At 38.2% G+C, this 113,922-nt stretch overlaps 3 protein-coding genes across 8 annotated transcripts; 1 reads left to right on the top strand and 2 right to left on the bottom strand.

Moving 5' to 3' along the window:
* Positions 1-36,806: 36,806 nt before the first annotated feature.
* On the bottom strand, positions 36,807-84,493 carry gapvd1 (GTPase activating protein and VPS9 domains 1). 6 transcript variants are annotated; one of them, XM_073867722.1, is made up of 29 exons: positions 84,286-84,493; positions 68,449-68,653; positions 67,593-67,860; positions 66,848-67,423; positions 66,388-66,474; positions 65,956-66,090; positions 64,094-64,286; positions 60,119-60,199; positions 57,323-57,480; positions 57,103-57,232; positions 56,655-56,780; positions 56,320-56,493; positions 53,594-53,719; positions 51,069-51,200; positions 49,471-49,590; positions 47,052-47,129; positions 46,023-46,366; positions 44,805-44,892; positions 44,321-44,353; positions 42,589-42,661; positions 42,358-42,497; positions 42,133-42,262; positions 41,913-42,025; positions 41,616-41,775; positions 41,273-41,460; positions 39,737-39,950; positions 39,475-39,547; positions 38,330-38,527; positions 36,807-37,668 (listed from the first exon to the last, which is right to left on the bottom strand). In XM_073867722.1, exons 2-29 carry the CDS (start codon positions 68,631-68,633, stop codon positions 37,528-37,530), a joined length of 4,464 nt encoding a protein of 1,487 aa, XP_073723823.1. In that variant the 5' UTR covers positions 68,634-68,653; positions 84,286-84,493; the 3' UTR covers positions 36,807-37,527. The 6 variants fall into 6 exon arrangements, with proteins under 6 accessions (XP_073723823.1, XP_073723824.1, XP_073723825.1 ...); XM_073867723.1 differs by having other exon boundaries at positions 57,323-57,477; XM_073867724.1 differs by lacking the exon at positions 44,321-44,353 and having other exon boundaries at positions 84,286-84,492.
* A 4,691-nt stretch (positions 84,494-89,184) lies between these two features.
* hpdb (4-hydroxyphenylpyruvate dioxygenase b) lies at positions 89,185-94,218 on the top strand. The gene is made up of 14 exons (XM_073867350.1): positions 89,185-89,453; positions 89,640-89,666; positions 89,778-89,840; positions 90,124-90,228; positions 90,385-90,427; positions 90,533-90,615; positions 90,708-90,797; positions 90,876-90,979; positions 91,073-91,153; positions 92,899-93,058; positions 93,143-93,214; positions 93,374-93,496; positions 93,669-93,785; positions 93,954-94,218. Exons 1-14 carry the CDS (start codon positions 89,451-89,453, stop codon positions 94,062-94,064), a joined length of 1,182 nt encoding a protein of 393 aa, XP_073723451.1. The 5' UTR covers positions 89,185-89,450; the 3' UTR covers positions 94,065-94,218.
* Positions 94,219-95,113: 895 nt separating this feature from the next.
* On the bottom strand, positions 95,114-110,610 carry setd1bb (SET domain containing 1B, histone lysine methyltransferase b). The gene is made up of 19 exons (XM_055169207.2): positions 110,340-110,610; positions 110,088-110,230; positions 109,817-109,915; positions 108,776-109,040; positions 108,494-108,615; positions 107,050-108,366; positions 106,186-106,821; positions 104,885-105,043; positions 104,655-104,742; positions 104,372-104,559; positions 104,184-104,268; positions 103,696-104,091; positions 103,339-103,557; positions 100,654-101,757; positions 98,808-98,974; positions 97,247-97,369; positions 96,683-96,802; positions 96,353-96,490; positions 95,114-95,654 (listed from the first exon to the last, which is right to left on the bottom strand). The coding sequence occupies exons 1-19, from the start codon at positions 110,380-110,382 to the stop codon at positions 95,481-95,483; spliced, it is 5,586 nt and encodes a 1,861-aa protein (XP_055025182.2). The 5' UTR covers positions 110,383-110,610; the 3' UTR covers positions 95,114-95,480.
* Between the last annotated feature and the right edge of the window lie 3,312 nt (positions 110,611-113,922).

The raw sequence follows: 113,922 nt of genomic DNA, 5'->3' as shown, positions 1-113,922 counted from the left end.
TCGGATCCCTGGACCGCTCGCCGCTCACTCATGTGAGGAGAGCACAGGTTGTCCATGCTACCGCCCTCGGGCACTGCAATGTGTTCACGGCCCTGGCTGGGGAGAGAAGCTAGGAAAAAGGATTATAGGAACAATGCCGTGGTCTTCATGTCTTTTCAAGTGTGTAAATTAAAGTGGAAAATCTAACATAGTCTCTTACATTATTCCTTGCGGAGAGATATTGAAGCCGTGGTCCTTCCAAATGATGTTGATTTCAGATTTCGGGCCTAGGGAATCATGGGATTGTTTCATGGTACATTATACCTTGGGTGGATTCCTAAAGTATACGACCCTGCCTGACAGCACGCTTTCTGCTCCAGATGATGGTTAATCTTCATAAAACATCAATGACTTCCTTTATTCCACACACACCAATGATTTCACCATTAAGGTACGCTTTTATGACAAATACAGTGCGGTTGATGGGAGCCCGTATATAGCGTGCTGACAGACAGGAGTGAGTTTGAATGTTGTAGAGTACTAAGCCTTAGACACGTTAACATGATAAAATATGTACTAAGTCGGAAGGAGAAGAAAAACGTTGAAGCGAACCAGACTTGTTGAGGGACGTTCTTTTTTGAGAGGGAAAAGTAACACAAGCCCCTCTTGCAACCGAGGTACCGGCGACCGCTGCATTTATCACAGGAATCTACGGTGGGTAGAAGACAATAGCTAATGAGAGCTCGCTCCCCGTTGGGCTGAAACTCCAGACAATGCAACAACATCTGTGCTGGCGTGCCGAAGTCTCTCCTCCCCAACGGGATGGAAAAAGGGGGGATGCAGCCTCACCTGTCTCGTGCTTACAGACGTCCCTTCCCCCCAACCCTCATGTTCCCCTACTCATCCTTTTCTTCGCTTATTCCCTCCATCACCTTGCTGAACCAGGAGCCAAGCTTGTCGAGGGGACTCCCAGGTCAAATCCATAAAGCATCTCCGACCAAGGTCGCCGAAACCCGAATCCCAGAAAAGAAACATTTAAAACGTCAGGAGTTTTGAGTTAGCACTGCGAGGAGAGAAGGATGGCTCACCCCAGGAGAGAGAAAGAGGAAAAAGAGAGAGAGAGAATGTGTGAAGAAATGAGAGAAGAAAACCAGGTGTGGACCTCACTCCAGCTTTAAGTGAGCTTTAATGAATGGGCCTCCGGGGTGGTTTAATACATGAGTGAAGCTGTACATTTCCACCGTTTCCCCATGGAAATACACTGGACATACACATGATTCAGGGACTGAGGAGTGCAGGTTGTAAATATGTCAACTTCCCTTGCATTCGGAGGATAACTCAGACTGCTACTTTTGTCACAGTTCAAAACAACTTTCTACAGAGAAATAATAGATAGAAATAAATACATGTTCCCAAAACTTCTTAAACCCGGTGTTTAAAGATAATTACACTGGGTAACATTTCTTAACTATTACAAAAGTACTTTTAATATACATAAAACTTGAAAACCAATTTACTATTCGCTTGTTAAGTCATGATGTAAGACGTACCATTCTTGGGTCCAAGCCTTAACAGCTGTTTATTAGCGTTATTTATTCATATTACACATATAAGCTATATTTTTTTAAACTTGAGGGGAACAGTACATTGTCCAAGCTCATGGCGTCCCAGACAACAATACTTTAAAAATTCATAAAAGATTAATTACTTTCTTGTCATCTAGGATTTCAGTAAGGAGATAAAGGTAAGGATTGCAATTTTCCAGTAGTTTGACACTGCACTGTCAGTGTATATTAGCATAGCTTGTTGTTTGCTTAAGGCATCTGATGGAGCATTTGGACTCGGAAGTTGTGGCAGACAAACTATGCTTGTCAAAAACTGACCACGGTTTTGCAACAGAAAACAGTTTAAAGGGCACATATTATGCTAAATCTACTTTTACAAATGTGTTTGGGAATAAATGTGTGTTGGCAGTGTGTACACAACACCCCTACAAAGAAAAAAATTCACCCTCTCCTTTATTTAATACCCATTAAACCACAGCAGTCTTCTATGAGATTCTCATATTGATTCTCCTGTTAATGTGATGTCACACAAACAAAGCCCCGCCCACAACCACTGACTGACTGGTTAATTTTACATTGTGATCATGCCTGAGACTTAAGGGGGTCGCACACCGGCCGGGCAGCTCAGCGTCGTGGCGAGACGCGTCTAGGACAACTCGGAAGTATTGTAAACCGGAAGTGCACATTAAATAGCGCGAGCTTCGTCAGATAGCGTCTACTTCAAAATGCTAAATAAACATTAGCAGCCAATGTTAATCGTTAATGATTTGGGAGAAATATGATGTTTTCAATGTTATACTATGTGAGTGACGCTCTGTGCCGCGACAGGGATATGAGCAACTTCTTAAGTCGTAGCTGGTCACCGCGGACATGCGGCACCTGTCGGCGCTGGTGTGCGTACACTCATAAAAAACAATGTGTTCAATTTTTTTAGAACTGTGCGGCGCTGCGCGAAGCTGCGCGGCGCTGAGCTACGCGGCCGGTGTGCGACCCCCTTTATACTACATCTTGTAAATATGGGCATCATTTGTTGAAAAACCTTGATTTCATAAATGGTAATCAATACACCAAAAAACATGGTTACTACACTTTTACTATAATAAAACCATACTTTCTGTTCTCCTTTAACTCATACACAAAATAGGTCACTTGTTACTTTCCTCATGATCTTATGGAAAGTCATGTTATAGTCACAAAAAAAAATTTATTCATTTATTTGTGTCCATGGGACGAAATTCAGCTTTTTTCGTGTTTTGAGCATGAATGTCTTTTTCGTGTCACTCGCACAAATTTCTATAAATAGTTTTTCGTGTCCGTGTCACGACTTTCTTTTTCGTGTCATTTTATGTATTGTTTTTTCTCGCTTGGGGTTGGGGTTAGATTTGGGTTAGGATGTGCTTTTATGTAATGGTTTCTACATGTTTTTCTAACCCTAACGCTTTTAAAACTATTCTCACCTGAGTTGGGTTTGGATGTCTAAAAATGTAACAGAAAGTGATTCTAACCCCAACCCCAAGCGACAATGGTAAGAAAATAGGCAAAAACTATGAGGAAACAATACATAAAATGAAACAAAAAAGAAAGTTGTGCCACGGACACAAAAAAACTATTTATAGAAATTTGTGCAAGTGACACGAAAAAGACATTCATGCTCAAGGCACCAAAAAAAACTGAATTTCGGTAATAAATTAATAAAATTAATAACATTTTATAACACGACTTTCTGTGAGATCAGTCTGCATCAAATATGACCAAGAGGAGCGTTTACTAAATTAGAGCCGCTACTGGTAGCAGTTGATGTTACAAAAACTTTCATCTTAATGCAATAATGTGCGTGATAGAGTATTGTGTTAGCAGCACAAAGATCATTAGTTCAATCCAGTGAATACACATATTGATAAAATATATGCACTGTAAGTCGCTTATCCAAAGCATATGCCAAATGCATAAATGTAAAAGTTAATTTGTGAACTGAATATTGATATAATGAGAGCGGGTAAGGGACCGTGTAAAAAGTTCACACAAGATGTAAAAAGTCACCTTAAGATAATTTGATTCTCCTTCTTTACTCTTAATTTTAATATTAAATAATTTACACCGGAATGGGCATTGAACACAGCAATATATAAAGGATCAGCAATATATAATGGATCTTGGTTCCTCATCCCATTGGTGGATTTGCTTCTAATATCATCTAATGTCTAAGTGAAAAGTGAATGCCAAGCCTGTGGCGTAAACCATTTTTTATTTCACTAATAGTGAAGTGGTCTAAGTGAAATATTTATGTTGATTGGAGTAAAGGTTGGTGAGACTCCAGGATCTGGAGTATGTTTACAACTTCCTTTAAAGCTTTGTTTGGAGTTGTCACTTAAGTTCTTTGTTTCCATTTGAAGGGACAGTGCTTTAAAATGTACATAAATGTATACTTTAAGTTGGACTGCAGTGTGAAGCACTAGGCTCAGATAACCCGTGTTTATCATTATCTACAATAAAAACAACTGCTAAAGGAAATCTAAGTCTCATCACTAGGAAAAGTTTCTGACAGTATAACGTAACATAAAACGTAATTTCATGACGACACGTAACACAACACTGTCAATTATTTTACGTCAGCTAAAGGGTGCTTAACTTTAAAACGGAAATACAGAAGCTGCGTGCACAAATTACCTACAGGGTTGTTTTCTGGAGGAGATTAGCCTCCCTTTCATTTACTTTATTAGCAATTTTGAATGGCATAAGGCTAGCAACTATGCAACTGGCAGAATTAAAGACAACATGAACTCTATTTACTTTCTAAATAAATGTCTCTGTTCTCACTATATTAGTGAGATACTGTATGCTCTTTTCCATCTTTCATCATCAAAATGTAATATTCTCTGCATCTGAAACAACGTTTTTGCTTTTACTTTCCCACTGATGCAATCAGAGCTGCACAGGTGGGGAAAGTAATATTAACCAATAATATCATTATATCCTAAAATGTACCGCCCCCCGCCTTCAGCCAATAAAATCCTTATGAATAAAATCGAGTCCTCCACGTTCTGATTTAATCAGAATACAGACACATTACAGAAAGGAAAAAACTCACAAATGTGAGACTCCTTCTGAAAACATGAAAATCATCCTACATAATGTAAAGAACGTTCTGTGAAATATAATCTTGATATATTTAATATTGACTGACTAGGTTCATGTCAAAGATTGAAATCAATGTGAAATCAAACTTTGATGCTCCTGAACTTATAGTTAGATCATGAGACTTATCAACATACATATGCTTTATTTCAAAAGTCTAGAACACATTGTTCATGCATCTACAGTACTGTAGGTACTGTACAGGCTGTGACCCCTGTAAAGGACAGAGAAGAAGTGGTTGGTAATTAAAATGCAATCTTCACCACTTCAACCCCCCAGAGCGGGGCATGGCGCAACAGCGGTGTCGCCCAGGAGCCTAAGGGCGTGAGGTGCCACCTGCCCAGCCGTGCCACCTGCGCCCATGTCCTCCCTTTCATTAAAGTGTGTATTTATACCGCTCCTCTCGCACCCCTGTTCCGCAACCCCACCCCCATGCGGGACTCTCGTCCGCTAAAGCGGCGCTTTATTAGAATTAATGTGCTGCTGCAGAGATGCATGGGCAGGCCTGGAGCCCTGGTGCCAGAGGAGAGGGTCCCCAGCCCTGCTGCTGTCACTTTGAATAAAGGTGGGCAAGCAAGCTGAGCGTGGACGGGCACATGACAGCACTGTTTTCCACTGGGCCGAGGGGAAAGCAAAGTATTTTTTCTGTACAATCTGCTCCCCCGATCATGACGGACTGTCGGGTGTGCCTGGAATAGCTGAGCGTATCCGGACGATGAGGTGATGGGATGGGATGAGAATTGAATTTTTGTTAAACACGGACAGTAACAAGCCAATAAACTGATATTTTGGTTTCTCTCTGTAGAAGTAGAAATATTAACTAGTTTGACACTCTCATTAGGACCTTTTTTCGGCCTACTGGTACTCGGTCAAATGTTGCAAGTAGTTGCATTACATCCAAACTCTGAAATTTTATATTCATCAGGCCTAATTGGAGACAGCTGCAATACATAATGCAATTATTGAAGAAGTTGCCACATTATAGTCTTGAAATGCATCCTTGTGGTCAATAAGTCAGGGCGAGCTGAGGCTACATGTGAGGTTGTGATGTTTAAAAGGGCAATTCAGTCAAGTCATTATCATTACACCACACCAATTAGACACAAATAACCTCCATACGACTCTATTCTGAGAAAGGGCAATCCTCAGCGTGCCACGTCGTCTCACCCCGGCCTAATCCACATTTCACTTGCACACTCACTGTTTCACACCCACCAAAACACTATTGACTTCATTAGTGTTAAAAATGGATAGCATTTTATAGGCAGATGTAGATTTTAGCATTATTAGCCCCCTGTAATGTTCTCCTAAAGGGCACGTGAGGCAACCAATTAAAGCAGCATTTCAGAAAGAGAACAGACACGCTGAAGGATAATATTTACCGCCCGCAACAACCGGAATGCAACTGTATTATATTTCCTGAGAAATGAGCCGCCTGTTTCAGCCTTATCAAATAGAGAAATCAAAGAGGGTATATGGATTCCAAGCTCACAAATAACACAATAGCCACTTGGCTGGGATTGCCTCAGATTGAACTGTGAGATTACACCGTAAGTACCTGAGAGAGGATGCACATAATCTTTCCATTACCGCACAAACGTCTCACTAACATGGTCAATGCTTTTGATATATCTTTTATGTCCTCATGGTGTATTTACACTGCATGTAAGATTCTAACTTTTATTTCTATAAACCATCAAATTGCACCCCAAACGCATCATGTCAAGTTAAACTGATGCCACATGGCCCCTCTTTAACTCTACTGGTTAAAATAAACCAAAATCAGTTTTCGTGCAAATACATTAACAATCAGTGTTCAAACCTGTCTCCTTACCCTACCACAAGTCACAATAGTAAGCTTATAATAATGAAATATAAGTTTATAATGTGAGATGTCAAGTCAGATTTCACTTGAAATGTAATTATTTTTAATACACATAAACTACAGTACGTTACGTAAAGTAAACTGCAATTTTATGTATCATTGGAGATTGAAAGGCAAAATTTATGGATTACATTTTTAAGTTGCATAATTCAAAATTGTCTAAACCTGCATTTATGTTTACATTTTGTTAGTCACACCTTCCCAAATCAGTTGTTTTAAACTGAAAACTGAATTATTTTTCATCACACAAATGTTATAAAGATTACATCCAAAGTCAAAAGCTATGTAGACACAGTTCAAATAAATTGTGATTACCAGCCTGATCTCACAAGAATTTGTACATATTTTATGAGTTTATTTGTATGAATTCATATGAAGTTAATCGTGCAAAAATTTGATTCTAATGAAAAAACAACAACGAAATCCAACCCCTAACCCCACACCTATCCCCAACGTCACAGGGGTCAAGACAAATTGTACAAAAACTTACGAATGTGGTCGTATGAATTAATACGAATTAGCCAACTCATAAAATATGTACGAATTCTCGTGAGATATAGCTTGTAATTTCATAACAATTAAATCATTCGAGAAGCACTAATATATCAGCTTATAATTTTGGCAGATAAAAGCAATTATTCCCACTATCAAACATCGACCAATTGTTTATAGACAATGACAATGGCAAAATATATCCTGCCAATCAAAATGGGTGGAAAAATGCATCAGAACTAATGCTGCACTGTCAAAAATAAAGGTACGAAGCTGTCACTGGGGCAGTACCCTTTAAAAAAGGTCCTAATATGTACCATTTAGGTACAAGTATGTACCTTTAAAGGTACATTTTGGCAGTTCGAAGTACTAATATGCACTCTTTGGGTACAAAGGTGTACCTTTTTGAAAGGGTACTGTCCCAGTGACAACTTTTGTACCTTTATTTCTGAGAGTGTGTGTGATTATTTTGAAGTCAGTATTAGTCAGTTATTGAAATGCCGTATGTACACAAATGTCACTTTAGTGCTTCTATTATTATTTAACAAATTTTCACAGAAAAGCGTGTTATAGTCACAAAAATTGGATTAATTTATTTGTGTCCATGGCACGAAAATCTGCTTTTTTACGTGGATTGAGCACGAATGTCTTTGTTGCACAAATTTCTATAAATAGTTTTTATTTTATTTTTTTAAACCATTGTCGCTTGGGGTTAGAATCACTTTCTGTTACACTTTTAGACATCCTTACCCAAACCCCAACTCAAACTCCAGATGAGAATAGTTATAAAAGCAGAAGAAAAACATGTAGATAAAAGTACCTCCTGACCCAAACCCCAAATCTAACCTCAACCCTAAGCGACAATGATTTAAAAATTAAGGGTTGGGGGGGAGAAAACAATTCATAAAATGACATGAAAAAGAAAGTCATGCCACGGACAAGAAAAACCAGCCCCACCAGGTTGAAGGTTCGCGTGATTTGCGGGTGGTAAATGTTCCCACCGCTTTATGCCCATGTTGATTGTGCCCCGACTCCCGACCACATAAGTAGAGTAATTCTTGCATTACGGTCCATAAACATCTAAAACGCACGGACAATGCAGGACCCGCCACTTTCTTCTGCTTTTCAAAGCGCTCTCCTGTGAACACGAGTTTTGTTTTAGACTCGTCTACATTAGAGTGCGCTTGCCGCGCACTTAGATTTAAGGTGCATTCCATTCGACCGTAAGTGGACTGCGAAGTGGACTTCACATGGTATTCAGCCATCTTAAGTGAGATTCCAATCCGAAGGGAGTGAACATGTTCAGTTCGAAGGGCACTGCGCATGGCATAGGGAATCAGGGAACATCGATACATCACTTCACAGAAAGTGGAGAGCGATAATCACCTAACTGTCATTGCGCGCATCACGTGATCACCAGTCAGAACGGTCAGACCGCTATGCAATTATATGAAAATCGTATATAAAAACACATAAATACACATAGTTAACCAAATATAAGTTTACTTTCATATTTGCATGACAGTTACAGCAGGGCTTCAATTCTGTTTATAGTCATGTAAAAGCAGCAATAGTCAATTAAAGTGTATAATAAACATAACTTTTTCATTACGTAGTACTCAATGTTTTTTTTTTTGTATAGTGTACATATTTTAAATGTGATAGTAAATAAAAATTAAAATATGAATGTAGTCCTATATATATTTATGTTATATCAATCTGCGCGAGCCCGTCGTTGACTTTCTTTGATGACGTTTGCAGGCCGTTCCAAATGAGTGGTTATTGTCCGTGAAGTCCACTTCAACTGATATACCGTGCTCAGGGAGTAGGGAGCAGTGAACACTTCGTAGGGACCCTGTTGAATGGAACGCACCTTTAAAGTAAACTTGAGCGCGACTTAATACAAACGAGATTAATATAAGGATTTTTATTTTTCCATCAGTTTCCCCTGCATAGGCTATATACTTAAATCTTGCATGTTTATTGTTTATCAGGCGTTTCCAAACTTTTTCAACCCAACAGGTAATCTCAAGAAGACCCACCATTTATTAAAAATAGAAATATAGGGGGAAACACAAAGTCATTTGTTCCTTTTTAGTAGTTTTTGAATAAGTTTAATAATTAAATAATATTAAAATACCTTATGGTAGGGCTGCACGATTACGGAAAAAATCATAATTGTTTTAGACTACTGTATTTGCATTGAATTGCAAATGATATTTTTGAAAAATACAATGAATTGCAAGGCTGCAGAGAATACAGTGCACTACTGCAGACTTATAAACTACTGAGGATTTAATTATATTATTTTAATAGTCAGTCGTAAACTAAAGTGGGCCATTCTAAGGCATGAAACTTCAGGGATGAAAATGAGTCCCACTCCGGCCCTGCAAAAAAAACTATTTATAGAAATTCGTGCTAAGTGACGAGAAAAAGACATTTGTGCTCAAGGCATGAAAAAGCTGAATTTCGTGCCATGGACACAAATAAATCAAATTGTTCGTGACTATAACACGACTTGCCATGAGATCATGTTGTTGTTTTTTTTGCCAAACATATTCACTTTAAGTCTTAAGTCACTGTTTTTTATGAATTAAGGTAAAGGGTTAAAAAAAATTGTCAATATTTTAATATATTCGATAAACCTCCTTTAACTGGGTAAAAAACTTTTACACTTTAATGCACGTGTGCTTTTGTTTATTCATCTTATTCATCAGCCGTTTTTTTTATTAATCTTCTGTGCACTTTGAGGACTTTGCTGAAAAATTGTTGTGGTGTTTAATGGATTCTGCTTTTCTGAATGTGTGCAGAGAGCATTCAGTCAATATCATTATCTTATTTTTGTCATCTGAGCTCTTCATATACTTGCTTGACATTTTTCATGTCCCATCTTGCTTTGAACACCAAGTAATGGCTAGACCATTTTAAAAGCAATAAGTGCATGATGCCTCAAGTGTGCCCTGTTTATTTCTATCATATAAAGTATACTGCATCAAAACGTTAGTTTTTAAATACGCTTGCATCTTAAATCAATTATAAGTTGATATTGTTAATAAACATGCACTGCCATAACAGTGATTAATGTGTTGAGAGTCTACCAAAGCAAAAACCAGCAAAAATACAGCAGCAGCATGAGATGCAAAGGGATCCATCCACCTGCTTTCTTCCCCTGCTTTGCGGTCTCAGTGCTGTTACAGTGCTGTCACTTCTCATTGGTTGTTCCGGCTTCCATTGGGTGCCACCACCTCAACAGGGGCATCACTGCTGATAGAAAACACAGCGGGTGATTTGTGAACTCTCACCGTCTTTGTAATTTCATCAGGGTAATGGGATTATATTTCAAATCACCGCTCTTTTCTTCATTACACCTCTAAGCTCATCTGACAGACCAAAAAACTTAAATAAAATGTGCGCGTCAGCCCCGCTTGACTTCGCCCGCCGCTCGCACTTGATTAGACAAACAGCGCGGAACACGAAGGGGGGAAATAATGTGCTCATTTATTCATTTTCCCGACGAGTCACAATAGATTTTTAACGACCAATGTCTGACCTCCCTTAGGTCCCCCATGCTTAGGAGGGTTAATAAAGCCCAACAGTGTGGAGCTGAGAGAGAAAGCGAGAGCACGAGAGAGAGAGAGAGAGAGAGAGCAAGCACTGGGATTCTGCAACAATATAAAGGCAGCCACATCGAAGGCCCCAAAAACAAACTGCCCCTCCTTTCTCCATCTCGAGCACCACGACCCCAGAGAGATGGTGAGAAGAAAGAGAGACAGAAGGATAGGAGACTTAGACTGCTTTTCCACTTAGATTCCAATTCCACCGGTCTCTGAGGGACAATTAAAGACAGTGTGCTAAGAGTGGATTCTTTTCTGCGAGCTCTCCGGCGTGCATGTTAAAACTTTTTCCCCTGGTATATCACTGACACAGAGACTCGGCAGCCACCGGGTGGACGTGGTACGAAGGGGTGAGGATGGGGGGTAGACTGAGAAAAAAAGAGCCAACTTCAGAGCTGTTAGTAAAGGGCATGTTGGTAATAAATGTTTAATAAGAAAATAAACTTGGATGTTTTTAGTAGACTTTTCTGGGTTGATTGTGAAGCTGCAGAATATGTCTTTTTAGAGTACAATTTTCATGTTCAGGGTACACTTTGGTGTCCAATGACATTAAAAGCACATGTAATACTGTATGTTAAAGTGCACCTATTTCGTTACTAAAAACATTATTTTTTGTATTTAGTATAATGCAATGTGTTTGTGGTTTGTGGTTAAAAAACCCATTATTTTCCACATATCGTATTTTGTAGCTCCAGATTTAAAGGCGGAGTCCATGATGTTTGAAAGCCAATGTTGATATTTGAAATCACCTAAACAAACACGCCTCTACCCCAATAAAATCTGGACCTTCTGTTGATAGACCCGCCCCACAACCCGGCAAGGATGTCGGTTAGTAGACACGCTCCTTACTGCTGATTGGCTATAAGTGTGTTTTGGTAGTCGGCCCGTTTCCTTTTCCAAAGCGTTTTTCAAACATTGTGGACTCCGCCTTTAACTCTCTTCCTGAAACACACGAATTTGAAAAGCTCTAAGTGCCTGATTGGCTAGCTCATCTGTACGTTGTGATTGGCCTGAATACCTCTGACATCAGCAGGAAATGTGACGCTCCTTAACATGTTTAAAAGATTCGCTCACACAATGCAAAGCTGACAGGAGTTATTTTACAGGCTCTGAGTCCGAAGCGAGAGGAATTAATGTCATTCTTGTCTACATCACCAATCCCAGGAAGTAAACTGTTGCCTACAATCCGGGTGTTTGTTGTAGTCCAAGCAAAGAGATTTACATTGGAGACAATAATTCACGTCATCGTTTACTTTGGGGTTTGTACCTTTTGCATTTTGTTAACATGTACTAATACACACTTACACACCAAAGGAAATGTAAAAATGTGAATCAGACAATAGGTGATAAGTTATGAGGGCAATGATAAGTAAGGAATAATTGATGGCGGGCCATTGAATAATTTAAAAATAATGCACACCCCAGGTGGTAATGCGGCATGACTCTGCTGTGTGCATTATTTGGACTGGATTCTTTTCTTCCACTTATACCACAGTTACCACAAACATTGCTCAAATGGTTATTTTAAGACATTTGACAGGCTAGGTGTGTGGTTACAGAAAAATAATCAACACCAGTGGAACATTTCTCAACCAATCAGAAGAGAGTTTTACTTAAAGAGGTTTACCAAACATATAAGCATATTGACCAAATTTTTAAGCCTTTATCTTTATTCTGAATGGACAGTAAAGAGAGACTGGAGACTAGAAGTGGAGAGTTTTGCATGTACTTAGAGGGTTTTGCTGCGAAAGACAGTCAAAAGTGACATTTGTGAAAATAAGGCATTTCAGTTACTGACCAATAAGGGTGTCACGATTTCGATTTTAAATCGAAATCGATCGAAATTAAGTCACAACCTCGAACTTTGAATTAAAAAATTGGATCGTCGATGCTGCCACGCCCCCATGTCACGTCCGGTCGGCTTGCCAAGCGGGGGAAAATAAACTCTCAGAAGTGCCTTTAAAAACATCCATCCAGCGGAACGCGATTTATATTTTAAACACGAGGGATGTATTGCTACAACTCCTTGAAATGCATATCATAAACAGGATTACTACCTAGTGATCTGCCTTCGGAGAGAGCGCAGCTCTCTGCACGTGCACGAGAGAGCCGCCAAGATGCAGCGGGTTATATTTTAAACAAAAGGTATAGTTTGCCTCAGCTCGCATGAAACGCATAAAACTGAACAAATACGTAAGGATTATTACTTTAGTTTATGTTTAGACTTTGGACAGATGCGAGATGCGCATGCACGTGAGACAGAGAGAAGCGCAGCTGCTTATGACGCACTGGTTTTAGTTCAGATAATAGGAGTCCAAGACGCGCGCGCATTAAGTCTATCTGTGTGCAAGAAGGAATTCTCTCTCTACAAGCTCTCTTGCGTTAAGTAAAGCCCACAAACCCCCATGCGAGGAAAAGCACGCAATGTGCATGTTAATGTGAAACTATAATAATAATAATAATAATAATAATAAAGGCATATCATTTTTTGTCTTAAAAAAAATGCATTTAAAAATCGAGAATCGAATTGAATCGTGACATCAGAATCGAAAATGTAATCGAATCGAGGATTTGGAGAATCGTGACACCCCTACTGACCAATAACCTTTTCGTTGCCATTATCTTATTCCCCTTTAGCCTTTTTTTGAAAAGTTGCCAGCCAGAATTTTTGTGGGATTTTCACAAAAGTTTCACAAAATGTCTTACAGGAAAAATTTCTTCTAAAAATATATAAATGTATAAATATATTAAAATGAAAGAACAGACCCTCTGCTTTCAAACAAACAATAATCAAGCAAACAAAACAGGGGGGGGGGGGTTCACCCTATCAACATTTTTTCTCTGCTTATAAACTCTTAAATATGGGTATTTTTCTTCAAAAATATTTTTTTTGAATTAAAAAAGTTTAATTATAGCATTTTGTGAAGAAATTTTGTTAGAGATCAGATTCAGAACACTTATCAAAACAAACACGGAGTGTAAAATGTATAAATTATTTTTTGCTTCAGTTTTTGTATTAATTGGGTAAGTGGATAATCGCGGTATTACAGATAAACATACAAACTCATCAGGAACACATTTTTCCATGCAAATGTTTTTTTCTTAATTGACGAAATAACTCGTCAATGGCGGGGAAAGAGTTAAAGTGAAATTAATTAAAGGGGTTTGCATCTGAGCTCTTCACATTTATTGACTTTAATTAATGTTTTAGGTAAAATATGAAGTGCCTTTTTTCCCATTCTCACCCATCCTGTTATCTGATTCTCTATCATTATCAGGATGCCCTTGGGTGTTTAATGATCACATAATTTTTCCATGATAATGCTAAGGACTCTGAAATAGCTTGTGATGTTGACACAATGAACTTTAAAGGCCACTCAAGAAGCAAAGGCTATTACCAAACTGGCATGAAGTGACACAGTGTGTCTATTTAAAACACTAGAACAGAAATCTTATCCTGGCATTCTTGGCATTTGAATATATCAATGGGTTAATGCAAATGGCAGTGTCCTCATAAATGTTCCTAACGGTGACAAATGCCAGAATCCAGATCCTAACATTTCTTCCATTATAGATCACAAAATGGACATTTATGCATTTGGCAGACAGTTTTATCCAAAGCAGCGCACCCAAATTTTTCAGTCCATGTGTTCCTGTGAATCAAATCCATGACCTTGGCATTGGCACTGCAACGCTCTACCAACCGAGCTACAGAAATCCCATAGCAAATGGAAATTAACACACGTAAAACCGATTCAGAACATACATCCATTTGTTAATGCACACTACACAGCGACACCATTTTCATTTATGCCTTTCAAGGTCAGTGGCTTATTTGATTCTGGTTAAAAAAAATGAAGCCATTATCATCTGCCTCCTACTAAGACTGGTGTGGTTTCTAAATATATTTACAAATATATATATAAAAAAAATGCTGCTTCATTACATCATTGGCACAATGAGCCGTCCTGGCACCAGATATGCATTTAGGTCGAAAATTAGCTTCTTTGGATCTCATTCACGCTCGTCATGACTTTAAAACAATGAACGCTCACCGGGCAGCCAGGCATACTCAGACTGAAAAATGAAATATATCCATTCGCTTTTCACCCCCCTCTCAACATCCATGCATCATTGTCATCTAATTGTTCCCTCTATTCTAGCAGCTCTTTGTCAGAGGCCACATGGGAGAAAGGAAAATTACAGACTACCTGATAATTAGCAAAGTTCACAGTAGAACTTGGATCTGTACTGAACTAGTGGAGCCGGCTTTCTCTTAGCAACTAATTAAGTCCGCCTCTGAGGGCTCCTACTGTGGTGGAGGTAGATGCTGTTACAGCAGAATCAAAAAAATAAAAGAGAAAGAGAGAGAAAAGAGTGTAAAAAAGAGAGAGAGAAAATTCTTAGCCGTTTCTTTTAAGCAGATGAACAGAATCGACTTTAACGCTCATGGTGTTTTATTATTTGTTCAAGACTAATGTGGAATTCTTTCCCAAACGAAAGTATCAGTGGTGGTCACCATTACGCACCACTCCGAACAGCAAGATTTGTTCAGCTCGTGACACACTTTAATTATAATAATGGCATTATCTATATCCGTCTATGTAAGGCAGCGAGAGGAACAGCTGAGCGCAGTGGGCGTTAAGCGCAGGTTTTTAATCTCCTGTGGTTGAATGAAGCTTCTATCTAAGGAAGACTTTATTGGCGATGCTATCATCATCACTGCGGCAGATTATTAAGCGGGATGCATCATCAAATGTCATCTCTCGTACACGTCAGGTGGCGAGATTATCTCCTCGGGGGCCTTATTGGATATAATTATGATTTTTGGTGTTTGTTTGTTTTCATTTATTTTCAAATCTTCTCACCCCACTGTGTAAAGCGATATGTGCGCTACAGTGCCGGCGTGAAGTGAGTTTACAGAATCAAGTTGTGATTTCGGTGAAGTGTGGCATTTCTCACTTAACTAAGAGTGTACACTTAAACATACAATAGGACTGTAAGTATGGAAACGTCACATGTAAAGTTAATTTGAAAGGTTTATTTATTAAACCTAATAAGTGACAGGGGGGTATTTAAAAGAGTAATTCACCAAAATATAAAAATGCTTGTATATTTTTTTATGCTGGTGCAGATGTATATGATAATTGAATGCAAATTAATTGTTTTATATTAAAATGCTGTCAGGTTATCTTAATTTTTATTAGAACCAAAATGGCAAAGCTCCAAAAAGTACTCGGATCTGCTTGTATAATGTTTCAATTTCGATAAATAACTTCAAAATATTAACTTTTTTCTCTCACAAGCATATGGTTTTAAAGGAACACAACACAAATATGCTCATTTTCCAGCTCCCCTAGAGTTAAACATTTGATTTTTACCGTTTTGGAATCCATTCAGCTGATCTCCGGGTCTGGCAGTAGCACTTTTAGCATAGTTTAGCATAATCCATTGAATCTGATTAGACCATTAGCATCGCACAAAAAATAATCAAAGACTTTCAATATTTTTCCTATGTAAAACTTGACTCTTCTGTAGTTACATCGTGTACTAAGACCAAGCGTGCCGTACAAGCCCTGAAAAGTGAAGCCAAAACGTCTCGATCGCCGCCCAGTGTCTGGTCCCAGTATAGGTCATAAACCCCGCACCCCATGTTATTCAATGGGACTTCAGACCAACTAAACAATTTAATTACACTTCAATTATCTTTTTACCGAAGCTGGTTTCTGTCATTTAATGTAGTTTTTATCACGCTGATGTAAATACAAGTGTTTGTTTTTAAAATAAGTTTGTTTTTAGTTATTTAACTCTTTCCCAGCCATTGACGAGATATCTCGTCAATCAAGAGAAAACGCTTCCCCGCCAATGACAAGTATTCCGTTGCATTTCCGCAACACCGCTATTATCCACTAGGTGGTGCCCCTCCCCAACTTTTTAAAACCCGAAGTATTGCCCTATGGCAAGCTGCTGCATGTCCCTGTCTGTTTTAAAGATCGCTCTGAATGGGATCTCTATGAAAAGTCCGTCACAAAAATGGAATTATCTCTGCTTTTTGCTCAAAATGTGGTGTTTTTGCAGAAACCGACCCATATTCAAAAGCTGATTACAAAAGAACCACTGAAGGTAGGATGAAAGGTTTTTTTTTTTTTTTTGAAAGCAGAGGGTCTGTTCTTTCATATGGTATATTGTATGTTTATATATTTGAAGAAGAACATTTTCTGGAAGGCATTAAACTTTTGTGAAAATCATGAAAAACGCTGGCACTGGCTGGCAAATTTTTTTTAAAACGCTGGCGGTGAAAGAGTTAATGATATAAAAATGGTGGTGTCATGCCATGATTGACAGCTGTGATATCGTGTGATATGCGCATTCTGCGAGAGCGGGGTCTTGATTTTGCGGCTTTACTTCCTGCTCACTACTGCGCAGGACTGGTCCCGAAATCGCTACTGCGCAGACTCAAGATGTCAGCGCCATATCGGGACCCTGGCGGCTTCACTTTTCACCAATGGAAGAGAGCAAACGGGTGTCATCCACCTTTTTTACAGTCTATGACTAAGACCGACAGAAAATTAAAAGTTGCGATTTTCTATGCCGATATGGCTAGGAATATATGGCTAGGAACTATAAAGTTGTGATTTCTGTCTAGAAATCACAACTTTTAATTTTCTGTCGGTCTTCGTACACGATGTAACTACAGAAGAGTCAAGCTTTAAATATGAAAAATATTCAAACTCTTTGGTTATTTTTTTTTTTTGCGCGATGCTAATGGTCTAATCAGATTCATTGGATTGTGCTAAGCTAAAAGTGGTAGCGCCAGACCCGGAGATCAGCTGAATTGATTTCAAAACGGTAAGAATCAAATGTTTAACTCTAGAAGAGCTGGAAAATTAGCATATTTTTAAAAAATGGTGGAATGTCCCTTTAAAGCTCACATAACGCATGCTGTCTGTTTCTGCTTATCTTATATGTTAATTCTTAAATGCCTATAGAGTAAAACTACATCCTTCAAATATCCAAAGAGTCTTTAGATTTATAAACGACAGATTAGTTATACTGATTATTTCACAATAAACCCAACCGCACCCCAGGCGGAGCGAGTCACAAGCAACACACACAAAACATTGTCCCACTAAATGTCTGTGTCGTTTACATTATTTGCACTTACGCGACGATTGTTAATAAAACATAGACATTTGATACAGTTTTACTTACCATCTGTGACTCATGACCGGGTTGGGACAGCCCAATTTTAACAAAATACAGCGTTAAACAAACACACACGCACAACTCAGCTGTTACCCCAGATAATTAAACTAAATCTATTGTTTCCATAATGATGGATTCTTTGGAAAGCTGAACAAGCTTAAATATCCCTCACAAACAATAATTTGGTGATGTTAACTTTGTGTCAGCCCTTGGTTGGTGTGTGTGTGCTATTTCAATCAAAGTGCCCATATAAGGAATTCCACTGTACTTCCTGCACTAAAATTGCCCATAAAAGGAAAAAGTTACATATGAATTTTTTTATGTAAAAAAATGTTCCAAAACTTGCACAATCCCTGGCAAAGTGCCTTCGGCACAGAAATACTCACATGCCCAACTGCTTTTTTGACACTTGCCTATGTTTAGCATTAGGATTCCAACTCCTAAACAGTGTTAATAAGTCAGAATGAAATTGGTTTAGGACCCCCCCCCCCCCCCCCCGCTTAAAGGGGACATATCATGAAAATCTGACTTTTTCCATGTTTAAGTTCTATGAATGTGCTTGTATCAAACTAGAAAATTTTAAAAAAGATCAACCCAGTAACTTAGTTTTGGTAAACCATTCTTTGCAGGCATGTGAAAAAATAGGTAATTGAAATTTGGCTCCCCTGTGATGTCAGAAGGGGATAATACCGCCCCTTAATCTGCACTATCCAACCACAGCACTGCCATTTAGTGCAGAGATCAGCTCATTTGCATTTAAAAGGACACACCCAAAAACAGCACATTTTGGCTCACACCTACAAAGTGGCAATTTTAACATGTATAATAAATGATCCGTGGGGTATTTTGAGCTGAAACTTCAAATAAGTACTCGGGGGACAACAAAGATTTATTTTACATCTTTAAAAGTCTTGTGAAATGTCCACTGTGACATCGGAAGTCATATATTAACTATTTGTTTGCATTCAGCTGAAGAAAAGAAGGAAGTCATATACATCTGGGATGGCATGAATGTGGCATTTTTATGTTTGGGTGAAATATTCCTTTAGGAACAAATTGAGTGCACAAAAGCCGCACTTTATGAGAGCGCATTACAAAGAAATAAATTCCTCAAAAAATCCTTTTGGATGCAGACTTGAACTCAAAGACCAAAAGTGGACACCGGAAGAGTTTGCTTCCGACGCATGGCATTTACGGCTACGCGTGAGACTGTTTGTGCCGCAATCCAAGAGAGACGCGTCTAGCGATGAGTCTAAAGCAGGGCCAGTCATTATTTTCCGTGCAATTAGAGGAAACCTGAAGTCCTTGATAACAAGCGCAAAAAATGCCACATAATTAGAAATACACCACAAACACCATTATTGTCAGGAGAACACGGCTGTATAATGAAGCAATTATAAATGAGCGGCTGAGCTCCTGTCATTAATTTCAGCTTTTAAGGATGCGAGTAGATGAGCAGAGGCTAAATGTTTCAGAGAGAGCGTGCGCTGAGAGGGTGCTTAAAGTAGTCAATGCCGTCAAAACCACTTGAGGTTTCCCTCAACGGCCAGATAACGCTTTAAGTGCCCTGTGGAAAGACTCCTTTGAGCCTGAACGTGAGAAGAAGAGCTTCGAGTGTTAACTCGTGAACCATTACGGCCATCAAAAGCAGCACAGGGGCATACGTTTACACACACTCGTGCGCACGATCGAAAACGCAAGACCTTGACGTACAAGTCCCAAGCACAATCAAACAAAAATATCACCTTCAAAGCTTTATAGACAGTCACAAAAGTGAGATTTATTTCATGGCTCACTTATTTCTTATAGAGAACCATGAGATTAAATCAAGAGCAGATCTTCATAGATCTGTCCCTCATGCATGTCTTCAAAAGATAAAGATCTCAATTATGTCTCAAACTTTGCTCAGATTATGCAATAAGTCCATATTATTTGAGATATGCTACCACAATCCTTTTTATCGCTTTTACTGTACAGCATGACAATATATCATCTACAATATGTCTATTTTTAAACATTTGAAAACACCATTTGAGCAAAACAAAATTGTTGTTCATGATTGCATCACAATACAGCTGAGCTATACTGTCTGTTATTGTTCGTCCTTTGGATAGCATGTTGTTGGTCATAACAGCCAGGAAAAGTAGAAGAAGACATGATCAGACTAAAAGCAAAGAGCGAGAAAGAGAGAGAGAGCTTCATTACGACCACACTTGGATCTCAATCCAAGAAAGAGAGGAAAACTCCTCATCCATGAAAATAACTCCACCGTATTGATCTTGCTTTGAAACACACACGTCGGTCTCCTTAAACCCCACCAATTAAAAAAAAGCGTACAGGGGGGTGAATTTCATTAAAATGCCACACGCTTTATCCCCACCATCGCTGGTTGCACACCACAAGCCAACCAGTGCGGAAAAGCAGACATAACGTTTTATTAATGAGAATTTTTCTTTGATTCCCCCTACATCTAGATTAGCAGCGACGCACAGAAATCCAAGACCGTATCACATATTTAAAGAAATGCGGGCAGAACGTGCGTTAAGGATGCCTGCACAGCGTTGCACAGTAAACATGAACACACAGAGAAAACGTCGCAGTGAGCACTGAACTCCGAAGACGTTGGCGTCATCCGGCACACTTAGAAATACAATCTTATTAATAGAAAGGCTGGTGGTACAGGCACACTACATCATTATTGTCTTGAGAATGCAGTGCTAGAGAAGGAGGCAATTAGGCTGAGGAAGCTGCGAGGTTGCCATTATTTTAGCATTTAATGACCAGGCGCTACGGCAGGGGCTTGATGCAGAAATGAGGGCCTCAGCTCTGAAATTATGCATTATCTGGCAGATCTTAGTGCACCCCCTTAGACTCCCTTCCCTTCACCATGAATAAATTTACATGGAAATGCTTATTTCTCTAATTTAGGCAGTAAAATTAGAATATACAATACAAATCTACGCGCCGAAGACAAGCAGCTACTCACTGTTTTGGTTTTTAATGACCCCGTTTCATGTTTTCCTCCGTGTTGTTTCTTCACAGGGGCGGGGGACGGGACAGACTTGTGGAAATGAGAATTGTGCCCCTTCGTCATTAGTTCAGGTGCCGTTTGAGCAAAAGAGAAGTGAAAAGTAAAATCGTTGAGGCCTGCTTGAAGGTGGGCTTCATTTTTTTGCCAGAACCTGTTTTAATCTTCAAAGAGATTTACACTCTTATAAATAAAGGTGCTTTACAATGCCAAAGAAAAATTAAGAACCTTTACACCTTTATGTTTCACAAAAGGTTCTTTGTAGTGCAGAAAAGTTCGAAATGCACGGCCGGGATTTTTTTCGCTCATTTCAGGTCACATTGCTGTCAGTGAACCAGTTTGGGACTAGGATAGGTACCCCGCTGCCCGGACTCCAGAGGCGCACCGTTCGACGTCATGCGGTGCTGCACAGTCTGATCAGTGTATGACATCAAGCACTGTACAAGCGAGAGCAAGTCAAGAACAAAAATATATATTTTTGCACTTAAAGGCGGGGTGCATTATTTTTGAAAAATGCTTTGGAAAAGGGAGTCGGGCCGAGAACCAAAACACACTTTTAGCCAATAAGCAGTAAGGAGCGTGTCTACTAACCAACATCGTTGCCTGGGTTGCATATTTGTGGGGCGGGTTTATTAAAAGAAGGTACAGATTCTTTTGGGGTAGGGGTGTGTTTGTTTAGGTGAATTCAAATATCAACATATGCTTTCAGAGATCATGCACCCCGCCTTTAAATTTTTAAGTTAATCAAATTGGATTTACAAGTCATTTCAACTCCATTGACTAGTAATGAATGGCTGTAACTTAAAAAATAAAGTTGACATAACTAAAGCAAATTTAACTTAATATAATAAGTTACATCAACTCATAACTAAGATGACTTGTAGGGGAGAACCGGGGGAAAAGTAACGTGGGACAAAACGTCTTAAACATTATCTTTTAAAATATTTTTTTCTGAAAAATTCTACTTTCGCCCCTTCTCTCCCCTACTGTAGATACGTTTAAATGACTTGTAAATCCTAGTAGATTAAACAAAAAAAATTTAAGTGCAAAATTGTTTTTTTTATATGGGGGAACGGGTCTGCGGGCATCTTTTACAGTTTTCCGATCTATAAAAACAAGATGAGAAAAGGTCTAGTCTAAGCCATCAGGTGCACATAAGAGGAAGAGAAGAGTGTACTATATGTTGTATCTGTGCATTGTGTTTGGGGGTATGGTCGTCAATTTTGCTATCTGAATATTTAATTACGTAGACCAGGCGATGTATGGGGGCTTATGGGGACTGTAAAAAGTTGTTGGTAATTAAAGGGGTTATAGTTGTGTTAACGCTTCTGTTTACAGGTTAAAGCTGTGTTGACACTTCTGTGCAGTGCTACCTGTATTGTGTTTAATTATGGGGTTTAATTTAAAGCAACTATTATGGAGGTTCTTGTTCATTGTAACTAAACCTAAAATAGTTCACACTCAGCTACTTTTATCATGCTGAGCACAATTTTAATATACAGGAAACGATACCAAGCGGCAGCTTTTAATGTTTCAAAAGAGTAGAACTTTAATAAATGCTGATTTTGCCGTTAAAAACATTAAAAGTGTTTAAAGGATTACTCCACATTTTCTTTAAAAAAAATTCTGATATTTTACCCCCCCCCCCCATGTCATTCAAAATGTTGATGTCTTTCTTTGTTCAGTCAAGAAGAAATTAAATTTTAGGATTTTTCTCAATTTAATAGACTTTATTGGACCCCAATACTTTAAAGTTTAAATGCAGTTTAAAATTGCAGTTTCAACGCAGCTTCAAAGGGCCTTAAACAATCCAAAACGAGGCCTAAGGGTCTTATCTAGCAAAACGATTGTCTTTTTTGGCAAGAAAAATAAAAAATATGTAGGCTACTTTTAAACCACAACTTTCGTCTTACACCAGCCGTGTGATGCACCAGCGTGACTTCACGTAATGCATAAGGACTTCAAAAGGTCAAGCATGACGTATGCGAAACTACCACCCCAGTGTTTACAAGTGTAGAGAAAGAGGACCGTTCTGATGTTGTTGTATGTGGAATGATACTAATTAATGTCTTTGTGTCAGTTTATTGTCTCAAATGGTCAGCAAATGTGCGTTTCACATGTAACATGTGACCTTTCGACGTACATAAGCAATTGCTGGCGCTTTACACGGCTAGTGCACGACAAAAAGTTGTGGTTTAAAAGTGCATATTTTTATTGACAAAAATGATGATCGTTTTACTAGATAAGACCCTTATGCCTCGTATGGGATAATTTAGAGCGATTTGAAGCTGCGTTGAAACTGCAATTTTAAACTGTACTGGAACTGTAAACTGTTAAGGTCTATTAAATCAATTAAATTGAGAAAAATCCTGAAATGGTTTTCTTAAAACCTTAATTTATTTTCAACTGAACAAAGAACATTACGGATAACATGAGGGTAAGTAAATAATCAGGATTTTTTTTAAGTAATCCTTTAAATATCAACAGTAATATCAACAAACGGATTTGTGCGATTTGCTTCACGATCCCTCTTCGCCAGGACATGTTGACATGGTCCACGCCTGCACCGTGACCATCACAGCTCATTTCTGCATGAGAATCCGATTCGGGATTCAACTGAAGTCAGAGGGACTGCTAAGAGATGTTCATCATTCTTGATCTGAGTCTGTCAGGCCCTGGTGTTGTAGTGCCTCTTGCTATTAGGCAGAATTGACAAGCCAAGAAGGCAGCGAATAGCAGAAACGTCTGAAATTAAGGAGGGCATTGCGCGCGTGTGTGATGGGGGAAAGCAAGTGAAGTGTGGCCGTCATTTAATCTGCAATTTATCAGTTTAGGCTGCACCTTGTTACAATGGAGGGAAATTGTTGCCGCCTTCACAAGAGATGAGATGGTGTCTAGTCTTTTCCATTGCCCTTCTCTCTCTCTCTCTCTCTCTCTCTCTCTCTCTCTCTCTCTCTCTCTCTCTCTCTCTCTACAGGCACCCTTTAATGTAGTCTGACAGCAGGGTGCTAGAGAGGTAGAGATATGGTGTAGAGATATTTTTATTGTTATTATTATTATTTCTGAAATCCCTCAATTAAAATATAGTGTTGTTGTCCTCTCCATGGGTGAGCAGCTATAGCTGAGTATAACAGAGTGGTCAGATGAGAAAGAGGAAGAGAGAGAGAGAGAGAGAGAGAGAGAGAGGGGTTGGGTCCAAACACACCTCACCACTCTGTGTCACAGGGCCGGGGTCAGACACTTTTGTCTGTTGCTTTGGGAACAGACACGCGCACACATGCATACACATCTTTTCTATAACACTGTGCACATTCATTTCAAGGCAATCAATGCTTAATTGGCATTTTTCCCATTAGGCCTCTCTATTAATGTCTTTTTAAATCAGATTTGTATGAGTTGTGAGCTAGTTCATGTTAGATTTCCCATTTTAGAAGCCTAATCGAATTACCTCATTGGGCTTCTGTGGAATGGTATTTTTCTATATCCATGACAATATTCGATTTAAATGGCCTCCCTACTAAACAGGTTGACAAGCATAGTGTATTAATCTTAGCGCAGTGTCTCCCGAAATGACATGCAATCTGCAATGCACTTAACCGTGTTTATGTGCACGGATGCTTGTGAATGAAATGTCCATCACTGAAATCACTGCACCTGTGACATTAAAACAAATCCTTTAACACTACTGTGTGACCCCGCACATGGCTTTCGAGTAAAACATTGTAAGTTTTATTGTAAGTCTTAAACCTTAAATACATGTCAATGCCATGACTGTGTAATGCATGTTGCGTACAGAACTGGAACCACTTTCTTGATCTGGCAAGCTGTAAGCTGATTGGCTGTCCTTGCAGAAATTCTCAGAAGTATGCGTGCATAGGATATTACGTATTTTAGATTAACTCACCCAGTGGGCATACTCCTAATTTGTGTCCCAATGTTTTTTAAGCAGCCCAACTAAGGTTGAACACTTGTTAAAGGAACACTGTGTAATTTTTAGAAGGATCTCTTGACAGAAATGCAAAATAATATACAAAATTATGTTATCATTATTTTAATGAACCGTTATGTTTTTAATTACCTTAGAATGAGACGTTTTTATCTACATACACCGAGGGTCCCCTTACGTGGAAGTCGCCATTTTGTGCCGCCATGATACAAAAGCCAAACTTTTTAACTAAGTTCTCGCTGGCAGCTACCGCAGCTTCTCTATGCGTTTCACAAGTGACGGATGAGCAGTGGACTGAGCCGTTGGTTGCAATTCGCAACCTCACCACTAGATGCTGCTAAAATTTACACACTGCACCTTTAATAACAGTGACATGTAAAACCAGTCTTGCATATTTAGTTGACTCCAAAATGAGCCAGTATTGTCACTTAACTATTGTGACAATGATCATTATGGAATTAATATTATTAATTAATATTTAGCATTTAGAAGTGGGTATACCCCATGCTATCTAAAAAAGTGGGTATATATCTGTGTGTACCCTCCACTTCACCACTGAACTCAGGGGACATAAAAATAAACAGACCAAAATTTGACACTTTACGTGTCAGCCAAACAATTTCCTCCTGTCTACGTAGAAAAAAAACCGCTTTAAATTGGCTGTAATGTGCACCAAACCCTTGCCATTTATTGAATGGTCTATCTACACCAGACTACACTATGCAAAATTGTTGTGTTTAGTAAAACAATGCATTGCAGTCCTGCCTACAAGACGAAGTGCTGGGGCATTAATGGTCAGCAGGACACTGGATCAAGCAGCAGTGCTATCACACCATGGCTTTCCTACAACAGTCTCTTTAATACCGAGCAAATTCACCTTTGTTAGCCTGCTGGGTTGACAAGCAGGGCAGGAAAGCCAAGACCGGCCCTGTTTAATGCCTGTGCCCTGTAAAACAGCATTGCACAGCAGAAAAGTCAGGGCTGTGTTAAATACCTGCAGGGCATACTCCAGGCAACCAAGGGAGAAGAAGAGAGAAATGGAGGGTGGGAACAGAAGTAGGGCATCTAAAAAAGGAGGAATGGGGAGCGGGAACTCTCACCTGGCAGGATTTGATGACACACATAAGTTGCAGCATGTAGTTTCAGAATAGCAGCGGTCTATCATGTTGCCTTATGTGTAATTACCAGTCGTCCATCTTGCTGGTTACATAAATAAATCTTAATAGCACTCTTGTAGCTATTCTGTTTTGTGGGTTTCATTTTCATAGTTGTTACCCTGTCTGTGAAATCCAGGTTAAAGTTTCATAATCTAGTTATGAAAGTTTGATTTGAATCATTGACATGACCTTACTCAGTCTATATTACAAATTATAAAAGGTTATATGAAGAGTTTGGTTCCAAAAAGCAATAAATCCATTTTGACTAATTTGGGTAAAAATGTGTTTTCTATACCAAGAAAGTGACAAGATGAAAACCACTATTTTCTGTTACAAACTTTCACATAGCATCTTCAGGTTATAAAAACGTTAAAAAAACTCAAATCCATAATTTGATTTTCAAAGATTTATTATAAAAACTGATTTTTTTCAGCAAAATGCAATAAATCCATGCATCCAAGTTTTTTTTTCAAAATGCTTTAAATCTATTGAATCTATATGTAAATGTGCATTCATCTTTGCCGCATGTTATATTCATTTAGTGGTATGATAAAAAATAAACATTAATGGCATTAATCAAAACACTTACTTTGTCATATTAAGAACACTGTCATTGCTGCTGTTATACTTGGGACGTCATCACTGAACTTTTTTGACAGCGATCAGCTGTAAAATGTTTTGGTCCTGCTCGCTTTTCGTTGACTTTGAGTAAAATAATGAAAAGTTTTTCATAAGATCCCCTGAGGTCAATGTGTTAGCATGACAGAAGCTTGATGCTGTCGTGTGAGAACAAGCAACAGCCGGCATTTTCCTTCACCCAAGTGCCTCTCGGGTAAATTATTCGATTTTGATGGCTTTCGTTTCTTCCCGCCACAGAAAACCACCACAGGTTTATCAATGGCATCAAAGTATTATTTTGTTTTTGTTTGTTTGTTTGTTAAACACGAAATACAAGTAGATGAGGAAAACTAGGATTCCGTGTTCAAAGCGGCGGCATTGTTTGTTTACAATGCGTGGAATGGTGCGCTGTGATTGGTTAAGCGGATTTAATGCATTCTGCAGAGAAGAAGGACTGCCATTTATCGCTTTTTCGGAAAAAGGGAGAAAAGATGACAGTATAACACGGTGGATATTGGATTTTGAGAAAAAATAAGGAATTTACTTTTTGATACTGACCAGATACTGATACATTTTTTTAAAATGCCGTTTATCGCGTTTTTGGAACTCTTCATATGTTCTTTACATTATGCAAGATGATTTATGTAGAAATTGTATGTAGTGAATCTCTAAAATGACTTCAAATGGGTTTTTACAGACTGGGTTACATATTTTGACTTATAGCAAAGTTTTAATAGCACCCACACATAAAAAGCAGACAAAGCTTTGGTCCTATATACTGTATAAAGTGACATTATTTACTAAATAATTTTAAGTGATGTTATTTACAAAGTCCTGCACACTTTCTTCTTGCAAAAAATGTATCAAAATGTTTTTATTTGCTGTTGAATTTTTTTTTCAAATAACCCATTACAATAGAGAAATGATTGTGTCTACATTTGGACTTCATTGTCTTCTCTTACACACCCAACGATCACCTACAGGTGTGCGACATTTACTTGTAAGTGATGTTTTTTGAAAATAAAAACTAATTTAGTTAAATAAATAAGGGAGGCATAGACGTTATTGACAGTTCAATCCCAATGTCATTGCATCTTTATTCAATACAATGAAAGTGAATGGGGACTGAGGCTGAGGAACATCTCCATATAAGAAAGTAAATCGTACACATTTGGACTAACATTTATTAGATGTATTAGATGTGCTGTGAGGTACAGTATTACTCCGCGCCGGGAACGTTGTTTGTATTATAAGCAATTGGCAAAGGCAGATTATCGCCACCAACTGGGCTGGAGTGTCTATTATTCAAGCTCTCAACGGAATAATGTACGGATGTGAGGCGTTTGGAAAAATAGGTCCACAAGTTTACAACAAATGCTAAAACACCTGTTGGAAAGCATCTTTTGCAGCAATTCCCGTGTGAGCACACCAGTGAACACCCCCGACCACTCGGCGAGCCCCACGTCCCTGCAAACGAAAGTTCAATGCATTCTAGGAAGGATTGCTCCAGTGCACCTGTGCAGCCATTGTAGAGGTGGGGGCCGACACAACAGAAACCAAAAATTCCTGGGCCAGCATCATATGACCAAATTTTAGTCAAAACCGTTTTATTTCATCATAAACAATCTGAAAACAGGGCTTTAAGTGTAAAATACAGAGCCTTTAACCAAGACTTTCTCGCCACATAAAATGCACTGATTTTACCCAAAAGCTCTTGTACCTCATTATAGATGATGAAAAAATATAATCCACCTTTTCCTCAACATTTCATTTGTACACAAACCACCAATCTTACTTATTTCTGCAAAACATATAATTCACATTTTCTTTTTAAACCCAAATTTTTCTCCTTCAGGTCTTTTAAATAGTGGCAGGCTGAACCACATTTAAAATCACTGCTCATCGTCGCAATGGCATAACTTTACATTGCACACACACACACTCTCACACGTTACCTTAGAGCGGCAAAAAGATAAAGAAAGCAAGAAATGTTTTGGCAGGGAAAAAAGAAATAGGCTAAAACAGAGATAAGCTAATAATAAACACAGCTATGGGAAAAGATGAATTATTCCATTAGGGTTTTTCAGTACTGAAATACATTTTCCAAGTGTTAATTTAACAAACGCTTCTAGATATTCGAAGCTTTCTGCAGAACTATAACAACATCGGCCTATCAGCGACTCTCAGATCGCATCCCTTTGGCCATGACAAGATGTTCCCGTTTCATTCCTCAAACGTGGATTAAAATCTTCTCCGACGAAGACGCGACTTGACATCCCCGCTCGCTGCATGTCGAGAACCGAGACGGCTCACTTCTCCATCGGGCACGTCGCCAGACAGCCTGCCCTGGGTCGGGTCCTCAAAGACGGGCCGCTGTGACCACAGACACATTTGCTTGTAACTTCTGTCACCTGTTGCTGGAGGAACAATGCAGGTTGACTGGGACCGGTCACATTAGTGTATGAGATGCAATAATGGGATACTGGTTTAGTGAAAACTGTGTCCCTGTCAATTGGGTTTCCTCAGGCACGTCAGCGGCACAGCACAGAGCTCATTTCTCATATTGACGCTGACAGAAATCAGCAAAGCTGGCGTCAAGCATAGATACTTAGGCCAGATCGCTCTTACTCAGAGGGAGCCATTGGCTACAGATGATGCATGTCTGATTGATCGCGGTGGTGGACTTCTGAAGCGTCTGAGATGAAATATATCAACATTTGAGAGAACTTCTTAGCATAAAATCAAAATTGAGCCTATTAACTTTCTTAATGCATGTTCTTGATTTTATTGTGGACGATTAATTTGTGCATGCCTTTGTTATCTTTAGAATCAAAATAATTTTCTTTATCTGCTGATGTCATTTAGGCCTCATGTCTCATTGGATAATGTTATCCAATAGCCAAATAGCTATTTTAGCAGGGCTGGCTCCATTTTGGTATATAGCACACTTTGTACGATCCATTCATTTTCTAATGGATCAAATCAAGTGTAATGTAAATTGTTGTTGCGGAGAACAATTTACAATGACTACTACTGTATATTCACAGCTAAAAAGGACTGAAAAGAACTTGGTTCATGATATATTATGAAACTCTGGGCAAGAAATACTTAATGTTATTACAAAATCTTTCAAATGATCTACTACAAGCAATAATATATTATATTATATTATATTTAATGCAGAAAGCTACATAAACAACAGCTTTATAATTTAAAGTACAGTATTGGTTAAGTCAGACAGCTTGCATATTTTTACTTCTGAAACCGAAGCACCCAGGTATTCAGTCTGGAGACCGAACGTCTCCCGTGTCCACATTGGGATCACAGCGTGTGCAGGGTGTGCTTGCTTTCATTATTTACATCTCCGTGGATCCTCTTGAGCTCTAATCTGCACGTCTCACTAGCTCCTCGGGGCCATTTCATTTAGCTTTAATATGTGCGTTTGACGTTTTGTTCATTTAGCTTCGCCCTTTAATTTAATTGACGTGCCGCTGCCTTGTTTTGTTTGTGTTGGCGTGTGTAGGTGTGTAGTTTTTCATCATCTTCCCGTGCTTCTCCAACACCGCAGTTGCATTTGAACTTTTATTATGTGTGGACAGACAGTGCAGCAAATTAATTTATGCGAGCACAGTTATAGGAAAGCAAGCAAAGCGCACACATCTCAATAAGGCCCTAAGACCAGCAGGGTGTCAGTGACTTTTTCATTGCACAATTGCACATGGCACCTGTGAGCACGGTTCACCAAAACAATAAATGAAGCGGAGTGAGTGCGTGGAGATGGTGTAATTTGATTGACTGAATGATGAAAGGCAGAGATTATCGTTAAAGTTGGTTATTAATTTTGTTATAAACTGGTGAAGACACACAGTAAACTGATTATTTTTAGACTTAAACTAAAGCGAGATCTTAAAAGAGACTTGTGAATTTTTTTTCAAAGGTTTTCCAGAATCAAAGCATAACTTTGTTTATTAAACATATTTGAGAAGCAGTATTTTTAATATCCTCTTTCAGCTTGTTTTTCAATTTTATGTGTAAATACAAATACACAAGAGCTTGAGTTTCCCTATATTTTATTTATTGCACTAAAATGTTAGTGTATGAGATTTAATGAATAATTTAAATCAAAGATTTTGAAAAAAACAAGATCAATCCAAATTTGGATTGAAAACCCCAAACACTCTGAAAATAACGATAGACTTTCAATATATTGCATATATTACATAAATATAATAGTAGATATATTATAAATATACTTTGCAATATATTGAAAGTAGCCTATATTGGGGTTTTTGCACATTGTTTGAGATTTTATATCATATTAATTGTTCAAATAGTAATATATATATATATTACTATTTGTAATGTTTACTATTCTGTAGTATTAAATATAGTGAAATTAATTAACTATTATACTGTAATAAACTTTAATATTTACAATGTCAAGGTTAAAAATACTATAGTACCTATGAATTTAAATACAATTTATTATAGTAAATACTTAACTATTCAACAGTATTTTTCTGTGTGTAGCCTACTAAAAATAATAGGTTGGCTACGTTAAGCCATGAAATTCCTTTGCAACAAGTACATGTTGTTTGCGTTTATATCTGAACATTACATTGATATTAATGACAAGTTGTATTATTATTATTATTTTTGTCTGTGCATCATGATGTATTTGAAAGAAAGATTTCACAAAATGGTGCGTTTTCTTTCTATGTCTGCTACAGTAAGTGAATGTGCTCTTTGTTTTCAGTGAGATCGGAGGCCGCTGCTGGCGAATGGCGCGGCTGCCATCTAGCGGTCACTGCGGGTATGACACGCACTCACTCCCCGCCATTACAAATGCAAAGATTTATCGACATCATTCAAAACCGCCCGTGACTTTTTTTTTTTTTAAAGCATCTTCATATTAGTACAGGTGTTAATTAAACTTACATACCCTGGGGTGGGAATACCAGGCTTAACAAATAAACACTTAAAAATACAACTGAAGCTTCATTAATTTTAAAAAAATATGTGGTTGATTATTATGCTTTAGCTACACACGTGCCCTTAGGATGTTTATGAAAAACGTGAATGTTATACATTAAACATGAAATACTTTAAATGCCTTCAATAAAATATACTACATATACAACACCTCGTTCCAGGTATATTATATTTAAGGTATGTAGCCTAAAATGTTATTTTCATTAACACCCTTAGGGCATGTATGCAAACAAAGTAAATAATTAAACATAGTTTATTCTATATTGGTGTGTTGTATTATATATATATATATTTTAGAATAGCACAGACACTGTGTGTGTGTTCGTGTTTGTGTGTGATCCTCGCCGGACTGATGATCTGTGATTTCAGTGCCATCTGGGCTCGGCCCTCAGGCTGTTTAGATCTTCATGCAACAATCTGACATCAATATGTAACACAGTTGCATCAGACAAAAGCCCATTCCCAGATCAAATCAGCGAACCCCCAAGAACCTTTGTTTACAAACAGATAAACGACAATAACACGGCAATAGCATCGCCGAACGCGTTCAGAATAGGACCTCGTGTTGTGTAATCAAAGTTTATTCATATCACTGGCCTGTTTGACCAATAAGGCCTCCATCTCGCACAGCAGGCCGCCAATATCCACCCAATCTCACCTAAACAAAAGCCATTTCATCTTCCAACCAAGCGAGTCATTTTGGGTTATTAATACAACTAATTATCCTTTTTCTGGCCAAATTTGAATTTAAATGAACAATCAGAGATATCATCAAGTGTAGCGAAGGCACCCCACTGTTTTTTGCCTCTGATGGAAAGATTAGAGCACTCAAGTGGGGTGTGTATGTGAGAGAGAGAGAGAGAGAGCGAGCGAGAGACTATTACACTGAGAAAATCTCCAATTACAAATCTGCTATACAGTTGTCAGTGGTAATTAAATGTGTGGCAAGTGTGGGGGCTTTGCCATTTGTGGTGCTCCTTGTTTATTCATACTTGAGCTATGCTCTCAAAGTTAAGGTGATATCAGACAACCCGACGTGTTAAGATGTTTTAAGGCCTGGTTTAAAAAAGTAGTTACGTGTGCTAATAACTTTTCTTTAGTCGTGCTAAACGGAAAGCTTTGTTTGTGGTTATCGATTTGCGAAGAAAGTCAATCTAGTCTGACCTTGCTTTTGCAATGAGAGGTTGTGTAGGGTAACAGAAAATAAAAATCGAGCAAATTAGATAAAGCACCTCGCCACACTTGGATGCACCTTATAGCGTAATGGAAAACAAACACATCTATTTGGCTTAAAAACAGAAAATCTCTTTTAATATATTTTGAACGAATTATGTACATGTTTATATGAAATCACAACGCACACACACAGAAAATCGTCTCACCAAAAGCTCATAAATGCAATTACCCATAATTCTCAGTATGCTTAGCATGCTCTTCAAAAGCAACATGGTACAGTAGGGATTATAAAGCTCTTAAAAACCGTTAGCTTTGCTCCTAGTCAACAAACTGTGCAGTTAATTAAGTCAGTTCAGTCTTTAAAACTTCAGTTTCCCCAAAACCCTGTTTACACCGGTTATAAGCATCACTTATGTAATACATCGGTGGATACGATTCATAATTTAGTTTTGCAGAGATTCAACAGTCTAAACTCAGTCCAAGCGTTCAATTAAAACTAGAAACTTCAAAAGATTGTTATCAGCCTTGTGGGTAAAAATATTTTTTAGATTGCTGTCACCTTTTATTTCTTATTTATTTCAGTTAAAATGCATAACACTGTATTCAAAAACAACAATGCCATTACTCTCAAGAGGAATAAAATACAATCGAGCAAATAAATCCTCTCAAATGTTTACGTGAACCTCTCAAGGTGCCAGCCTTTACAAAAAGAAAACAAAAGTGAGTACATGAGGATTTGAATATATAAAGTGATTCCTTTGGGAGCTAATCTCAAGATGCAGATGCAATAAAATGCAACATTGCCGCCGCGCTGCAATCAAACAGCACAGGAATCGTGTTGGATTAGCCAATACTATCCAATACAGAAAACATTGATAGGGTGAAAAATTATTAGTAGTACATTATAAAATAAGTAAAAATTAGATACTTGGTTGTTACATTTATTCAAAGACTGATGCTCAGTTTGGTTTGTGTGAGCAAAGCAGAAATTTCACATTGCATTAGCAACTGGCTATCAGCATATTGAGTTCATGCACCATTCAAATCAGATGGACAGGAATAAAATATGTACAGAGCTCTTATGGCTACAGAAGCTAAAGGAAAAGAAGGCAAAGCTATATTTTATTCATCCTTTCTGTACTAGCAGGACGAGGTAGAACTAATTGTTCTAAGTGCATCTACTATTTTAGGACCATCCAGACCTTAAGCTTTCTATGTTTAGTTACACACGAGTGATTATTCATTAAAAGGTGAATAAAACACCAGGCATCAAAATCATAGGAGCAATGTTTACAGTACTGTATGCCCCCCAGATGTACTTGTGTGCTAAAGTTGTGTGTACGGAGTGATAAAACGATGAATGAATCAAAATGTAAAGCACAAACACTCTATTTCTAGTTCATAGATGGACTGTGGTTAAAAATCTTATGATTTAGACTGCAATGAAAACGGTAATGATAGGAATGAATTAAACATGAGCTATATCTAATAGACATTATTGATATGAGGTAGCCTGTAGCACGCCGGACATCACAAACATACGGTATTTAACTGCATCAATTGATCAAGTCGACTATTATCCTCAAGCACTGATGATGAGGCAGTAACAGTGTTAAAATCTTTGATATTTCATATAAATGGGAGGCACTCCTGCAGATAAGGGAGTATTGTTGTTATAGGCAGTTGTGTTATAAAAGTTATAAAAACTAATTATCACACAATTTACTTTCAACCCAGCATTTGGTTAGAAAGGGACAAACCCAAACCCATTGTACGGTATTTGAATTTAACCCAAATGCTCCCATTGTAACCCAACGACTGGATTCGTGCTGGGTTGTTTTTAACCCAGGGCTGGGTAACCACTGCACAGAACACATTGCTGGGCTAAAATGACCCAAACAATGGATTGTCTCAACCCAACCGCTGGGCTATTGTTAAACAACCATGTTGAAACAACCCAGCAGTTGGGTCAAAACAACCCACCACTTGGGTCACTCCAACCCAGCAATGTGCTCTGTCCAACAGTGACCCAGCCCTGGGTAAAAACAACCCAGCATTTTTTAAAGTGTGGGTTATTTTCAACCCAGTGTTGGGTCAAAAAGATAAGAGGCCAGCGGCTGTGTTGAAATTAACCCAGAAAATGCTTTTATATGACCCAGCATTTTGGGTTAAATTACAAACCAGCATTTTTGGGTTAAATTACAGCCCAGCATTTTTGGGTTAAATTACAACCCAGCATTTTTGGGTTAAATTACAACCCAGCATTTTTGGGTTAAATTACAACCCAGCAGTTGGGTTAAAACAACCCATTATTTGGGTCATTTTAACTTAGCAATGTGTTCTGTCCAATAGTGACCCAGCCCTGGGTAAAAACAATCCAGCATTTTTTAAAGTGTGGGTTATTTTCAACCCAGTGTTGGGTCAAAAAGGTAAGAGCCCAGCGATTGGTTAGAAATTAACCCAGAAAATGATTTTATATGACCCAGCATTTTGGGTTAAATTACAGCCCAGCATTTTTGGGTTAAATTACAACCCAGCATTTTTGGGTTCAATTACAACCCAGCATTTTTGGGTTCAATTACAACCCAGCATTTTTGGGTTCAATTACAACCCAGCATTTTTGGGTTCAATTACAACCCAGCATTTTTGGGTTCAATTACAACCCAGCATTTTTGGGTTCAATTACAACCCAGCATTTTGGGTTCAATTACAACCCAGCATTTTGGGTTCAATTACAACCCAGCATTTTGGGTTAAAATACAACCCAGCATTTTGGGTTAAAATACAACCCAGCATTTTGGGTTAAAATACAACCCAGCATTTTTGGGTTCAATTACAACCCAGCATTTTGGGTTCAATTACAACCCAGCATTTTTGGGTTCAATTACAACCCAGCATTTTTGGGTTCAATTACAACCCAGCATTTTTGGGTTCAATTACAACCCAGCATTTTTGGGTTCAATTACAACCCAGCATTTTTGGGTTCAATTACAACCCAGCATTTTTGGGTTCAATTACAACCCAGCATTTTGGGGTCAATGACAACTCAGCATTTTGGGGTCAATTACAACCCAGCATTTTGGGTTCAAATACAACCCAGCATTTTTGGGTTCAATTACAACCCAGCATTTTTGGGTTCAATTACAACCCAGCATTTTTGGGTTCAATTACAACCCAGCATTTTTGGGTTCAATTACAACCCAGCATTTTGGGGTCAATGACAACTCAGCATTTTGGGGTCAATGACAACCCAGCATTTTGGGTTAAAATACAACCCAGCATTTTGGGTTCAATTACAACCCAGCATTTTGGGGTCAATTACAACCCAGCATTTTGGGTTAAAATACAACACAGCGGCTGGGTTTGTCCCTCTTTTGACCCAATGCTGGGTTGAAAATAACCCAGCATTTCGGGTTGAAACAAATAAAATTAAATCAATTAAATCAAATAATTATTAATAGTTACTATCAAGATGATGACATCATATGAGCTGAGCCATACACATTATTTGCAATACGTGTATCGGTTTTGTTTTGTATCAATGGTCACGATTACATACACTAAAAAATGCTGGTTTATTTTTAACCCAGCATTGGGTCAAAAAGGGACAGGCCCAGTCTTTGGGTTAAATTATTTGAAATAACCCAGGATTTTATTTATTTTTTGAGTACACATCATCGTCAAGTTCTTTAACCACAAATTTAAACCCGTTCAACACAAGCACAATCAATCCACATACTAAAGGTCCATGGGATGTTTGTGTCATCTATATACACAATAAGGTTTTGCATGGTTTGTCAACTTTTTTTAACGGGCTGGGCTTCCTCATCTGAAGGAAGTACAAGGTGCGGCAGAAAAATCAACCAGTGTTATATAATGCAAGGCACTAATTCATCATAACTCAGCAATCTACCACTGTGAGAATACCCTGTGAGTTTTATATGCTTCCCAAACTGCCATCTGCCCAACTAATCAAGTCAGTAAATATAAAAACAAAACATTAAATACAGGAGTTAAGTAATAAATACATTTATTTTTATATATATATAAATATGTGGGCCCTTAATTCCAAATTGCCTGGGAAACGTAGTAAAGAAATGTACAATAATGACAACACCTGCTTACATTCATAGAACAAGCTGCCCTGTTAAAATTACGGCATGATTAATTGGATAAACTGTAACATTGACACACTGGCTGCATCTATAGTGATGCGTTTATTGATATGACTGCATACGATGGTTAGCTTTCAATGGGGTAAGATTGCACGAGGTTTACACGAGGAGGCAAAAATCCTGGATTCACCCCGACACGTACGTTATCATTGCAGGTAGTTCCTGGTCCCTTTATCATTTGATAGGTATCTCATAAGAGAGCTAAATACTCGCTAAATCTTTTATAGAAAATTTTATTCTAAGCCCCAGCACCTCCCCAGTACTACAGAGAAAAAGAGATGTGGGTTATTGATGAAATCAGTAGAGTCAGACCAGCCATTTACAGTACATCAGGCCTTATTATTATTATATTTTTTTTCATTAATTAAATACCCCCACCACAGTAAAACCTGGCATGATCCCTTCTAACATTTGATTTTTTTTTTAAACTAAGTGTTTCTGTCTCTATGTACAGCTATACAGACTGAGGCAATGCCTCGCTGTGCGATCTTGAAGGGTAAAGTGGGCGTCCTCTCTCTCTCTTCCCTACAGTCTGCCCATACAGGTGGCTTGTTCTGCATCACTTGCGATCGTCGATGGTTTTAATGAATTCCACGGCGGCGGTGAACTGCATCCACCAATAGCACTCCTCCCCGCTCAGCCTGCTGGCGTAGAAATTATTGATGTACTGAATGGTGGACAGAAGGCAGGGTGGGTTCGCCTGCGGGGAGGGAGAGAAGGGGGAAGGGTTGGATTAACGTACGAGATAACACCTGACCACCCGCGCTGTGCATGCTTACACATTCGAGTGCGTTTACCAGTTGGGAAAATCTGGCGTGGGCGTGCACGTATGCAAGAATATGGGTACGGAGGACAAAATCGAACAGTGAAAGATTTGCGCACAAACGAGTAAAGAAAAGTAAAGCACAACTAGGAAGCAAAACGTATACATTAGTAAACTTCTAGATTATGCATGACTATGTGCAGCAGGTTTATAATCTTTAGGCAATGCCAAGAACAGTGTTTAGCATCTTTTTAAAGAAAGCCAGGATGAAGGCTGCTCTATTACAAAATTACGTCTATTTTTATGGATGAGTAGTTTTTCATTACAGCATAAAAGCTGTTTAATAAAGCCATTGCTGTTAAATTGTAATTTAAATTATACAATTGCTTAAAAGCATGCCGATATTAGATAATGAACAACTTCTAAAGAGACACTTATGTAACATACCAAAGAGTATTCTAAGTGTTTCATTACTAAAGAGGACATAGATGCTTTTGGGGCTTCACGCCAACTATCAGCAATAATTAACATGCTATTACAGAATGCACTATAGACAATTTGCACTATTAGCACTATGTGGATGCGTTTCTCTACTCACTTTAATTAGGACAAAGACGAGCACGGGGACAAAGTCGTCAGCTCCAGGTACGGCGTCCTCATTGGCCAGACTGAGCAGGTTCATAATGGTGGAGCACATGCGCAGGATACACTGCACTTTATCTCGTGGGGTCTTGTAAGCGTTGATAGTCCTGATCTCAGCCTGCGCTGAGGGCCATGGTGCCTCCTTAAGATACACCTGCATAGGCACAAACACACACATATATCAGATTGATGGATTAATATTAAATCAGAGATCAGATTGTAGAATACATAAATATATACAAAAATGCATGTGTGCCCCTGGACTGGACACAAAACCTCATAAGGAAACATTTTTGGAAATTGAGATTTATATGAAAGCCGAATAAATTAAACTTATGGCTTATGGAAGTATGGCTTGTTAGCACAGGACAATATTTGATACAGCTATTTGAAAATCTGGAATCTGAGGGTGCAAAAAAAATCGCCTTTAAAGTTGTCCAAAGTCTGAATAAAAGTTTCTATACATTTACAATAAGAAATTTAAAAATCTTTACATCATATCCTAATGAATTTTGGCATAAAAGAAAAATCTATAATTTTGACCCATATAATGTGTTTTGAGGTCCAGGCCAGGGTCACTTATATATACAGTATTGTGCAAAAGTCTTAGGCCACCATGCTAGAATTAGATTTGTTGTTTTTGCAATGTAGTGATCATATATAATTATTTATAATTATATATAAAAATTTAAACTGAAGTGTCAAGTTTTTAGGGTAAACTCCCCTTCCACTTGATCAATAGCAGGAAACTGCAGGATCTCTTAAAGCTAAATAAAATTAAATCCTAATTTCTCATTTTAAAGAAATTAGTCTTTTTACTTCATTCTGCTCAAAACGCTCAAGATGTGTTTAGTGCCAAGAGAGGTCTCACTAAACACAGACGATGACTAAAAGAAGACATTTAGTCCTGAACATTTTTTTTTTTTTTACATATTTCCTGTATTTTCTGTTTGCATCTTAATAAAAAAAAATAAATTGAAAAATAAATATGGACGAACATTAAAACTTCTAAAACAAGTCTGGCGGTGGTGGCCTAAAGACCTAAGGTTTTCGCACAGTACTGTACATGTGTATTTTATGTATTGTGATGGGAATAGTCACCTCTGGGATCTGCAGAGCCCTGTGATTGGCTGTCACCACTTTAGAAAGACGTTGAATGTGCTCGAGGTAAAGCCTTGAAAAGAGACATCATTTTAACAGACACTTAAGACACTACAAAAACAGAAACTAAGGGATCAAAAAAAAAACTTATTTTGTCATGCCGCGAGTCACCACAAAACCTTGTTAGGACACTATTTAGCAATGAAATTATATTAAAATTTAAGAGTAATGTTTTTTGGGGGAGATTTATAAGGTTCCTCACTCGTCTCTGAGGATGTCACCATCCTGATTGGGGTAGAATGCCAGTTTGAAGATGCGGTTCATGACGCTGCGTTCGATGGCCATCTGGGCGTCCTGGAGCTGCTCCTCGCTGGCGTACTGCCAGATGGCATCGTGGGCCATGGCACCATACAGGTACCGCAGGAAATCCTCCACTGCTGCAGTCTTATCGTCAGCTGCTGTGCAGCCCTGAAACGCTGCAGAAACAGAGAATCAGTCTCTGGTGAGACAAATATCCTTCACAGCTCTGAGAATGACTCAAAATAACACACAAGATCCATCGGTATTCAACACAACACATTCCCGTGCATTTTTATCTTAAATTAAACTATATATACATTTTCTGTTGATTGCTTTTGAATTTATGAAGAGACTCACACAGCATCTCTATGTGCAGAATTATGTAAATTTTCACAAAACTTGAACGACACTTCATTCAATTTTGCATGTTGTTTTCATCAAAGACAAAATTTGGGAATTTTGTAGTGCAAAATTGTCCAATCTCTTAGTGTGACATGTTCATACTGCAATGAATTGTCAAAGTATATTCGCAGGTCTATTGTACAGTCTGAATGAAAAGTCGCTTTATCTATCCTCTCACCAGGATTATATCATACGTCCTAAAAAGCAATGAGTACAAAGGACCATAAAAACCATAAAGTGTGCCAAATCTTGCTTTTCAAGTCAATGCAAATGTTGTCATTTCTGAGTGAAGTTGGACATTAGTGGGACAATGAGGGGACATTTATAATAGGGGTCGCACGGTACATGAAAAAACATCTGAACCGTTCGGTTCGCTTGTCTCGGTTCGAAGCGTATGTGTGTCGTGCGGTTCGACGCATGTGCAATGTAGTCTCGTGCCCATATGTTACCTGAAGCCTTGTATACTTTCGTCTGGTTCCACAGCGTGAGCCTCCATTTGGGGAGGTGTTCATACTCGACGCACAGACTGGGTGACGGCGTGATGAGACGTCATGCTCGGCTAGATTCGCCTAGAATTCGTGCTTCTTGGGTTGTGGAGCCGCTCGCAAAGTTACAAAATTTGACATGCACACCACAAAGCGAAATGGGGTCTCGCGCACTCAACGTGCACTACCGCCCACTCCGCGTTGATGTCATTTTTGCCGCATGCACCCTCGCGCTCGTGTGGACACGTCGGGTATAAAACAAGACTTAAAGCTACACTGAAGATGGCAGTTTGATAAATGCAAGTTCATTCTTCAGTCTCCTGCTGTATCAAAATCTCAGCTAGTTTTGCTCAGAGATGGTCCCAATAATGTGCTTAAAGTCAAGTCAAATTCAGTTTGTGCATGATATAACAGTTTTGTTAATACTGTACCCTAAATTGTGGATAATTAAGCTATATATCATATGCTGAAGTAAATTTCTGGAGTGTTAATGATTAAAAGAAAAAAAACAACAACAACCGCACAGAACCGAAAACCGTGACCCTAAAACCGTGATACAAACCGAACCGTGGTCTTTATGAACCGTGCCGCTTTATAAAGTAAGCAGAGACCTTTGATGAAGTCGAGCATCTTGGACTCCATGTGTTCCAGGAGCAGTCGTACACAGACGGTTGTGAAATAACGGTTGGCCACTTCTTTATCTCTTAGTACCCTCTGCAGGAGCCTGTCCAGATGAGCCTGAGACGTCTGCAGGCCCTGCCGGCACCGTGTCAGATAGGCGATGTACGGGGCCCGCTTCCTGCAGCACAAACCCATCACAACTCTCATTATGGAGTCATGCCCAAAAATATGTCAGCACTAGCTTATATTAAAAAGTGATTCATGGATGTATGTGAAAGGAAAGAGTACTAGAGAAAGACAATGAAACGGAGTTAGCGAGAGAGAGTAATGTACCTGTAGTCCTCTGCCATGGCAGTGAGCAGTTTTCTGCAGGTGCGGGGGTCGAGGTGGCTGACGCAGCGCATAGTCTCCTGGATCTGAGCCATCTGGTTCTTATCCTGCAGGTTAATGGCCTCCGCCAGCTGCACCTTCAGAAACCACACGATCTCGTTGTCTGAGGAGGGGACGGAAACAGGGGCCAGACATTAATGTGTTGCATTTGGAACCTCAGAACCTGCATAACTGCTACAGCAATCCCTTGTGATAAAAGCCTAAATTCAGAGTTTTTTAAATGATACAAGTAATAGAAACCTTCAGGATCTGCATGGTCTGGGAGGCCATTGCGTGTTGTTGCAGGGGGAATGATGGGAAATACGACCGAATCCGCGGAGCACAGAGCCATCCGTAGTTTCTTTTTGATATCACTGCCGAGATAAAAGACACATGATCAGAATGTGGCAGACTTCAAAAATGGTTCGGCTCTACAGAGATTTAAATCACTGTGTGAAAATGTGTGTTTAATGTGAGAGACCTAAAGGAAAATGATTTATCCTGAGGTGGGGCCGTCTGACTGGCAGAGTCTGGTAGGTCATCTGCTGAGATGTTCTGTAGACCTTCGTCTTTTGGCGAGTCGTGTTCGCTGTCTCCCTCTCTACACGACTCTTTAAAAACATAGCCAATTAGATTAAATAACATAACTGTTTGTTTGTTTTTGATCATGCATGTGAAAACATGTGCTATTTACTATTTTGCAAACCTTGTCCACCATAAGGTCCTGCAACCGCTCCATCACTGGGGGCGGGCCGTTTTTCCATGTACTTGATGTACTTGTCCATTATCGCCTCTGCTGACTGCGTCTTGGAGCTCTGCCTAAACATCGAGGGCTCGTCTGATAAATGCATACAAACACACATGCATACAGTCAACAGACGAAAATTCATTTTGATGGATTGCTAGCAGATAAGCATGTATGTAAGGAAATACTGGACCTTGTGGGATCCTCTCTGCTCCTTGATCGTCCTTTTCTGGCTTGTCTCGCTTTCGGAGTCCACCAATTGGCACTGCGAAGAGGAACACAAGTGGTTATCTCGCGATTTGGCATTTCATTGCAGCCGCGCTTCTAGGAGCACCCAACATCACCTTTTCTCCAGCCCATTTATGTCCACTGTGCTAAATGGGTAAACATGCTGTGGATATTTTTGCTTCTTTTATCTCATAAGCTGCTGCTTAAAGGATTAGTCCATTTTCTTTAAAAACGTTGATGTCTTTCTTTGTTCGGTAGAGAAGAAATTATGCTTTTTGAGGAAAACATTCCAGGATTTTTCTCATTTTAATGGACCCCAACACTTAACAGTTTTTTTCAACATAGTTTCAAAGGCCTCCAAACGATCCCAAACGAGGCATAAGGGTCTTATCTAGTGAAACGACTGTCACCTTTGGCAAGAAAAACAAAAAACATGCACTTCCAAACCACAACCTCCCGTCCATCCCCGGTCCCGTAACGCGCCAGCGAGACCTCACGCAATTGCGTATTGATGTAGAAAGGTCACGTGTTACATATATGAAACGCACATTTGCTGACCATTTGAAACAATAAACTGACACAAAGACATTATTTAGTATCATGCCACATACAACAACTTCGGAACGGTCCTCTTTCTCCACACTTGTAAACACTGGGGCGTAGTTTCAATGCGTCATCCGTGACCTCTTGACATGATGACGTATTACATGAGGTCCCGCTGGCGCATCACAGGACCGGAGACAGACGAGAAGCCGTGGTCCAAAAGTGCATTTATTTTTCTTGTCAAAAATGACAATCGCTTCGCCAGACAAGACCCCCACGCCCCGCCCGGGACCGTCCGGAGTCCCCTAAAACTCAGTTGAAAAAACTGTTACGTGTTGAGTTAAGTGTTAAGTGTTGGGGTCCATTAAAGTCCATTAAAATGAAAAAATCCTGGAACGCTTTCCTCAAAAAACCCAATTTCCTCTCGACTGAACAAAGAAAGACATCAACACCCTGGAAGACATGGTGGTTAGCAAACCATCTGGATTTTTCTAAGAAAATGGACTAATCCTTTAATGTTCAGTAATAGGGTACTATCACAAGAAGCATGTCATCATACAGATGTTTCATAAAGTCATGTGTATGTGCAGCTTATGTTCATGTGAATTTAAGCTGCGAGTACGAAGAGACACAATGATATATCTGTACATGGCAGGAATACATATGATATGAAAATATGCATCTTTTTGAAAAAATGTATTATCCTTAAAATGAAAAATTCTGGCATCATACAGTCACCTGTTTCACTTTTTTCAAAAGACATAACTTGCATAACTGCACAGACCATTATTTTGATTTTATATGCATCCTTTTAAAACGTATCAGCTTATTGAGTAACTAATTGTAATTGCATGAAAAACGCAGCACATTTTTCAAAGTTCTTTACGAAAAAAATTATATCAAATAGGTTTGGGAAGATATGAGGACATTATGATGACAGAATTATTATTTTTGGAAGAACTTTTCTCTTAAAAGTGCATTTTTACGTGGATCAACCACTGCCAAAATGAACCATGGTTTAAAATTGGCTACACGAATGAAAAGGTGAAGCTCGACTGCGGCACGTCACGTCTCCAGCTTTTACAAAGCGAGGCGGGGTCTACAGCACATACTCGGGCCGCTAATGAGTGTGAGAGTTTTTAGAGTGGGTTACCTGGAAGTTCACCCTCTGCGGTCCAATAGAGCACTGTGTGAGGAACACAGACAGCAACAAACACAGTTGGGCTTCACAAACACATTTTGCCCAAGCCATGCAAAACACTAACTGCTAATGAGCGTCACAAAGTCTTTTTAACAGTTGAAAGCGAGTTACACAAGACACAAAAGTTAGTGTAAAGTAATGACAATCCTGCATAAAGCATTGCTAGTCAAAACTTTGTTAGTTACAAAGAGAGACACTGAGACACTTCACTTACATAGAGAAATGCAAAAGTATTGACCATCTCAAGGGATGTAACGATATTTGCACTAAACTGTTTTGGTACATGACGTCAGGTTCGGTGCACATGTGTATCTAACTGTTTACTGTTTATTTGGCGATTCATAGATTAAACTTTAATATGGGTTAGTCGGAATTTGGTCAGCAGTCATGTTTCTGACCAGTCATGAGTGCACAGAGTGAGTGGTGGGTTTCTCACCTTTGGGAATGGCAGGAACAAAGCGCTTCTTCCACCAGGGTCTGTTCCTGTCAGACTTCTCATCATCACTGTCTTTCCTGTCTTCGGACTGGGCACAAACAAACACAGTCAGGCACACTGCGACTAACCATATAATTGGATCACAGACTAAACTGTGAACCTGGACAAGAAAAGCAGTCAATTTTGGTCATTTATAAATCATCTGCAAGCTGAATAAAAAAAGCTTTTCATTGATGTATGGTTTGTTGTATAGGACAATATTTGCCTGAAATCTGAGGATGCAAAAAATCTAAAAATATTAAAAAATTCCCTTTAAAGTTGTCCAAATTAAGTCCTTAGCGACACATGTTATTAATGATAAATACGTAAATGTTTAAAAAAATTTACGGTTGGACGTATACAAAATATCTTATTGGAACATTTTTTTTTACTTCAAATCCGATCATTTTGACCCATACAATGTATTGTTGGCTATTGCTACAAATATACCCGTGCAATTTATGACTGGTTTTGTGGTCCAGGGTCACAATTGATTTTGTTTGAGTAACTTTAAAGGGGACATATAATGAAAATATGACTTTTTTCATGTTTAGGTGCTATAATTGGGTCCCCAGTGCTTGTATCAACCTAGAAAATGTGAAAAAGATCAACCCAGTAATTTAGTTTTGGTAAACCATTCTCTGCAAGCATGTGAAAATGTGGTAATTTAAATTTGGCTCCCCTTGTGATGTCAGAAGGTGATGATACCGCTATTTGATCTGCAATATCCAACCACGACACTGCCATTTAGTACAGAGAGCAGCTCATTTGCATTTTAATGGACAAACCCAAAACGGCACATTTTTGCTCACACCTTACAAGGTGGCAATTTAAACATGTTATAATAAATTATCTATATGATATTTTGAGCTAAAACTTCACATATGTACTCTGGGGACACCAAATATTTATTTGACATCTAAGAAAATGTGAAATGTCTCCTTTAAAGATGACTGTTTTGCAACACACAACTATCGAAAGCTATATTGATCGGTTTATCATGTACACTTAGTAAAAATAGGCATTTAAGGGCACTATAATATTCAACATATTAAAGGAAAACAGGAAAGATTGGCTAAAGAGAGATCGTTTCCTATGTAAAGATGACTGTTGCTATGTAGTCTGCTTTATTTTGTGGCTATATCAGGAATTGATAAGAACTGTCTGTGTCTTTCTCACCTCCCCTCCTTTGAGAGAATCTTTGCTAGGAGAAGAAGTGGGCCCTGTGGAGAAAGTCCCAGCGGTGTCTCTTTCCTCCATCATGGTCCTACGGTTCAGTCCAGGGTCACTGTTGGGTCTGCGGCCAGCGGACACCACATCTGTGCTGCGGCTCCTTACCAGCCGTTCAGGGTAAGAGTGTCTCTGCTTGGGATGCTCCAAATCAACCAGATGGGGGGCAAACAGAGGCGGGCGAGGCTCCTGGTTGCCCGTAATGCTGGCCTCTGGAATAGGTGGGTCGGGAGGAGGGTGAGCGGGGCGGGCATAGTGCACCTTGGGCCGTACAATGGTGCCCGTGGAAGAACCTGCAACAGATAGTGTGATACAATGTTGATGAAAACAACAAAACTTTGGACTTTTGTGTAACATAACCTCTAGTTTTTGGAAAACAAAACTGGACGCCAGGGTCGTGACATGGCTTGTTCAACGAGCATTCATAAAACTAAGATTCCACGCACACAAGCAAAGGTAGCAGGTATGTGTGTGGGAAAGAGAGAGAGAGCTTGAGATAGCTGTCAGAGTGAGACAGACCTCAGGTGAAAGTAGGCCACCTGTTCCAAGGGTACAGCATCTCTGCTGAGCCTTCCAATGCCAGCCCTGTGCCACCAGCTCAGTGGGGACAGGCCACTGAGCCAAAACGCCTGCAGTGAGGTCTAGCAACCTGTCATCCCCTCACCTTGCCCCACACACACACATTCCCACACTTGCACAATGCTTTCTGAATACATTTAAGCAACTCCATAGGAAAAATGCATTTCGCTTTAACAAAAAAATGCATTTGCATATTTGTCTAATCTGCTGGTAACGGGACTGCAGAATTGGCCATAAGAGGATAGAAAGATGGAAAACTGGCACACCTTTGGTTTATTTCATGACACACACACTGTTCTGTGGGCTCTGGTCATTAGGCACATTAATAGCACTCTTTTCTTGCACCTACATGTGTAAGTACTGCATCCTACTGTAATGCATGCTGGGAAATGACATTACCTTCACCAGAGGAGAGGGGATCAAACATAGCCAGCAGTGAATCTGCTTGTGAGGCTGCGCAGGACAGACTGTGAGCTCCTGGAGAGGTGAAAGAATAGAAGAACAGATGAAAGAAATGACAGAGGAAAAGTTGGTCCCATAACACAGATTCCTAGAAACATTTTTAGCAGCTGTGCAGAACATTAACCTAATGACTGGACTGGAGATCTCAAACAGGTTGGAAATCTGGTGTGAAATTTTAAACAGGTTTGAAATGTGTTGTTGAGTCTGTGACTGTTTCCATCTTGTGCGCACGTGACTGGGATTACATACAAGACTAGACTGCCTATTAAAAGTAATCTCAGTAGATAGATTCAATAGGGAAGCAACTAACATCTATTTAGATTTTTTTCTGACAAACATTAAATTTCTATCGAGGTATTCATGTGTAAAAGTTTAATTTATATGGTGCAAAACCCAGAGATTGAATTTTACTAAAATAATTTGTAAATCTAACACTTTTCGATATTTTTTGTATTTATAACTTGACTCTTCTATAGTTACATTGTGTACGGAGAACGACATAAAATTAATCTTTGCCATTTTTTAGACCGATATGGCTAAGAACTATACTCTCATTTTGGCGTAATAATCAAGGAGTTTGCTGCCATACCATGTGTGCAGCAGGCGCAATTATATTACGCAGTGCCTGAAAATAGTCCTCAGCTATTGATAGTTACCAAGGGGACTATTTTTGGGCGCTCCGTAATATTATATACTCGCAAGAATGAGATCAGGCTAGAAAATCACAACTTTTAAATTTCCATCGTTTTTAGTACACAATGTAACTACAGAAGAGTCAAGTTTTAAAATGGAAAAAATATCATAACTATTTGGTTATTTTTTTGTGCGATGCTAATGGTCTAATCAGATTTAATGGATTATGCTAAGCTATGCTAAAAGTCGTATTGCCAGAACCAGATTTTGGCTGAATGGTTTCCAAAATGGTAAAACTCAATTATTTAACTCTAGGAGAGCTGGAAAATAAGCCTTTTTTAAAGTGGAGTGTCCCTTTAAGTGAGAAACAAAAGTTTTTCTAGTTTTTAAACCACAAAACATCTTTAAAAGTCCCAAATATAAATAAAACGAACAGAGTCAGAAATTTCCAGATTAATAAACTATTTTACTGTCATTTAGGTATTTTTTATTCTTCTCCTTATTAACGTTAATCATTATTAATAAAACAAATAAGACAGATAACAGCAGAAGCACGTCCGCTGTAGCTAAATAGATGTTATTTATTCAAAAATGAAAAACAGCAGTATAAAAGTGATGTCACAGACCAACTATTTATAAATGCGTCGATATATTGCCCAATAATCAGTTTCGCCAATATTTTTATTTTTTACAATATCGGCTATCGTCCAATAGTTTAAGGTAAACACCACCGTTTTTTTTCAATATTTTACAATGTTCTTACCTCAACTTAGATTAATGCACTGCAAAAAATGGCTTTCTCACTTAGTATTTTTGTCTTGTTTTCAGTAGAAATATCTAAAAATTCTTAAATCAAGATGCTTTTTCTTGATGAGCAAAATGACCTTGATTTAATAATTTTGAGATATTAGCATACACTGTACAAAAATGCACTTTTAATCTTTGTACAGCGCTTCTTGAATGTGTTTAGCCTAGCCCCATTCATTCCTACGGCTCCAAACAAAAGTTTTATTCTGGGCCACCACACTTACTCGTGTAACTACTCATGTAACAGTCTTTCAATAGGGAAAACATGGAAGTGTTTGGTGGCTTCTAAATTCATCCCTGTTTGGAGCCGTAGGAATGAATGTGCTAGGCTAAATGATAACACATTCACAACGCGTTGTGCAAAGATTAAAAGCGCACGCATTGAAAAAAGATAGGTATGCATTAATTTGAGGTAAGAACATGGTAAAATATTGAAAAACTGAGGTGTTTTACTTTTAAAAACAGACAACAGTCATGGCCGATATATCTTGTTAATCAAAATGAAAATGCAATGAATTTGAGCTCTGTGTATAGAAAATGTAAAGAAACGTCACTAATTTAATGTTCAATATTTATGGTCATTATATGAATGAATAACATTCAGAAAATGTAATCTTCAGAATGAATGTTAATATAACCACAAAACTATCGGTATCAGCCGATATCTGTCTGAATATCGTTTATTGCTATCAGTGGAAAATTTTTTATATCAATGCATCTCTACTAATTAATAATGACTTTGACATTTGAAAACTTTTGTTATAATCAATCATTAATAATAATATTATCAATAAGTTATTGCAGCCCTAAAATGTAGTTATAAAACCTGCTAAATATGCATATTTTAAGCATAATGTACACAGCACAGTGCAAATGTGCCTAATTAGTCACTCAAGTGCGAGCGAGAATGTTGTACCATGAGCAGAGTCTTCTCCATCTGGACTGGTCACGGAGTCTTTGCCTCCAAAGTCGGAGCTGCACTCCGAGCGTAGATCTTCAATCTTATTGGGGATGTCCTCCGACGTGGCACTGATGCCTGCAAAAGCAACACATCAGCAAAATGTTCAACTACAATGGGCGTTTCACACGGTACGCGGCAACCGCGAGTGCTTAGTTCTTTTTCAATAGGAGACGTGCAGAAAGCGGCAAAACGGGGACGGTTACAGAAGTGAAGCAGAGTTGGTCCACACACCTTGCTCGTGCACCCAAAATCCTATTCCTTTTGCGGACACGACTCTTCATGGCAGGCGCCATTGAATATAAACAGATTTGCACTAAATGTTGCACAAAACGCTTCCACTACACGAGAAAAGTTGTAGCCACGCTGCGATTTCGTCGCTTGCCGCGTACATTGTGAAACGCCCATTAATCACAATAGAAAATGTATTACCTTTAAAGCGAGAAGTGGTTTTGTTTGTATAGTACAAATGACAAACAAAAACTTGGTTCTGCTGTCGTTGCAAAATAAGCTTCGATCTACTTTTCTCATAACTTGGGATTTGACCATGCATATATCTTTTAGATATAACGTTAAGAGATATGCGAGAGTCTGTAACGTGCTGATGATGGAGTGGCGTCCATGTTGAACAGCCCATCTCATTTCAAGCTCCTTGTGGAAGCAGGGAAACCACGCCGACGCTCCCTGGAGTATGCGGAGAGGGCGGAAGAATCCCCCAGGGAGGTCAGAGTAGCTGAACGAGAGATGAAAACGGCAAGAATGAACAGAGGAAGAAAAGAAGGACAATTCATCTGCCGAAGTCCACGGGGGAAACTCCTCACGAGGAGTCAGTCGGGAGTTTGCGGTTTGTGTTACCTGGCTATTCGTCTTCATCGCCGTGTCAGGGCAGAAGAGTCAACAAATAAAGAAATCAGTGAGGCAAAGGACATCACTGAAGTCTGATGTGTGATTTTCTAGAATCATCACCTCTTCTGAAAAAGTACACCTAAAAATGCACCCTTTTTAAACAAAAGGAACACCCATTGGAAGTTCTTGCTCACCTAAGCGAGCAAAATTGACATTGATTACTACTTTACACTGTATAGAAAATTCAGATTTCAAATTCAGATAAAAGGAGTACAAAATGACAACTCAATTAGAATGAACTATTTTTTTTACAAGATTATTTTTCTTTACTTACAATAATAATTCAACTTAATTGTAAAAAACAGTGTTTTAGAAAAGTATTTATTTTTGGATTTTTTCCCAAATACCACTTAGGTTAAAATCCGAGGCACCTAAATCTAAATAGGAATTACTTTTGCTAAAATGATTAGGAATCTGATGTTATGGTTAAAGGCTATAGTATGCCCTGTTTGTTTAAAAAAAAACAGTGGCAGTCTGTAGAGGCCATGACCTAGCAGTACAGCATCATGAGCCATGGTGCCATTTGGGTGAAACAAGTTCAAATCCATCTTGTGTCATTTGCAGATACTATAGTCTATCGTCTCATCATGTCCAAAAAGTAGGACACATCAAGAATTTGTATGTGTGCATGAACATATGAGTGTTTGTACCTGAAACCACACTAAGTCCCGGGGTGCTGGGTCGGGAGCTGACCTCTCTGACCTCGGTGTCGTCTGAAGTGCTACCAACACCCGAGCAGCTCTCCAACTCCTGCAAGCGTTCCTCCTTCAGATCTGCAGCTTCTACAAGACAGAAGCCATAAATGTACTGATGCCTCTTCACACACACAAATACACCAATGCCATCTCCATGGTAGATTCATTTATGTGCTCATTTGTAATAATAAAGGTCTCAAATTGGTCTTCTGAGCCTATTTTTTTCACTGCCTAGAAGTGAAACAAACCCCCAGTAATGCAAAAACCAGATCAGTCATTCTTTCGTTTTAGAGAAGAGACAGCACACAGGCTGCATTATGCCTGTTACTGGCATAACATATTTCAGTGATGAAGAATTACAAACAAGATGTCTACTATGTTTCCCACCTAAATTTAGATCTTAGCATTTATTGAAATTAACAGATGTGATACAATTAAAAATAAAGGACCCATGGGATGTTTAAAAATTTAAGTCAGATTACGTATATAAATGTCACTGCTTTAGAAAACAACATAGCCAACCAAGTGACACTGATAATATATATTTAAACTAGTGATCGACCGATACAGATTTTTTTATATCAGATATCAAATATTTAGATGCTTATGTGCCCGATAACCGATATGCTGAACCGATTTTTATTTACTGTTATACTTCTGTTTTAACACAATTACTACAATACTACTGAACTGAACATAACCCTTAACAAAAATCACTCCCTCTTTGCATACAATGTAATAAATAGGGGTCTGAAAGAGTGAAAAATAATATTAATTTAATGAAAAATATCACTGAAATAATACATTGTCAGAAAAGTAACAAACAAAACAGCCTATATATCAAGGCATTTCTTGACTGGTATTTATGTCAGAATAATTTTTTTATATTTTTTTGTTATAGCTTATGAAATGGCTGTTGACAAAGCGCTGTTTATCTATGCATTTACTTGTGCATTAACCCTATCAAACTGCAATAGCTCACAGAGGTAATAATTAATTAATTTAATTAATTTCCACAGACATTTATTTAGATATTTTTAGCAAAAATAAGGGTTATGTAATACATGTTAATATAACTTGGGGGAAATCTTGTTATAAATTAGCTACATACAGTGTCTGTGCTTCAGCCTTTAACCCGGTGATTCAACATGAACGTGATTTTAAGAGGCAAGCAAGGAGCATAAATTTATTTTAATTCAGCGTTTTTATTTACCACAAGCATTCATTTATGGCTGTTCATGTAAAGCTACGTCGTTATTGGGACAGGATTGAATGGATCGGTCTACGTGACTCAGTGAGTGTCTTTTTTCATAGCCAAGCTGCATACATTGGATATCAGGCACTGTGCATTAAGCGCCGCCGTCACGAATACAAGACACCAAAGTTTACTTCAATATTGCTGATGTAAATTTTAATCCATCACTACAAACTATATATCGTTGAAAAGGTCTAAGCCTCTAGAATAGACATTTTAACAGTTTTTTATAAAAGAAATTATGTAGGGAGAGTAATTGATTCATTTATGAAGAGAGTGTGCCTCAAAACATTTATTTCCTGCTAAATGTCACTGTCACGCCAGCGAGTTGCCTACGTTTACTTCAGTGTTTTGCATTTTAATTTTTATCTAATCATGACAAGCTGTATGTCGTTTAAAGCTCTAAGAGTGTAGATTTCACTCAATAGGGTGAGGTGACGCCTAAGGGGTTAAAATGGGTTTTTTTACATAAAGTGACTTCAAAGCAATATTTATCATGAAAAAAGCTACACAAATAAAAAAATAATGTGACTTGATCTTGAGAAGATCCCAAATTCACATTTTCAATTAAAATGCCAATTAAAGGTGCAGTGTGTAAATTTTAGCGGCATCTAGTTGTAAGGTGGGGAATTGCAACCAACGACTCAGTCCACTGCTCACCCCTCGCTTTTGAAACGCATAGAGAAGCTACGCTAAGAAAAACATGTTATCGACGGAGACAACTTAGTAAAAAAGTTTGTCCATTAAGGGCTTCTGTAGAAACATGGTGGCACAAAATGGCGACTTCCACGTAAGGGGACCCTCGGTATATATAGATAAAAACGTCTTATTCTAAGGTAATAAAAACATAACGGTTCATTATAAGAAGGTCTTTATACACCCCTTATAATATAGTTTTGTATATTATTTAGCATTTCTGTCAAGAGATCCTTTTAAAAATTACACACTGCACCTTTAAAGTAACATAAAAAGGATAAAGTTTAAATGACTCAGAAAACGTTTAGTGATTTTTCTATCTAATACAGTATTGCCTTAAATGGCCAAATGGTTTTGGGGCCACTTATTGAATGAGTGAAGCGATCCATGTATGTGTATAAGGTGTGGTCTTCACCTGTTGTGTCGTCTTCCATAACTTTTAATGCAAGAAAATCCTTGTGTACTGTGAAACATACAATCACTTCAGAAAGTCTTTATTTTGTATACAAAGATTTTTGTAAGTTCTCACCGGAGTCACTCGGTAAAACCTCCACGCTCCATGCCTCGCTCGTTGTTTCAGAGATGGTGGAACCGTATGGGTCCAGGAGAACCGGCAGACAAAGCATGCTCCCCAAAGCGTGCTCCGCTGCAGCCCCTGTGGAGATGGCACACAAGGAAACACATGAGTGTGAGGGGGGCGTCTCTGATCTAAAGCAGCAGGTAAGCAGAACGCTACATGGATGGCCAAAGGTTAATTGTAGCCTGCCTCCTCAATAGTATGGACATACGCTTATGCTATATCATCGGGGTTGCGACTTTAAAGTGTGGACTGAGCCGAGCATCATTCATAACCTCATTATTCTCTCAACCGGCATCCCACACAGCGCCTCCTCTCTCCCAAACACTCCCAACAGGAGCTGACGCCTAACAAGCCAGAAGAATGGAGACGGAGAGCGGAGAGGGGAGGGGAAGAGACGACAGCTAAAACAGCGGGGGGGTGTTTGCATGTGTGGGGGCGTTTGATGGGTCTGGTGGAAGCGGAGATCATGAGCGATCCGTATGATGCCAGCAGAAACTCTCCGCAGGTCACGTCTACCTATACGCGCACGAGGGCAGGTTTGGTGGGCCTGCAGGGGAGCTTTCCCCCGCTGGCCCTGTTTACAGTGAGTGAGGCAGGGGCTCTGGGCTGCCCGTCTTTCAGGTGCATGATTAAATGAGTGGCACCCGCAGTAGTGAAACAATTAGAATTTCTGCCTCATTATCATGGTAATCTTATCAGTGGGATAATGAGGTATTAATGGATATTTAATGTGTATCTCATAACCCAATCCCTCGGAGAAAACACATAAGGAAATCGCTGTAAATTCACTTAATGATGGAAAAGTCCCCCAACGCCATATTCCGAAGAATGAAAAATGGAGGATGCAAATGAGAAGGAACCAAGGTCAATAAGACTGCAGGGAATGTGTGAATGTCAGAGAGACAGAGAGAGAGTGAGAAGGAGAGAGAACGTGGAAGATGAGGGAATAGAGTGAGAAGATGTGGATGGAGTGAGAAAGAAAGTGAAAGACAGATATGAAAAAAGGAAAGAGAGATATGGCATGTGATAGACTGACGCTGTTCACTATGAAACTTCACAGACAGATTTTGTGAGTCCATATAGACTGACCCAAGATCGAGGGAATTAAATGAGGCCAAATACATTTGGGTGATTCTCGCAAAATTAGGCTCATGAGGTGTCATTAAACATTTTTATAAAAAATGTAAATGCAAAGTAAGAGTATCAAAGTAAGAAGCATACAGTTACAAACATCTCTTCATGTACTATTTTGCACATGATTTCAAATGACATCAAACGAACCAATTTTGTTGTTTTTTCCACATTTGAGGGGAACATTTTCATTGCCGCGGCGTGTCCATGACTGGATTTGGGTTCTTTGACATGGAAAATTTATAATTATAAAATCGAAAAACGAAAAAGCTTCAGTGCATGTTATACCATAAACATTTACAGTAAAGAAACATGTGGTATTTTGTGATCATTGAGACAATAATAAGGAATATAAATGTGTCCAAGATCAATTTTCGCATCCACCGCAACAATTTTCAATCATTGTTTAAGCCCCCCAATGAACTAACATTTTCAAAAATAAAATTGTTGCAAGGGACATAATTGACTGTGACACTCAAGATGGCTACCAAGTAAGCAGTTCTTATTTTTTCTCTCCAGATAAAAGTTGAAATTTTGTTTGTCATAGTACCTAGACAACTTTTTAGTTCTCATTACCGAAACATGAGTTTGTAAATGCATATATTTAATGTAATATCATGTAGGGGTAATGATAATTTTTGATAATGATCATCTAAAAAATGTAAATTATTCTATAGGATTTTTTTTTAATCCTCTAAAAATAATGGTTATAGTAAGTTCAGACCTTAATCTTATTTGTGCAAAAAAATTGGCTTCAAGGGCTTTTTAAAAAAAATCTGATGCTGGACACCTTCCAAGTCGTGCGAATCACCCATTTAGCTAACACTGGAGAGGTATAAAAAAACACATTACCCACAGCTATAATTATTTAGATGGCATTGAATTGTGAATTGCATTAATACGATTTCCCCGCTTTTTAAAAATGAAAAGTTTTAGTTTTGTAATGCGACACATTATTTCTACCTAAACTTTGAAGTTACTGCTGCGACATTATATAGAATCACAAATAGAATGTAAATCTGTAGCTTAATTCAAATAATATTCACATGATCAAAAGTAAATTAAAGTGGAAGTTCAGTACATAATGTTCAATTTAAAGTGCATTATGTAGCATTAAACTTTAATGTACAAGTATGTGGTTCTGTACATCAATAATGGTTGGGACTGGATGATGTAAGCATCAAACAGCATGTAAATATATTAAGAAGGTACTATAGGCATGTTATTGCAGGCCACTCATAAAATATTTAACAGGGTTTCTCACTTAATCTATCAAAGAGATCCTGGGCATGAAATAAGAAGTGCAAATTTTTTTGTTAACCACAAGGTGGTAGTAATGAGTTTACAAGACAATAACAAAAATAACCTTATCTGACTTTAAAATGTTTCTAGCACTTAAATTTCAAAATAATGGTTAAAATTAAAAATATTAAAGTCTGAAAAGTGACACAACAACACTAATTTTGGAATTAGGAGTTTTCTGGTCACATAGCACACTATAAACTACAACCCTGTGTACGAGATATTCTTTCATTACGTCTTACCCACTATCTCCTGCAATCTGTCTTCATCCATGTTGGGATCAAAGTCGCTGCCCAGCACGTCAGTGCTCCAGGTCTCACTGACTGTCTCAGAAATGTCCCGATCGTCCGTCAGACCCATCATGTCCCGGATTTCAAACTTCCGTAGTTTGTCGTCCAAATTATCCTGAGTGGTAGCTACAAAAACACAAACCAGAGTATTTACTCAAGCTACACATTCACGTGTATTTAGTTAGAAGATGTCAACTTACGACTGAGGGAACATTTTCACTTAATGATTTAAATAAAGTGTATTGAAAATTCAATTTCAAGTCATATGATCTAAAACACAAATTAACCTTGTTCATGTTCAAGAAGCTGCAAGGCCTCTGCACCATTACTGCCAGAGGGTCCCGGTCCTCCTTCAGACACAGACTCCACTTCTAGGTCCAACGAGGAAACTGAATTGGAGCGGTTAGACGGCCCTGTAAACAGTCCAAAAATTCTCATTTATATACTTATTTACCAGTAATATTTTGTTTATGCTTTTATTCAACAATTCGCTCATTATAAGGACAGTCTCCAGGTCTACCTTAAGCAAGGGTGTGGCCTGCAATGCATGATCTGAATCTACAACCTCAAAGATGCCAAAAGTTGTCTTTATATATTAGGTTACACCAAACCTATAATATTATACTTTTAATGGTTTTGATTTAAGAGGATGTAACAAAGAAACTCATGAGACAAATGGACAATGAACATTTATGTGCAAGAGTGTCATCTACTGGTTGTTTGATGAAAACACACCCTCAGAAATGCCCTCCAGGTTGTCGCTACAGAGTGAGAAGCGCAGTGTTTTGTCAGGTTTCCCATGCAGTTTGGTTTCATCGGCCGGGGTGTCTCCTTGCCCCCCATCTCCAAGATGCAAAGTTAGAACCTATGGACATGGTGACATTGTCACATTCTCTCTCTGTTTATCTATAGCTATATATTGCTATTTATTGATATATTAAAAAACCCTTCTCACCTCGTTCTCAGACATCATCCCCGGTATGGTCTGCAGCGAGGTCCCGAATGAGATGACTAGTACATCTTCAGGTGCGACCTCCTGCAGAGACTCCTGGGAACTGGCTTCGGTCTCACCGTCCTGGGCCATGTTGGATCGGCTTCGGCTGCGAGAGCCTGCTGGGTGAGCAAGAAAGCGAGCGGGGACAAACTGTTAGGTTTTACAGCAAAAGTTAGGCAGCTAACAGGCTGCTAAAAGTGTTAGCTAGCTTTGGGCTAAAGGGCAAAAGCCTAAAATACCAGGATGATGCAGGCCTGCATGAGCACTGATAATGATACTCACAAACATGCTCAAAATAAACACATGCGATACAAGTGAACAAATATCTTCTGTGAAAACAACACAGAGAAAAACAAAAATGTGTTCCATACAAGTTTGGCCTGCCAATTTTGACCTCAGAAAGCCCAGAATTTAAAAAGGACAGCAAAACTGATGTGATTTATCAAGTACAAGTGCATGTTCATTTAGTGAGGTCATCACAAACACCCAGTTTACACTTTGATAATAATATTCAGCTTGGGTGATCCAACCACGAATGGACAACGGAAACAGAACGCCATCAACCCTTTTTTACACAAATCTTAATTACGTCTCATGAAGATCTGTGATTTCATGTCTGCATCATTTACTACTCAGTGTGCCACTGCATTAAAACGCTATAAAATGTTTTAGAAAAAGTATAAAGCTTAATTCTAAAGATACACATTTATTTTAATTTCATCAAACATATTTTCAGCAAAATCTAACTGTTATTTTCGTTATGTGAATTATATTAGATAAGCTTCGACTAAGTATGCTTCACTTGATCTACATTTTTCTCATTTAACGGATGTAAACGGTGTGTGCATATTAGGGCTGGGCGATTAATCGAAATCGAACCGCAATCGCGATGTGCAACGTTGCGATTAGCAAATCGCGAAAGGATGCGATATGATGCGATTTGAGAAATATGCAGAGAGGCTTTGTGACAGTCTAACCAATTGAGCGAGCGCAAGTATGTTTGTGCTTTCTCCGTGAGAGGCACGTCAACCAAAACAGCGCTTCTCCTACACTGACGAGGGGTTTCAATTTAAAGCATGCGCGCAGCCTGTGTCTCTCAAGTAAGCAATAAGGTACGAGAGGCTGTGCTGTATCGTGAATAAGTAACGGCTGAAGGGCGTTGTTAGGCACGACGCGAAGCGGAGTGCCTGCAACCCCTTCAGCCGTTACTTATTCACGATACAGCACTTGCCTCGAGTACCTTATTGCTTTTATAAAACGGTTACCACACAATATTAAAGTTTAAAAAAATATTAGTGCAACTTTCATGAAGTTAAATCAATAAAAGCACTCCTTCTGCTAGAAAAAATAGTCCCTGACTGTGAACAACAACATGAAAGTTCAAATGAAAACAACAAACTGTTCTCAGACTTTGTCTCATTATATGTTTATGTGTTTCTAAGTGTGTTGCTAAGGGCTCAGTGATATTAAATAGAACCGTTGGGTGAAGCGGTCATAGCAGTGTTTTATTGCGAATAAAGCACACCTATTGACCAATCAGAATCAAGGATTGGAACTAACCGTTTTATAATGCTTGTTAAATACTCGTGCCCGTTTCCCTATTGCAAGACTTTGCGCGTGCGTCTTCCACAACAGACAAGGTGTTTAAACTTGACGCACACGCGCAGCCTGTGTCTCTATGCTTATTAAATACTCCCCCTGTCTCCGCAAGTCCGCATCGCAAGACTTTTCGGGCGCATCTTCCACAACAGACAAGGTGTTTAAACTTGACGCACACGCGCAGCCTGTGTCTCTATGCTTATTAAATACTCACGCCTGTCTCCGCAAGTCTGCATCGCAAGACTTCACGCCCGCGTCTCTCAAAACGGATGATGCGTTTTACACACACACACGCCCAACAATGCTTTCAAGCCCGGCTCCTTATTTAAAACAAACTAAAATACCATTTTACTGGGTTGCTAATGTCACTTGAATGAAATGACATGACATTGAACGCATTTGGATTTTATATTCATTTTAAAAATCCCAAATGTAGCTTTTTAATATTTTGATAGTTATGAAGTTGAGTATTACAGTTCTTTGTTTACAAAAACAAACAAACATGCATTCAAATCTTTTCAGTAAAACTCAGTCACCCATTTAAATATTTTAAATTGTTGTTAAAGTTGCAGCTATAATGAACCCACTTATTTAAATACTGTTACAGTGTTAGTCCAAGCTAAAGATCATTTTACATTTCATACAATAAGAAGTGTTAATCATATTCTTAATTTCTTTGTTTTTGTTTCCTTATTTTCACAAAAAAAAAAACATAAGAATACAGTTAAATCACCAGACCCATAAGCAATATCATTAAGATCTAACGATCTAAAGAGGCAGATGCACATTGCATCTGCTACAAAATTTAATCGCAAATCGAATCGCAATCGCAATTCCTGGTAGAAAAGGCGCAATTAGATTTTTTCCCTAAATCGCACAGCCCTAGTGCATATTGATACGTTCCACAATGTCAAGAAGGTCTTTCCCAAATGTTTTGATGCATATTAACATATTTATGACACTTATGAGCTGTCTTGCTTGTCTGATCAACTGCAACTACAGTGATATCGCTAGGGGCACAGTGAAAGTAATGCAAGCTAGATGTGCTATAGCAAACGATGAAGCGATGAATGGCAAAGCATGGGTAAAGCAGGGAGAGTCTGTAGAGGTAGTGTTATCTGAACACATGACCCATGGCAGAGCGACAGGTCTACCCACCAAACGGGGTTACTAAAGGTATATGAGCGGACAGGCCAGTGGCTGAGGGCTCCCAACACGTCATGGCCGCCAGCTGTTGTCCTGATGATCATTGGCAGCAAGTCAAGAGAAAATGTGGAAAGACAGAGGGGGAATCAGGAAGTTGGTGGATAAGATAAACAGAGTATGGCAAAGATCAGTAAATTAGAGTGAAACAAACAGTCTTGAACAATTTACAGAAGACCACTGTCTATTGTTCGTGTTTTGGAGGGTTACATAGGAAAAGGGGCTCTGGTGAGCTGCCTTGCTCCCTACTCCCTATGCAGACAGCTGCCTCCTTAAGCCTCATTCACATTAGCAGCGACTACCAGTAGCAGAGCGACACTATTTCATTGATTTTAATCGAAGCTTGGTGACTTCTGGCGACACGAGCAACAGTGACCGTTGGCGACCAGATGGGGCGTTTCCAGTCGTGCGATAAAGTTGAGAAAAGTTGCAAATGATGAACGACTTTCTGAAGCGACTACCAATGAAAGCGAAGCAGTGGAGTTCACGTCATCCGTATCGTCAGTTACTGGAGTGGACAGTGCTTATTTGTTTATGACAACCAGATTTAGAAACGCCCCCTAACGACGGCGTTAAAAGAGACGAGCAACACACAGCGACAAAGTTGCTTGTAATTTGAATGCGGTTTTAGGCAAAATCATATCATTTATGAAACCGCATAAGTAACCATATGTCCCCTGTGCTGGCAAAATGAGTCGGAATTTGCACTGTCTAATTTTGAACTGCGGGCAAAAGAAAGTATAAATATCGACTTTGGTCGAAATTTTCATAAAAATAAGTTGTGTATGTGAGGGGAGGGTGTGAAGGATGTAAATGAAATTGTATGGTAAAACTCAATAAAACAAAAAACATGCAGGAATTAGAAAATAAAGTGCAATATGTTGAAAGAGTTATTAAAAGCGACAAAACGATCATCCTCACACTGACTGACTGACTGACTGACAGATCTGAAGCATGCACATATACACAGAATAACGGTTTTAAAAATATCTATTTGGACAAGAATTTACACAGATATAACCTGTTATGTCTTAAAGGGAAACTTCACCCATTTGCATTAAGCTTTGTACCGTTAGAACCCCAGTCATGTTTTTGAATGGTCGTGCACCATTCCCTCAGTTTCCCCTGAGAGGGGAGAAATACTGATTTCAGTGAGGCACTTCCTTCTTTCAATGATGTAAAAATCGTCATTTTGCGTCATTGAAAGAAGGAAATCCTGTATCTCTATTGAGTGTGAAAGACTACAGACACTCATTCCTCATTTTTCCAAGGTGGGGGCTATGGGTGGGACCCACTCACGCTTCAGACCAATTACAGATAAGTGGGTGGGACTTACGAAAATATACGAACACAGACCGAAAAAAAACGACCAGCCGCCATCTTTATGCTAAGCTAAGCTAAACAGAAGTTGTGGAGCGAGCCAGAATTCATGTTACAATAACAGTGGAAGTTAATCAATATTACATGGAAGAGGGTGATTTTACAAGCGTGATGCTCTAATCCGCTGTTCATTGCACCTTTATGAGCCACAATACTGCAAAGAGCTGAGGCAGATGTAGGAACAGAAGCCCGAGGAGTAGGCCGGAGCCTGGGCGTCGGCTGGGTAGAGGAGCCCGGTGAAGAAGCAGCAACCATCGGCCTCTGCTGCGTAGAGAAGCTTGCCTGTTCTCTCGCTGTGTGGCTTCTTTATAACATTTCTGCATCAGATAAGGATATGGACGTTTGTTTGGTGAAGGTTTCTATGCAAGAGAGGAACTTTGCGCGCGTTTGGAACGTTTATTTCACGGACATGTTTCGGTTTACGAGCAGACGCGCTGCGGAGTATATAAGCTTGGACGGACTTGCGCCGTTTGCTTTCGGTTTAACATTTCTGGATCAGATAAGGATATGGACGTTTGTTTTGTGAATGTTTCTGGTCGCGTGCTTATTTCAAAGACGTGTTTCGGTTTACGAGCACAAGCTCCAAGAGCTGAGGCAGCGCGTCTGTGGAGATATTATGCAGGGGACGCGTTTGTGTGGAGGATGCAGGGATAAACGGACGTCTGACTAAAGTGAGTGGTTATATTTTCTTTGTTATACTAACGTGGCATTTATGTACACAATAGCATATCTGAGCGGTGTTTTATATGTCTATATTGTGAGAGCAGTGAGGCCAATAATAACACAAATGTAATTACAGTAAACAAGAGACAAAAAGAAAATTGGTAAAACTAAATAAACATTTAAAATGCATACACTTTTTTTAAGTACTTGGAAAGACATTTGTACTGTGGATCTGAAACCGCACGTTACTGTTTGAATAAGACTTTGCTACACACCAGGCCAGAGTGTTATTGTGTGTACCACAATGTAACATCACGTTTAAAAGTAAATCATGATTGGTGTCAGTCAGACACAGTGGTGGTGGCTATTTTCTTTGTTTTACTAATGTGGCATTTATGTACATAATAGCATGTCTGAGCCGTGTTCCGAGTAATGGGAGTGGCTTGCAGAGCTGTGCATTGTGGTGCATAGTGGCAGTTGTAGTTTTTCATACAAATGTGCTCTAAAGTCACATTTTGTCTTTTCTCTGTCAAATAGGCTCAAAATTCTACATTTATGTTACATTTTGACTACAAATATGACTCACTTTCCATAAAGATTAATGTTCCTATCGGTGAAATGGCCCTTTAAGTGAACGTTTGGTTCACTGTTGGGAAAAATATCTGATGTTTAACGTTATATTAGAACCTTGCATTACAGTAGATCATAAAGCTGTCTGTCTCAACATCAATCAAACAAAAGAAAAAAGTTGAACATATATTTTTCGTATTGTTTTTTACTTTGTGTGTGCCAATCTATTAGTTTTACCAGTGATTTTAAGGTATGGATGCCGTTATTTAGTTTTTAACCTTCAAAAATCATTAACTCAACTTTTCTAAAACTTGACTTTGCTGACTATCAACTTCTAACAGGTGTAGCTCTGAAATGTTTCTGTCAGATTCCCACAAATCATAAATCGTTTGGAAGTTTTTAATTTAATTTTTAATAGAGAATATCAAAATATAAATAACTAATTTCCTCATTACGACTCATTTGCCAGCATGGCTCATATATTACAAACATTATAACACTACATTAGCAGTATCTCAGTGCACAACACAATGTTGAGTTTGATTTTTTCCACTGAACTCAAGCATTCTTGGATTATTTTAAATGCCTACATCTTAAAAGAGATTTCATGTTGCACAGCACATCCCCATACTATCTTATGACATGCATTGCACTTTAACTCATGTTGGATATTTTAACCTGGCCTGGACTGTACCATGCACTGCATTCATAATCAATCCTACAAACACCACAGTATTAAAACACTACAAATCTGCAATCGTATTATGAGAATTATTTGTATCCTCTGTACCTTGTGTACATTTATTGTGTATTCCTTCTATGTATATTGTGTATTGCTAATTGTCCATTACAGTATGTGTAATCATTTTCTGCAGTGTCTGGACCTTTCACTCAACACTGCACATATTGCTGGTGATGTGACAATAACATTGGTTTGATTATGATCACTAAAAATGCTGCCTAGCTCACTAGGTTTTACAAAAGAGCAATTCTACTTGAGAAATGATTGTGTAGTGCTGCTGGACTTTGAACTTGCTCTTGGTCTGTGTTTTCTTCACTAATTAAAGCAAAGATTTATATATACTGTAATACCTCCATTCAATACAATGCATAGACATTAATTCAAAGTTTGTATAAGACCTCTAATCCGGAGATGATAGTAGACAAAGTATAAATTAAGCCTGTGCTTGTATTGTTTTAGAACATTAAAAAATACAAATTTCTTAAGAGTACATAAACACTGTGTCTCAGGTGTAATTGAAGGGAATTAACATACAGCAAATGAACTTGCAAATAAATCTAATGCAGGAGAGTTACCAATGGGAAGTCTGTTCTTTTTGTTGGCGGGCGTTGTTGCTGGAGAAAGCTGGGGCGTGTTAGAGGGTGTGAGCTCCAGGCTGTTGCTCTTTATCGTGCGGGACTGAGGTACATTGATGAGCAAGGTCTCCAGAGCCAGGTGGTCCTCTTCTCTGAGCTGATCTCCCGCTGTAACCGCACGCACAAAGTCCAACTGAACACAAAACAATTTAAAGTAGATGTGAAAAAGTTGGAATCAAACAGGTTTAGGGAAGGTGTACAGTGAGCTTACTTTAAAAAAAAAGAAAGATCATTTATAATCAGTGGTGCTAATGTAAGCAGGTGAGTCTCATTATTCAGCTATCATCATTAGTGAATTTCAAACAGTGAGTCTAATGCAATAACAGCATAGGAGTCAAGCTAATTGGCTTTTTGAATGATAGCTGGTTGATGAACACATTGCTTCACATGCTGAGAGGAAAACACAGGCATGCAGGGAAATAGAGAGGTACTGCCTCTTGGCAGTGTTAGGCAGGAAGAGTTAAGGCATTTTGATTGGAAAGGTATGTTGTATGACTGTTCCAGCTATATTGGTTGGATGGGTTTGGGCATGTCTACTTTACTCGAAGTTAAGTCATTTTTTCATAGTTAGAGGAGCTGAATAAGTGTGAACTGTTAATTGATAAAATGTAAATGTATTAACATGACAGGCCGATTTAAAAAAAATAGCATTAAGTATTCATATATGTGAAAAGCTTTAAATAAAGATGGCTGATGAGTATCCTTACAAAGACTTTATCAGAAAGTGGCTTTAGAAGTCAAAATAATTACTGAACATAAGCATTTCAATAGCCTATAGTCTGAATTCATTTATTTTGAAATGAAGCTTCTCAATCCACCTTAAACCTGGAGTATAGTCTGTTTTTATGTGTATGTAAACATACATGCACAGCTGAACGTACCAGCTTGCAAAGTATAGTTTATTTGACTCATACGTGTATACAGCTGTTCAGCGCATACACATTGTGACAAAATACAATGCATATCCTGGGCAACATACTACATTCTCCTGTAGGTGCATGTGTTGGGCGCACTCTTATGATGACAAAAATTGTGATTTTTACCGTTTTAGAATCCATTCAGCCGGGTCTCCAGGTCTGGCGATACCACTTTTAGCATAGCTTAGCAAAATCCATTGAATCCGATTAGACCATTAGCATCACACTCAAAAATAACCAGAGTTTCTATATTTTCCTATTTAATACTTGACTTTTCTGTAGTTACATCGTGTACTAAGACAGAAAATTAAAAGTTGCCATTTCTAGGCCTATATGGCTAGGAACTATACTCTCATTTCGGCGTAATAATCAAGCAGGCGCAATGAAATAACGCAGCGCCTGAAAATAGTCCCCTTGGTTACTTTCAATAGCAGAGGACTATTTTCGGGCACTGCGTAATATCCGTCGGTCTTAGTATACGATGTAACTACAGAAGAATCAAGTTTTAAATAGAAAAAATATTGAAACTCTTTGGTCATTTTTGAGCACGATGCTAATGGTCTAATCAGATTCAATGGATTATGCTAAGCTATGCTAAAAGTGGTAACGCCAGAACCAGAGATCAGTTTAATGAATTCCAAAATGGTAAAAATCAAATGTTTCACTCTAGGGGAGCTGGAAAATTAGCCTATTTTCCAAAAAAGTGGAGTGTCCCTTTAAACAGCTAAAGATTTCCTCCATATTCAGTAACAGTGTTACAGACATGTAGACCAGTATTTTAGAGGTGTGACTTTATAACTATTAAGTGAGAAGGCCTTTAGCCTATTTGTATTTTCATGCAATCATCAGCTAAAGTTCATCCCCCACATATTCTTCAATACGTACCAGAGCCAAAAGTTGATTATGAGTCAAGTAAACCACAGTACGCGTAAGGCCCTCCAGTAAATTCATTGAGGACATAGGAGGAGTCTCGACAGCTCGTCCACCAATTACAACATCCAAAAAGGCAGCAACGCATGTCTGGGAAAATTCAAAAGCAAACCGATCAATAAAAGAGAAGTAGAAATAAAGCATTAAACATTGCATGGAAACATTCGGGAAACCTTATTAGTATCATACAAATACAATGTGAAATTTTCAGTACTACATATTATATACTTATAGTATAAATGCTGCATAATATCAACATTTATAGGTAGTATTCCAGAGCACATTGCACAGTATGCAATATGCCTACTTATATTTTATTCTTAACACATCTGTAAACATAAGATTACAGTTTCAGATGAAGAAACAAGAAATCATCACGCCTCTTACCTTATCAAACTTTAATAAGCTGCTTTTACGTCGAGGATCTCCATCATCTGCATCAGACATGGCTAACTGCTGCAACAACTGCCCCACCTAAAACATTAGATTTTATTTATGACATACATATTCTCATATACATCTATTCATCATATTTAAAAGAGGTTGAGCTTGCGATGTAGATCAAAATTAAGCAAAGACATTTTAACAAATCATTTACAGCATCAGTCAGAGTGGTATCGGTTTTAACATTAGATTCACTCACTGAACCATGATTATATTATACATTTAACCAATTCAACCAAAATTAATTGAATACCGTTACCTTATTGTGTGTACCTAAACCTAAGTTTGACAACACAAAATGTATACTGTGATCAAAGATGGCTAAATAATTTGAATTACTGACTGTTTTTGCAGTTTTTTGACAGACAAACTGTAATGAAAAAGGATAACCATCATCCTCTACCTGCATGAGGTTGAAGCGTGCCACCTCATTAATTGGTGCGTCCGAGATGATGCCATACTGCTCGGGGTTGACAATGGCTGGGCAGATGAAACACGTGAGCAGCAGGTCGGTGCACATCTTCCTCACCTCTCCGACCTCTAACCTCTCCACCCGTGCCAGTGTCTTATACATCTGAGACACGATCCAGCGCAGGCTCTGTGGGAAACAGTAGGTGTTCTGCTTCAGGTACCCAATGAAGGAGTTGACCAGGGTCACCAGCTTGGCCTCATTGGCCTCCACCGCCGCTTGGACCTTCCTGCGGTACTCCTCAGTGCCCTTCTCCCCAAATAGGCGCTCCTGCTGAGCTGGAGTGAAGCGATCGATCAGTTTGGCGGGATCCGTCTCCAAATGGTCCTCGTCCTCTACCAGCAGCTGCATTATGGGCTCATGGAGGGTGGCGGTGAGGAAGAGCTTGGCAGAATACAGGCCCTCGGAAAAGAGCTTAAAGAGGATGCTGAATGCACACGTGCCTCGCCTCAACAAGCGACGTGGGTTGTCATTCTCCTTTAACTCGAATTCCACCAGATAGCGAAGCACCTGATTGCAGCAGGACGAAATGAGTTAAACAAAGCAGATGTTACCTTGCTTAAACATTCCTGATATTTATTTTTCACAGATACTGGTTTATATCTAAATATTTTCTGAATGTGCCCAACATTTCAAGTATGTAATGTCGATATGTAAGCTTTATTTTTGTTTGATTTACCTGCAGCAGGTAGCTTTCATCTTCTTGCATGATGCAGTTGCCATAGAGTGATGTGAAGACTGTGTGTATGACTCCTTGAGTGTGCTCATGGTTCAGTCGCTCTCCCGCCACAAGACATGAGGCCACCAGCCGTGGGTTTTCCCTGAGCCGGCCCAGGAACTCCCCGTAGATGCTCTCCTGAAAGCCCAGCGTTTTATAACCATCCACAAACTGTGTGTCCTCGAGAACCTTGGCATGTTGGCAGCATTCTGCCGGGGACGCCTCGGCACTGGTGAGAAGAAGAGACATTTAGAGGAAGGACTGTGTGTGGGTTTAAATGTAGGCCAATGCCGGACAACCTGTTTTAGGCCAAAAGCTTACATAAATATACGTTTTAAACAAAAGCATAAGTCTGTCTGACATTTCCTAGCTGTTGCAGGAGATGGAGCAAAAAAGTTGATTCAAAGAGATTAAGAAAGTTAAGGAATAGCAAGAGGGCTGCTGGGTATTGCAGTAGTACAGTGTAAAGTTTGACAGTTTTATTGCCTCTTCGACTTTGAAGAATCATTGTTCCAGAGTATAGAACGAGAACAAAAGAATACGAACAAGCAAAGACAAGCTATGTCTTTGCATATTTAATTACAGGATTTTGCCGTTCCAGTTTGTGTGTTATTTAGAGAAGGTTTTAGAAAATTACAGCACTAGAACCAAACCCTGTAAAAATGCTCTAATCTTGGGCTGTAGCTTTAAAAGGAATCAGAACCTGCCCAGCAAGATTTATCCAGACTCACCTTTTAAGAGCCACCACTAATAAGATGATCTTAAACTTCAGGTAATTTGCCCATTTATGAAAGATAACCATGAGAAGTGCAGTCACCTGGTGAGTATGAGGCGGTCAAGATTGATCCTTTGCTGTTTGGCGATCCAGGCCGCCCTGTAGAGCTTCTCAGCTGTCTTCAGAACCTCGTTGTTGAGTCTCTGGAGGAGCTGTTTCTCAGACGCAACATACAGCCGCTCCTGCTTCAGGTGGTGGGCCAGAGTGTGAATGTCTGGCTTCACCATCGTTCAGCTCAGCCACAGTGCTAGGGGGCAAAACAAGCAAAGGAGAGAAATTGAAACATAAATACAACATTAAGACAGCTGAATGTGATCTTCATGTAAAATTGATACAATGAATAAAAGGGCCGTAGGTAAGTGATGCCAACCCTGTTTCTTAATAAGAGCCGCCAACTGTATTCCGAAAAATTAATGCAGAACACAAAAAGACCTTAAGGGTAGAAACCAAAAAATATTTGTAAGAAAGCTGTGAGATTGGAGCAAGTTTTGATCGATATGAGTTATTCTAGTACACCAAAAACACTAAATAACTCTTATGCAACGCCCTGGATTACAGATAATCATCATGTATTTCAAGACTTTTTACCATAAATCATGTATGCTGCTGGGTCATGTGATGTCTAACTTTCTTTGGAATTTTTATTCGCTAGAAACATGTGGAAAGACCTTCATGTTTCATAATACTGTACTGTACCGTACTTTAAGCCTTTTTTGGGTTGAGTAAGCCATTTTTTTGGTTTGCATCCAAATAAATAATTTATAAAGGTCTCTAATACTATGATCACTTCAGAGCAATCCAGTTTTGTATTTAGTATTGGACTTCACAATGCTGTTCTAGTAGTTTAACTGATTAGCTGATTTCGGCATTACAGTGGATCGCAGTACTTAATAATATGAGCAAATGAAGCCTATGAAAGCTGTAAAGCCACTGACGGCAAGTTAAATAAACTGAGCGTGGATCCTGCTGTGTAAGACACATAATCATGTCTAAACAGGAAGGCCGCTCTATTTCCTCCGAGTGGGATTGAATAGAGCAATGTTCTTATGAGGCCATAAACACCAACATTCAGCATTGGAAAATTGCATGAATTTTATATGGTCCAAAGGGCATGCTGAACCAAAACATTTTTTAATTACTTCACCTTTTAGTACCAGAGTCAGCACAAAGCACACGACTGCTTTGGTATGTTTCTGTTAAACCTGTGAAACAGCTGAGCATGGAGTGCACCATGCCTGCTTATTGGTTTGGTGTAAATGGATGGCATGCAAAAACATTAAACGGAGTAAAATATGATTAAACAGCAATTATTCAAATCAACAATTCAATATTACGAACCTTATTGTAAGGCCAAGTCTGATCAGTGATCATAGGCAATACCAACAATTCTGATTTAAAAAAATACCCTTGGCTAATTATTTATTTGATCAAATGTAAATGTAATGCTGATGTTACTTAAATAATATAAACTGGATAACATACAAAGTATAAATCATTTACTGTCAATCGGTCATTAAAAAATAAACCAAAAAATACAGTAGGATCTAGGGGTGGGCGATATGACCAAAATCTTCTATCACGATAGGATTCATTTTATATCATGATAACGATATGTATCACAGTAGCGGTTTTTAATGTTTTAATAAGGTTTTTCTGTTATTAAAATCTTTAATACCATAGAAATCTTATAATTCTCTCAAAAACCTTATACAAGCATAAAAAGAAGATAAAACAAACAAAACTCAAGCTCTCTGAAAATAAACAGTCAATGATAAAGGAATGATAATAAATAATTATGTATGTATGTATATATTTTTTTTATTTAAGGTAGAAAAGTGATTTAGTCAAGAGCAGGGAGAGATTTTCTCTCAATGCTGTTTGATAAACATAAGTGACAGACAGGAGAAAAAATAGGTAACTTCCCCTTTAAGACCGGATCCAATATACTTGTAAACATGCATTTTCTCTTTTAGCTGTTCACGTTCTCTTAAGCCCTAAATGGTGGAATTTTGACGCATTTACGTATTTAAGGCCAATAAAGCGGGGAAAATGCTCATGAGCTTAATGAGCAGCGGTTGCACGACTTACGTGCTCCTCACAGACAAGCAGCCTTTCCACTGCACACGATATACCGAAACGACAGTCGGAGTTCGCCCCCTAGTGGCAGTCATAATGAAGTTTCAGTTTAATCGTATATGGGAGAGAAGCTCATTCAAGCGCAAGAGGCTTCATTATAATATGTTTACCATGGTAGAATAAATAAATGAATGCAAAGGAATGAAACAATAAACAGCTATGCATATATGACAAAGATTACCAATATTTTTTGGAGAAAATGTATGAAGACGAGATTAAAATAATACACAAATTAAATTAATAATGTGTTTATTATCAGCAATCAGGTTTTTTTATGGATTCAAGTGCTAATAAAGTTAAACAAAAAGGATTAAACATTTAAACCTTACACAAAATTTATGATTGGAATACAATGAAATACATCACTTCTGGTCAGCATATCGCATGCTGTTTAGTCGCACAAGTTAAAAAATTTTAACAGATCTAACGCTCAAAGCGGATCCGAAATGTATGCATCCGCAGATGGTCGGCACCTCACGCAACCCCTTTGCGACTCTCCATAGGAAAAGAATGACTTCCGGTTTAACGGCCGTCGTTTGTCGTGTGCAGTGGAAAGGCGGCTACAGAAAGAGCAGCGGTTGCGCAACTTGCGTGCTCCTCACACACAGAACGAGTGCACGCATAGATCTGTTGTTTGTGTTTCAATTGCTTAAAATAACTCGTTTTAAAACTACGATGCTTAAATACGGGTATAAACATTACATTTTCGTGACCATGTGCACAGGAGCGTGACGTGGGCGTGTAACCTCGATAGAGACGATAGTCCAAAATCTCTACCGCACCGGTTGACAAATTTCTACCGGTTTATCGCCCACCCCTATTAGGATCTGATCGGTTTTGGCAAATACTCAGAATTCTGGTATCAAATGGAATGAAAAAAGTAAATTATCCTATAAATAAAATATTCCAAAGGCTAAATCAAATCTAGAGATTTTTCAGCAATAATAGCTTATATATGAAAAGCAAGATATTTTGCATAAAAGCACAGTCTGAGCTGAATGGATTAAAATTTAGCGGTTTTCCACACTAAGAACTTCTCAGGAACTGCCAGACGTTGTTTGGTAGCAAGCAACATGACGGGACGGTATGCTGCAATGCACTGACATCAACATCAGCAGCGACAAGCAACTTAAAAGAAAGACATCTATTTTCTCTTTTTATGCTCTGGACTGCGGCCGATGCTGTTTTTAGCAACAGTTAAAAGGCACAATTTCTGAAAGCACTGGGAGCAGCGTGAAGGTCCTTTTTTCAGTTCCTCTGTTCTGAGGAGCTGCGTATGGATTTAATCTGACAGTATATCAGCAGGTAGAGCACAAACTGTATTCTCCCATGAAACATACAAGACAAAATGTCTTTTGTCAGTAAGAATGTTCAAACATTTACCGTAGGCGTAAAGTTTAGATACATGCATGAACTACTTTATAGAGATGAAGTACTGTCTGTGGTACTTCCTGGCACCTGTAATGCTGTAACTGTTACAGAAACTGATTATCAAGGGAATGTGTGTGCTATTTACATAAACGGTTTACATCTAATAACAACTGAATGAGAATAAATACATGAACACAGTATGAGACCCAATAACAATATGAGCATGCACCACACACCAAGTAAAACTTGGCTTACAGTAGTTTATTAGTAACTTTACCTTCATATATTGTTTACCATTGTAATTACGTCCAATAAAAAATGAGGAACAAAATCATAATGGGTCTTCTCATGGGTGTTTAACTTTATGTTAGTGTTATATGTTTGTAAATATCCATGTAAAGCTAAAAAAAAATTCAGATAAAATGCCATTGCATAATGTTCTCAATTTGCTTGCCATTGGCAGGTCAATATCAGACACTGCAGGTAATACACATCTAAAAGCATCTGGCTTTCTCAAAGCTGTTCCTCTGGCTACTTGTTTTAAAAAAAGATCAACCGGAAGCGCTCAGTTTAAGTCTCGTCACTTAGGTAGGGTAGGTGCTTTAACAAGGATCCCTTTTTCATTTCTTCTTCCTCATTGTTTCTGGTTAAGCCAATTTTCTCAGTGCCTTATAGAATAGTTGTAAAGAGCTTTGCGTACTGAAAAGCTAAATCGAACACTTTCACATATTTGCAGCACACCAGAGCCAGCCACACACCATAAAAGCCCACTTACTCCATTCAGTGGTAAATGTGGTTGCCAATCTGTGGTGGTCTTTGTTTGTAAGGAGCATCAAAATGACATTGCAGATGTATCGACCGCGAAAATCATAAACTTTGTTTCCATTTCCTGGCAATTACACTTAAACAGCCAATAAGGAGATATTTCCTTTGTTTTCAGGAACCAAAACCACATTTCCATTGACCAACTACATAATGTAAATGGAATGTAAAGATATAAAGCGATGACCTTGGTCAGTGGAGCTCATAGTGAAAGCTTTCAGTATTTTCACATCTGCATTCTTCTGTTAGTGCTGCTATCTGACTGACCACCGAAAATCCCATAACCAAGCACGAATGCGGGGTAGAGACTGTGGGAGTACTGCACGGAAATGTTTCCAACCCAGGATGAGACCTGCATTTTTCTCAGACAATGCAAAACATTAATTGTGGTTTAAAGAAAATGTACACCAAGCAAATCTGACATCCTCAGATAAAATGACAACCTCATCTTAATATGAGGTCAACAAACAACACCTGTACGCAAGAATAAACCCGTCAACTGAGAAGCAACGTCTGTTGTAGTAATAGGTCAACAGAATAGGAAAATTCTCTCATAATTTAATTTAATAAATTGTGTAATAAATGAATATATTAATATTTTGAGATTATTTAGCGATCGATACATTGCATATCCATGGCAAGATAGAGATCAGCACAGTAAGTTCATCTGAGAACCAATGAGATTTTATGTTATCAATGTTATTCATGTTTCAATGGATATTATGCAATGTACTGATTCCTAAGTAAGCTTAAAATATAAATAGTTTACTTAACATATACATAAAGCAAACCGATACGTTTTGTGATATTATGAAAGACATACTTTGTGGACAAAAAATATTATCCCCCTTGGTAAATATGAGCAAAGAAAGTTGTGAAAATAAATCTACGTTTCTCATTTTGAGCTCTAATTTAAAAAAAAAAAATCACAAAAAAATGATGTTTCATTAAAGTTAAACAATTGAAAGTGTGGGGGGAATTACACCATGAAATAAATGTTTTTCTCTAATACAGAATGGACAATTATTGGCTCCCCTAGATATTTATATGGGTAAAATATCGCTGAAGTATATATTCCCATTTATATTAAAATTTTCTTAGCACACCAAGGTGACTGGAAACATGATGTTGTCCAGTCATAACTTCCAGTTTCACCGGAGAATTAATATGAAGTAACACAAAGCCCAAATCCCCTTATTCATTCATCACAATGAGTAAAACCAAAGACCATAGTTCTGATGTGCAGCAAAAGATTGTTGAGTTGAAAATAGAAAGTGGCTTTAAGGAAATAGTATTTCCACAATTAAGGCAATAATGACAACGTTTTAATCGACTGAAGATGTTGCAAATCAGCCTGAAAGAGGACATGTGTCTATATTGTCTTAATGGAGAATTATTTAAGTGGCCAAAGACTCTCCAAAGATCACATATGGAGAACTTCAAAAATTAGTAGAATTTTGGGGTCAGAAAGCTTTTAAAAAAAGAAATAAAGGAAAACAGTACCTCCATTACCAAAAGTTGTTTAGGACAACGTTTAAGAAATCCTCTGCTTTCATGCAAAAACAAACTCCAGTATAAACATTTGCCGTAGGGAAACTTTAAACAGGACTGGGTTCTCTGGCTACATGAAACGAAAAATAGTGCACACAGGGATTAAAAAAGCGCTCCATCTCTACAGCTAAATATACCACTACACCTCGGGTGGGTGTGCATTATTTTTCAATAATTCAATGACCTGGAGTCAATTATTCCACTTATACTACGGTTACCACACCTCAAGACGTCAATCACATGATATTTAAAGAGATTCGTCTGTTTTACTTAAATCGCTACTGTGAGTAGGACTATTTCTTCCGCGTCTCATCCAATGGCGCTTTTGCTTGCTCCAAAACGTCATTTTAAAGCTGGCAATGGAGGCTTGAGCCATTGATAGCATTCTAATGCAGTTTTTAATGAAGTTATTATTAGAAAGAGCGAGAGCGACAGTGACACAGAGAGAAGAAAGAGAGAGAGAGAGAGCGAGAGAGCGAGCGAGCGAGATAGAGCGGGCTGCTCTGTGTGTCTCTAAACAGCGATGTTATTGCCTCAGAAAATCGTCTGTCATGTTGTTTTTGTTAGTCCGTTACTACAGTTAACTATGCGAGGTGATAGGGAACTGTAATGCGGTCAAGAGAGCTGCCTGGAACTACATTCGCCGTGCATTTCCCAGAAAATAATTGCACACCTCAGAACGTTCATCAGCCAATCAGATTCAAGCATTCAACGGACCCGTAATATAATAACTGGAGTCATAATTTACTCTCAAACCTGTATGAGTTTCTTTATTCAGTTCTGATAAATGACAGTAAGAACACGGTTGGCGGTACCCATTGACTTCCATTGTATTAGTTTTTCCTACTATCATTTCTTACTAACATTTATCAAAATAGGCCTTTATCTTCTTTTGTGTTCAACTGAATAAAGAAACTCATACAGGTTTAGAAAAACATGAGGGTGAGCAAATTATGGCAGGTTTTTTTTGGGTAAACTCTCCCTTTAATGATGGATGTACAGTACATGCTTGCTGGAGCTTCAACATGTTGACCCCCAAATAAGATGACATGATGGCATTTTAATATAAAGTTATTTGTATGTGTTTGACTGAAAAATATGATGGCATGAGAGTGAGAGTATTATGAGGCAATATTATATAAAACTATCAGCCTCTGCACTGAGTCAAAAATAGCACAACTGCCAGGGAACAAATGGCCAAACAAAATCTCAAGAAAAATTTATTTGGTCTTTATTTGACAAAGCTGAAGAACAGAACATGCAGATGAGCTCAGTCTCTAGTGAATTATGATTCTGGATCGCTCCCAGAAACTGTCATCTGGCTTTCTCATGCTGTAAATAGAGAAGTTGTTGACAGTTTTGTAAGCGATTAAGCATAGAGAAAGCCAACCAAATAGGGCTGGATGTTTAATTGAAAAGTAATCGAAACCGAAATTCAGAAACTCTAACCGACCTCATTTTATCATGTTGGTTATTTTGGTTTTTAATCCTGTTAATACTCTCCTTTTAAAACAAACTACCGTTACATGACTCCGCCTGTCCAGTAAGTGGCATAGAGAAACGTGGAGGAGAGCTCAAACACTTTGTTAACTGAGCAGCAGGATCATCTAGTGCAGTGGTTCCCAACCTTTTTAGCCCTAAGTACCCCCACAGCCCTATCAGTAAGGCTCAAGTACCCCTTCATCGAAACTAAACCAAAGTTGTGTTTTAAAGAAAAATAATTAGTAATATTAATTAATTAATTAATTTAAACATTAAAGTAAAAAGCACTGACTGATGAAGCATGTTTATTTCAACAAACCACTATCATTGCGATCAGTGTTTGCATTTTATCAGCTCATTTGCATTTTAAATGAACCAAAAACAGCATATTTTGCTCAGGCCTACAAAATGGCAATTTTGACATGCTATAATTAATTATCTGTAGGGTGTTTTAAGATAAAACTTCACATACGGACTCTGGGAACGCCAAAGACTTATTTTACAAATTAAAAAAATTCATCATATGACCCCTTTAAGGGCCAGATTTACTAACAGCTTGCGCAAATCATAATTTTGGCGTTAAATAACGACTGAACTTACTAAAGACATGCAGTAGATATTTAGCTCTGAAAAGGTGTTATTTTTGCGACCTTATTGCATATGCATTTGTGGAAGTTTTCCTTTTAGAAGCAACATTAATGCGAGGAGAGTATTAAATTTTGCCAGAGGAACATACTTTAAAAATAAATATATAGTTTGCAAAGCCATGCTATGTTTAATTTGCTGGAGAAAAGAGGAGGAGAAGTCAAATCAGGCATTTCAAAACTTATTTTACCTTTCATCTTTGTCCTCCGATTCTTAATGTACTTTTACTTAGCTGGAATTTCACACTCCGCAGTCCGCATTTTCATTGCAATGTCCTGCCGAGGTCTCTTATTTGCGACCCTGTTCTAATTTGCTCTGCTCTTAATAGATTGCAAATGGTCATTAGAGAAATGTGCTTATGTCATTATTGTGGCTGTGTATTTTATTTGCGCTTTGTAGTGAATCACACGCAAATTTTCCACTCCGGCGCTTATTTGGAATTGAGCTCTCACGTCCTTTTTAGTAAATGCCCTAAATTTACTAAAATCTCAATTTAAGTTACTGATAATTAATGTGAGCAAATAAGTTAAATTATTCTGTTCATATATAGAGAGAAACAAAATGTGTTAAGACATTCTCTATAAATACAAAAGAAATCATACGGGACAAAATATGTTAGCCAAAGACAATGCAAAAGTTTTTTTGCATCATTTGAAAATGCAATGGCAGCGGGAATGAATATTATAACATTATTTGAACATTATTTATAGTTAATAAACTTTGTGTCTTTAGAAACTATTCAGGTTCATTGAAAATAGTCAGATCGTTCTTGAGTTGGACATCGCTATTGCGTTTTGGATCATGCAGCGCATTTACTCATGACGGCTAATTATATTAATGATAAGATTAAAATTACAAAGTTGTCCTTTTTACAATGCTTTCCTCACAAAAATAAATCTTAGGTAAATGACTGGACAAACGAAAGACTTTTTTATTAAAAGTAAATGAGATCAAAGCAAAATGTAAATATTTTCGCGTACCCCCTGGAAACTCTTCACGTACCCCCTGGGGTACGCGTACCCCCGGTTGGGAATCACTGATCTAGTGCCCAAGAGAAATGCAGTGGTTTTTTACAAGTACTCGCGCCTGTGTGTACATCCGTGACAAAAATACGGAATACGCGACAGGGTTTTTAGCGCACATTGTATGGCGTGTCAATCATCTTATGTCACCATACACTCAGTTGAATTTACCAATGGGTCTATGCAGCCCGTGTAAGTCAACACATCTCAATCAATACCGCGAAAAGACGTGCACACGAGTGTTTAAAATGAGACATTGGAGAGATGAGAGATAGAGAGAACGGAAGAACTTCTAGCCTACATTAACACTAAAAACATTATGGGGCGGTTTCCTGGACAGGGATTAGACTAGTCCTAGACTAAAATCAGGGGTGCAAACTCATCAGGGGTATATATATAATGCTTTTAGCATTTTTATTTAAATCAAATTTGAACCTGTTAGCATAGTTAATGCAACATCAATTACTAACATCAATTACTGTAATTACATAAACAAGAATTAATGAATGCTTATATACAATATAATGTTCATTTTTTGTTCATAATGCATTTACTAATGTGAACACACATTTGAGAATTTTTTTTGTTTTTCCCTGACCAGCAAAAAAATACAATGGAGTGGGACCAGACACTGTGGTTATCAACACTTTAAAAACTTGTGTATTACACAATAAAGAAACTCAAATTTTTGGATAGTCTGTTCTGTTATGTAAACTATGACTGAATTACGTGTTTTAAGTTAACTATCCCTTTAAGACAGTATTTTAGAGTTAACATTCTTTAAATTCAACCATAACTGTGACAGTAGTGCTGTTAACTGTATGTCTGTCTGTAATTTATTGTAGCTTTGTTTACAGTACAGTACAGCATAGGCACCTATCACGTGGGCGCTCGAGACATTCTCCATTTATAAAACTTTATTTGATGTGGTTTGTATATTATGTTTTAATTTATTGACAATTATCAAGAGCGCGTTATTTCAGAACGCATTTAATCCGCTTCACTCGGATGTCAGGTGGATTCCCCTCACTGAGAGTGAACTTTCCGTTTTTATTTGACTAAAACTGGATGATCTGCCCCATGGTAAAAATCATTGTACTTTTTCGCAAGCGCTCAATTATAAATGATGCCCATTTACAAATCAGAAGTAATGTTAGCGCATCTTGCGGTCAAGTGCGCGTTATGAAACGGAGCCCGCGCGACCATCGACTTCATAGGATTAAGCTAATGCATTATTTCATTATTTGCACATCCACCCTGACCAGTTTACCTTAGCGGGTCAGACGTCTTGACTCTCCGTTGAAAAAGATGGTCAGAAACTGGGTGGAGGAAGGAGATCACGCTGGATTTTGTGATTCCATCGATAGCAGACTCTTGTTACTGATTGGCCATGCGACTTGTCAATCATCCCCACTTTCTATGTGGTGGATGAGCCCAGTGCTATGATTGAACATATTTTTCTTTTTTCTGTTGCTTCTTTTGAGTACTTCGCCCGGCAAAGGGCGTCATCAGGTTTTTGCGTAGTTTAGTGTGACAAGTCGTACCACCGTACTTTGAGGTCAAAATGAGTACCTGCTACGCAAAATGCGTACAGGTTGGCAGGTCTGACGCGTGTATGCATTTAATACAACGGCAAAATACTCACGAGCTTAATGAGAAGCGGATACACGGCTTGCACGCTCCTCTTAAAAAGAAACAGGTATATAGCGCATAAACACTGTTGTCAACGGCTTAATCACTTAACTAACTGCGGTGCGTGAACAAATGTTAAGCTTTATGACCACGCGCACAGCAACGTGACGTAGGCGCGTAACCTCAAATGAGAAAATACTATGAGTTAAGTGTGTGCACTCAATCTGCAGACTGCTTAAACTTCGGCAGCAAATGAGGTGGCTATAAATTGTAAAACATAACCCGCCAAACTGGCTAGTAATTTGACATCGTTACCACAATAGCTGGACATGATTTTCATAATTTAATTTACTGCTACCATGTCGCAGACCCCCCTCACCCCTCATTTTCAAAAACTCATCGGATCTAGACGAATCACAAGAATGACCTATTTTGGATCAAAAACGGCGAATTTCGCCGAAAGGTGACAAGTTTGCACCCCTGTAAAATAAACATAAGAGCTGTCCAAACTAAAAACAACTTGCACTGACATATCTTAAAATACATCAATGCCCTTTGTTTTGCATCAAAATGCACACAAGTAATGTTTTTAGTAAGACATGTTTGGTAAAACTAGTTATATTCCCTAATTAAACTAAGACCTAGTTCTGGTTTAAGCTAATCTCTGTCCGGGAAACCACCCTTATATGAGAATAAAGGTTTTAGACATAAGGTGCCCAGTTAAGAAAAACTGGATAGAAGATGAGAAACGTGTAAAGGATTTTAATTTCTTTTTATTAATTACCCACTTGTAAACTTCTGCTCACTGTTCTTTTTTATATAGTATTTGTATTAAATCTATATTCATTGAGTTGAATTGAGAATCAAGTATAAAAACCATCCCGAGAATCGCAATCGAAAATCTTACAGAGAATCAAAACCGGATCGATTTATAAGCTTGTAAATCGAAATCGAATCGATCTGGAACATTTGAATCAATAACCAGCCCTACATTGCAGGCTGATTTAAGGTGTGCCCTAAATTTTCTGCTTGCGCTCCTTAAATTTTCAGACCTTGCCAGTGAACTATGAGGCAAATAATCATAATAATAATCGTTCATTAATCGTAACTGATGTCAAATGTTAAATTAACCAAGGTTTTTTGGTAAATGGCATCAGCAAAGTGACAGGAAAACATGCTAAGAGCCCCTCTGACACTATGGTATTCGTATAGACATCTCTCGCTCTCTCTCATCTGGAGTTTCACATTTCCTAACTCCTGACCCTGCAGAAAACACTTCCTACGTGACCTCAGCATCACCTCACCGCATGTCTAGTCCACAATTCTTGCACTGCTTCATTCACATGGCACAAAACTGCACCTCGCTTTCTCTGCCTCACAGTTAAAAATGCAAAACCATCCAATAGAGCAGGAATGGTGTGTCAGTACATAGCACTCCAACAAAAACAGGACGTTTGGCAGAGTTATGAGTTAATTGGCATCATGAAACTTCCTTTTTTAAGTTTCACTACACTAGAGTGAAAGTAGGGGATGTGGACCACTATTGGAGTTGCTGCGTCAAATAAAAAAAAAAGTCACAAAACACCACCTGCTACTAAAAGGCCACAGATGACCTAATGTAGGGCCCTATAATTTTCACGATGCAGAAAACACAGACAAAATCACAGAATTAAAGCATAAAAATTGAATTTACTGTACAACAGGGAATGTCATGGAATTTGGCACATTTTGGATTCAGTCATTTTTAAAACCCATTATAATTTATTTTCAAATGCTAGTTTTCTGATGTAGTTTCATTAATCTGCAAATAAAATTACAAAAACGTTGGACATAAAGAAAAGTATGTCAGTTTCTTATCATGCATTGCAAACAACGTCAAGCGTTGCCTCATCAAAGCGCAAGCAGGTTTTGTCAAGTAATACAGTAGGGCTGCCACGATTATGAAATTTTGCTGGCGATTAATTGTTTACTAAATTATGATTAATAACGATTAACGGTTGCTTTGACATTTAATTCTCAAACATTTTTTTGTTTATGAAATAATTGTTGTGATTATTTAAATTAAATCTTTTGCAAGGTTTATCTGGCAGTAAATATTTATACACATAACACATTTTTAAAAGTAATCTGATACTGTCTCATTTATACAGGCACTGCAGCTCCCCTTGTTTTTTTTAGAGAGATGTGCAATCATCGGGGTGATCTGAAATCATCACGATGAGGTCAAACAATTGCGATGAGACGATTATTTAAAGGAACAGTATGTAGGATTGTGGCCAAAACTGGTATTGCAATCACAAAACTTGTGGCTAAAACTGGTACTGCAATCACCCAACTGTGGCCAATACACAAAATGACAACTCCACTTTTTAAATGACAATATCCTGGCCAGACCACTGTTGTCAGTGTTATAAGTATTTGAAATGAAAATGATTTCTTAATGTCTAGTGACATATCAGGGCCATTTTATGATTAATTGATATAAATTTCTTACATACTGTTCCTTTAATCATTGTGACAGCCCTATAATACAGTATACTTTCTTCTCGCGTCTGCACTCTGCACAGCTTTGAAAGTATATTTACAGGATCGTGAACCCCTTAGCATTCCTGAAAAAGGCTAAAAAATGCCTAAAATGGACACAAATTATACCTGCTGTGTTGATTGTATCTTAAATGGGACATATTATGAGAATTTTTTAAGATCTAAACTAAATCTTTGGTGTCCCCAGAGTGCGTAATTGAAGTTCTAGCTCAAAATACCCCACAGATAATTAATTACAGCATGTTAAAATTGGCACTTTGTAGGCCTGAGCAAAAGTGCGCCGCTTGGGGTGTGTCACCCAAAACGCAAATGAGCGGATGAAGGGCAAACACTGATCACAATAAGTATGTTTACATGCACAGAATAAGCGGATAACTATTAAAAATCTGCTTATTACAGAAAACTGTTTCATGCGTTTACATGCAAATCAATAAGCCGGCTATGCAGACAACTGCGTTTACATGGGACTTGAAGAATTATCAGTTTTCTTGCAGACAGTGACGTCACAACCTATAGTACACAATAGTCTTTCAAAAAGTCAACGGCATACATGTCTTAAGCTGTACTGTTGTATCTCTTCTCGTGTGTGCAGAACCTGTAAAGGTAACATGAGCTTCTATTTTAACAGTTTCTCTGCCAACTGCTTTAGTCGAGCGGAGACTTTTATGCGTTACTTTGCACTTACTTCCGCGTGTGACGTTTATCTTTCATACGCGGAGACATGCGCACATGGACAAAACAGTGAGAAAGCCGGTTAAGGTATTTACATGCCACGTGAAATCGGTGTAATGAGCAAAAAACTACCTGTGCCAATCGGTTTTTGCTTACGCCGTTTATGGGCTTTCCCTAATTAAAGAAAACTGTTTTACGTGTTTACATGACCCCATGAGTTATCAGTTTATTAAGCATAATTGGCATGTAAGAATGTGCATGTAAACACACTCATTGATGGTGGTTTGTTGCAATTTAAAATCAATTGTGCTGTAAATTATTTTCACTCTCTCTCTTTCTCGCTGCACTAAATGGCTGTGCTGTGGTTGGATAGTGCAGATGAAGGGGCGGCATTATCCTATTATCCTATCACAATAGGAGCCGAATCACAAAGACCTATTTTTTTTACATGCTTGCAGAAAATGGTTTACCAAAACTAAGTTACTGGGTTGATATTTTTCCACATTTTCTAGGTTGATGGAAGCACTGGGGATCCCAATTATAGCACATAAACATGGAAAAAGTCAGATTTTCATAATATGCCCCCTTTAAAACCGTTTACATCATTCGAGTCACACAAATTACAGCTTTCCAAAGATATGTGACATGTTTAGCTTTTTGTTTTTGAGTTGTTGTATTTGATAATTATTTCTGTCAAATGATGCCACGGTACATTGGAATCTTAAGGGGTTAACAAATTCAGCATAGATAAAGAAAAGTAGCGGATCCACCACTGCAAACAAAGTTTAGAACAAACAAGAAAACAAAGACCAGAAACGTGATGCGATCTTTTAAAAAGCGTGTATAGCTCCTATACAGTATGTTCCTCAGACAACCTTGATGAGAATAAACATCACAATTATCGGCCCACGGACCGTTGACTAACCGTCTGATACACTTATTTGAAAACACTTTAGCAGATTAAAGGGCAGGTCTAATGTTTTTATGCATTCTATTAACACAGTTAAAGAGTTGGATTTCAAATGTTAAACACTGGCAAAGTTCAAAAAGCAGTTGTGTTCGTGACAAAGTATTTCTGGACCAAACACACTCCTCCTCTTTCCTAGAGAATGGTTTCTTTACGTATGGCTTCTTAGGCGGTCCTTGGCCATTTAAAGCAGCCATGGTTCCCAGACATTCAGTATGAAATTATGTCGATACTAGACTACCTTTGTTGTGGCCGTTTGCTGCAGCACGTTCTTGAAACTCTGACCTCCTCTGGAAAGCCAGCAGCAAGCAACAGCTCATTTGCATTTAAATGGACACAAACAAAAATGGCGCATGTGCACTCACACAAATGTGGCAATTTTAACATGCTATAATAAATTATCTATGTGGTGTTTTGAGTCTAAACTTTACATACATACTCTGGGGACACCGAAGACTTGTTTTACATCTTATAAACTGGGTCACAATAGGGGACCTTTAAGTGAAATCCATTTATGTTAAACGAAAAGATAAACAGAGGAAAAGAGTAAGACCTAATATGTGAGGTACAGCAGATTCAGAAACAAATAATGCTGCAAATCCATGCAAACCACTGCGTTTTGCCGACTACTCGATCACACGACCACTGCATTACGCAGAAAAATTAAACGCCTTTAGTTTGTAATCGATACATAACACAGCGAATTTAGCATCGCTGTCAAAGAGTCGTGCATGACAACAACAAAAGCTGAAGCGTCCGTGCGCAAGAGCGGCATTTACCTCAGAATTGAAACGAGCAACAGCGAAGCTTTCTTACAGATAGGCTAAATTAAATATCACTCTTTGTAAGGTTCTGTGGTCTGATAACAATATAATAAGACTGAAATACGTCTATAAGTGTTATATTTGGCTGCAAACCTGGGTAAAACAAAAGGTGACAACATGAGCGAGACAAGCAGGCCAGCAGCGAGCCAGCTAACATAGCGCTCCATTCGCTAAAGTGTCACGTTTACCAGCACGATACAAACACACTTACCGACTAATCTGACGGTAATTCAGTCGAGACCGTACAGGTCGGTTTTACAGCCAATGTCTCGATTTAGTCCTCCAAAAGTCCTGACTAATAATGAAAGAGATATAAAAACCCTCCGTCGTGGAATTTTCTCCTCCCTTTAGCAACAGTCAAGAGAGCGCACAGCTGTCATCAAACGGGGACGCTCGCTCGTGATGCGCGTGCGCAATTCAAACCTGCGCAGACATGCAGCTGATGGAGCGTTTTTGAAGGTCTTAAAGACATGTTTTCATTAGTCTTATTTTGAATTGTATTAGATCTTGTGTGTTTTTCATAAAGAATGATACAATTATTATTTTCTCTCCTCGGGCGTTGTTTTAGTTTTAATGAGCGCTTAAAATAGACATTGCTGTTTGTGTTTCTCGAATATTACATTGTTTCTACCAGCAGGTGTCGCTAAGATCACATGGAAAAACAATGCTGCGATCAACCCAGAGTTAAAGATAGTTTTCTGAATTATTAAAACAATGATTATAAAATAAAAATTAGGAGATTAAGAGACGATCATAGTGCAGTCAAGTACAATAAATAAATCTTTTATTTATTATTTATACAAATAAAGTACATACATACGATTTAATATCATGTCTATAATGGCATGCACAACAGTGATTTACTAATCACTCAATGATTTCAAATAGATTGTTTTCTGAAATATACGTTGAATTATTTAGTATTTAGAAAAAACAATTATAATCATAAACTGCATGATTAAGTGAATTTAATACATAAGTCTTACATAAAATGTCTTTAGAAACTCTATGTTTTCATACAGCTAATTTTTACTGTACTTCCGGGCTGTTAAATTGTTTTCTTTGCATGTGACTGATGCTGACAACAACAATATATATTTTTTATTTTATTTAAAGTTTATATAGTCATATTAGTAAGGGTAAAGTAAGACTATAACAGTCTTAGGGTAACAGTAGACTACAGTAAACTTACTCATTCTTTATTCCTATTTTTCCATATTTTAGAATAATATTTTTATTCAAATATATTTTTGCCACCTTAAAATCATTCCATGACATTTTATCTGGTATGGCTTCTTGAGATCTCACCCATGGGAAGCTGAGTATCCATCTATTATATGCTCTTATTGGTTGCTTTTTCATCATTATTTGGTCTAAATAATCCATTTTAATTGTAATAATTTTATATTTTAAGATTAAATTTTTTCAAGATCATTAGAAATATTTCAAGTTTCTAACAGTAGTTTAAACAGTAGTGTTGCTCCAGTGGTCTCAGTGAAAGCAGCAGGCATTTTTAGTTTTTTTTTTTTTTGTTTTTTTTTTTAAACAGTTTTTTTGTGGTAAAATAATGTAGCAAAATAATATCTGCACTATGCAACATCAAATCTAGCTTTACATTAAATTTGTACAGCCAAATGTAGCTTAAGTAATAATTCCAGGTATGCTGCAGTATATTTAACAGTGCTAAACTGCAATAAACATTGCTGATGTTAGAAGTGAAATAAAAATAACAAGAAATCTTATACAGTAGGTATAAAATAACATAAAAAGCTGTTGCCAAAGGATCTTTAGAAAATTCGAATCAAAAAACATTTTAGTTGTAATATTAAAGTCTTTAGTAAACTCTTTACATATTATTTATCCTCTTAGACTCTTCACGAGAGTATTTTCACAAAACTGAGTTTTCATAAAATGTAAACAACACAGAAAATGACTGCTCCTTAAGTGACATTAAAATAAACTGTCTTTAGAGCACCAGTGTGTCCCTTGCATCTTCTCACCATGACAGCAATGATGCTGATGCTTTCACTGTTGGCTGTTTCCTGTCCTTCGGACTGCAAACCTGCCTAGCTTGTCGGCTTACCGATGCGAGTCCTGCTTCGCAAAGTCTTCTTGCTCGTCTGTGCTGGAGGTTGGGCAGGAGGCAGTGGTCCAGGAGGAGGCTGATTTAACATCTCACCTCTTCTCCGCAACCGAGTGCCGTTGCTGGTGGCGGTCTCACTGCCAAAAACCCCCATTGGCTCTGAATTGGAGCGAGGCCCCAGGGACAGAGGTAGGCATGTTTTAGGAGTGATAGTGGTCATTGTGCGGTTGAGAATTCGTCTCCTAGACGTTCCCAAGGGAGGCATACTGGGAGTTCTTTGTTTCTTGGTCTCCATGGGAAGTGCAGAGGGAGTTTGCATTCTCAGTAAATTTGTAAGGCGAGTCTCCAGGCCGCAAAATTCTCTCTCCGTATAGCTTTGTGTCTCACGGCGAAGCTGAGCCAGGCCTTCACGCAAATCCTTCTTTAGTGACTCTAAACTCAATAGAACCTCCTCCAATAAGGCTACGCATACCTCCTGTCCTCTTCCCTTACTATCATTCTCCTCAAATAAAGTTTCTGTCTGGGTGCCCTGGTCCACTTCATCCTCCTCAAATGAGCTTATCTTAACGATGGGCGTGGGTTCTTCCTGCTCCCTCTTGCTCCTCTCCAGTTCCTTGACTTGGTTTATAACATCCAGTATACCCATACGTTGACCATCCAGTGCGGCTTGCGTCCTGATCTGACTCCTCACCATAGAAAAGGCTGACTGGATTCTAGCCTGCTTTTCTTTATCTCCATCAACAGGCTTTGATTCTTCGATGTTCTCCTCCAATGCATCCCGTGGTGAAACGGTGCTACAATCGTGTTCTCCAGCTTCATCCTGCATGCTTATTTCTTCCTTTTCAGTGTCATCTTTGCTTCTGCTCTTTAGCAACCACTTCTGGAGAATGGCTTGGTTCTCCATCGACTGCTCAGTCATGGTGCTTGACTTTTCGCTTTCGTTCATTCGTCTTTGCTCCTCATGCTTGTTTTATCTCTATGTGTTGTTGTTTTCTCTCTCACTTGTTCTTCTTTGCTCTACTTATGTCAAATGTTGTGTGCAGCTAAGTGACACTAACAGTGTTGTGTTTCCCTTGGGTTTTAATGGGCCAATGAGTGCTTGGGTCGCGCAGTTGCTTAATGTTCTCTTGGGAAATATGTCACATGTGCATAAACACCTTTTCCCTAAACGCACATATACGCTCATTTAAATTTCAGGTACTGTCAGCCTGCTGTACAAGTCCTAATACTTGCTCTCAGTAGGTTTGGATTTCTGAGAACACGTACATCAGAGTTTCACACTACACTTGCAACACTTACATGGTTTGCTACAATTATGTTTTTACAGAGCTCCTTTTATGACTTTTAACCCTCATAAGCTCCTATTTTCCTGTATACGTTAGAGTTCCCTGTGGGTAAAAATGACCCCAGAAATTAAAAGAGTGATTACAAAAAAATATATAAATTTTTAATGATACAAATAATATATCTTTTTTTGTTTACTTCCCATCTATACAATAATGCTGTGTTTTGGGAGATATGAAGTACTTTTGAACCTGTTTACCTTAACTACACCATTAGCTTACCTGTAAAATATAAAAATTTTATGATAAATTATGATGCATTTTGAAATCATTTTTTCAAAATGCCACAGAAATTTGACTAAATGTAAGTGTGTGTGTGTGTGTGTGTGTGTGTGTGGGGGGGGGTCCACGCACACACCTGTGTAAGCATTTTACATCTTTGTTTTGTATCTGTGGCTGTTTTTTGCCAAATTCTGTAAAAAAAAATGCTCTCTGTGGCAGTCGTACCTTTGTGTGTTTTTGTGTGTCTGTTTGTGTGTGTGATTGAGCATGTCTTTTCTATATTGCATTTGTGCTCTGCTCTAGTACCAGGCCTACCTTTCTGTGTCAAAATGTTCAGATTTATTCTGGATGCATTGATTTTATTTGATGAATAACAAGAAAAAAAATGATTTTTTTGCATTTCCCGTTGATTTCAATTGGGGTAATTTTTATCCACAAAGGTCCTATTTTGGTTGTTGTTGTTTTTTGCACCTCTTTAGAACAACCAAATCAAGCCCAGTTTTTTATATGAATCTTGACAGATAATCTGGAAAAGTCACAAAATCTTTTTCCACTGAGATGAAGGCAACCATGTTTTTTAACTAAATAAAAGTGGCTTGGGGGTAAGATTGACCCCAAGGGACTTATTAGGGTTAATAATGTTTTTCTGGAAAGCAAAACATGCACGTTTAATGTTCTTGAGATAAACGTTAAATTGAAGAGGTTACACCAGAGTTTTAAAGGTCACATATGGTAAAAAAAATGAAATTTTGTGGCTTTTTTCATGATAAATGAGGTCTAGGGGCTATGTAAGTACCCTATACGTTTCAAAACAGTCATATTCGTATTTCACTCATAAAACAACAGGCCTATCAGAAGAGAGGCTCATGAATATTACTTGCAGGCCAAAATGACCTGTTTTTAGCAGAGCTCCTGAAAGAGGAGCTGTAAAAATATATAGAGATTGTTTTTGGTACTTAAACTTAATTTTGATTTAAGTCTTCAGAAAGTAAAAAACATTTGCAAACTATTTAAAGCGGTACAAAGCGGTGTTTTAACCCTGACGTTGCACTTTTTAGTTAGGGGAGTGATAGGGTGAAGTCTGAAGCTGTTATGACATAATACATAATAACATAATACTATGTTAATTTTCTTGTTTTTATAACAATGAAATGTTTTTGCAGATATTTGCTGATGGACTATTATGAACTGTTATGCTGTGTTATGAGTTAAGAAATTCTAATAGAAAAAAAATATGTTTTGCTAAAAGACAAAAAACAACAAGCTCGTTAAGTTTTGCAAAGTCACCCTGCAAATTGTAGGACCACTGATGTTGGACCAACTAACCAATAGGATTTAAGGAAACGAATGCCTCCTCTTTAACCATATAGACAAACAGCTGTGCTACGACAACAAAGTAAAAAACACACTCAAGAAACCGCAGCATATGTGGTCAAAATCAGCAAGGATCCAATACGACGATGCTTGAACAAAAGAACAGTAAACAAAAAGGAATCCCAATTGTTATCCCAAAATATCAAAACGTCACGGTTCATTTTTTAATATATATAACCAGTTATAAAAATCTAACCTAGACAGTTATGAGCATCATTAGCGTTGCTCTCCTCCTCTCCTGAGATTCTGTGGGCGGAGACTCCAACATACCGCTACAAATTCACATCTGGACCATCTGCACTCACCTCCTCTAACTTTTGCGACTGTCCCGACAAGAAGCTTCGAAAAGTAAAGATGGTAAGGCATTTGCATCTTTTTAAGACATTAAACTATTATTAAGATGGTAGGAAAAGATAATATTTTTCAATAAAATCATTATAATGTTTTTCATACTTTATTTAAAAAAAAGCTCATGATGCATGTTGCGACTGTCAAAATTATTTAAACAAAGTAAATTATTATTTATAATTATTATTTTTCCAGACAAGCTACACTGACAAAGGTGAAAAGGTATGAGGTCGTTATTATTATTACTATTATATGAAATATTGTGAGTCTATATAAGAATACACTTTCATTCTAGAATAGTAATTACTGTTGTCATCTTTTTTATGTCTACAGCACGAGCAGGGCAGGTTCGTCTGCTTTGACCACATCACTTTCTGGGTTGGAAATGCCAAACAGGTATTTTTACTTTTTTAATTCATCATTTTGTAAAATTTGTTTTTTGTGAGTTAGCGATGCCAAGAGGAGGTGACCTATAGGGAGATGCTATTGGCTCTCATAAGGGGTGGGAGTAAAATAACACGCAGACCACCATTCTCTGCTCACTAATTTAATCCATATTGAGACTTTTTAAAGCAACTCTCTAAGCAAACCAGTAGATGGCGCCATTCAAACACTCTTAAAAACCTTTAGGCATCCCTAGTGTTATTTACATCAATGTTTTTCTTCCTTATGATCCAAGGCAGCATCGTTTTATTGTACTAAACTGGGTTTTGAACCCTTGGCGTATTGTGGGTTGGAGACAGGCAGCCGTGATGTGGTGTCTCACGTGGTGAAACAGGGCAAGGTGAGGAGTCCTATTTTGTCAATATTCATCTCCATAATTTTTATTCCCTTATAGTATCCCTAAAGCAGCTTACATTTGATAAAAACCCAGTCAATTTTAATTGCTTAATGAGTGTTTGTTTTTCATGATTTGTTCTTTTCTCCCTTCTTTTTGTAGATTATTTATGTCTTCTCCTCTGCATTGAACCCTGGCAATATAGGTATTTTGTATAAATAAGAAATAAGAATGTGTATTGTTATAGCTATTATGATATTTTATTCCCTTTAAACCCATATATAATGTGTACACTGGTTTTCATGGACAGAGATGGGTGAGCACCTGGTGAAGCACGGGGATGGTGTTAAAGATGTAGCCTTTACTGTAGAGAACTGTGACTTTTTGGTGGAGGTGAATACTGACAGTTTCTTCACATGTTTAATTTCTTCCTGAAACATAATTTTAAGCATTATTTTTGACTTCTGTGCATTTATTTTCTGCAGAAAGCTAGGGAGAGAGGGGCGATTATTGTTCAGGAGCCCCATGTTGTGGAGGATAAGTGTGGCAAAGTGAAACTGGCAGTGCTGCAAACAGTATGTCAATTCTACTTTTGTTTTTATTTAAGCATCATAATGTTTATATTTTACAAAATCTTTCTTCTATTTTTTTAGTATGGTGATACCACTCACACTTTGGTGGAGAGGGCAGGGTATAATGGGCTGTTCCTCCCCGGATTCCAGCCTCCTTTGTTCTGTGACCCTTCCCTGGCAAAAATGTAAGTGTCCGGTGCTATTTGAATGAAAACTAATGAATTTTGGGTATTTGTGTATTTATTTGTTTTTCTCTTTATGCGATTGTTTCTTTGCAGGCCGAGCGGCAAACTCGACTTCATTGATCATGTGGTTGGAAACCAGCCAGACAATGAGATGGTGTCAACAGTAGAATGGTAAAATCATATCCCGAAAAGCCTGTTGAACATCTGTTGTTTTCTTTATATAACAGACATGTTAAGGGGCTGATAGCACGAGTCCTCTGTGCCAGGGTTGTTAATCTTGAAACGTACAGAGCAGTCACAAGAGGTACAACATCAGAGCAGTTTAAGTCTTTGGGGGAAACTCCCTTTCACACCAGTAGCCACTCCCCACAGATCTGTAGTTTGTCTCCATGACAATGATGGATTAGAGAAAGAAAGGAAAGATTAGATAAGACGGGTTATATTGTAATATTGTAAATATTTGGCAAGAAAACACCTTAGCAATTATGACTCAGCGAAATGACCTGAAATATGTCCAAGACAGCATCTGGAGACATTTACACAGCATGGAGGATAAGGGAGTGATGAGGGGTGGGCAAAAGCTCACTGATTTAAAACAGAGTAGACGTGGCTCCTCTGACAGTAAACAAATTGCTCAATGAAAATCCATGTAGTTTATTATCATTCAAGTCATCCTTTAACCAGTTATTTTTATAATTTTTAGGTTCATGTTTATTTTTATTTCATGTTTTTTGTTTATTTCCAGGTAAAAATTTTAATGCATCAGCCATTAAATGCATCGCTTGGATCTTTAGAGACACATAATGTCATTATTGCATCATTTTAATGTTGTATAATTTTTTTAATCTGTTTAAAGAACGTCAAAATATGCTTCCTTTTTTATTACATTTATGTTATGTTCATTTTTTTAATTGTTAATAGAGTATTAGGACAGCAAGGAAGTTTCAAGATGGGTGTTAGATATTCCAGGTTGCTAAAGACCCAAATATGTAATAGTGATTGACAAACATTCATGCATTTAAGGGTTAAACTTCATTAAACTAAATTTCAGTTTATTGCTCAGGCAGTATTTCTAATTTTTATTACACTGAAAAAAATGATTCATTGAATTTAATAAAAAATGCTAAGGTAAATGGTTGCAATCAATTTATTTAAGCTACATTTAAATAAAAGTTGTATATTTTATTTTACGTTACAAATTTTTTTGTTTAAATGTAGCTTAAATAAATTGATTGCAACCACTTACCTTAAAAAAATTGATTAAATTCAATGAATCATTTTTTGCAGTGTACTTTAATAACTTTTCAACTGATATTTTAGCCTATATTTGATCTGATTTGATTTCAATTAACAGAATTTTTAAAAGTTTTAGTTAATGATAATACACTAATTTAATGTTTAATCTCAATATCTTTCTTCCATGGACCACAAAAGATGTTATGCAGAAAAAAATCATCAACTATCTAAACAGCAGTGGCGGCTGGTGACTGCTCATCTGAGGGGCACAAATTCAAAATATGTGTTCGGAGTGTCATGTGAATTATGTGCATCACGTGTTTTTTTTTTTTCAAAATAAGTGCCTGCTGCACCGTTTATGATAAGAGACCCTCACATTCACAAAATACACACGTGAGATTATGTGAGTATCTGGCAAACGCGAGCGTCTCTTTTATCATAAACCCTTTAGAAGCGTCTGCAGCAGGCACTTATTTTGACAAGACACGTAATGCACATAGGATCACTCGACGCGCAGAAATCAAATTTTGAAATTACGAACCACACACATGACGGGCTACATACATGTTGTAACGAACTTCGCATCGAGCGCCCTTGATAAAAGAAGTCACCGGCCGCCACTGCAAAACAGTACTGTGCACATTAAGTTTTGACCTTGATGTGTTTGTGTTTGTAGAATGGTATCAGAGGAACTTGCTGTTTCACAGATTCTGGTCTGTGGATGATAAGCAGTTACAGACTGAATACAGTGCGCTGCGGTCCATAGTGGTGGCCAACTATGAAGAAAGCGTTAAAATGCCAATCAATGAACCGGCCATGGGAAAGCGCAAGTCTCAGATCCAGGCATGTGTTATTTACATACATGACATTTGCTAATATGTATTTATGGATGCATCACTTTCGTTTCTGTTTGACCTTGTTTTTAAGGAATATGTGGAGTACTATGGTGGCCCAGGGGTTCAACACATCGCCATGAACACCTCTGACATCATTACAGCAGTGAGTAAACCATAGCCAATCACAGGGTTGCAACTAGAATTCATGGTGTGTGAGACAAAATTATAGTGATTGTTCCCAGACATTTTTGGGGTTATGATAGTTGTTTTGTCTAAATGGGTTTGCATTAGTACACGTTTGACAAGGATGTTTTCTCTTTAGATCCGTAACCTAAAGGAACGTGGCATGGAGTTTATGACTGTGCCCGATACTTACTACACGCAGCTCACAGAGAAGCTGAAGCAGTCCAAGGTCAAAATTTCAGAAGATATGAGCATACTGGAGGTAAGCATACTGTACTATTTAGAAGGTAGAGCAATGCATGGTTGAAATCTTGAAATTATTTTTTATATTTCAGTAGGAAAACATAAATATTTATATTTAAGCAAAGATTTATCTGGCACATTGCATATAAATGCACATTTCTGTGACAATTAATTGGTATTATTTTATACAGGAACTTAAAATCTTGGTGGATTATGACGACAATGGCTACCTGCTCCAGATCTTTACGAAACCCATACAAGATAGGCCCACTGTATTTTTAGAGGTCATCCAGAGACACAACCATCAAGTAAGATTACAGTTATTATAAATCTCACAAGCTAGTAATATGTCAGTGGCTGCATGCAAGTAATTCACCAAACTTACCATTTAATTTTATGTAAAAAATTATTTCAGAAGTCTTCCTATATACAATCAATGTATGGATAGTATGAATAACATTCCTGTTTTTTTTCAGGGGTTTGGTGCTGGAAATTTCAAATCTTTGTTTGAAGCAATTGAAGCTGACCAGAATGCCAGAGGAAATCTCACTGTACTTAATTCTAATGGGACATCACAGAACCTCTGAAGTCTTTACACGTTACACAGAAAAAGGATGCGAAATAAACTTTGTTACTTTAATTTCGCATTTCAGACTCTTAAAAAACTGTGTATATGCAAGCAATGTGTCTTAAGACAAATAAATAGTTGTAATGCGATAAAGGTCTGCTTTTATACATCTACTTATTGTGCCTGTTGTTTTGATGACAATGCATTCATTCTTCCAGGTCGCTTTTGAAACTACGTAATCTAAGTAACGTTACATAGCATATTTTTCTTCTATAAACATTCTGTTTTCATTTCTTTTCACTTTCAAAAAAAGTGGTGGAAAGTAGAAACATTAGGCTCGTTTGAGATTAGCAAATTCTGTGCAAAATCGATCACCGGTGATCGCCACAAGATGCATGCCGGTTAGAAAAGTGTCCGAGTTAATTCCGACTTGCTCTGATCGGTTTAATGTCACACTGACGTGTGCCAAAAAACTCTCGCGATGGCGAGGCTGGCTCGTCGGATTCTGCAAGATACAAACTGTAACAATGTATCACAAGGTAACCTTGCTCTCACTTGAAATGTGTTTGAGGGTATTGGACTTGGAAAGTCTTTGAAATGTCCTGGAATTTAAAGTTAACCAATGTGTGGGACCCCTGTACATAGCTTTTAAAGGGGCAATAAGTAGGATTTACCCCCATCTAGTGGTGGAATTGTAATTTGCATTCAAACGAATAGTGCTCTCTAGCGCCTCCCCTTTCCAAATGCGTGTTGCAACTACGTAGCCGTTATGTAATCGCTGATCTTCTTGTCCGTTGCAGCTGGTTCACGTGTTCTGAATGAAAACGCGTTGTGGAAACACGTTGGTAGGCTAGTGCTTTTTGTCCCTCTCTGCTATTATAGTTTATCAGTATTGCGGCATGATATGGATGCCTCCTTGGACTTACCCGTTCAATGTAAGTAAAGAGGAGAAATTTTAAGCTTACAAAGAAAAGTCAGATCACTGGCAGAGGTCATTTGACACCAACAAGGACATAATTATGAATAAAGACATTGATTTTGATTAATAAAACGCTTAAAATTCTACTTACAGTCCCTTTAATAAATACCTGGTAGACAGAAAATAACACTTTGTTGCAAAAATATATATATGTATTTAATATAGAATTCACAATAAAACCCCTAAAAAGGAAATTCTTTAACCCAAACCTTCCAATAATAAGCATGATGATAAAATTGAACTAGGACATCATTAATATGCATGGAAAAGCCTGTTTGAGACATATCATTGCCGAATCTAAACATTAAGGTTTAAATTTGAGCCTATAGTCATATCATTGAGTAATAATAAATCCAAAATTCCTAACATACTCAAGATGGATTTGTTAAAAATATAAGAGTCTGTTTACAAATCTTGTTTTTTTTAATACTTTAAGTCAGTGAGATGAGTCCATATCTAGTTTAGGGTTCCTCTACAGTTTTCTGCACCACAGAGGCAGGGGATCTTCTCATCCTCGATAGGAAATTTGTAGTCATAAGTGATCTCTTCATTTACACCAATGGGTTGCCGGGAGTAAATGACTATCTTCTTTTGAGCTTCTACTGTGATCACCTTTGCATAGCAGTTTGGCTATGAAAGAAATAAAACAGAACCAGTAAGCACAGAATGTTCAAAGAATTCATTACATTCATGCATTTGGCAGACACTCTTTTTTCAAATTAACAACTAAGTGAAGCTTTATGCATTAAGTTGGAGTTAAACCCATGACCTTAGTGTTGAGCTACAGCAGTGTCGGCTCATGACTGCTTATCCGAGGGGCGCAAATTCAAAATATGTTTTCGGAGTGTAATGTGTGTTGCTCTTGTTTTCAAAATATGTGTTGGTTCCATCATGTGAACCATGTGCATTACGTGTTTAGTCAAAATAAGTGCCTGCTGCACACGCGTGACGCGTCAAAACCATTAAGAGAAAAGAGACGCTCACCTTCACAAAATACACGCAAGACACTAACTTAACAGTAAACTCTGATTACACATGAGATTATGCGAGTATCTGGCAAACGCAAGCGTCTCTTTTATCATAAACCCTTTGGACGCATCTGCAGCGGGCACTTATTTTGACAAAACACGTAATGCACATAGGATACATATTTTGAAATTACAAACCACACACATGACGGACTACATAAATGTTATGACGAACTTCGCATCGAGCGCCCTCGAAAAAAGGAGTCACCGGCCGCCATTGCGTACAGAAAAGTAAAGCCTTTAACACTTTGACACGGACTTAACAAACAAACTATTTCTTTTGAAAAAGTTTTAACATACATTGCAGCTGTGATTGATGAACCTTGCCAGGTTACCACACTTGGTTGCATCAATGATAGTATCCTGGTCGACCCGAAACATATAGCTGCTTCCGATGCCCTCTTTTTCATAGCGACTTTCACGCATGTCTGCTATTACCTAAGGAAAGGATTTAAAATATAGTAACATTTGCATTCCCCCTCATCTGTTTTTGTAAATATCTCACTTTGTGACAGCACATGCAAGTACATTATAGCATTAAATCTCAGACTCGGAAATATAAAAACAGTAAGAGCTCAAATTTCAGATGCCATTTTTTTTCTTTACTGTAATGGTGTGTGTGAATATTACCTGTCGAATGCTTTGGCCTACATATTCGATGATCATTTCATCTGCAACTATTGGTTCCTCTGCAAACAGGCCCCAGTCATGTATACGACTTTTGCCAAAACGCAGCCTCTTCTTACGGAACTGCATAGAGGGAAAACATATATTTGTTTCACAGAAAAAGATAACACAACGAGTTTGAAACAACATGAGAGGGAGTAAATACTAAAAGGAAAACGATTCTATTAAAAAAAACTTTATAAAGCCTATATAGACTTGTTATGTTACTAGGAGGCCGCCATTCGTTATAGTCCAAACCTATTCTTTTAATGCTATTGCGAGGTAATCGTGTTTTCTGTCAGATGTAAATGTGTCACTAAACTAAGCTGTCAAACAGGAAGATGAATGATAATAATACACATGCACAGCAGGTGGCATTATGTGCTCGTTTTATTTGCCTTACAAGATGTCTGGTTTTTTTAAATAATGAAAATATTTAATGTGGTTGAAGCAATGGTTACAGACAGAGTACCTTTTAAAAAAGTCTATTGGTTTTTCTCACATGTTGGGTTATGCTGGTTGCCTCACCTTTAGTTGGTTGAACTTGAGAAGGTCACTGTCGCAACTGAAGGAGGACAACAGGCGGCGCTGCTCAGCCCTGAGTTCTGATCCTGATCTGGAAGGTGGAATCTGAACAGCCACGCTCTTTCCCTGCATAGAACAGCATTCAATCCAGTTCATTACTTTTGAAGTAACTTTACATTTAAATTTCGCTGATGTTGTCTAATGCTGCGTTTACACCAAAATCCGCAAAAACCGCGCCTAGTTTGCCGCTTGAAAATTTTGAATGCAAGTATTTGACGTGCATCAGAGACAAAATCCGCTTCTTGTGGGAGGGGCAAGTGCTCTGCGTTTGTCTGTTTGCAAGATGACTGATGTGATTGTGCATTTATGGAGAGAGTTACCAGTTTGCATTCGGTAACCTTACTGTAGGGCAGTGGTCTTCACTATTTTTTCATGAGAGCCACACTGATAGGCCAGGGTCAATAGGAGAGCCGCCTTTACCGCAAAGTATCAAAAGTCACATCCAGTCATAAATAGCATGTCTGCTTATCAATCTGTCAATCTGTTGCAATGCAATAAATACAAGGGCAAATCATTCTTTATCATTTACCAGTCAGGTCTTGCTTACCCCATTGGCAGATTTGCACAAAATCCCCTAAAACTAGACTTATTTTCTTGGGCCATTTTGCTCATGAAGAAAAAGCATCTTAATTTAAGAATTTTTAGATATTTTTACTGAAAACAAGACAATAAGAATTTTTTTTCTTGAAAATCATTTTTTGCAGTGTGAGACAATATGATTTCCCTTAATGACAAAAACAGGATTTTAATGCTAAGCATTCTTATAATATGCTTATGCAGTGCCCCCCATACCACCAGGGGGCCACCTTTCTCGTAATTTCATGCGGCGCTGCACAGAACGGTTGGCAAGTGACATTACTGTGCCGTGAGAGCAATTCGAAAGCCTAACAAGCAGTGATCTCACGGTACTTTGATGTCATATGACGATCGCTCTGTGCAAGCGCTGCATGCGATTGAACTCGCTTATCGACATGCATCTTGATCTAATAGGTATGGTTTTCTAACAAAGTTAGCGTCCGGAGCAGAAAAGACAGAAAAAGCGCATGCCTGTATGATCACTGTATTATTTACTGCCATGCGAGCCACAAATTCGCGAGCTGCGCAATGAAGAACACGGCTATTGGGGAAAATAAATGGCGCGGGTCAATAAACATCATGTGACTCAAAAGTAAAATGTGTATTATAACTTACTTCGCATTTGACGGCTCTACCGTGGCTGGTGTAAACACAGCATTAGACGACGACATGTTTGTACTGTGGCAGCTACCGTAGCTTCTCATTGCATTTAGAAATTGAGGTTGGTTGCAATTCGCAATCTCACCACTAGATGTAGACTAGACCCTACATTACACCTTTAAGTGTCTTTTTTACTAATATAAGTGGGTCTTCATCTCATGCTAGTTTCCAGCATTTCAAGTTTGTCAGAAGTACAACTGTACAGCTGTTCAATTGATTGAACTTAAAAAACAAATATTCAGTCTATGAATCTTTTGAAAGCTCCCACCTGATTGTCTACAGTAAAGTCCTCTGAAGATGAGTGTGCATTGCAGAGATATCTCAGCTTATCCCTCTTGCTAATGAAGTAATAACCTTCACTGCGTGCACAACCCGTCAGGTGAATTCGAACCCCATCCTGCCATCTTCTTGCCCAGTCATTAGGAGTGCTGGTTGGTGAAGCAAAGTCAAGGAACAAGAAATTAAACAATGTGTTGCTCGGTGAGCAACAAAATCATTAAGGTAGACTGCTTTGCGGTTGGGGTGGGCATAATGTTATTTTGCATTAACATTATATTTATGCATTAGGTGGACGCTTTTATCAGAGCAACTTACAGTACATTCAAGGTAAACTTTATTTATGTGTGTTCCCTTGGGATCAAACCCATGCTGTGGGGCTGCTCTACTAAATGAGCTACAAGAAACTTGAAGAGCTCAGATGCAAAATTCTCTAAGTGCGTCTGACGTTTTCTTGTAAATTAGCATTTTTTTTATCCATCTCCTATGTTAAGGTTCTAAGATATACGGTAAATCTCCTTTAACTGGGAAGAACTCTTGCAATGCGACATATGTGCGGCGTCAATCAACCACTTTGCACTTAGAGGACTTTGCTAAAAAATCTATGTGATGTTGGATTCTACCAACAAAGTGGTATTTCTGAATGGCCCGAGACCGGGATTAAGCAGATTTTTGACAAAGGTGGCAGTTAGTGTCTTTTGCATTTAACCTCTTCACTTTTTGTGAATTATTCAAAGTATTCCCTACTGAAAAATCCAGCTAAAACCAGCATAAGCTGGTAGCTGGTTTTAGCTGGTTTAAGGTGGTTTACGTTGGTCCTCCCAGCCTGACAAAGCTGGTCATGCTGGTGGGCCAGCTGGTATTCCAGCATGACCAGCTAAGTCCAGCTAGACCAGCTTAAAATGTGACCAAAACACAGCTAGACCAGCTTGCTACACCAGCAAAAACAGCTTCCTACACCAGCAAACACCAGTTTGTTAAAGGTTTTTGTAATGCTATTTCATGCATTCTGACTTACTAACGTGTCACAGAGTATTTCCAGGCCAATCTTACACTTCCTCTTTACAACTTTTGAAATGTTTATTCGAACATGGGTACTTGTTACATATCCGTGACCCCATCCCAATATTCCTTTTATGGGCACTTCCCCTAGAAAGCACGCCCACACGTCAGCTTTCCGAATAAGCCAGCCTTATGGAAACAATGGATATAGTTTGTTCATCTGGGGTAGTAGCGGAGTTTTGCGGGTGTGTTTGTTAAACGCTGGATTTCGTTGAAATGGCTCAGTCCCAACCAGGCCATGAGTTGGAGGCGGTACGTAAAACTGCGCTAAATGTCTGTGTTTTGTTGGCAATCGGCGCGTAAGTGCATATAATGTAAACGACGCGAACAGGCACTAGATGCCTCTCAGATTTCATGCTTTTCCAGAAACAATCGCTAGAGCGGATCTTTCTTTTATAAATCTGATAAAAATAAAGACTCTTCGGAGATATGTATGTAATGTAATGATAAGAATGTAAGGATGTAATAATACTCTATGGGGTGGTTTCTCGGACAGGGATTAGCTTAAACCAGGACTAGGTCTTAGTTTAATTAGGAAATATAACTAGTTTTAACACACATGCCTTACTAAAAACATTACTTGTGTGCATTTTGAGAGAAAACAAAGGGCACTGATGTATTTTAAGATAAGTTGTTTTAAGTTTGGACACCTCTTACATTTATTTTAGTGTAGGACTACTCTAATCCCTGTCCAGAAAACAGCCCTTATACAGTATGTATTTAAGATTAATGAGATGAGCAGAAACAGCGTATGTTATGTGAGCCTTAAAGGATATGAGGATGTGGGATCCAACGTGTACTGCTCAGCCAATCACGGTCATTATCCTTCAGCAGAAGACTCTCATAGGTGGCCTTCAGATGTTTGATCTCCTCTTCATTCACTCCCTTAGTCCAGACAGCATGCAGGAGCAACTTCTCTCTTCTCTTCGAGCGAGGAGAAAACATCAGGTGATGCGTAGAGGACTGCTGACTCGATTCTCTCCACGTTCTCCATTGGTTCGATGACTCCTGCGGTCTTTGTTTCTCTAACAGCCTCTGGTTAAGATTATCCTTCAGTCTCTGAGCCTCTGGTAGCATATGTCCAGTCCTGATGTCAGATAAATGATTTGAAGGCCTCAAAACCTGATTCAGAGACGATTTTGTAGTTCTAAACTGTCTATTGCGCTGTAACTCAATCATCCGTCTTTTCATTTTGATCTGCTCTCGTCGCCTTTTTAAGCGTGCTGTGTCCAAACGTGTTGTTTGAAATGAAGATGTATTATGATTAGAATGACCAGGAGTAGCGATTCGATGATTTGGGTTGCGAGGACGGTGTTCAACGGTGCATGTCTGGACAGATCGCGAGCTGGACCGGTGCTGATCTGCCCACATATCACCAAAGTTTATAGCAGGTGGGGACATATCTCTCCCTGGAGTCCTAGGGATCCCGTACTCAGCATGTGGAGATGTGTTAGAGAAAGACAATGTTATCCCCTCTGAGTCAGAAACATGGGCTGGACTGTTCATCCTGCCAGGGGTTTTTGGTGTTTCTTCATACACCGGATATGATGAAGAGAGAGGGGGACACTCATAAACAGGTGAGCATGCCAGTTCCTGCGCACCTGTTGGAGATGGAGGAGGAGGTAAAGTAGTAGGTGGACCAGGAGGTAAAACCAGATCCTCCTCACCCTCTTCCATATCCAGACATCCACCAGGTGTGTGTGGGAGCTCAACCACCTCTACAGCAGGAGATGAAAGTCTACGTCCAAGCTCCATTTCAGGGTCACTTTCGGGCAAAGAGCCAGTGGGCGTGATGGGTCGGAGATTCTCGGAATCTTCCATCGTTTCTGTAACAACTGCCTGGTCCTCAGAATCTGTAGTATAATGTGTCTCCAAATCATCTGAAAGCATGTTAAGATTAGATTTTATGAAAATACTATATAATCATCTAGATCAGTGGTTCTCAAACTGTGGGCCGTGGCCCCTTGGGGGGCCCTGAGATGGTGCCAGGGGGGCCCCGGTTTTATGACATTTAATAAAATAAATGAATTTATCATAAATTCTGTGTAATTAAATCTCAGAAAAATAAGGCTACTAACCAACAGCACTACATTATATTATTTAATATGCTTTGTTTAATTCAAATATTAAGTTTTGGAAGGTTTTAAGTTTAAGAACCACTAATGACTTTTTTACTATAGTCTATATAGTAGTGTTGTAGTCAAGGCCACTTAAACCGAGACCAAATCATGACCAAGACCAAGACTGGCCGAGACCAAGACAAGACCAAGACTTTAAAGGGTCGAGACCAAGTCAAGACCAAGACCAAGACAGGCCGAGACCAAGTCAAGACCAAGACCATTGCAAGTCACTGCATTAACCATTTAATCTGAACTGTCTTTCCATTGCTTGCCATCCACTTAACACAATGCAGGTGTTTTTAGTTATAAAATTAGAAAAACTGGCATTGGGAGAAACTTAAACAATGCTTAAACAATGCCAACATCACATGCCAAACCTGAATAAACTGCATAAAATGAATGATAAAAAATAAATTTGTGATGTGCACTGCAAAAAATGATTTTCAAGAAAAAAAATTCTTAGTATTTTTGTCTTGTTTTCAGTAAAAATATCTTAAAATTCTTAAATTAAGCTTTTCTTGATGAGAAAAACTACCCAAGAAAAAAAGTCTAGTTTTTAGACCAAAAATATCAAATTTAAGTGATTTTGTGGATAAAACAAGCCAAAAATCTGCCTATGGGGTATAAGAAAAAAATCTTGAGCCTTTTTCTTAAACACTAAATTCAAGGAAAATTCAAGAAAAATTTGCTTACCCCATTGGCAGATTTTTTTTGCTCGTTTTATGCACAAAATCACTTAAATTTGATATTTTTGGTCTAAAAACTAGACTTTTTTCTTGGGTAGTTTTTTTCTTGAAAATCATTTTTTGCAGTGTGCCATCAGTTGTGGTCTTGACCGGTCTTGAAATAAAATTCTGAGTGCTCTTTGTCTGAGACCGAGACGAGGCAGAGTAAAGATGCGGTCAATTCCAAGACAAGACCAAGACCTTTAAAAAGTGGTCTTGACACCGAGACCGGTCTTGAGAACTACAACACTACCATATAGGCTGTGAAAACTAAGCTAAAGGCATTTTTTTGTGATTTAGTCTACTGATTCTATAAAATCATCCTAATGTTAAGAACGTTTTGTGAAAATATAACCTTAAAATTTTAGTATTGACTGAGTAAGGTCATGTCAAAGATTGAAATTAATGAGTGAAATCAAACTTTGATGCTCCAAATCTCATTATTAGACTTTAGCCTAGGTTCTACAGACAGGGTCACAAATATTTTTTATATGTGACATCACACTTCTTTTTAATATCTAGTACAATATCAGTGTAACAAAAATATCATGCCTGCAAATGAACAAATTGATTTGTCGTTTCTGTGCACATTATTGTCAAAACCTGACACTCTTACCTAACAATCCTCTGAATGAAGGAGATGGTGGATGTGGCAGCTCGGGCTCATGGTCTGAGAAAAATATCACCGGATCTGGCAGCTTAAGTCTATCTGTCAAACAGTGTTTTACTGGGTCCTGCATGGTGTATTTGAGAGGGTCAGGTAACTTTAGACCTTGCATGTACACCCGTACACTCAGTTCCTCCTCTGGATCTTCTGCTGTTCTTGAACCCAAATCTGAAAGATCAATACAACAATTTGTGTTAGAGTAAATAAATATTAATTTTGTCTATACAGTGACCCCTAGTGGAAGAATATGAATGTGTTACGCTCTGAGCAAGTGGAATGATTTAGCACTAAAGTAAATGAGCTAACCCAGCCATGTGTAGTCTACATCACTTTCAACAGAAACCGGAGCAGATGGAGTCACAGGGGGTTCTAGATCTTCTTCCCAAGGCGAGTGAACAGAAGTGTCCATCATCTCCCCGTTGTGATCATCATCCTCGTCTGATGAAATCCATATCACTTCTACCATACTGTTGTTGTTGTTGTTGTTGTTGTTAACTTGATTTTCACCATCCAGCTGATCTTCCTCCTCTGAAGACAGCGAGTCTGAGAAGTCCTCACTTCTGTCATCTGATGAATCACATCTGGAGGAATCTGAGGAGCCATTAACGGATGGAGAGTCTAAGACAGTCATTGGAGACACTAAGGAGTCGTATCCTTGGCTTTGAGATGCAGAAGAACCTAAACTTGGGTTGCTGATAACATCTGAAGAATAAAATTGAGTGTAATGAATTCTTCACCCAACATAAATGTGGAAATGGAACTTTATTTCAAACAACGGCAATCATAAGATAAACCTGTATCGGAGTAATCTTCATCTTCTCTCGTGAGACCGTCCTCCTTATCTTTATTTAATTCATCAACTTTCTTCATAGCACTCTCCTGAAAAAAATTGAAACTATGACACCTGTATCCATTCACAAAGGGAAAATATTATCTGAAGATCAGTACATCATTAAATTTGGATTTCTAAGTTAAACGATACCTGACCAAGCATCTGATCTTCCTCAGATTTCTGGTCCTCGACTTTCTCAGAATTTGCCTCCTCTTCCTCCTCCTCCTCATCACTTTCTAACTGCAGAGGTCTGGAATGTCTGCGATTTACCAGCGAGTCTTCACTGGCCTTTTCAGTCATCTTTACATTATTCTCCAGGGCTGTTTTCTCCTTTGGCTCTTTGAGAAATAAACATTGTTCATTTTTTTCAAACATGACAGATCTAATTAAATCGAATGCAACGAGTATATATAACGAGTAATTTGAAGCTGACCTTCATTATCAGACTGCTCAGGGGTTGGTGAAGGACAGATCCTTTTGACCTCAGTGGAGCTCTGACCAGGCTGATTCTTTCTCTTTAACTGAGGATAAATACAAATCAATATCAAACATACAAAAATCAAATCATTAGAAATAATAGATGGAAAAGTTAGTAAATGACAACCCAGTGCTAATTTTTAAGTACAAAGGAGCTAAAGTGATGAGCTACTGCAATGCTTGTACCTTAAAGGAAGGGAGTTTAATGGCACCGGGGAGGCCTAGTATTTTTCCTGTGCTCAGTACGGTGCCTTCACACCCTGCAGACCCCATTTTCAGGCATTGCACTGTCCCTTTAGGCATTATATCTTTATTTCCCCCGGATTTAACAGGTGGGGCAGATACCTGGAGGCATAAAACAATACAGTGCAACAACAATCTCTGATTAATCTTCATATGATTGTATAAAAAATACACTCAAATACACTAGAACATTTAAAAAATATAAATGTACCCCTGCTTTCACTGCTGTCCCAATATAGGTACAGATATGTACTGTATACATTTGGTACTAATATGTACTTTAGAGTTACTAATATGCTCTCTTTGCCCCATTGGCAGATTTTTTTGCTTGTTTTATGCACAAAATCACTTAGATTTGATATTTTTGGTCTAAAAACTAAACTTATTTTATTGGGTCATTTTGCTCATCAAGAATAAGCCTCTTAATTCAAGAATTTTACGATATTTGTACTGAAAACATGACAAATATACTAAAAAAAAATTTTCTTGAAAAACATTTTTTGCAGTGTATATACTGCAGGGCTCCAGACTAACTTTTTTCACTAGGAGCACAGTGGCCCCCAACTGAAAATTTTTGGTGCGCAACCAGAAAATTTAGGGGCACACACCGTAAATCAACATGCTAACCAAATATTCACATTTCTACTAATTTCCACTGTATTACTAATAAATACTTTAATGATAGATGCAGAAAGTACAATGTGCTGTTTCAAATTCAGTGTCACATCACAAAAAAAGGTCAAATTTAGTGGTTGCACATGTGCGACTGGATGTAAAATTCAGTTGCACACTCTCAAATTTTGGTGGCAAGTCTGGAGCCATGTACTGTGCAAAAGTCTTAAGCCACCATGCTACCATTAGATTTGTTGTTTTTGCAATTGTATAGTGACCATATATAATTATATATCAGTCTATTAGAATACAACCAGAAAATACAGGAAATGTGTATGTAGTATTAAAAAACATATAAAAGTATAAGCTGAAGTGTCAAGTAGGGTAAACTCCCATTCCACTTGAGCAATAGCAAACTGCAGGATCTCTTAAACCTAAATGAAATTAAATCCTAATTCAAAAAGATTCAAAAAATCTCAAGATGTGTTTTGTGCCAAGAGAGTTCAAACTGAATACTGACTGATGCCTGAAGAAGACATTTTGTTCTGAAAATTGTTTTGTTTTTAATTTTGTGTTCCTGTATTTTCTGTTTGTATCTTACACAAACCAATGATAGAGAAAAGAAATCCCACCTTAGCTTCCTGTTCCTTGTCATCCCACCACTGATCAAATGCTTTAAAGGCCAAAATCTCGATCATCCGGGGATGTATGTCTTTCTTTACAATAGCCCGCAGCTCTGAAGCTACCACAGCCAGAACTCCATCTACTGTAGCCTTATGGAGAAATTCTTTCAAAGGGACATATCCTGGTGGGGGTACCGATGGGTTGAATCTGGGCATTGGGAGAGGGGGCCAAGGAGGTCTGTACCTCAACATGGTAGATGAACACCCAGTGTAAGGCGGGCCATGAGTTATGTAATTAAAAGTTGGAGGGCATCCTGGTGGAGGGGGGAAAGAAGGTGAAAATGATACTTGCCCTTGTGTTATTCTAGTAGGTATGGGAAGAGGTATCGGACTCTTCCAGTTTGGGGGCCTACAAGCTTGCTGGTTCTTGGATGAAGGGAACCTAGGTAACAAAAGAGGTCTTGGAGGAGGTGGTCCCAGATTTGTGGGTATATTCGAAGTAGGAAAGGATGGGAAGTGTGGAGGTGGTGGTATAAGCATTGGAGGTGGGAGGATTTGAGGAACAGATGGAGGTATACAGTCTCTGTTGCTGCAGATCACTGGTATACTAGATGGTTTATCTTCTTCACTTGGGGTTTGTTTAACCTAGGAATGAATTTCATATTTATATTCTCAAGGTGAGCTATAATCATAAAAACATTATTCAAATATATATTATAATATTATTTTAAAATTTACATTTTAGATAGATATTTTATACAAAATTTCTGTCCTATTCTTCATCATTATTGTCATTATTATTTACTCACCCTTATGTTATTCCAAAATTTTAGATATTCAAAATTCAGATATTCAAATCCCAGCTACACTTACATTCATTCTGGAGGACATGGACCTCTTAGTTGACTGATGTTCATGCGTCTCCTCTGTTAAGCTTGGAAGTGGAGTAGGACTCATATCCTCAATGCCAGATTCAAGAAAACTGTCTTGTAAATGTGAACCAGGAATAAGAGCATTTGAAGAGGTTTGGTCACGGATTGGGACAACATCAGCAGATGGAGGATGGAAGGAGATGGGAGCTTTTGGGGAGGATTGGGGATGAAAGACAGAGTCTGTATCTTGGTCTGAGTCTGAACACTCTTGATTCAGGATGGGCAAAAGTGGACTTCCAGCACTAAGAAGCATCTGGATGCGAGAGTCCAGGCTATCAGGCTGTGCATCTGGAGTGGGAGACTCAGGAAGACACTGCACTTTAGGGTCTGACTGGTCCTGTGTACTTTCAAGGGAGGTGTTTTGATCTTGTGGTAAACCATTTTCACAATGATTTTGGTCCACCTCTTGGGTTGTCTTACAAGACACTTGGGAAGGTGTCTGACTTTGCATATCTGGAAGAACATCATGAACATCTACTCCAATGGAATTTAAAGGCAGTGATTTTGATGGTGGATCTCCAGAAACACTGTGACCCCTCACTGACACGGCAAAGTTTTGCCCTAAACAGACATCAGGTTTGTTCTTATCACGTGTATAGTGTGTGAGGGATTGGAGCTTATCCGAATGAGATTGCGTGGTTGAATATTCCTGAAATTTTCTGAAATACATTTGCTTGGCTGAAGGTCGATTTTGAGATCCTCTATACGCGGGTCTATGTATATAGTGGTGCTCTGGTCTACGATTGTATGCGTTTTGGTATTTACTCCCAAGAGGTCTGCCCCGGTGTCCTCTATGAATGTGGGTGCTGATAAGGTAGGAATTGTTTCCTGGAGTTCTTTGTTTATTTGGCAAGCAGCCATTTTGAGAGAGAGTTTGCATCCAAAAGTTTTGCACAGCACCTTGTATAATGCTAGGCTTATCTGAGACGGCCTGAAGTAGGCCAGGGTGTAGCTGTAAAAAGTTTGTAATGGACTGTTGACCAGCAGGGGCATTGGCGGTTATCTGTAAAACCTCGTTTTGGGTTCGCTCACACTGAGATGGAGTGCCTGGTCTACTATTGGTTAGAGAAGGGGTGCAAGGGGTATCTTGGTATTGAGGGGTCTGCCAGAAGCTACTGGGTGTGTCTTGATGCATACTGGAGTAGGCTGTGTCCATGGATAAAGGAGTAGAACAATCCAGCGAGGGGGAACCATTGAATATTGAGGATGATGATGAAGATGAGAAGGCATAGGACAGCTTCTTCAGCGGTTCACACTCCTGAAAGATTGATAGAGATAAAAGTCTACAATTGGAAAACTGGGCAAAAGGAAACAATTGTTAGAGCAAAAGTCTCCTTTAATAACAATCAAATTACAAAGATGAACTGTTTGCTGTATGTACTTACAGTGAAGGTGTCTGTGATTGAGGATGGTGACTGGGGACCCCAGGACTCATCTCCAACAGGGAGAGTAAAGGGAGTATATAAACCACTAGCAAGCATTTGGAAGTATCGCTTTCTCTTTATGCCTACAACCAATCAAAGGATATAAGAGATTACATGCATTTTTATATAACAGATTTTACGTGTGAAATATGGAAAACGCCCAACAAAATACAATGAATGCAAGTACATTAAAACTACATTTGATAATAAATGGGAAATGAAGCAGGAAAAAAATGTTTTTACCTTTGGGGTCCAACTCCACGTGAATGTTATTTCCCATCACCGTAGTGTTATGGAGGTTTTTTATTGCGTTATTTGCTGCTTTTACAGATTCAAAAATAACCTTTGCTATTCCCAGATGCTTCTTATTCCTTGGATTGTACAAAACTTTCAAATCCTGAACTTCTCCAAATTGTTTACACATGTCCGACAGGAAACCATCTCTTATGTTGTCATTGAGCCTTGCAAATGTCAACTCTTTTGGTGGGCCAACATAATACTCATCAACCTAAAAAAAAAGATAATTATTGAAAACAGAATTGTGAAATAAAAATGTAAAAGGAGAATATAAAACTTTAATAATTATGTTGTCAATGACCTCACTGTTGTCCTTTCTCTGATTCAATGACAATGGATAAGCAAAATCTTAATAATAGGCTTTAAATGTATTTAATAAAATTAGTAGGTCAGAGAGATACATTAAAATAATTTATAAGAAAATAAAATATTTCTGAATTACATAGTGGGTCTCTGCAATCCCAAAATAACATCAGACTGGAAATTACAGAAATTCTAAGGGATTTATTGGTTATATGGAAATTGTACTGGTTTTAAGGGAAACCATACTGGTCTCTGTGAGTCTGTAATGGTAATGTTTTAGGTTTTTTTGTTATCTGGTGGATGGGAACCAAAAGAACACTAAAGAAATTTCTTTAGACCAAAGAATTTATTTTTTCATTGCCATTTGCAGTTTTTTCGGATATTGAATCCCTGGAATCCTAACATAACATGAGAGTTAAGTTTATATGAAAATAAAACCCATATAAACAAAATACGACAATATACAGTATTTACAGTATAAATCCATTGTAAACTTTGATAGACTAAAGTATAGTATAATGTAGCATTTACTATAGTAAAAGTTAAAAAAAAAACTACTACAGTTTACAATATTTACTAAAGTATTTTATATTTGTATTCTATTGTAAAGTATTTTTCCATTACTGTAATACAAATGCAAAATGTTAAATCAGTTGTTTATGTGATGATACAACTGGTACTGACCTTGAGTTTGGGAACAGGGAAATCTACTTCTTTGAATTTAATCCAAAAGCGAATAACTCTGGGATCTCGTACAACATCCACAGGGAAACATCCAGGATGCTACCATTAGAAAATAATTCAGTAGGCTATATACTGTATATAATTTTATCAATGCAGAATACTATAGAGCATGACAATACAACATCTAAACATTACATCTGAAGCTCGTTTATAAGCGAAAATAATATTCATACAAATATATTGCGATTGTTATGTAAAGAGGTTTACTCACCGGTGCGCTAAAGTGTTGCCCATCAAAGCGGTAGAGTTTTTGAGGTTCATTGGTCAGAGCTGGATCAATAATCAGTTTATAACAGCTCCAGTTTGGAGTTGCATCTTCCACGTTATGCAAACGATTGTTTTGTATTAATGCGTCTAGAGTAAAGAAACAAAGCACAAGTTGAAAACGATCGTTTGGTAACGACGCAAGCACTCAGAAATACCGTAGGCCCGCGACAGGTGTATTGCGATAGATATTTCTTACCGTTATCTTTTTGCTGAGCCTCCTTTTCGACGCTTTCGTACATGATTTGCAGTCATTGTATAATGTTGGTAAATTGCTCTTCATAAGACTTTAAAAGGAATACGATGTTTCTTGTACACATCCAGAGGCTGTTGTTTGGATCCTGTATTGCCTGTATCCCATGAGGGGACTCTCAGCATCACTCCTGCACAACAGGTGGGAGGAACCTGTAGCCACACCCGCACTTTCATTACGTTGTTGGGCTGCCTGTGTGATTAATGAACGAGGGGAGAGTGGGATCAATTGTTGATAGATTGTATTCAATTATTACTTATTCTTTATACATGTTTCACAATTTATAATAATATAAATGTATATGCAACTATAACACATTTTAACTAACTGTTCTGTTAGTAAAGAAAATCCAAAAAAATCAGAATCAGATTTTTTATAGCATCTACAGTTTAGTTACCTATGCAGAAATGTTCTCTTGACATTTTATCTATTAAGCTTTTGGGGACTAAAGTCATAAATCTCAAAAACATTTCTTTACTATTTTAGGTTTGTAATAACAAAAAAATATGCTGACACAATTATATTTTAGCTTAAACTAAAGCTTGTCATATTGGATCAAATAAACTTTGCAGATTAAATCAAATGAATAAACTTTTGGTCAAAGTAAATGTTTCACACGTTTTAAGCAAGACTGTCCTGTTTAAAAAAATAATAATTGTGCATTGTGACCAATTATAAATATGCTAAATCATTGTGGGGGACAAAGAAAATGTTAAACACCAACATGTAGCCTAGTTGTGGGTTAAAGTGTAAGTTTGTAAGTTTTGCATGTAAATGCAGAAATAAAACAAGGGAAAGGAAATTTACAGTTTTATACTAAATCAATGATAAGGAAAAAACAAACAGTATGGTCCAAATGTCTCAGAAGATCCTAAATGGCAATGATGACATTACGGTTTTAGTTTATAGCTTAGCATTGCGATATATTGCTTTTGACAATTTATGTATAAAAACAAAACACAAAGTGCATTACCCCACTGCTGTCTCATAATTTAATGTAAAATGTAAAACCATCAGCATATAAATGATGTGTTTTAATAAAAATAAAAATGTATTGTAATTTTCTTCTGAGAGTCAAGCGGTTATGAATACATTATTATTAAAAAATATAAAGTTATCTCCTGGGTTTGGAAAATGTGGGTGATTTCCAACATGACATGATTGAGCTCTATTATTATGTTGCTAAGAGATTTGGTGCCAAGAGCTCATGGTGCTTGATATGGTAACACACAAAGCATGCATTGCATGACCATGTGCTTTGAGACAAACTTTTGAAAAAAGATGCAAATGTTAGGTTTTCTTTTAGATACAGAAGCAATTGTGAGACTGTAAAATCTAATGATGAGATTAGGAGCATCAAAGTTTGATTTTACGTTCAGTATTTTAGAATATATTTTCACAGAATGTTCTTTACATTATATAGGCTAGGATGATTTGTTGAAGAAAACAATACATTAAACAAAACAAAAAAATGTCACTTGTTATCTCTCTCCACTACCGATTGAAGCCTGTATCAGGTTTATGTCACTATCCTACATTTTTACACCCCATCCAGAACCGTGTGTTACCTTCACCAAAGCACCCTAGACTTAACATATCAAGTTCTGATCTTTGAAGAGAATAGGGCATTGGAATGATTCCTAAAAAGTGTTGAAATTAATATTAAGTTATCCAAATCAGATGGAAAAGGATAGTGTGGTGTGAAATATTGCAAAAGTGCTGGCTGCATGGCACAATAAAACAAACACACTTTTATTCAACACAAAACAGAGTGGGTGTTAGAAGAGATAAGGGAATGAATTGGAAAAAGGTAATTTTAAGCAGACATTGTAACCTAAACCTATACCCTTTCACACCCAAGAGGATAGTGCACGTAAAGAGGTGATTTTCCGGGTTTATCCTAGTCCCAGACTAAAATGCATTTTTTAAATGCACAATTTAAAAACCACTTGTCATGATTCATGACGTATCTAAACATACATTAGTGCCGTTGTTTTGACTCAGTATGAACACCAGTATTGTATATTTTGTAAGGTTTGTTTGTAAAAACGACTTAAATGTCCTTATATGGCTAACTAAGGAACAGTCCTGGATTAACCTAAACCTTGTTTGAAATGTATTCAGGAAAGGCATGAAATAATGACAGAAAAAGTTGCAGAAAAAAGGACAACGAGAGAGAAATGTTAAAATTGTTTTAGAATGTGCAGAGAAGGGACAAGGCAGTAAGGATTCATTTGAAACTGGACTGGCAGCAGTGTAAGGCAAAGTTATAACAGAAGGTGGCAGTAATGCAACAAATTGGATACCGTAAGATTGGAAATATCACCATGGTAAAATGCTGCATTAAAAACCATCTTTTCAAAGTTAACCGATCAACTGTTAGTACTGCATTTAAGCAAACGGTGTTTTGTACTCCCGCTTGTCTCCACTGGTGCACTGGCCAGACAGAGAGAGTCAGCAAGTCAGTATGCCGCATCAGTTCATGGAGATATTTGGATATCGTGTGGCTGCCATTGTGGACTGCTTTGAAGTTTCTATAGAAAGACCATCATATCTTCAAGCAAGGGCACAAACATCATCAAGCTACATCAAAGATTATCTCACACACACTGAAGTACCTCATATGCATTACTCTACAAGGAGTCATTTCTTTCATCTCTAAAGGGTTTGGTGGGCGCACTAGTGACAAACAAATAACTGAGAACTGTGGTTTTCTAGGTAAACCACTGCTAGGGGACATATAGTGTTAGCAGATAGAGGGTTTGACATTAAAGAGAGTATGGGATTGATGTGTGCTGAAGTGAAAACACCAACAAAATCCTTTCTTTAACTATTCCTATCAGCATGGTGCTGCAATGTGAGGGTGAGGATGTAACATTTTTAGACAAAGTAGTTGGACCAGTAAGAAAAACAAATACCTGTTAATCATTACAATAAAATATAATACAATAAAATATAACACAGAAATATGTATAACATTTAAAATGAAGTTTATTTAACTAGGTTTGGGAGGAGCATGGTCATGTAATTCAACCAATCAAAGCAAACCCTACTGAAAAATCCAGCTAAGACCAGCATAAGCTGGTGAGCTGGTTTTAGCTGGTCTCCCAGCTTTGTTTTAGCTGGTTTTGCTGGTGTAGCATGCTGGTCTAGCTGTGTTTTGGTCAATTTTTAAGCTGGAGTTAGCTGGTCAGGCTGGAAGACCAGCTGACCCACCAGCATGACCACCTTTGTCAGGCTGGGAGGACCAGTGTAAACCAGCTAGTGCCACCTTAAACCAGCTAAAACCAGCTACCAGCTTATGCTGGTCTTAGCTGGATTTTCAGTAGGGAAGATGTCTTTTTAGCTGTCCCTCACCTCTGTCCTGTGACAGTTTTTTGCCACATCCCTCCTCCACACCATCGCCTCACTCTCTGCTGTTACATCTATCCCTGTTAAAAAGGGGGAAGGTTAAAAAACCTGTAATAATAAATACAAACGATTATTGTTGTAAATTTTTTTCTGGATTTTTATTCTAAATTAATTGGAT

Source organism: Misgurnus anguillicaudatus, chromosome 5 (assembly GCF_027580225.2).
Source record: "Misgurnus anguillicaudatus chromosome 5, ASM2758022v2, whole genome shotgun sequence".
NCBI lineage: Eukaryota > Metazoa > Chordata > Actinopteri > Cypriniformes > Cobitidae > Misgurnus > Misgurnus anguillicaudatus.
This window is presented reverse-complemented; position numbering and strand designations above follow the sequence as displayed.

Bases quoted from the DNA above. Each gene is read 5' to 3' on its own strand.
- setd1bb (XM_055169207.2), bottom strand. From the start codon at position 110,382: ATGTACGAAAGCGTCGAAAAGGAGGCTCAGCAAAAAGATAACG. The intron at 104,269-104,371 runs GTATCGTTTAAC...AATTTTTTTCAG, and splicing joins AAGATCAGATGCTTGGTCAG to GAGAGTGCTATGAAGAAAGT. The intron at 101,758-103,338 runs GTAAGAGTGTCA...ACATGCTTTCAG, and splicing joins TTCATTCAGAGGATTGTTAG to ATGATTTGGAGACACATTAT.
- hpdb (XM_073867350.1), top strand. The intron at 91,154-92,898 runs AAATCATATCCC...TGTAGAATGGTA, and splicing joins GTGTCAACAGTAGAATGGTA to TCAGAGGAACTTGCTGTTTC. The intron at 93,497-93,668 runs GTAAGCATACTG...TATTTTATACAG, and splicing joins AAGATATGAGCATACTGGAG to GAACTTAAAATCTTGGTGGA.
- gapvd1 (XM_073867722.1), bottom strand. From the start codon at position 68,633: ATGGTGAAGCCAGACATTCACACTCTGGCCCACCACCTGAAGCAGGAG. The intron at 39,951-41,272 runs GTCTCTGCTTAC...CTGTTTCTGCAG, and splicing joins GATGCTCGACTTCATCAAAG to CGTTTCAGGGCTGCACAGCA. The intron at 39,548-39,736 runs GTGAGGAACCTT...TCTCTTTTCAAG, and splicing joins GGTGACATCCTCAGAGACGA to GCTTTACCTCGAGCACATTC.